This window comes from Triticum urartu, chromosome 3A (genome assembly GCF_056163025.1).
Source record: "Triticum urartu cultivar PI428250 chromosome 3A, HENAU_Tu73, whole genome shotgun sequence".
Lineage (NCBI taxonomy): Eukaryota > Viridiplantae > Streptophyta > Magnoliopsida > Poales > Poaceae > Triticum > Triticum urartu.
This window is the reverse complement of record NC_141875.1, coordinates 224,743,533-224,887,711: the sequence shown is the minus strand read 5'-3', so window position 1 is coordinate 224,887,711 and position 144,179 is coordinate 224,743,533. Positions and strand designations below refer to the sequence as shown.

Below are 144,179 nucleotides of genomic sequence, written 5' to 3'. Positions count from 1 at the left end.
TGGCCTTCGCGCGCTGGCTGGGGTGAGGGCCCACCTCACAGCTATGTTCGCATGCCTTTCAGCCTACCGAGCATGGCTGCCGCCTACCAGCGTCGCCTGCAAAGCATCGTGGCTGTTTAGGAGGCCAGGTACCACGTGGTCCTGGCGGAGGCAGCGGCGGTTTTCTGCGAACTCCCCGAGCCTTCAGAGCCTCCCGAGGTGCAAGACCAAGGCAACTTGTGAGGGGCGACCCCTCTAGGGCGCATCCTCAGCTACTTCAACATCTCTCCAGCAACGACACCATGTGACATTTTCCAGTTTATTTAGTTCGGGGCACCCCTCGGGCTGCATCATCCCCATGTCGCATGGGCCTATCCCTGTGGCACGTATCCTTTCGCATCTTTAGTTTACCTTGTTGGGGGCGGCCCTTGGGCTGCATCATCCCCAGGCCGCGTAGGGTCCGTCCCTGCGGCATGTATCGTTCTCGCATTTATCTGGACAAGATTTATCTCAGCCCATGAGTACTTTAAGATTATTATATGCATGTCCAGTACTTCGATACCATGAATGTCATACGCCCTTGCAAACCCACCCATAATCGCCTCATCATTAAGGACTGGCACAACGTCTGTGCTCGGGTCAGTCCCTGCAGCGTCTCTAAACCCAAGAGGTTGAGCTCTGGCTCACGGGCCAGCTCCCGTGTACGTCACTTCCCATGGCCCTTGGTGCCTTATTCTCGCATGAGCTAATCGCGGGCGGACGAGCTAGGGCGTGTGACCCGGTGCCTCGCCACCACGGGAGCTGCGAGTCAGTTATCTTTCTTCAGGATTTTTGCATGAGAAGACTAGGCACGACGTCTGTGCTTGGGTTCGTCCCTGCAGTGTCGATAAACCCAAAGACTGAGCTCTGTCTGGCGGGCTGGCCCCGTTCACGTCACCTCCTGTGGTCGTTGGTGTCTAGCCTTCTCATGTGATCACCTCAGGAGATTCACTCGGTGCATGTTGCCTAACCATCCCACAGGGCCATCACAACTATCAAGAATCAAATTCAGGCGCAAACCGCCTTGAGGTAGGGCCTCATGAGTCCTATGCTGGCTCACGAGTGCCCAGACACACCTCGTCTAGCCCTGCCGTGCAAGTGTCAGGGCGGGGCTGTACAGGCCTGGGGGCTCCACTCAGAGCGAGCCCTCACCCACGCACCAGTGGAAGCACCATGATCCACGCTGGCAGTCGACACGGTTGAGGCGTGCCTATGCCCGTGCAAGTGCGGAAGCGCCATGCTCCGTGTTGGTGATAAACAACTGAGGGCGGCCCCATGGCCGCAACAACCTCAGGGAGCCGCCAGGCTTAGTGTCTGGCCTCGTCGCAACGCCCCCTACGGGAGACGGGTGAGGGGGCTGGGCATGGGGGCTACGCTTAGGCCACACCTAACGTACGCTGCTATGTCTTGAGCTTGCGTTGGTTTTCCCCGAAGAGGAAGGGATGATGCAGCAGAGTAGCGTAAGTATTTCCCTCAGTTTTTGAGAACCAAGGTCAATCCAGTAGGAGCCCACGCTCAAGTCCCTTGTACCTACACAAAGCGATAGCCACTCGCAACCAACGTGATTAGGGGTTGTCAAGCCCTTCACGATCACTTACGAGAGTGAGATCTGATAGATAGAATATTTTTGGTATTTTTGATATAAAGATGCAAAGTAAAAATTAAAAGCAAAGTAAATAGCAAAACAATATAAACGTGATGGAGATTGATATGATGAGAATAGACCCCGAGGCCATAGGTTTCACTAGTGGCTTCTGTCAAGAGCATAAGTATTCTACGGTGGGTGAACAAATTACTGTTGAGCAATTGATAGAATTGAGCATAATTATGAGAATATCTAGGCATGATCATGTATATAGGCATCACGTCCGTGACAAGTAGATCGAAGCGATTCTGCATCTACTACTATTACTCCACTCATCGACCGCTATCCAGCATGCATCTAGAGTATTAAGTTAAAAACAGAGTAACGCCTTAAACAATATGACATGATGTAGAGAGATAAATTCGTGCAATATGAAATAAACCCCATCTTGTTATCCTCGATGGCAACGATACAATACGTGCCTTGCTGCCCCTTCTGTCACTGGGTAAGGACACCGCAAGATTGAACCCAAAGCTAAGCACTTCTCCCATGGCAAGAACTACCAATCTAGTTGGCCAAACCAAACGGATAATTCAAAGAAACTTGCAAAGATAACCAATCATGCATAAAAGAATTCAGAGAAGATTCAAATATTATTCATAGATAGACTTGATCATAAACCCACAATTCATCGGTCTCAACAAACACATCGCAAAAAGAAGATTACATCGAATAGATCTCCACAAGAGAGGGGGAGAACTTTGTAGTGAGATTCAAAGAGAGAGAAGAAGCCATCTAGCTACTAACTATGGACCCGAAGGTCTGAGGTAAACTACTCACACTTCATCGGAGAGGCTATGATGATGTAGAAGCCCTCCGTGATGACGGCCCTCTTCCGGCGGAGCTCCGGAACAGGCCCCAAGATGGGATCTCATGGATACAGAAAGTTGCGGCGGTGTAATTGAGTTTTTGGCTCCTGTTCTGATCGTTTGGGGGTACGTGTGTATATATAGGAGGAAGGAGTACGTCGGTGGAGCACCGAGGGGCTCACGAGGCAGGGGGCGCGCCTTAGGGGGCCCCCACCCTTGTTAACACCTCTTTGCTTCCTTGCAGTAGGGTCCAAGTCTCCTGGATCACGTTCGGTGAGAAAAATACGTTCCTAAAGATTTTATTCCGTTTGGACTCCGTTTGATATTCCGTTTATCTGAAACACTGAAATAGGCAAAAAAATAGCAATTCTGGGCTGGGCCTCCGGTTAATAGGTTAGTCCCAAAAATAATATAAAAGTGGAAAATAAAGCCCAATATAGTCCAAAACAGTAGATAATATAGCATGGAGCAATCAAAAATTATAGATACGTTGGAGACGTATCAGGCATCCCCAAGCTTAATTCCTGCTCATCCTTGAGTAGGTAAATGATAAAAAGAAATTTTTGATGCGGAGTGCTACTTGGCATAATTTCAATGTAAATCTTCTTAATTGTGGTATGAATATTCATATTAGAAAGATTCAAGACAAAAGTTTATATTGACATAGAAAATAATAATACTTCAAGCATACTAACAAAGCAATTATGTCTTCTCAAAATAACATGGCCAAAGAAAGGTATCCCTACAAAGTCATATAGTCTAGCTATGCTCCATCTTCCCCACAAAAAGTATTTAAATCATGCACAACCCCGATGACAAGCCAAGCAATTGTTTCATACTCTAAATTTTTCAAAACTTTTTCAATCTTCACGCAATACATGAGCGTGAGCCATGGATATAGCACTATAGGTGGAATACAATGGTGGTTGTGGAGAAGACAAAAAGGAGAAGATAGTCTCGCATCGACTAGGCGTATCAATGGGCTATGGAGATGCCCGTCAATAGATATCAATGTGAGTGAGTAGGGATTGCCATGCAACGGATGCACTAGAGCTATAAGTATATGAAAGCTCAAAAAGAAACTAAGTGGGTGTGCATCCAACTTGCTTGCTCATGAAGACCTATGGCAATTTGAGGAAGCCCATCATTGGAATATACAAGCCAAGTTCTATAATGTAAAATTCCCACTAGTATATGAAAGTGATAACATGAGAGACTCTCTACTATGAAGATCATGGTGCTACTTTGAAGCACAAGTGTGGTAAAAGGATAGTAGCATTGTCCCTTCTCTCTTTTTCTCTCATTTTTTTATTTGGGCCTTTTTATGGCCTTTTTTTATTTGGGCTTCTTTGGCCTCTTTTTTTTATTTTTCGTCCGAAGTCTCAACTCGACTTATGGGGGAATCATAGTCTGCATCATTCTTTCCTCACTGGGACAATGCTCTAATAATGATGATCATCACACTTTTATTTTTCTTATAACTCAACAATTACAACTCGATACTTAGAACAAAATATAACTCTATGTGAATGCATCCGGCGGTATGCCGGGATATGCAATATGACAATGATGAAGTCTGTCATGATGAACTAGATGGTGGAAAGTTGCATGGCAATTTATCTCGGAATTGCTATGGAAATGCCATAATAGGTAGGTATGGTGGCTGTTTTGAGGAAGGTATATGGTAGGTGTATTATACCGGCGAAAGTTGCGCGGTATTTGAGAGGCTAGCAAGGGTGGAAGGGTGAGAGTGCGTATAATCCATGGACTCAACATTAGTCATAAAGAACTCATATACTTACTGCAAAAATTTAGAAGTTATCAAAGCAAAGTATTATGCGCATTCTCCTAGGGGGATAGATTGGTAGGAAAAGACCATTGCTCGTCCCCGACCGCCACTCATAAGGAAGACAATCAATAAATAAATCATGCTCCGACTTCATCACATAACGGTTCACCATACGTGCATGCTACGGGAATCACAAACTTTAACACAAGTATTCTTTAAATTCATAACTACTCAACTAGCATGACTTTAATATTATCACCTCCATATCTCAAAACAATTATCATGCTTCAATCCTTTCTTAGTATTCAATGCACTCAAAATAAAGTTTCACAAATCTTGATTACCAAGCATATTATTATTAGGCAAATTACCATGCTATTAAGAGACTCTCAAATTAATTTAAGTGAAGCATGAGAGATCAATAGTTTCTTTAAAACATATCCACCACCGTGATCTAAAAGATCTAAGTGAAGCACATAGAGAAAAATTGTAACACTCAAAATATATAAGTGAAGCACATAGAGCAAAATTATCTAGCTCAAAAGATATAAGTGAAGCACATAGAGCAAAATTATCTAGCTCAAAAGATATAAGTGAAGCACATAGAGTATTCTATCAAATTTTAATTCATGTATGGCTCTCTAAAAAGGTGTGTACAGCAAGTATGATTGTGGCATACTAACAAACAAAGACACAAATAATACAAGACGCTCCAAGCAAAACACATATCATGTTGGTGAATAAAAATATAGCTCCAAGAAAATTACCGATGGAAGTGGACGAAAGAGGGGATGCCTTCCGGGGCATCCCCAAGCTTTGACTTTTTGGTGTCCTTGGATTATCTTGGGGGTGCCATGGGCATCCCCAAGCTTAGGCTCTTGCCACTCCTTGTTCCATGATCCATCAAAAGAATTCACCCAAAACTTGAAAACTTCACAACACAAAACTCAAAATAGAAAACTCGTGAGCTTCGTTAGCGAAAGAAAAAAAAGACCACTTCAAGGTACTGTAATGAACTCATTCTTTATTTATACTGGTGTTAAACCGACTGTATTCCAACTTCTCTATGGATTATAAACTATTTTACTAGCCATAGATTCATCAAAATAAGCAAACAACACACGAAAAACAGAATCTGTCAAAAACAGAACAGTCTGTAGTAATCTGTAGCTAGCGCAAGATCTGGAACCCCAAAAATTCGAAAATAAATTTCTGGAGGTGAGGAATTTATCTATTAATAATCTTAAAAAAGAACTAACTAAATATATCTCTTCAAATAAAAATGACAGCAGTTCTCGTGAGCACTAAAGTTTCTGTTTTTTACAGCAAGTTCAACAAGACTTTCCCGAAGTCTTCCCAACGGTTCTACTTGGCACAAACACTAATTAAACACAAAAAACACAACCAAAACAGAGGCTAAATAATTTATTTATTACTAAACAGGAGCAAAAAGCAAGGAATAAAAATAAAATTGGGTTGCCTCCCAACAAGCGCTATCGTTTAACGCCCCTAGCTAGGCATAACAAGTAAGGATAGATCTAGGTATTGCCATCTTTGGTAGGCAATCCATAAGTGGATCTCATGATAGTTTCATATGGTAATTTTATTTTATTTCTTGGAAAGTGTTCCATGCCCTTTTTTAATGTAAATTGAAATCTAATATTCCCTTTCTTTATATCAATAATCGCACCAACCGTTCTAAGGAAAGGTCTACCAAGAATAATAGGGCAAGAAGGATTGCAATCTATATCAAGAACAATGAAATCTACGGGCACATAATTCCTATTTGCGTCAATAAGAACATCATTAATTCTTCCCATAGGTTTCTTAATAGTGGAATCTGCAAGATGCAAGTTTAGAGAGCAATCATCAAAATTGCGGAAATCTAGTAAATCGCACAAAGTCTTGGGAATAGTAGAGACACTAGCACCCAAATCACACAAAGCATAAAACTCATGATCTTTAATTTTAATTTTAGTAGTTGGTTCCCACTCATCATAGAGTTTTCTAGGGATAGAAACTTTCAACTCAAGTTTTTCTTCATAAGATTGCATCAAGGCATCAACAATATGTTCGGTGAAGGCTTTATTTCGACTATAAGCATGTGGAGAATTTAGCACGGATTGCAAAAAAGAAATACAATCAATAAAAGAGCAATTTTCATAATTAAATTCCTTGAAATCCAATATAGTGGGTTTAGCAACATCTAGATTTTTATTTCTTTCTATCCCACTTTCATCAATTTCATCATTAAGATCTAAACACTCCGAATTTGTAAAACGCCTTCTAGGTAAAGGAAGATCATATTAAGTTTCATCAAGATTCATATTTCAAAATAAAGATTTAATTGGAGACACATCAATAACTTTTAGATCTTCATCTTGATTTTCATAGGAATTGGAAGAACACGCTTTAATAAAGGCATCTTTGGAAGCACGCATCCTAGCGGTTCTTTCCTTACACTCATCAATTGAAATTCTCATGGCTTTTGGAGACTCATTAATATCATGCTTAGGTGGAATAGATCTAAGTTTCAAAGCATCAACATCAAGAGCAATTCTATCAATGTTCCTAGCCAAATAATCAATCTTAAGCAATTTTTATTCAATCATAGCATTAAAATTCTTTTGCGAAGAAATAAATTCTTTAATATTAGATTCAAAATCAGAGGGCATCTTATTATAATTTCCATAAGAGTTGTTGTAGGAATTCCCATAATTATTAGAAGGATTACTAGGATATGGCCTAGGATTAAAATTCCCTCTATAAGCGTTGTTACCAAAATTATTCCTACCAACAAAATTCAGATCCATAGATTCATTATTATTCTCAATCAAAGTAGACAAAGGCATATCATTTGGATCAGAAGAAACACTCTTAGTAGCAAATAATTTCATAAGTTCATCCATCTTCCCACTCAACACATTAATTTCATCTATCGCATGCACTTTTTATTAGAAGTTCTTTCAGTGTGCCATTGAGAATAATTGACCATAATATTATCTAGGAGTTTAGTAGCATCTCCTAAAGTGATTTCCATAAAAGTGCCTCCCGTGGCCGAATCTAAAAGATTTCTAGAAGCAAAATTCAATCTGGCATAAAAATTTTGTATAATCATCCACAAATTCAAACCATGAGTAGGACAATTACGTATCATTAATTTCATTCTCTCCCAAGCTTGTGCAACATGTTCATGATCAAGTTGTTTAAAGTTCATTATATCGTTTCTAAGAGAGATGATCTTAGCGGGAGGAAAATACTTAGAGATAAAAGAATCTTTGCATTTGTTCCATGAATTAATACTATTCTTAGGCAAAGACGAAAACCAAGCTTTAGCACGATCTCTAAGCGAAAAAGGAAATAGCTTAAATTTAATGACATCATTATTCACATCTTTTTTCTTTTAGATATCACATAAATCAACGAAGCTAGTCAGATGAGTAGCGGCATCTTCACTAGGAAGGCCGGCGAATTCATCTTTCATAACAAGATTCAACAAAGCAGTATTAATTTCACAAGATTCAGCATCGGTAAGAGGATCAATCGGAGTGCTAAGGAAATCATTATTATTGGTATTGGTGAAGTCACACAATTTGGTAGTATCTTGAGCCATCGCAACAAGCAAGCAATCTAACACACACGAGCAAACAAAAAGCAAACGAACAAAGAGAGGCAAATAGAGAGGGAGGATAGGGAGAGAGAAGGCGAATAAAACGGCAAGGGTGAATTGGGGGGAGAAGAAAACGAGAGGCAAATGGCAAATAATGTAATGCGAGAGATAGGGATTGTGATGGGTACTTGGTATATTGACTTTTTGCGTAGACTCCCCGGCAACGGCGCCAGAAATCCTTCTTGCTATGTCTTGAGCGTGCGTTGGTTTTCCCCGAAGAGGAAGGGATGATGCAGCAGAGTAGCGTAAGTATTTCCCTCAGTTTTTGAGAACCAAGGTATCAAGTCCCTCGTAACTGCACAAAGCGATAGCTACTCGCAACCAACGCGATTAGGGGTTGTCAAGCCCTTCACGGTCAATTACGAGAGTGAGATCTGATAGATAGAATATTTTTGGTATTTTTGAAATAAAGATGCAAAGTAAAAAGTAAAAGCAAAGTAAATAGCAAAACAATATAAAAGTGATGGAGATTGATATGATGAGAATAGATCCGGGGGCCATAGGTTTCACTAGTGGCTTCTCTCAAGAGCATAAGTATTCTACGGTGGCTGAACAAATTACTATTGAGCAATTGATAGAATTAAGCATAATTATGAGAATATCTAGGCATGATCATGTATATAGGCATCACGTCCGTGACAAGTAGATCAAAACGATTCTGCATCTACTACTATTACTCCACTCATCGACCGCTATCCAGCATGTATCTAGAGTATTAAGTTAAAAATAGAGTAACGCCTTAAGCAATATGACATGATGTAGAGAGATAACATGCAATATGAAATAAACCCCATCTTGTTATCCTTGATGGCAACGATACAATACGTGCCTTGCTGCCCCTTCTGTCACTGGGTAAGGACACCGCAAGATCGAACCCAAAGCTAAGCAGTTCTCCCATGGCAAGAACTACCAATCTAGTTGGCCAAACCAAACGGATAATTCGAAGAGACTTGCAAAGATAACCAATCATGCATAAAAGAATTCAGAGAAGATTCAAATATTATTCATAGATAGACTTGATCATAAACCCACAATTCATCGGTCTCAACAAACACACCGCAAAAAGAAGATTACATTGAATAGATCTCCACAAGAGAGGGGGAGAACTTTGTATTGAGATTCAAAGAGAGAGAAGAAGCCATCTAGCTACTAACCATGGACCCGAAGGTCTGAGCTAAACTACTCACACTTCATCGGAGAGGCTATGATGATGTAGAAGCCCTCCGTGATGACGACCCTCTTCCGGCGGAGCTCCGGAACAGGCCCCAAGATGGGATCTCATGGATACAGAAAGTTGCGGCGGTGTAATTAATTTTTTGGCTCCTGTTCTGATTGTTTGGGCGTATGTGTGCATATATAGGAGGAAGGAGTACGTCGGTGTAGCACCGAGGGGCCCACGAGGCAGGGGGCGTGCCCTAGGGGGGGTGGGGGCGCCGCCCACCCTCGTGAACACCTCTTTGCTTCCTTGCAGTAGGGTCCAAGTCTCCTGGATCACGTTCGGTGAGAAAATCACGTTCCCGAAGATTTTATTCCATTTGGACTCCGTTTGATATTCCGTTTATCTGAAACACTGAAATAGGCAAAAAAACAACAATTCTGGGCTGGGCCTCCGGTTAATAGGTTAGTCCCAAAAATAATATAAAAGTGGAAAATAAAGCCCAATATAGTCCAAAACAGTAGATAATATAGCACGGAGCAATCAAAAATTATAGATACGTTGGAGACGTATCATACGCCACCCTGCCAGGTCCCTAGGACCTGGTCGTCGTGCGTCCCTCCCAAGCGGGACCTCGGCGAGGAAAGGTATGGAGGTCTGTTTGTGCGTCAAGGGGGACTCCTGAGCATCGCGACCCAGGAGCCTAACTGGTCACATTGCCCCTCACCCCTTGGTCTCGTCCTGACGATCTGGACGACTCAACGACGGCAGAGGCATGCGCGGGGCCGGACCCTGCCGACACAGAACACTAATGCCTACTCTTGCATCTCCTTCCCACGGGCCATTTGTGCATCAAGGGGGACTCCTGAGAATCGCGACTCAGTAGCCTAACTGGTCATGTAGCCCTCTACCCCTTGGCCTCGTCCTGGTGATCCGGACGACCCAACGGCTGCTGAGGTATGCGCGGGGTCAGGCCCTGCCAACGTAGAACATCAGGAAAACGGGAAGGAAATCTTGGAATCCTAAGAAATTATTACAAGACATATTGTTCTTCAAATACCAAAAAGAAGTTTTAACGCCTCCACGAGGCATGGTGCATATTGCAGCAAAATAAAAGAGGAAAGGAGCACCGCCAGCAAGCCTTCTCTTCAGCCTTGGGCACTGCCGTCAGGGAGTGCCCCATCATCGACAGCGTCGCCGTTGCCCGTGTCGTCACCCGTGGCCGTAGGATCGGCGGCACCATCAGCTGGAGGTGCAGGGTCGATGGCGAGGAACTTCTCCAGTAGGGCCTCCATTAGGTCCTTCACGACGTCGGTAGCGGCTGCGCAGTGCTCCTCGTCCACAGGCTCAAGCAGAGCTCCAAGGTCGGCGCTCGGGTCACAAAGATGGAGGTGGCTGAAGATGCGCGTCATAGACGAGGAGGAGAGCGCGCGGGCTTCCCCTTCCACTATGGTGCCGACCCCATTGGCAATGCCCTCGAGTGCCTGGACAAGCTGGGGGATTAGCTCGGCAGGGCCCTCCTCAGTAGTCACCAACGGCTCCTTCAACCCCCTTCCATAGAGATCCCGCAATGCATTGTGGCACCTCTTCTCATGGGAATCGAAGGCATCACGATCAACGACAAGGATGTTAGCCTTGGCCTCCAGCAGGGCCTTCTCCCCTCCACCCCCTTCTTCAGCTTCTCCAGGCGATCGCGCTCCACGACTTGCGCCCGCGCCAACTACTCCAGCTTGGTATCACGGCCAGCAACTGCGTCTTCTCAAGCCTTCAACCCCTCCTCCCGTGCCTCGCATTGATGAGCCTCAGCAGCGCGTACGTTGCGCAGGGTCTCCAGCTCGGCCTCCACCGCCCGGCAGTGCTCCTTGGCGGCCTCGGCGTCCTTCAACGCCACCTCGCGGGTGACTACGGCCAGGTCGACAGCATGCTTACCCTCCTCAGAAGCTGCCACGGCCTGACCCCATGCCACCCTCACGGACCCATCTTATCACAGCCACCTCGAGATCAACTCCATTCGCCCCGACACCAGCCGACGGTTAGCACCCTGAAGGTCATTGCGAAGCTGGGTCAGTGCGAGAAGGGCGTCCTCCAGGGCATCAGGCGAAGCAGGGGATCACGGCCCAGTGGTATGACGGAAGGGGGGAGAGATGGCATCGACAATAAGGCCTGCAGGTCAGCGGCAGCCGAAGGGGTCGGGGGCTCCTGAGCCTTCGCGACCTTGCATGCGAGCTGGGGGCGGGAGCCTCAGGAGTTGGCTTGGCTATGGACATCTCCTTCTCTTGAGGACTGACTTCTAGATCTCGCGAGGAAGACCCGGACGCTGAGGTGTGGGAGCCATCACCGTCCTTCCGCGCCGGAGGTGGCGCGACCACGGCAGGCCACTGGGCCTCAGGGGATGCGGTCGCCCCCTTCTTCTTCTTCTTCACCACCGGTGCTGGCCAACCAGCACAAGGGGGAGAAATCAAGAAACTACGGCGAGTACATGAATGAAGGATCAGGACGGAGCGCTTACTGGTCCACAACGGCGTACACCCTCACCCTCTTCTGGAGCACCAAGCCCGAAGGCTTCGTGGGCTGGGACACCGGCATGCGAGCCCCAGGGGCAGACAAGGGCACGACGGCCGGACCCGCAGCAGCGCCGGTTGGTGACGGAGTAGAAGCGTCGCCTCGGGAGATCAGCGCCAATCTGCTCTTCTTTAGGACCCCGGCCTACAACATCTTCGGGGTCGTGCCCCTGGACCTCGTGGTGACCCCGGCGGGGTGCGCCGACCCCCTCACCGGATGCTGTCCAGCGTCATCGTCGTCAGGGAGGGTGTGGAGGAGATCTGCCAGGCACGGAGGAGAAGTCTCCCACTCCCCCTCCCGGGTCGCCTCCGAGTCCGACCTCTCCTCCTGGCCGGACTCACTAGAGGACACCACCACCGGGGCTCCAGCGGGTGCCGGCGGCACGAGCCCGCGCTCATCGAAGACGGGCATGGCGGCAACAATCTTTGCCCCATCCGGGCGGCAGTACAACAGAAGATGGGAATCAGGCGGGTACCCCTGGTCCTCCCCGACCAGGAGGCAGAGTCCCTTGTCCAGCTCCTTGTCAGACAAGGCATCCGGTCAAGGTGGAGGTCGCCTCCCTCGTCCATGAGCTTCCATAAGGGGCGTGAGCGCGCCTGGAGCGGAGCCAGGTGCTGTGCCAGGAACTCCTTCACGATCATGGCCCTCGCCAGCTTCTCCGCCTTCGGGTCGTCGGGCTTCAGGTCAGCCACCATCTTCCCCAACATATGCTCCGCCCGCGGGCCAGTCAGCTTCGCGCTATTCCACCCCTCTTGAGGCACTGGCATCCCCGTCGGCAGCACCAGCCAAGGGTAGGGGCTCTTGTCATCCAAGAGGACCCACTTGTTTTGGAAGCCGTCCACCTTCTTCCCGGCTCTTGAAATTGTGTTTCTTCCATTGGTCGCAACGAAGTTGGCGCACCACAAGCATTGGCCCTTCTTGTTCCGGAGGTAGAAGAAATGGCGAAGCAGCGCCACGGATGGCATCGCCCCCACGAATGCTTCACAGTAAAAGGCAAAGATCGATAGGAGGAGGATGGAGTTGGGATGAAGATGGAGGGCGTGGAGCTTGTAGTGGAGGAGGACGGCATAGAAAAATTCAGAGAAAGGGGGGACCAGCCCCGCGAAGACACTGTGCATGAAGAAGGGTAGAAGGTACTACTCGAGGCCTTCGGTTCGGCGGAGCTAGCCCGATGCGCGGTCTCTCCCCCCTCATTCCTGTCGCCCGCTGCCATCAGGAGCGCGGCAGCGAGGTTCTTCTCCGAGACTATGGGCGCGCTTAGGGTGGGCTCAAACCGGGAGCGCACGGCCTTAGCCTTGTCGGTGGCCATCGGCCGCAACCTCAGAGGAAAGTTTTGGCGGATCTGGAGTCTCTTTGGGCAGGAAGGAGAAGGGGATCTGGAGCAAGACGAAGGGAGAGCAATGAAATCCCTGTGGTGGGCGCCAACCCTTTTTTCAAGCAAGGACAGTTGCCGAGGTAGCGTGGGAAGCAGAGGTTCCCACGTCCATTCAATCGCCACATGTCGACCGAGGCTGTATGTGGTTGGGGCCTGCGCCGCTCCGCACTTGCCCTTTGGCTTCACTCGAAGCCAAGTTCGAGCGCGCCTTGAGCCCGGGGGCTACTGTCGGCGTTCTGGGACCGGGGGTGCCCAGACTTGCCTGCCTGCGGCCCGCGGCGTGGCTCCAGCAGCGGCCTGGGACGACCTAGTTTGGCAGCAACAACATAAGACCCTCGCGAGGCGGACGACACCAAGACCTCCTCGGGGGCAGCCACGCTAGGCTGGCTCCTGAGGAGCGGAGATATCAAGGCATGGTGCACCTCGCGAGGTTCACGTGACGTGAGCCATGATGACCAAGGCCAGGCGGGCGCCAGCAACACAGTGTACCAGTTTCCTCTTTGGTGCTAAGGAGGCAAGCGCAGGCGCGGAGTCCCGAGGAATCAGGCAAAGGTTTCCATATCGGTGCAACAAGACCAAGACCGCCAGGACGACAAGATGGAGGTCATCGCAGAGCCCACAACAGCGTCACCCCAGAGCCTTTGTAGGCGAAGACTACTTTTGTCAGGATAACTTGTACTAGTTGTCTCCCTTCAAATTTGGCCGTTGTGGGATCCCTTCCTGCCTACATTTGGTAAGAGGACCTAGGCCACTATAAATAGGACTTAGCCACCACCATAGAGAGGAGGATCATTCGGACCATCCCCACACCCACCAGCTCATCGAGCTCAAGAACACCTCACCTCCTAAGGCTGTTCGTCCACTGTACTAGCTAATCCTCATCCCTCAAGGAAATCCACCACAAAGCTGGAGTAGGGTATTACACCGCAAGGTGGCCCGAACCAGGATAAATATCTGTGTCTCCCGTTATTTAGGTTTGTCGAGCTAGGCCGTGGGATCGTTAGTGAGCGAGCTAGGGAGAGAGTGTTCGAACCTCTCAAGGGTCTGCGGAGCCCTGAATCCGACTATTTCATTTCATCATGATGACTATGCTATTGCTTTGTTATGCATGCACCTGAGTACTTATTCCGCTGCTTGTAGTTTGTTGCTTAGTAAATTCCTCAAGTTGAATTTCCTTAGTGACGAATTTTTAAAAACTGCCTATTCACCCCCTCTAGTCGATATAACGCACTTTCAATTGGTATCAAAGGAAGGTACTCCCTTGTTCTGTGTGATTTTGGTTTAACCACCTAGAGTTTTAGTTATGTCGACTGCAGACATGATCAAGGTCTCGGCTAGGTGTCGTACCTTCGATGCGACGGATATCGGTGTCAAAACTGGCGGATCTCGGGTAGGGGGTCCCGAACTGTGCATCTAAGGTTGATGGTAACAGGAGACAGGGGACACGAAGTTTTACCCAGGTTCGGGCCCTCTTGATGGAGGTAATACCCTACGTCCTTCTTGATTGATATTGATGAATAAGAGTATTATAAGGGTTGATCTACCACGAGATCGTAATGGTTAAACCCTAGAAGTCTAGCCTGTATGACTAAGGTATTGAGTATATCCTTTCCGGACTACACCCTCCGGTTTATATAGGCACCAGGGGAATCTAGGGTTACATAGAGTCGGTTACATAAGATGGAATCTTCATAGTTGTTCGCCAAGCTTGCCTTCCACGCCAAGGAGAGTCTTATCCGGACACGGTTGTATTCTTCAGTCTTTGTATCTTCACAGCCCATCAGTCCGGCCCATAGATAACAGGTCGGATGCCCGAGGACCCCTTAGTCCAGGACTCCCTCAGTAGCTCCCGAACCAGTCTTCAATAGCAAGGTGTTCGGCACACAGATTATCTTCGGTATTGCAAGGCGGGTTCCACCTTTAGTGATTTCCAAGTAGTGTATTTGACTGTAGATTCGATGTCTCCCCTTGGCTTCTGCGCGCTTAATGTCCTTGTTTTCCACGTGTCGAGCGAATGCGGACAGTCAGGGTATTTTTTTGCAAATAACACCCCAATCCTGAAAGGAAGAGCATCTATTTAAAGAGATTGGATCTCAGCTCCTTTCGGCACCAAGCGGGGAAAATCCTCAGAGATTGCCAGCCAAGACCATTCCAACATGGCCAACAATCCTAGCTCCTCTTCCCGTTCCAACCTAGAGAGAGGTGAGTGGGAGAGGTGCTCTGTGTCCCATAGCCGATTGGCAAAGCTGCAAACGCAGGGATTTCTCCCCCAGCAGATCTGGTCCCTGTTCGAGCAGGGTTGGCTTCCTTCAATGGCAAAACCCAGGCAAAGGATTTTCCCAATCCGTTTGTGGGAGAACGGGTGTGCTTCGTCCCCTATCTGCTGAGGGGAGTGGGGTTTCCAATCCACCCATTCCTCCGAGGGCTGCTGGAGTACTATGGCCTCCAGCTGCACAATTTTACCCCCGGCTCCATCCTCCACATTGCCGGTTATGCCGCCCTATGCGAACTATTCCTGGGTTGCGAGGCCCATTTTGATTTATGGATAAGACTATTCTACCTCATCCCACGCAATCAAGGTGGATCAATTTTTGAAGTGGGAGGAGCCTAAGTGTGGCGCATCGCCGGGACCGGATACCTGTCCGGCACGCCGAAGAAAGCTCTCGAAGAGTGGCCTTACGAATGGTTCTACATGGACGACATCGCTCTACCTGACCCCCTCCGCATAGGCCTCCCCGAGTTTTCAAAAGCTCCGCTGAAGAAGCGCCATAGCTTGCGTCCTCGGAGCCTCGAGGAAGAGGATATCACGGAGATCAGCTTGCTACTGGGCAAGATTAAAACTCTTGCCCAGTCCGGATTGTCAATAGTCGAGGTGATGGCGATTTCTATAACGCGGGGGTCCAGCCACTCCAATACCGAGGACTACCCATGTGGCATTATAACGGAGAAGACGACACCTCACATTACGGCCGAAAGGGCCCGAAGACCCTCGCCGCTCTAGCCAAGATTCTGGCCGAGCTGTATAAAGGGGAGAAGGAGGAGTTCAGCCATCTCCAACATCGAGACGGACTTTCCATGTACAATCCTCCCAGCTGGGTAAGGTTCGGCCTCGCTTATTTTATCCTATCCCTGGATCATTCGTTTACAGGCAGCATCTTATCTGCTCCTAACAGGAATGGCGAAAGGCTCTTGAGGGGATCTATGACCCTGCCCCTCAGACGGAGAATCGCAATCGGGATCTTGACCTGGACATATTCGTGGAGCATGAGGAGGGGACATTCTATCATATGAGCTACGATGGCACATATGTACCCATCATCACCGATTACCCTGGCCTCCTTCCAGCTTCACATGTAAGTAATCCAAAGACACCTTATCCAAAAGAGACCTCTCCTTTCCTTCTTACCCACCGCACTATCCTGTGCTCAAAACGGGAAGGGTTCGGTGCGCCGTACCACTCCAGGGGTATCTCCAAAGTGAGCGTCCCCCACACTAGGCGAGCCTCCCAAGAGGAAAGCAAACGAAGACACGACCGTGCCTTCATCGAAGAGGTATGAATTTGCCAATGTGCACCTGGGCAGTCACGTCCAACCGTGACCTTCCCGTTTTCCATGTGTCAAGAAAAAGGTGCGCCAAACTATATCTGGAGGTTCGAGCGGCCGTACTTCCCGCAGCTAGGATTGAAATCCTTCTGTGAAAATGGGGGCTGATGCGGGGGCGACGCCAGACTGTCCTCCAGCCGAGGACTCAGATGATGTATCCGTCACCAACTCGGAAGTGGAGAGTGCCATGAATCATCGGCGCCGCCGGGCCATTTTACAAGACCCTAGTTTTTCAGAAGAGTCGTTTAACGCCTTCAGCTCGGCTGATGCGTACATCCGAGCTGCTCGAGATGGGCTTAATAGGGCCACAAGGCAGCATTTGAAAGATGTGCAGGTAAATTTGTTTTGTCTGACTATGATAACCATATGCCAGTAGCCCCCGAGACTTAAAGGAGTTGAAACAACTGATTTAAGGATCAATGTACAACCAGGTGCTTACGGAGAAGACCACCTTGTTAGCTCAAGAACTAGAGAAGTGTCAGCGCCGGCTGCTTGCTGCCAATGCCGAACTGGAGAAATACAAGGCATCTCCCGGTAATATTTCCCTCTATCGACAATTCATAATGATACGCTGATAGTATGAATCTGGGTGCTTATCTTTGTGTTGGGTTGTTAGACCAATTACAAGAGCAGCTGGACGCCGCTCGAAGCGAAGAACACGGAGCCAAATAGCTACTAGCAGCAGGCGAGCATGTATTGACAAAAGTTGTTCAAGAGAAAAAGAAACTCCAAGGTTCGAACACCAAACTGGGCGAAGAACTGAAAGATGTGCGAGCTCAGCTAGCGGACTTTGTGAAGGAGAACAAGAAGCTGCGAGGTGGCATATTCAGTATGTGGCCTTATAACAGTTTGGAAGTAACAGTAGCTGATACAGCTGTAATTGCAGGTATATTGACGAACCGCCCCGAAGAGGAGGTGTCCGAATCATCAAGTGATCTTCTGCAAGGGCTGTCGCAGTTGCACGAGCAAGCTCGGCAGGCGATGCGGAGTGTAGCCAAGGCCTTATGGCCATCCGACTCCCCTCTAGAAAGTATGGAGAAGCTGGTAGAGCTGTTCAAGGGAGCGCGACGGCGTATCCGACTGTGGAAGATATCGGCCTGCCGAGAGGGTGCGCGAGAGGCCTGGGCCATGGTGAAGACGCGATATACCAAACTGGATCCTAATCACATGGCTCGTGTCGGACTGCTAGGGCCGAATGGGTAAGAAATTCCCGTTAGTTTAGTATATGACCAAGTATAGGTGGCCGCCAAATATTTCCAACAGGATAGTAAATTAGACTGCCTATTAGATGGTATAGAGGAGGGAGTGTTTGAGTCATGAGTGACTATGTACTTTCCTTCTAGCTGGATAATAAAGACAATTGTCATCACCGACCTTTTCACTTCAACCTCTGGACCCGAAGGTGCGGAGTGTTTCCGAATACCCTAGCGGTAGAATATACCGGGGTATGCGTGGAAACCAGGCGTAGGGGTCATAATTGCTCGAACAGACAATGTGTATCCGGCTAGTTATGTTATATTACATTATGTAAGAAACATCTTCGAGAGAGAATAGTTCCGTAAGGGTTCCTTTCCCTGGGTGTGCATGCATTTAATGTGCATGTCTGAACTGTGATTAAAAAACTCTTAGAGTAAGTAACATCTGGGGTTCACAATGGAGTGAATGCGGAAACACCTTTAATTCGCCGATCGAATATTCCCTTAAGAATGCTAGCTTTCGGCTTCACCCAGTCTGAGGTACACATCCAGATGACCTAGCAGTAACAATCGCAGAGGTGCTCCCTTTATGCCCTAGCCGAACTAACGGGAACGTAGGGCATAAGAACAGGAGCGAGGCAACCCAGCTTGGCCAAAACTTAAGTCATATCGATGCATATAATGGCGAAGAAAAGGTACATATGGAAAAACGCATATGAGCTGAGCTTGATGCTCTAAGAATAGTCGCAAGCTTCTATATGAGAAGCCCCCAGGTATAATGAATGTACATATTTAGAGATGTACGCATCAGGTAGGGATGTGTAGACGTACTAAAGCCATAAGGCTAAAGAAAAAACGAAAAAGGTAAAAAAACGAAAAGAGAGGGAAGAAAAATAACTGTACTAACAGGAGGGAGGAAACAAACACAGAGGCATAAAATCGTCGTAGTCTGGCCGCATTCCAGGGGTTCGGCTCCAGGTGATTGTCTGACGCATCACATAGGTGGTACGCTCCTCCGGTGAGAACTTCGTCAATGATGAAGGGACCCTCCCACTTGGGCTTGAGTTTGTCCTTTTTCTTCTCCGGCAAGCATAGAACGAGTTCGCCAACGTTATAAATCTTGGCCCGCACTTCTCTTCTTTGGTACCTGCAATCCTGCTGTTGATAATATGCGGAACGGGCTTTTGCGACGTCGCGCTCCTCCTCCAAGGTATCTAAGCTGTCCTGCCGATCTAGCTCGGCTTCTCTCTCTTTGTACATACGCACTCGAGGTGAGTCGTGAATAATGTCGCAGGGTAACACTGCTTCCACACAGTACACCAAGAAGAAGGGTGTATATCCAGTTGTGCGGTTGGGCGTGGTCCGCAGCCCCCAGAGTACGGAGTCAAGTTCCTCCACCTAGTGCCTGTCCGATTCCTTCAAAGACCGCACTAGTATGGGTTTGATGCCGATCATAATAATACCATTAGCCCATTCGACTTGATCATTTGTCTGCGGGTGATAGACAGAGGCATAATCGAGCTTAATTCCTAGATTAGCGCACCAGGTTTTCACCTCATCGGCTGTAAAGTTGGAGCCATTATCGGTGATTATACTGTGCGGGACACCGTAACAGTGTACCACGCCGGATATGAAATCTATTATTGGCCCCGCTTTGGCCGTTTTGACTGGTTTGGCCTCTATCCACTTAGTGAATTTATCCACCATGACCAGCAGATACTTTCTCTTATGACTTCCTCCTTTAAGGGGTTCGACCATATCGAGCCCCCATACCGCAAAAGGCCAAGTGATGGGGATTGTTTGTAAGGCAATGGGGGGCATATGGCTTTGGTTGGCAAAGAGTTGGCATCCAACGCAATGTTGGACAAGGTCCTGTGCATCTGCTTGGGCCGTCGGCCAATAAAACCCTGTATGGAAGGCCTTGCTAACAAGGGCCCGAGCTGCGGCGTGGTGACCGCCGAGTCCGGCATGAATTTCAGCTAAGAGCTGCTGCCCCTCTTCCGCGGATATACATCGTCGAAGAACTCTGGTAGCACTTTTCTTATAGAGCTCTCCATCATGATCCTTGTAGGCTTTTGAACGCCGGATAATGCAGCGGGCCTCATTCTGGTCCTCAGGAAGTTCCTTCCTATTAAGGTAGGCCAGGAAGGGTTCGGTCCATGGGGCAATGACTACCATGATGAGATGTGCCGATAGTGTTATGTCGGTGGCTGAGCCCCCAATGACGTCGGTGTTTCCGGGATCTGGGGTTATGTTTGGATCTAGACTAGTATTGCCGTTTTCCCCCCTACCACACCACAGATGGCTTAAAAAGCCTTTCCAGGAAGATATTAGGTGGGACGGGGTCGCTCTTAGCACCGATACGAGCAAGAGCATCTGCCGCTTGATTACTTTCTCGAGCCACATGATGGAACTCGAGCCCCTCGAACCGGGCCAACATTTTTATGACTGCGTTATGACACACTGCCATCTTCGGATCTTTGGCATCGAAGTATCCATTTATTTGAGATATTGCTAGGTTTGAGTCCCCACGCACCACTAGGCGTTGTATGCCCATGGAGATAGTCATCCAAGACCATGTAATAAGGCCTCGTATTCGTCTGCATTGTTGGAGTCTGTGTATAATATTTGAAGGACGTACTGAATGACATCTCCAGTAGGGGACGTTAAAACGACGCCCGCTCCTAACCCTGCCAGCATTTTGGAGTCGTCGAAAGACATGATACAACTGGAGTATGTGCCATACTCTTTAGGGAGTTTGGCCTCTGTCCATTCGGCGACGAAGTCGGCCAGTACCTGGGATTTGATAGCTCGACGTGGTTTATCTGTAATGTCGAATGGGAGGAGCTCGATGGCCCATTTGGCAATCTGGCCCGTAGCATCGCGATTGTCTATAATGTCATTGAGTGGTACTTCGGAGGCCACCGTGATCGAACACTCCTGAAAGTAGTGACAGATCTTTTGGGATGCCATGAAGACCGTGTATGCTATCTTTTGATAATGAGGGTACCGGGATTTGCATGGTGTGAGGACAGTAGATACATAGTATACTGGGTTCTGAAGCGGGAATTTATGCACGTCCTGTTCTCGTTCAATGACGAGTACGACGCTCACCACCTGATGTGTTGCCGATATGTATAATAACATCGGTTCGCCGGCGTTTGGTGCGGCCACGATTGGATTGCTCGCAAGGAGGGCTTTTATTTCCTCCAGTCCGGCTGTTGCCGCGTCCTTCCACTCAAAGTGGTCGGTTCGCCATAGAGGGCGATAAAGTGGCCGTGCCTTTTCTCCCAATCTGGAGATAAAGCGGCTTAGAGCTGCTACGCAACCCACGAGCTTTTGAACTTGTTTAAGGTCTGTTGGCTTAGTCAATTGTGACAAAGCTCGGATTTTGGCTGGGTTTGCTTCAATTCCCCTATTGGAAATGATGAAGCCCAGCAGCTTTCCAGCAGGGACACTGAAAACACATTTTTTCGGATTGAGCTTAATGTCATACACGCGGAGGTTGTCGAATGTGAGACATAAATCGTCTATTAGTGTTTCGACGTGCCTAGTTTTGATGACGATGTTGTCCACATAAGCTTCAACCGTTTGCCGATCTGTTTCTCCATGCATGTTTGAATCATGCATTGGTATGTGGCGCCAGCGTTCTTGAGCCCGAAGGGCATGGTGTTGAAGCGGAATGGCCCATATGGGGTGATGAATACTGTTGCATCTTGCTCGGATTCCTTCATTTTGATTTGATGGTACCCGGAATATGCGTCAAGAAAACATAGTGAGTCGTGTCCTGTGGTGGCGTCAATGATTTAATCGTCGCGGGGGAGGAGAAGGGAGCCCTGGAGCATGCCTTCTTGAGGTCTTTGAAATCGAGGCACAGGCGCCAGGATTTGTCCTTCTTTGGTTCCATCACCAAATTTGCTAGCCAGTCCGGATGTTTTATTTGTCAAATGAATCCGGTCTCGATTAACTTGGCTAGCTCTTCCCCCATAGCTTGGCCTTTGGGTTCGGAAAAGCACCGCAGTGTTTGCTTGACCGGCTTGTGTCCCTTCAATATATTGAGGCTATGTTCAGCCAACTCGTGTGGGATTCCTGGCATATCAGAAGGGTTCCAGGTGAATATATCCCAATTCTCGCGCAGGAACTCTCGTAGAGCGGCGTCAACTGTCGGGTCTAGTTGTGCTCTGATGGACACTCTCTTCTTGGGGTCCGTTGGATGGACTTGGAATTTGACTATTTCTTCTGCCGGTTTGAATGAGGTGGATTTGGGTCGTTTTTCTAGGACCACATCATCTTTGTCCACTGTGGAGCGCAACATGGTTAACTCTTCGGCCGCGAGGGCTTCAGATAATGCCTCAAGGGCCAGGGACGCGGTTTTATTCTCGGCGCGGAGTGCTATGTCCAGATCACTAACTAGAGTGATTATACCGTGGGGCCCGGGCATCTTAAGCTTCATGTACCCATAATGGGGTATTGCTTGAAAGCGCGTAAATGCATCTCGCCCTAAGAGGGCGTGATATCCGCTGTTGAAGGGCGCCACCTGGAAGGTTATATCTTCGGACCGATAGTTCTCCGGTGTGCCTAATACCACGTCGAGCGTGATTTTTCCCACACACCGTGGCTCCCGATTGGGAATGATTCCTTGGAAGGTCGTGCTGCTTTGCTTGATGCAACTCTTGTCTATTTCCATTTTTCGTATTGTATCCTCAGAGATGAGGTTCAGTCTGCTGCCGCCGTCCATGAGAACCTTGGTGAGCCGAAAGCCATCCACGATTGGGCTGAGGACCAAGGCGGCTGGTGTTCGGTCTGTCATGTGTTTTGGTTCATCGCCATCGTTAAAGGTTATCGCTGTGTCGTTCCAAGGGTTTATTGTTGTGATCTGGCAGACTTCGGCGAGTTTGCAGAGTCCTCTTTTGCGCCTATTGTTTGAAGTGAATGTCTCAAAGACTGTCAGGACTCTGGGTTTGTCGTCTTCTGGAGGGTGTTGCTCCGGGGTGTCTTTGGTGAGGGTGTCCTCGCCGTTTTTGGCTACCTACCGGAGTTTCCAACATGCTCTAAGGCTGTGGGTTGGTATGGTATCCGGTCTGGTGTGTATTTTGCATGGGCCATCAAGCCATCCCTCCAGAACGGTTCCGCGCCGCGTAATGGGTTTGCATTTTTTGGCTATTGGCCTAGGCACGTTACAGGGGTGCGCCCTTTTTCCCTAGACCAGTGGTTGAGTTGGGACCGATAGCTCCCAGACTGTCTGATCTCTCCAGGCGCTGCACTGTACTTCTGTACAATAGTTGCCAAGTCAGCGAAGTGTAGTATGCGGCGGCAATTAATGGCTTTGAGGAGTCCTTTATTCGTGCAATTGTTGCGGAATGCTGATATTGCGTCCTCGTCATGGCAATCTTTGACCTTGTCCTTGACAAGGAGGAACCTGGCCCAAAAGTGGTGGACCGTTTCCTGGGGCTGCTGTTGGATGGTCACGAGAGCGCTTATGTCTAGGTGGGTTGTTGGAGTTGGATCTGAACCCTGACTCGATCGATGATCTGGAGTCTGAGGTTTTTCCGGACTGAACAGTCCGGGTTCCGGAGCATCTTCTGATTTTTGAAGCCCACCGTCCGACTCTAAGTTCGGAGGACGAGGCATTACTTTCTGCTGGTAGGTGTCCGGCTTCTCGAGGTCGGAGATCCGAACATAATTCGTCCTCAGTATAGAGGAAGGGTTATCTTGCTCCTCGACTATCGCTATCTGGTGGGTGATCAGTGGAGAATTAATCTGTCTCTGGTCGGGTTTAAGCACAATACGATCGTAGTCTGTAGCGACTCCCAAGGCGGCGATGTGATCTAAGAGTTCGTTGAAAGACGATAACTCCGCCGGATCCATCCGTTTGGCGTATCCAGGATCAATGCAGATAAGTTTTTCAATGACTCGGGAGGTCATCCTCATCGGCTTAGAGGCCGAGCAGGCGATCATGGTAAAACCGCCTAGCCGGAGGGTTTGGCCCGAGGCCAGAGCTCCTCCTAAGGTGGTATTTTCCTTGATGATAAGTCGAGCCATCAACCTCTGCAACGATGGAAAAGTGGAACTCTCAATGAAAGCAACAATGTCGGTGTCAAAACCGGCGGATCTCGGGCAGGGGGCCCCGAACTGTGCGTCTAAGGTTGATGGTAACAGGAGACAAGGGACACGAAGTTTTAGCCAGGTTCGGACCCTCTTGATGGAGGTAATACCCTACGTCCTGCTTGATTGATATTGATGCATACGAGTTTTACAAGAGTTGATCTATCACGAGATCGTAATGGTTAAACCCTAGAAGTCTAGCCTGTATGACTAAGGTATTGAGTATATCCTTTTCGAACTACACCCTCCAGTTTATATAGGCACCGGGGGAATCTAGGGTTACATAGAGTCGGTTACATGAGATGGAATCTTCATAGTTGTTCTCCAAGCTTTCCTTCCACGCCAAGGAGAGTCGTATCCGGACACGGGTGTAGTCTTCGGTCTTCGTATCTTCACAGCCCATCAGTTCGGCCCATAGATAACAGGCGGGACGCCTGAGGACCCCTTAGTCCAGTACTCCCTCAATGGACTACCGCTACTGGAAGAATAAGATGCGCATGCATCTTGAGGTAATTGACAACGATCTCTGGTACGTTGTGGAAAATGGCGTTCCCTCCATCACTCCTTCCATGAACGCTGTTGATGTGAAGAGATTCAAACAACTCGACTCTCAAGCAAAGAATACCATATGTGGCCATCTAAGCAAAGGACAGTACATCGGAGTGAGTGATTTGGAGACGGCAAATCTTATCTCGGATAGGTTGTCCAAGGTCAACGAAGGAGTCTAAACTCAACGCGACTCTCAAGTTGACGTTCTTCGCAATATCTTGACCCACTTCAAAAGACTCGACAATGAAAATGTTCAGCAAACCTTCGATCTCCTCACTGACATCTCAAATGAGCTTCAAGCACTTGGTGCCACTGACATCACCGACCATGAGGTGGTGAAGAAATTGCTGAGATCACTTGATTCCTCATTCGATACACTTACACTGATGATTCAAGAATGTGGAGACTACAAGCCACTAGATCCTGCTGATATCCTCGAGAGGCTAAATACTCATGAGTTCCAACTAGCTGAGAAGAGAGACCTCTACGGGACAAGCTATGGAAGATCACGCGCTCTGAAGGCCAAGGCAGTTTCCGAATCTCAAGGAAAATATTCTGATAGCAGCCTTGGTGATCCTGAAGAACTAAGCGAGGATCTAGCAATGCTCATGAGGAAATTCGAGAAGTTCTTAAGACGTGGCCGCTTTGGAAAATCTTCAAAATGTTTTCACATGAGATCAGATTCCTCATCCCGTGATTACAAGAAGAGGACCTGCCACAAATGCAAGAAACCTGGCCACTACATTACTGATTGTCCTTAGTGGGCGAAGTAATCAAAGAAGAAGAAGAAGTACAAGGATGATAGTTCCGATGACTCAAAGAAGAAGAAGAAATCTTCAAAGTCCTCATTGTCAAAATCTTCAAAGTCTTCATGTCACACGAAGAGCAGTTCCAAAAAGGCTCGGGCATTCATTGGCAAGGAAATGGACTCTGAAGCTGAATCTGAGGAAAATGAGGAAGAGGAGGAATCTGAGGAGTCAGACTTTGGTGTGGCGAGCCTAGCCATCGCTACTGGTTTCGTCAGCAAGTCCATCTTCAACACTGATGAAAATGACTTCCCCAGCACTGCTGACGACAGCGACGATGACTACACTCCCACCTATTGCTTCATGGCAAAAGGTGCTAAGATACTCAAATATCCCTCCTCTGAATCAAGTGAGGATGAATCTGATGAAAATCTCAAACCTAGCTATTCCAAACATGCTAATATTGTTGTCAAACAACAAAAGACTTTTGTAAAGGTTCAAAATATGCTAGACAAAAGTGATGACCTGTTGGGTGAGGAAATGGATCGAACTCAAACTCTGACAGATAAAGGTTCAACTGTCTCTGTGGTCACAAATTCCTCATCTAAGGGTACCACAAGTATCACTGAGAATGCAGGGTTGAAGGAATTGTATGTGACATGCATGTACAAAAGCCTCAAAGGGCATCCAGCTCTTTGTGATGTGCTTAAAAGCAGATCCTCAACAGAAACCCTAGGAAAGAGGGCATTGCCTTTGAGCGAAAAATCAATGCTGATGGGACGTACTTGAAACCTGAGCAGTATCCCAAAACCTCATGGGTTGCTGCGAAAGGACCCCCCGTAGATCCATCCACCTTACTTGGCTTTACATGTGAATCTTCATATTCATCTGAAGAGTCATTTGACTCCAACTATAAATTGTTCAAAAATCAGAATGATGAAGTATTTGCTAGATATGTTGGTACTAACTATAGGAACGACCCCCCTATGAAGAAAATCTAGGTTCCCAAAAGGTGCCTTGAAAGTATTCAGGTGAATGTCCTCATGACACCACCTATGAAGCATAGGAACCCCAGATCAAATTCTTCATATGGACCAAAGTCTTCATATGGATCCAAGTCCTCATATGGACCAATTTCCTCACGTGGATCAAATTCCTCACATGGATCCAAATCCTCATATGATCATCATCGTGCTAACGCTTCTGTTTTGCAGGGAAAATCTAAGGGCTATGAATATGTGCATTATTCTTCAAATCATTATGTTCATAAGTTCTCAAATAATTTCTCTGCTTATTCATATGCATACTCTAACCCCTCTTCCATGAAACGAAGTGCACTGGGTTCAATGCCACCATTTACTTACGGAGCTCACAGAATGATGAACTCTTTGCCAGCCCTCCAGATGTGGGTGGTGAAGAAAAGGAACTAATCTCTTATGCAGGGTCAGGTCTCCAGACGAACTTGAACGTCTAAAGAATTTGCTGGAGACCTGAATATGCTTGAACGGACGCAAGCTAATCATGAAGAAATGATTACTCATTTCTCTCGTCCTTATACTGCTATATCTGTTGTACTGCTTGACGAAATTCTATCTGATGAATTTGATGTCATATTATTCACTCATGAATTATATGAGTCAGTAAGATGAACTAATTCATCTGCAGGATGATCAACCCAAAGCTACTGAGTGGGTCCTCGACAGTGAATGTACAAATCACATGACTGGTGACAAGAACTTATTGATTGACACTACTTTATCTCCATCGCATCTGAAGCATATCACCTATGCGGACGAAGGAAAAAGCAAGGTATTGGGTCTATGTAGGGTTGCGATCTCAAAGGATCAACACATGGACAAAGGCATGCTTGTCGAGTCCTTAGGATTCAACCTCATGTCTGTCTCAATGCTTTATGATCTTTTTTTTGACTGGGAATGTTTTATGATCTTGATATGGTTGTCGGCTTTGGCAAATATTGTTGCATTGTGCTCATGGAATCTGACAATTCCAAACTCTTCAAAGGCTTTAGGAGAGGAGACTTGTATATTGTTGATTTCTCTACAGGACCACAACTTTCCACATGTCTACTTGCAAAAGCTTCAGAAGGCTGGTTATGGCATCGACGACTAGGTCATGCTGGCATGAGGAACTTACATACACTTGCGAAGAAGAAGCACATCATTAGCACCGAGGGTGTCAAATTCTTCAAAGACAATCTTTGCAGGGCTTGTGAGGCTGGGAAGATGACCAAATCCAAGCATCCCTCGAAGACTATCATGACTACCACTCGTCCTTTTGAATTGCTTCACATGGATCTCTTTGGCCCTACTCATTATGCCACACTAACAAATGCATCATCTCTATATGGCTTTGTTATTGTTGATGACTATTCTTGTTAAACCTAGGTGCATATCATCACTTACAAAACTGAAGTGCAGGAAGTCTTCAAACGATTTTCCTCATGGGCCTCGACGAATTTCAGTGTGAAGATCAAGCATATCCGGAGTGACAATGGGACCGAGTTCAAGAATACTTGTCTTGATGACTATCTTGATGAACTTGGTATTACTCACGAGTTATCTGCCCCATACACTCCTCAGCAGAATGGCGTCGTGGAGTGCAAGAATAGGACTCTCGTTGAGATAGCTCGCACTATGCTTGATGAATACAAGATGCCTCGTCACTTCTGGCCTGAGGCAATTGATACTGCATGCCACATCATCAACATGGTATATCTTCACAAATTCTTCAAAAAGACCTCATATGAACTCCTCACTGACAAGAAACTCAATCTGAGTTATTTCAAAGTCTTTGGTGCTAACTGTTGGATTAGAGATCCTCATCACAATTCTAAATTTGCACCGAAAGCACATGAAGGTTTTATGCTTGGTTATGGAAAGGACTCGCACACCTACAGAGTCTTCAACACCTTTCACCACAAGGTTGTTGAAACTTTAGATGTGCGGTTTGATGAAACTAACGGCTCGCAAAGAGAGAACCTACCTCATGTGCTAGATGAAATGTCCCCTGAGGAATCCATCAAGTTCAAGGCTACAGAGGATGTAATACCCGCTGAAGAATCTGCTGAAGAAGTCATTCCAAAACATGAAGAAAATCATATTGGTGCATCTGAGGAAAATGGCTCTGAAGAAAAAGTTGAGCCCAATCAACATCGTCAACCTGCTCATCCTCGCGTTGCAAATGAAGTGTAGATTGAGAAAATCATCGATGACATCAACGCACCAGGTCCTCTCACATGCTCAAGGGCTTCACATTTGTCTAACTTTTGTGGGCACTTTGCTTTTGTCTCTATCATAGAGCCCACCAAAGTTGATGAGGCAGTTCTAGAGCCTAAGTGGATTCAAGCGATGTAAGAGGAATTACATCAATTCGAGCTCAACAATGTCTGGGAACTTGTCAAGCGACCAGACCCACGCAAGCACAATATCATCCATACCAAATGGATCTACCGCAACCAGCAAGATGAAAATGGCCTTGTGGTGAGGAATAAGACTCGACTTGTAGCTCAAGGGTACACACAGGTTGAAGGAATTGATTTCGATGAAAGTTTGCACCTATTTCTAGACTTGAGGCTATTCGCATATTGCTTGCTAATGCTAACCATCATAATATCATCTTTTATCAAATAGATGTGAAAAGTGCATTCCTCAATGGTAAGCTTGAGGAAGAAGTATATGTTGCTCAACCACCAGGTTTTGAAGATCCCAGGCATCCTGACAAAGTCTTCAGACTCAATAAGACCCTATATGGCCTCAAGCAGGCCCCTCATGTGTGGTATGATACTTTGAAGGAATTCCTCATGAATTAAGGCTTCAAACCTGGTTCACTTGACCCAACTCTTTTCACCAAAACCTATGATGATGAATTATTCATGTGCCAAATATATGTTGATGATATTATCTTTGGCTCCACTAACAAACTTTACAGTGACGAATTTTCCTATATGATGAGTGAGGAATATCAAATGTCTATGATCGGAGAATTGAAATTCTTCTTAGGTCTTCAAATTTGTCAACAACGCAATGACATCTTCATATCTCAAGAGAAATACCTCAAAGATGTGCTGAGGAAATTCGGCATGCAAGATTGCAAAGGCGTCAAAATCCCTATGCCCAAAAATGGCCATCTATGCACCAATGAAAATGGCAAAGACTTCGATCAAAAGGTATACCGCTCCATGATTGGAACTTTATTGTATCTATGTGCATCTAGGCCAGATATTATGCTTAGTGTTTGCATGTGTGCCCGTTTTCAAGCTACACCAAAGAAATCACACCATAAGTCTGTGAAAATATTCTTCGATATCTAGCTCACACTCCAACACTTGTATTATGGTATCCCAAGGGCTCAGATTTTGATCTCATTAAATATTCTGACTCTGACTACACTGGTGATCGAGTGGATCACAAGTCAACATCAGGCACATGCCATTTCCTCGGACGATTCTTGGTATGTTGGTCCTCGAAGAAGCAGAACTGCGTATCACTCTCTACTGCTGAAGCTGAGTACATTGTTGCTGGTTCTTGATGTGCTTAATTGCCGTGGATGAAGCAAACCCTCAAGGACTATGGCATTAACAAGAAGAATGTGCAACTCTACTATGACATCGAGAGTTCCATCAAGATTGGTCATAACCCAGTTCAGCACTTGAAGACTAAGCACATCCAGATTCGTCATCATTTTCTTCGAGATCATGTGTTGAAGGGCGACATCTCCATCGAACATGTGAAGACTGAAGAACAGCTAGCAGATATCTTCACAAAGCCCTAGGATGAGAAGAGATTTAGCAAGTTGCAGTGTGATCTAAATATCTTAGAATGTTCAAATGTTCTTTGAAAGGACACACATCCTAACACTTATGCAAAATTGATGACTTAGATGTGCAACACACGAAGTAACATTTTTCTTCAATCAATGAAGACTAACTCCCTAAGTGTGAAGAAATTAATGAATAATTTGATTCTCAGAGCCCTACGGCAATTGTACGCGGCGTCTGAAATCATCATTCTTATACGGTGGGTCACGCCACCAACCAAAGTTGAAAATCATCAAAATTGAGTTTTTCTTCATTTTGCAAATTCTTCAATTTTTGACTTCTTGTCATTGCCTATATATATTTATTTGAGTTTTCAAGTCCTCAACAACATTCACTTATAGCTAATTCTTCAAGTTGACTTTTCTTCTAAGTGAATGTGATTGGACCCGTTCCCCCTCTATGCTAAACTCAACCCAGCCTGTTCATAAATTCTTCAGGTGCATTCTGATTGAAACCCATTCAAAATCTTCACTATGTCCTTGTCAGCTGAAGAATTTGCGAACGGAACGTAAAAAAATTCATATCTTAATTTTCGGCTTTTGCCGCTCAAACCGTTCCGCATCGCACTACGGATTAAACTACTCACCCATGATCTCTACCTCTCTGTACGTGGGTGACACATGTCGCTAGGATGGCAAGGAGGTCAGGGGCACGCCCATCCAATTTCTTTGGACGGGTAGTTTTTCACCGTGGCTATAAATACCCCCTCCCTTCCTCATACTTCATTTACTTCGCTCGACCTCTCCTCGCTCGACCTCTCAGACCTAGCACCGCTGCTACTCTCCTCATCGTCGGCGAGGAAGAGCTACACTGCCTCGACCTTGTCGCCGTCGTACTCACGCCGGCCGCGGAAATCTTCACTCCGCCGCTGTCGTAGCTGTCTCCCGCCACCAAGTTAGGGCGTGCGAGATCTGAACGGATGAACTTCTCCAACTCCACTCCCAGTTCATCGTGTTCTTGGTCCATGGTAATCAACATCTGATTTTACTGCCCTACTATGATTCTCATGATTTCCACAAAATCTTCAAAAGGTGTTTATTCTTCAACTTCCCTATCCTTCAACACCTAGTTGCATCTGTACCTTGATTTATTTCTCTAAGCTACGTTTTTCTTCAAGATTCCTCAATTGTGTGGATTGTAAAATCTACACAACTCTAGAACCTAAGTCAAGAATGCTTAGTGAAATTCCTCAAGAGACCCATGGTCAAATTCCTCAAACTTGATACTTTTGAAAAATTTCTGAGAACGCATATGACCTAGCCAATTTCTTCGCACCTATACTCTGTTCATAGGTACAAAATATATGTTGCTGAATTGCTAGTTTCTCATCAACTTAACTGATTTGCAGCGTTCCTCGAAGATAAATTGCATACTTCCTCATAAACATCAATTGTTCAAAATCCTCAAGTGAAGAATATGGATGATGGTAAAAGACCTTGGAAGGGAGCAAAGAGGCCAGAGACGAACACTGCATTTGAAATCCCGGAAGACATTTATGCTGAGTATTACACGCCTGATGAGGCCACACATGGCAAGGAGAACAAGAATCAGCATAAAGTACGCATACAGAGGATTGAGAGGAGATGGGCAAGGGAATGGAGGGAATATCATTATGTTACTCCAAAGTACATGAAGAAATTCACTGTTAACCCTCCATGTCCAAGACCTCCATTGGCTCCAGGCCAAGAAGCTGATCCCTCAAGCATTAGGCACAGTGAGGAATTTCCCAAAGAATGGGCCAAGCGCCAAGCCAAGTTGGCTAAAGTAGAAAAGGAAGCACTGAGGAAATTCAATGAAGATTCTGATGTTGCTGAGGCCTCTGCTAGCAAGCCTAAGAAGGGTTTGCCGAAGAAATTAGCTATGAAGCCGAGTTCCTCAACATCAATGCCCTCATGGCCAAGTACAAATCCCTCACAGCAAATTCCTCAGGCAACCTCTTCAAGGGCAGATCTGATTCCCTCTGTTGCCATGAAATCCTCAACTACTGCTGCAAAGTCCTCAACACCTGTGCACCTGGCAACGTGTCAAAGGACCGCAACATTTTCTATTGCTGCAGGAGCATCTGCAAATTCCTCAGCTCCACCACAATCCTCAACTGGTCCATCTTTGTTGAAAAAGCCACTACTGGACATGGCTCGAGGCCAAGTCCTCATAAGAAGCAAGTTGCTTTTCAAGTTCCATCTGATGATGATGAAGCTCATGATGAAGAACTCACTGAAATCATCAGAGACAGACATGAAAGGGCTGCTAGAGCCAAAGGCATGCTAGAGCCAAAGGCAATCCTCAGCTCGTGCCCCTCATGTTGGATCCGAGGAAGATCCTTGATTTCATTGATCTCTGGCACAAGGACCCTAACACTCCTCTACCTGAATTGAACCTCATTCCTGGTCAAAGTCATATGTTGACGACATTCATCAATGAAGAGAAATGGAATTTGAAAAGGGGAGGCAAGTCATGAAAGCTCAGTACAAGAAGGAGCGTTTTCTAAAGAACAATGTTATGAACATGTCTCCTGAAGAACTTGTAGCTCTGCAAATGGAAATCAAAGGCCTCAGTGATGAATTTGATAGATATTATGTTGATTGGCTAGGTGCCAAAGTCAGATTTATCAAGCTGGACAAGACCCTCTAGCTAAATGTTGCAGCTCCATCGCAACATGAAATTCCTCAGGCTAAAGCATCTCTCAGCCTACTGAAGAAAATGCTAGCACAGCTAATGAAAATTAGGCTATTGATGACATTGAGAATACTAGGGCTGCTGAAGAAATTCCAGCTCCTGAAGAAACTGCCAGGGAAACTTCAAATGTTGCGCCTGATGAACAACCCATGCCAGCTGAAGAATCTGCTGCTGCGCCTGAAGAAACTGAACAAACTAGGGAAACTGCATCAGTTGTGCCTGAAGAAAATTAACCCACTTCATCTGCTCCACGTGTCAAGTCATCAAAGATGAAGAATATCACCCTTCCTTCTACATTAGAAGTGAAGAAAACCAAGGCTGCTGAGAAGGTAGCTGTGAAGAAAAGGAAAGCATCAACGACTATAGAGTCCTCGGCTCCTAAGAAAGTGAGGACTTTGACGAGCTCCTTCACCAACCCTATTGATGATATTCCCATTTGGATTGTGCCATCTTAGGAGATTGTTCCTTTTAGTGAAGAATATGTCATTCCAAATGACATTGATGAAGAGAATCCTTCTGCTGCTTCTTCAGAGCAGTTGGATGAAGAAATTGCAGTGGATGGTATCCCTTCAACCCCACTGGTATCGTCGCCCATGCCTCAGTTCACAGCTAAAGAGGCCGGCGTTGAAGAAATGGAAGAAGATGAGGATGTGGACATTGGTTCTACAACTCTAGTTCTAAATGATGACTATTGGGAAATATTTCATCCCAATTCTCCATTGACCACTCATCTGCATAAAATTCCTAAGTCTGTTGTGCAAACTGAAGAAATTCAAACGGGATCTGAAGTATGTCAAACATCTCTTCTCTCCATTCCTGAAGAAACTCCAGCTGCAACAGCTGAAGAAATGGAGACCCAGATTGTTGCTACTGAAATTGCCGCTGAAATTTCTCAGTCTGTGGCTCCAAGAGGTTGTGAAGCTTTCAAATGCTAATCTTCAGCCTAAGCAGTAAAACCCTCACGCCAAGAGGCCAAAGTTCAAAGCTGATGATTTCTTTGTTGAGCACCATTCTTAATAGATTTCAATCCTTATGACTCAGCAAAGACTTGGACGCAAGCAGTTCTGGACTGCCAGTCAGATGAACTTCTATTCATCACTCTTATTTGATAAGAACAAGGTATTTGAGCACCATCAAATTCCTCATGTGGATATGGAGTCCCTCCCGTGCCTCCAGCCTACCCAGAATGTCCTTCATGATGCTGGGCTTTTGAACTTCTATGCTGACATCTGCGACTGGAATGAACAGCTAATTCTTCAATTCTATGCTACACTACACCTCATTGGAAATGTGGATGATGTGAATTCATGGGTCCTTGATTGGATGACTGAGAACACGCATTATAAAGCCCGGGCCTCTGAATTACTTCATGCCATACCAGTCAGTCCTCCAGCTGAAGGCGCAAGGCTTCTGTATGAAGAACCTGAATTCTCTCACCATCTGATGCAAGTGCTCATGAAGCCTTTGAAGCCAGGCCAAGCTCCAAGAACCACATTCCTCGTGAAGGAATTGCTATATGTGCCAAGGAAAATCTACCGCATTCTAACCAAAACCCTCAGTCCAATCAAAGGCCATAACTCTGAGGAAGAAGAGGTTGTTGGGATCATGAAGAATCTGTTGTTCAACATCATACATGGCATTCCCATCAACTACCATGATTTCTTCATGAGGACTTTGGCTAATGCTGCTCTATCACCTTTTGAGTTGAAGCCTTATGCTCCCTGGATCATGAAATTCATCAGATCAAGGTCTTGAATTCATTACAAGGCAGATTGTTAGAATCATCTCAGCTATTTGCCTCCTATTGAAGTCCTCAAAAGGACTATTTCCTCAGCTGATGAGAAAGGCAAAGCTATTGTTATTGATGAGGCACTAGTCCATTGGATGGTTAGTTTCATAAAGCTGCATCTTATTCCACCAATGATGACTCTTCAACTCAAGATTCTGCCGCAACAGCTTCAAAGCCAGTTCCTCAAGCCATTGCTCCACGAGTGATGACTGATCGTTAGCGTCTCCTAAGTCTTCATCAGAAGGTCGATCACAATCATAAGTGGGTCAAGCGTCAATTTGGCTGAATTCTTTAGAATATGACTATCACTCAAAACACTATGAAGAAAAACAATTACTACTTGCATGAAGTCTTCGATCGCACTTCATCACACCTCTACAATGATGAAGATCTCAAGCAGATGGGCTTCCAACAGGACTTTGACTGGTCTCAGCCTCATTCAAAGAAATTCAAGAAGGTCAAAGTTTGTCAGCTGGTCACCAGTTCATATTCTTCATCGCGTGAGACGAATGAAGCTGAAGATTTGAATGACACCGCGGCAGGCCCTACTTCAATGGACGACCCCAACAACGCTAGCGCTCCTCCATCGACATCATGATGTTATTCTTCAGGAGCGTTAGTCCTCATTTTCATCCCTTTTGGTCATTCGATGACAAAGGGGGGATTTGAATTAGTGTTCAAGGGGTCTAATATATGAGCGTTTTTTTCGTTAAGTTACAACTCTTGCTCTTTCGAGGTGTTTGCTATGATGAGTTGTAAACTTAAGTCCTATGGTGGTCTGATACTTTTGAACTGCCTTCTGCATGCTTATTTCCTCAAGTACCTTAATGCATGCATGCTGAATTTAGTCAGACACCATAGTTCATCATGCATTTCAAATTCTTCATATCATATGTTAAATGCGTGTATGAATTACAAGATATAGGGGGAGATCTCCATGGTATTATTCTACAATGTGCATTTACAATCCAAAGCAAATTCCTCAAATATGCACATCTTCAGGGGGAGTTCTTCTATATCTTGCAATCAAATTCCTCAAAATCAGTATTTACACTTCATATGTTTATCCCCGTTGAAAACTTAACCTATTTTTCATCAATCACCAAAAAGGGGGAGATTGTAAGTGCATCTAGTGCCCCTTAGTGATTTTGGTGTATTGAAGACTTATAGGTTAAGGGGCTAATGTGTTTGTGAGTGTACACAAGTTCTATAAGTCTATGAGGAGTTTGATATTTACGATGAAAGTCGACCCCTAAAAATGAATGTCTTCAGTTGAAGACTTTGGTTTTCTTGAAGACTTTTAACTACGGAAATTGGTGTTGCCTTGAAGACTTCAATATTGATGCGAGGATTATGAAGCATGAAGACTTTTGTTTTCGTAGTTTCATTTTCTCTTTCTTGAGTCATAGGAAACACCGTACTATTAAAGGGGGTTGAGTTAAAACTAAGGAAACACTTTCCAGGTGATGCTCATCTCAAATCCTACACCTACCCAATCCTTTCGAGTGAAGCCATTGGAAATCTCATATAGTTCAGTCAATTTCTTCAGTGACAGAGACGAAGATCTTCTGTTCTCTGAGGAATTTGTTCTGCCTGAGGAGTTAGGAATTTGCCAGTGCAGATTGCCTACACGTGAGGAACATGATAGCCCTAAGGAATTTGAGAGCACAAATTTCCGACCGTTGCTGTGCTATGCGCCAACTGTCCCAAAATATCCTACGCACCTAACGATCATATCATTGAATGGCATTTATGTCTTATCATGTCGGGCTGCTCCCTAGGCTATAAATAGCCCCCCCTACAACCACTAGTTGGTTGGCTACTCCAAGAGAAACTGACACTTGTCATTGTGAGCATCCCATCCTCCGAGGACTTTGAGCGAAAATCATCTGTGAGGAAAAACCCAAACACCTACAACCCAAAGTGATTAAGCATCACTTAAGAGATTGTTCCTGTGTGGAAGCGATGCTTGTTACCTTTGAGGTCTGTGCATCCTCCAGACGGTTAGGCATCATGGTCTAGAGCATCCAAGAGGAATTGTGGATCGCCGAGTGACTGAGTCTATGGAAAGGTTTTGAAGTCACCTGAAGACTTACCACGAGTGATGTGCGAGGTCTGTGTGATCTTAGCTCAAGGAGAATATGGTGAGGACTGTGTGTTTGTGATTGTGTGTCCTCAGGTTTAAATACCTAGCCGCTCCAACCAGACATACGACTGTCACAGTAGTTGGAACTAGTCTACCAAATCATCGTCTTCACCAAGCTGCTAGTTCTATTTCCTCAACCTTCCATTTCCTCATTCATGTGTTGATGAAATTGATTGTTACTATTTGAAGACTTTGACTGAAGACTTTATCAATTTCCTCAATCCTAATTTTTTAGTCACTTTATCTTCAGCCTGCTTATCCTGTTTACACGCTACCTGTGCTCTGTGTATGTTTCATTTCATCATGATGACTATTCTATTGCTTTATTATGCATGCACCTGAGTACTTATTCCGCTGCTTGTAGTTCGTTGCTTAGGAAATTCCTCAAGTTGAATTTCCTCAGTGACAAATTTTTAAAAATCGCCTATTCACCCCCCTCTTGTCAATATAATGCACTTTCAATGGCAAACACATGCATATATACATATATCATCTAAGCATTCATTATTGATGATTTCAAATATTTGACTTGCTAGGCGTTTGTACGAGACCCATCTCTAGAACCGGTCTAGCAGCAGCTACCGGTTCGTGACATGGACATGCTCAGTCATGAGCTTGTCGCATCAAAGTAGAATACAATGAAGGCACTTAAGGAGTTGAATGACTCCCTGAAGAATGAGAAGGAAGAGATGATCGATAAGAACTCTGATCCCAACAGTAAGACATTGAAGCTCATTGACAAGAAGGACAAATTGGTCACCGAGATCGAGTCTATGAAGAAGGAGATACGGCTCTTGAAGGCCGAGAGGGCGGAACTTAAGACCCGCAAAGTCCATTACAGAAAGGAGGGACATAGCAACATGAACAAGTTGCGTGAGATGAGGATCATTATTCACCGTCGACATGTAATGTGTACATATATGCAGGTAGTAGTTTAGCTAGCGGATAAATTTTGCTTGTAGCTAGCTAGCGGATAACTTTTGCTTGTAGGTAGCAAGTGTCGTGGTTTTAAGTCTGACAGTAGAATAGGGGGGTAAGAATGTAGAGGCAAGATCCTAGCTATGGTGAGATTGTGCATGCAAGATGTACGGGTTCAGGCCCTTCGAGGAGGAAGTAACAGCCCTACGTCTCGGTGCCCGGAGGCTCGGTCGATTTAAATATGCGTGAAGTTAAAGGGGGTGCGAACCCTTGTGCCAGAGGAGGGGGGTGGCTTATATAGAGTGCGCTGGACCCCTCCAGCCCTCAGTTACACAGGGTTTAAGGTACATAAAGATGGGGCGTTGCTGGTAACCACTACAAAAAAATACACTTCCGTGATGATACGTGTTTGTTACAGTAGGTCACGTTTTCTGTCATGCATGTACATCCATGACAATTTTATGACAGAATCAAGATAGTCATACCTGTGTTGTCATAGAAGTGTTCCATGACATTACCAAAATTATCATCACAGAAGTGTCCACTTCCATGACGATAAATCACGCGTCACAGAAGTTCTTTTGTCAAGGGTGACTGACACGTGGCATCCACCGTAACGGAACGCCGTTAAGCTACCGGGTCTAGTTTTGGATCCGATATCCTGTTAACAGCCCCGACCAATAGGGATTTTCCATGTGTAAAATCATCATTGGCTGGAGGGAACACATGTCGGCTCACCGTTGGGACAGATGTCATCCACTCATTGGACCCAAAGCGCCTATGATACGTCGACACGTGGCATGGCCCAACAGAGGTCCATTCCTGTGAAAAGGCCGACCCGTTTGACTTGGTCAAAAGGTGGCGGGCCGGCCCACGGCAAGCCTGTTAACGGCCTGTTCGCATATAGCCCATTTACAGCCCGCTAACCCAGGGCCCATTTACGGCCTCTCCGAATTAGGCCCATTAGCGTCATCTAGGCCATCCAATATAATTCCAGCCCGTTTTAACTTCCGGCCCATGTATGGCCCATGACGTCTTTCGGCCCATATGAGGCCCCTAGTAAGCCTCGGCCCATTAATGGCCTGTGGTAAAACTGTCCCATAATGAATAGTGTATCACTTTATACCCATTAACGGCCCATTATTCCGTTGGGCCGTTTCCAGCCCATGTTATCTTTCAGCCTTCTCAGGGCCCATTTATTCTTGGGCAGTTTCCAGCATTCGTTACTTTCGGCCCGTTACTGTCATTTTCTGCTTGTGGGCCAAATTCAGCCCGTGGTTACAGTCAGCCCGTTTGTGGCCCATTAATACGTTGGGCCATTTTCATAGAGTCATCAAATACGGTCGATTAATGACAGCCCATTATGGTCGGCCCATGAACGGACGATTTCAACTCTAGCCCATTTACGGCCATAATGTGGTCTCTTATTGGCCCATGTTTGGCTAACCGATCATACGGCCCGTAGAAGGCCCATTGATGATATGACCCGTAGAAGGCCCATTGTGTCCACGGACCGTATAAGGCCCATTGTTTCTACGCCCCATAGAAGGCCCATTGTTTCTACGGCCCTTAGAAGGCCCATTGTTTCTATGGCCCGTAGGAGGCCCATGTTAATTACAGTAAATATGTAGCCCATGGTTAATGTGGCCTAGTTTTAAAAATAGGTTATTGCGGCCACTAGCAAACTGCGGAAAAGGAACTGCACTAACTACAAGAAAACAAATAAACAAGACAATAAGGAAATAAATAAGCAAGCAACTTACGCTAGGCTATCACGGCTATTACACATATTACATCCACTGGGCATCAAAGTTCGCCACCAGTGCGAATATAGGGAACAAAGCAGCATATAAACGGCACAGCAAAACAAGTCCAGAACTGAAACCACTTCAGAAGAGCTCAAGAAACAATATCCTGGGTACCTATAATGCTGGCAAGATACTTAGCAAGCTTATTAACTTTCTCTTGTTTGGCGCTTAAATCCTCCGGCACTTTCTGTTGCACCAGAAAGTATGCATCTGAATTCTGCAGGGACTTCCTCAGTCCTTCGGCTTCCTGTCGCATAACATCTGATCGATGTGTTTCAACTTGAAGTTGAGACTCAAAAAGCCGAACTGATTCAGGCAGCGAGTTCGAAGAGCTGGTGCCAGCAGTAGTAGCAGCATAGACATAATATAAGTGTGGGAAACTACACAGCAATAACAACACTTGTAATGTGCATGGCATGAGAACATAACTGTTTATTCAATTGAAACTGAAATCAACATAAAGCAAGTTACAACAGCAAACACATTAAAGAAATAGGTTTAAAACATACCTGTTGCACCATTGGAGTTTCAATTGCATCCTTCAAATTTGAAATTAGTTGGTATGAGTAAATACAGTGATGCAAGAGCTAAGTAGTATGAACCATAGCTACGAACCTGACCTGAGAACAATTCTTCTTCTGCTTTAAGCGTTGACTTGGGGTTCAGAGTGGTGGTCCTCATGCTTTGGGCATTGCAGTTTCCTTACTAACTGCTCGTGTTTGGTTGCTCTATGGTGGAGACAGTGCTGTGTCAACGGGAACTGGGTTACTTTCTGCTGGGGATGGGGTTAGAAGGGGTGTAGCTGGTTCTTTGTCCAACTGGGTAGGGGTACAATCTGCGTGAGTCTCGGTTATGTGTGGTGGGGTTGGTTCTTGGGTAAGAATAACTGTGGTTCTATGTCCATCGACAGGTAGCATGATCTTTTCTGAAGACCGTGTTTTTACTCCCACAGATAATGCCATCACCCCTCCAATTTAAATGGCTGATAAACAAGAAAAGTAATTGAATGTACAGACATTGAAAGATAGACAGGTGCAATGGATGGTGGGGAAGAAAACAGGGCATGAAATAATTCACATTTATGTTGTCTAACCAAACAGAATAGAAGGACATAATTTCACATATATGATGGCTAATTAAATAGGATAGCATGACACAATTTCACATGTATGATGGCTAACTAAACAGGATAGAATGACATACTTCAAAATATGATGACTATGTAAACAAGATGACAAGATATAACTATACGATGTGTCTATTAAAGTGGTTGGCATGCCATAAATCACAGACATGCCATCGTTGGAAACATGATGGCATGATATGATTCACGGATAGAATGACATAATTCAAAATATGGTGACTATGTGAATAGGATGAGATTATATAACTATATTATGTCTTTAGAAAATGGGTTGGCATGCCATAATTCAGATACATGCTATCTATGTAAACATCATGGCATGATATAATTCATATATATGGTTTATATACTAAGGAAGTGAGTAGAGGGCAATCACATATATGATGTGTCAACTAAGGAGATGGCATTCAATATCGTGTATATGATGTAAAAACTAAGCATTAAAATACAACATATGCATGATATGAGTAATATAACCCTGCCAAGTTTGAGCATACACCTTAGGGGGATAATAGGACTGGTCATCTGCCTCTGAATCCTCCTTTGAAGAGCTATCTGTAACCAGCAAGATATCTGCTTCAGCAGGTAGCATTGTCTGCTCTGAAGACCTTGTTTTCACTCCAGATTTCTCCATCACCAATTCAAATGGCTGATGCACAGGAATGGCAGTTGAGTATACAAACATTGTCGACAAAAGCAATGATAAATACAAAAAAGGACGGCATGATATAATTCACATATATGACGCTTGGCTAAACAGCATGGCATTGTATAATTCACATATATAATGCCTTGCAACAAGATAGCATTGCATAATTCACATATATAATGTCTTGCAACAAGATGGCATTGCATAATTCACATATATGGTAATTAGACACTAAACAGGTGGCATTCACACAAAGCATGTCTAAACTAAGCAAATGACATAGCAATGCAAGATACCATACGCATGATATGAGCAACATAACCCTGCCAAGTTAGAGCATGCACCTCGGGGGGGGGGGGGGAATAGGACTGGTCATATGTCTCTGAATCCTCCTCTAAGGAGCTATCTGTAACCAGCAAGACATGCGCTTTGTCAGATAGAATTGTCTGCTCTGAAGACCTTGTTTCCACTCCAGATTTTTCCATGACCGTCCCGAATGCCTGATGCATAGGGAGAGTAATTGAATGTACTAAAATTGTTGACAAATTTAACACGTAATAAAAAATGATGTCATGATATAATTCACATATAAGATGACTAGCTAACCAGGGTGGCATTGCAAAATTCACATATATAATGCCTGGCTAAACAAGATGGCGTTGCATGATTCACATATACGATAAAGAAACTAAACATATGGCATTGACACAAAGCATGTCTAAACTAAGAAGATGACATCTTTGATGTATACAGTAAGCAATGCAAGGCACCATATGCATGATATTACCAACATCGGCATGCCAAGTTAGAGCGAAGACCTCATGGGGTAAATAGGAGTGGTCTTCTGCTTCTGAATCCCCCTCAGAATAGTTATCTTCCTCTTGATTACGATCCAAAATGGGTGGAGGGGGGCTGCCTTTGCGCCCACCGTGGAGCGACGTCTGCATGAAATTTTATTGCCATGCAAGGCTCATCTCTTTTGATGTACATGTTCAGTTCCATTGTGTACAATAACTGTCATGCATAGGAATAAAACATAGTGAGATTATGTAAGGAGTGCATGCACAAATCTAGAGTGATGGTAGCAAACTGTGGATAGACCCAAAACCAATGATAGCAGGCAGATAATAGCTTTAGTTAAAAAATACAAATAATGGCTACTTTAATGTTTGTTTGCACCCAACATGAAACTCATACTAGACACCCGAGATTAACCAGATAGTAGACAGAAATTACTGATTGCTGCCCCAATATGTACCCCACAACCATTTAAAAACTCAAGTTTCAGCATAAGTTTGGACCTGACTCGGAGTCTAATAGGTGAACATGATGATAAAGTAGCATTTCATCATATTAAGCGATGCATAACGTAAGCAGACACGGAAGAGTGCGACCTCTCTTGATGATGGTAATGCAGTTGTCGTGGCTGCCGGCGGCGGGGAAGAAGATTTGAGGCGGCGAAAGACAGTCTGGAGAGCGGATCCCTGTTGTGGTGAATCCTTCCATCGTTGGAGCAGCTGGGCTGGGGTGGAACACAACACCGCAGGAGCAGGAAAAACCACACATGGTTTTCTTTGACACATATCTGTAACAGAAGTAATTGTGTAAGGGCATGTTTGAATTTTAGGATTCTAACAATGCAGGGATAGGAAATAGACAGGAATAGGATAGGAATGCACGTGCAAAACAGAGAATTTAAAAACACAGGATTTCTACCAATCTGGCTGTTTGGTTCACAAGAATTGGAAGATCACATGATGCAAAGAAGCATGGTGAGATTAAGTCAAACCACAAGAGAATGTACGATTATAATGCTATTATGCTACTATCTCTTAGTCTTGTGCTTCGTGAATAGGAATTTGAAAAGGAGGACAAGTGGAAATTAAAATTCCTACGGTTTTTCTTTCAAGGAGACACTAAAGGAACAAATCCTACATTTTTCCTTTCCTCCATTCCTTTGCACCAAATTCATGAAAAGTAGTACCATAGGAAACTTTCCAATTCCTATGTTTTTCATTCGCTTTTCCTTTCAAGCACTGGCAATTCTAGTAGGCAGGCTTGAGCAAGGAAAAGCCTACACTAAAAAATGTTTTTGTGCTATTTCTATTACTTTGGACCTAGGCCACTACCCTACTAGCTCGACTCCCAGGGCCATCGACAAATGCACAGCTCAAACGCGCAGAGATAAATAATGATGGCGTTCAAGAGAGTCCATCACGGATAGCTAAGTTGCCTGGTACCTCACTGCTTGTCATATAGTAGGATAAAATAATCGTATTTCCCATTACTCCATGTGCTAAGTGGACAATATATATGACATGTAGAGTAAAAAAGATATGCAACAACTATACAACCTTTTTGGCGAAGCCATGTCGATCTCAGCGTGATTGGGTTGGCCGGTGAGGATGCTCCGGCTGACTTGGCTGTCGGAGGAGGGAAAGAAAATCTTAGGCGTCTGGAGATGGAGCTCGAGGTACTACGTCGCTGTGATGGAGGGTTTCGTCGTTGGAGCAGCTCCGGTGAGTTGTACGACGCCGAGGCTGAAGCAGGACAAGAGAGACAACGTTAACCTGAGTGGAATTCTAATAGGATCTCCAATAGATGATGTAAAATACATAACCACAAAGTGCTAGATGTAAAATACATCAGCCGGTCATCTCTGAACTTAACAGTCAAAACTGAATTTAACTGTCAAAACTGAACTTGACTGTCGATATTGAATTTTGCTGTTGAAACTGAATTTTACTATCGAAACTGAACACACTAGAGGTGAGGCTACATGTCAGTTGACGGACTTTTTCATCTCTGGTCAGTCGATTTTGCAACCGTTGGATAAGAAATCAAGGGCCTGCAGTTCATCTTCAACCTCCATCCCCTGAGCCAAACAGCCGCCCACGACTGGCGGTGCGCCGCCCCGCCCGCCACGAAAACACTCCCCACCGCCGGTCCACCGCCACCCTGGCCATCCCTCTAGGCCCCCCCGTTCCGACCTTTTTCTCCAGCGATCCCCACGCCATTGCCCCGCCACTGCTGGCGACTGCTGCCCCCACCCTTGTTAGGACCCCGATTCCAAATCACATCGATCTAGCCGGCAACACCTCATATCACTTTGCGGCCTCACGCATGGTATTCCCACACGTGTCGCCTTACCATGGCCCGGGACCGTTTGCGCCTTTTGGCTCACGTATATGATAGTGTCGCTAGCATCCATATGACAAAGAACCTAGGCCGACATGACTAGTCGTGAACCCAAAGTGGCACTAACTTATGGGGACATGCATACATGAATCAACATCGAGCATGTCGGTCAGCAGCGTGCGAATCCAGGCTGTAGCACTGGGCTAACAGGACTCCGGTGAACTGGGCTGTAGCAGGCTAGGCAGGACTCCGGATGTCACCGCGTGACATTTCCCCGAAGGGACAGACACATGAACGAAGTGAATCACATGCCGGCCAGTCAAGTGTTCCGGAGCAGTAGTGCTGGGCTAGCAGGACTCCGGTGAACCGGGCTGTAGCGGACTACTATGGCTCATGGAAGCACAAGACTACATTTCCCCATAAGAGAGGCTACCAAGGAGAAACAACTAGGTTGTTGGATCCCACACATACCAAGCATTTCAATCATACACACAATATGCTCGATATGTGTAAATACAACATGGCATCACAGCATAACTCTACGACTCAAGTATTTATTCGTTAGGCTCTGAGGAGCGAGATATTATAAACATGGGTCTCATGACCCAACATTCACAGCATACAGGTCAAAGGACATGCGGAAGCTTAACATGTCTGAGTATAGACATCTACAAATGAAAAAGGCTGAGAAGCCTGACTATCTACCCGATCCTGCCGAGGGCACAAGATCGTAGCTAAGGTATCAAGCTAAACGTCTAAGTCCACATAGAACTACTAGAGAGACTGACTTCTCTCTGCAAAACATAAAATAGGCAAGCGTGAGTACAAATGTACCCACCAAGACTTACATCAGAACTAGCTACATATGCATGAGTATCAACAAAGGGGGTGGTGGAGTTTGACTGCAGCAAGCCATCTTTGACTCGGTGGCTATCGTAAACTATGACTGGAAGTAACTCTTTTGAGGTGGCGCACACGAGTCCACATATTCACCATATCAATACACCACTATGGATCCACTCCCGTCTTCCTACGAGAAGGCCATCCATAGCACTCACGCTTATCTTGCGCATTTTAGAGTATCCACTTTCACTTGTCTATGAACTGTGCAAGGGGTCCAAGTTTCCATATCCGAGGAATCCGGCTATTCGAATAGATAATGATAACCCTGCAAGGGTGTACTTCTTCACACACGCTCTCACCACTTACCACCATGTACACATCGTGTACCTTGGCAACCTTCTAGCGGAAGCCTGGCGAGGGAGTCGGCCACGACCTGACTAACCACACAAGTCTCTTGTCCAGGTTTATCATCTATTCGGGTTCCATCCGCAAGGAGATCCGGCCGGGGTGTCGCTCACGGCCCCAAACGATGTGTGCAGGGTTCCCAAGCCTACCATCCGGTGCCACTTGGTTCACCATGCCACTGTGCCTAGTCTGTCCCAAGCCCACCTGTACCAGGTGCCACTTGGTAGACTACTAACACTACCTACAAACACCAGAAACTAGTTGCAACTACTGGATAGAGATTGAGTTGATTAATAAGCTGAGAGGGGTTGAATTACCGGAACCCAATGTGTGGTAGTAACTGTTCATGGATCACAAACACAGAACTCAGTTCCTGAGAACGGCTGTAATGTACTCCTACATGGCCTGTCACCGCTACCTTTACCAAATCGTGTTCACACACTTAGCTCTCAATGGTAGGACATGTTCATCACCATTCCAATTCATCCCCGATGAATCAGACCCGTCTCAACTCGAAGCAGTAGCAGGCATGACAAACAAGCATGAATGAGTAGGCACATCAAGGCTCAAACAACTCCTACTCATGCTAGTGGGTTTCATCTATTTACTGTGGCAATGACAGGTCATGTAGAGGAAAGGGGTTCAGCTACCGCATCATGTAACAGTTGAAACGTTGTTGTCCTAATGTAGCAAAAGAGATCAGGAGCGAGAGAGTGGGATTGTATCAGAATGAACAAGGGGGTTTTGCTTGCCTGGCACTTCTGAAGATATTATAGCTCTTCATCGGTGTCATCGAACTCATCGTCGGGATACGCCTACCGAGAGGGGACAAGCACCGGCAATAGAGAAGAACACAATCAATGCAAATGCGACAATATGATGCATGATCATGGCATGTATATGTGATGTTGTTTGTGCTAATGCAAACAACAACAAGTTCAATGGAGCTCATTTGAATCAAGGATTCAAATGCAACTGCAAACTTAAGCATTTTAAATGCCCTTTATGTGTTTTCATCTGGTTTAGGTTGGTTTGTCATGCATGAAACTAGTATAGATGGATAGATTGAATTTTTATGATAATTTTTCATATATAAATTATTTCATTATGAGCTACGGTTGAATTTCTATGATTTTTCAAAGTTTTGGATATTTTCTAAAATAAATAAATCATTTTAAGACTTATTTAAATTCCAGAAAAGTGTTATTGCATTAGCACTACGCCACTATGATGTCAGCAGGTTAGTGGGGTCGTCTAGGTCAAACCTGACCCGTGGGTCCCATTGGTCAGTGGCACAACTAATTAACCAAGTTAATTAGCCTTAAGTTAATTCTAACTAAACTGTTTGTGGGGCCGGGGCCCACTAGTCAGCGACTAACTAGCTAACTAACTTAGGTTAATTAGTGTTAAACTAATACTAACTAAAAGTGTCAGGGGGTGGCCCACGCGTCAGTGACACAAGGGGGAAGGTCAAACCCTGGTCAGCGGGGTCAAACCTGCCGGACCTGGTCCACGGCTCGTCGCCGGCGAGGCCAGATGCGGTGGAGGGCTTAGGAATTGGTCCTCCGTCGACCGAATCAATGGCGGAGATTCGCTACGTGCAGCTAGGCATGCGCCGCATCCAATGGTGCTAGTGGCTGGTCGCGGGGAGGACAGAAAAGACGCCGGCGACGACCTTGGCAGCTGCCGGAGCTCGGGTGAGCTCGCGGTCATCGCTTTGACGACCGTGGTGGCTCGTGCGGGGCACCTACGTGCACTACGCAGCGCGAGGAGGAAGTTGGGCACGATGGCCGGACCATTAGATGGCCGGAGACACGTCGGCGGCGAGCACAGGCGATGGTGCGTGCGGGCGAGCTCGAGGCGGCACGTACGGTGCACGAGAGCGAGAATGGGGAGGGGAAGAAGGGTCAGTGGCTCACTGCGAGTACAGGGGAGCGAACGGCGAGCTCAGGGAGGAGCTGGTGATGACGGGAGGTCGCCGACGATCTCGGTCGTCCACAGTTGAAAACAGCGATGACAAAGTCGAAGTAGGGCATCCCCGGTTGCATGGCTTGACGGAGCACTAGGACACATCAGCAAACGGCGGCGTCGGCTGCGCTCGGTGAGGTGGGGAGAGGGCGAGGGAGAGAGCCAGGGGGAAAGTGAGGTGTCACCTCCAACGGGACAGCAGCGGGGCGTTCAACCACGCGTCCAGGAGCTCAGCGGCAAGAAGGAGGTGGTGTGCGGTGGCCGTGCGTGCGTCGGGCATGCGCTGTGCATCCGACTGGCGGGAGGAAGAAGACCTCCCTGCCCCTGGTGGGCTGGGCCAGCCAGATGGGCTGTCAGGTGAGCGCCAGGTAAGTTATCTCTCTCTCTCTCTCTGTCTGTGTGTGTGTCTTTTATTCTGTTTTTGTTTTTCTATTTTTCTGTAGCTTCCAGGCTTTATTTAAAATACTAAAACGTTTTCATAAATCCTGAAATTAATTGGGGGCTCTGTTTCGATTATTTCCAACAGCCCACACTTAACTTCAGAATTATTTGGGCATTTGAATTATTTTATAGCATTTAAATGCCCAAATGCAAATAGGTAATGATTTAATTCAAAAGTCCAAAGTGTCCTAGAAAAATGAGCACCATTTTTGGCAAAGGTTATGGACCAAGGCAAAGATGATGAACATTTTAGAAGGGCATTTCAGGATCATTGAAAAGATTTAATTTTGACCCTAAACATGATGACATGATGATTAGGTAAAGACAACAGGGGCTGAGCTAGGGCTGTGACAACCCTGAACCCTAAGATAGATAGTGGGGTACCTCTCCGGCGAGCCCCCCTCCCTGCTGCGGCTGGTTCTTCCTTAACTCTGGCGAGCCCCCCCCCCCCTAAAAATCAACTGACCCAAAAGTCGATTCAGTCGACTGAAGTGTAGCTAAATCGGAGCAGTATCACATGCAAGAGCAAGAGCGAGAGCAGCAGCACGAGCAAGAGCAAGAGCAAGAGCAGACAAGGCAGGGGACCGAGAGCAAGAGCAGAGCAGTAGCGCGAGCGAGACCTAAACCAGCAGCAACTCCTAGTGATGTGGGCATCGCCGCCGAGGGAGCCACACTATGGAGGAAGTGGCCGACGATGATGCCGTGGATGGAGCCACGCCGTGTCGGCTCGGGACCGAGCGCCGATAGCACCATGAGATCGAATCAAGAAGAAAATGCGGTGATTAGTGTACAACCTCTTTGGTTGCGCCGATTAGGCCATAACTTCATCCGAGGAAACGGTGATGATGCTCTCCCGGTCGTGCAGGTGAAGACGATGGTGTGGGAATGGAGGTGGCACGAAAGATGAGGGGAACGTCGGGGCAGCTCCTTGGAGGTGGAGGACAGGGTGGCTGAACCGACAGGACGACCAGATCGACGACGGATCCTCATCCGGTACGGTGGATGAGGGACGTCAAGGTGTTGCTGTGGATGACATCATCGGGAAAGGGGCTCCGGCTGGGTGGCGGACGGAGGAGGGTGTGGGGCTTCGCGGGTTTTCCTGGCCTCGGTGTACGAATGGGTGGGCGGATGGGATGGGAGTGGGGAACCATGGCTTAGGGACGCGCTTGTCCGAAATGTGGGGTAAGTTATGAAAGTACCCCCACTGATTTGAGGCGGTTCTTTCGGTTCAGGGGTATCATGGGCATTTCGCGTGTCGGGATTTCACGGGTGGTGGGAGTTTTCACGCGCGTTGTAATTTTGGAATAGCAAGGCGCGGGTTGAGATGGAGGGAGTTGTCGGAGCACAACGAGACACAAATTTATCTTAAATATTTCAGGGTAACAAGGCGCGGGTTGAATAGGCGGGAGTTTTGCAACACGATAGACAGAGACGCTAGCTTGAAATTTCGGCATAACAGGGCGCGGCTTGAAATTTCGGGAGAACAAGCTTAACGTGTACCCCCAAAAAAGACAATTTAGACTAGTATGATATACTACGTACAATGTGTTTGACACGCACAACACACACAGACACCATTTAAACTAGTAAGGTACACATGCATTTCACGCATGAGATTTGGCAACCAAATTATGAATAAATACCACATTATAGCATGTAAGCTTTGAGTCATATATGCATGATGTAGATGTTCATTTAATTCTTATAGTTCATTTCATTCAAAATCATCTAGTTTTTATAAGAAAGCTAATCTATTTTAAGATTCATGGAATTGTGCATTGTAAGGCATAAAGTAAAAACAAATCATGTAGACAAACATTTGGGTAATTCTGATACGGAAGATTCTAGAACAAAGAAGAAGTGCTTGTGTTTTGAGGTTTGTGCATTATGCTTAAGTTCAACCATAGAGTCTTCTAGATTGTACATGTGGAAAAATCTGGTGGAATCTAGATGATATCCAACGACCAGTAGTGCTCAAATTTGCCAGCTCTGCACCATCGGATTGGCCTCCTCCAACAACCATCTTTCAAAGTTAAAGTTATCCGCACACTATATAAAAAATAAAAAATAAAATATATATAGGGGTATAGATATAGATATGTGATGCGAAAGTCACCCATCATCTCCAATTAGAATAGTGTGTCCATGCATGGATGCAATGTGGCCAAACGATGTCTGCCGTCGGTATCTCAAATTCAAACCAGTCTGACCTTGTTCAATGTGTATACATTACAGCATGCTCGTTTACAAAACACACCATGCAGATCTCCATTATATTCATGCATGTAGGGGTTTTAAACATCATGATCTCTTATTCAAATATTTGAATTCAACTTTACATTGATTATGACCTCACCTAGTCTTTTACACCCACACATTGGTCTTCTCTTTATAATTGTACCACTAACTTCCTCTCGTGCATGCATGCACACACACTACTAGTCGGCATTATCCATCGCACACATGCAATCTTTTTCTTCAGGCCGGTCTCCCATGAAGGCACACACACACACACATCCCCCTCTCCATCATATCGGGCATTCTTTATCTCTCACATGAATGCGCAACGAGATGTTCCTCTATGTGGGTGTGTATATAGCTAGGTCTTTCATAGTTTTCCACATAAACCGATCAATCTATATATCTAGTGAGGTCTCACCCTCTTTCCCATGTCCACATCGATCAATCTATACCTCTCTATATAGGATTACATATATAGCTAATACACCCACATTAATTATATATCCAACGCCCCCTCTCATCATCCATGCCTTCCGCTTCATCTCTCAAACGCGCGCACAATGGCGAAGATAGGGGGCAGCAAGGCCCCCCCCTAACATCACTATATATCGAGGCTAATATGAATGTGATCATTAGACAATTGCCGGTAAAAATGGTTTAAGTTGATGAATTGGCCCTCCTCGTAAAGGATTAGCAATGCTTGGCCCCTAGCTCATAGGCGATTTTTCATGGCTCCCCCACTGCGCAACAGTGCACGTTCTCGCCCCCTCTCTCTAAATATCAATCTCGCAGTTGTGCACTCCTTCATATTCTCCCTCCACTCGGCCCCTCGCACCATCTTCTAGACCCCACTGGATTTTTCCACATGTACAATCTAGCAGACTCCATGGTTGAACTTAAGCATAATGCACAAATCTCAAAACAACAGTGGTTCTCCTTTGTTCTAGAATCTTTTGTATCATAACTACCCAAACTTTTTTCTAGTTGAATTGCCATTATTTATTATTACTTTATGCTTTACAACGCACAATTCCATGAATGATAAAATAGATTAAGGGCTTCTTTGATTCAAAGGATTCTCAAAGGAATTTTGGAGGATTCTAATCCTTAGGAATTTTTCCTATCTTGGTTGTTTGATTCGTAGGATTGTAAACCATAGGAATTTTTCCATATGATTCATTTGCACTAGATTTCATAGGAAACATCCCATCCACTCAAACCTCTTTGCAATAATTCTGCGTTTTTTCTATGCACAATCAAACACTCGGTCAATCCTGTAGGATTCAAGAAGACATTCCACTCTAATCCCATGTTCTTCCTATTCATGCGTTTTGGAAATCCTACGAATCAAAGAGGCCCTAGGTTTTTTATAAAAACTAATTGATTTTGAATGAGATGAACTATAAGAATTAAATGAAGGTCTATATCAGGCATATATGACTCAGAGCTTACATGCTATAGTGTGGTATTTATTCATTGCAAAATCTGATGCATGCAATGAACGTGTACCTTACTAGTACTTCGAGTATGTGCAAAACACAATGGCACGCTACACAGTGTCTCTCTTACAGTTCATAAAGCCACGTGGCACATGTGGAGGCATTGTCGCGACATCCTTGTGTGGATTGATCACAGTGACGTGCTGGTGGTTCCATAAGAATGTACTCGTCCTCCCTGAGCCACACTAGTGGTACATGCACGAAGCAAAGATGTGCACGCACGCCACGCACGCACTCATTCCCTCGCACGCACACGCGGGTACACGGGCGGACGCAATTTTGTACCAAGATCCACCCCATGTGATAATTTGACGCGTGTAAAGTCCTTCACTTCATTGATGGTCAATGAATACAACTCAAGCAAATTTAGTGGACGTGAGGGCTGAAGAAAGACATTACTACTCCACTGCGCGCATGCGAGTAGTTAAATCATGGGTTGCTAGTAGTACTTCCATTGGTCTCCTTCATATTTTGTGCCAATTTTTGACAGTAACATAATATTTACGCATCTGAGCAGCGTAGTCTACTTGAAATTTATGTTGCACTAAACTCATTCGGAGCCGTTTTGGGCCTCGCAACCAAAACCCATCAATTTATCTTTACCTTGTTCCCATCACATTCTAAAGTAGTAGTGCTACAATTAAGTGCAAGCCTGGTCACACCTACTAGTACGTACCAAACCTGAACGTGTTCCCACTATGCAGGTATTAGTACCAGTGCTAGTACTTAGGTTATTAAAAGGGGAACTACCTAACCAAAAATTACTCTACCTTTCCTCCTCATAAGTGCTTCTTCTTCATCTGTCCTTGCCATGTCCGGTGCACAGAGGTCTAGGTCGAGAACTACTCGTAACAAGGGAGCGGCAACCAAGGCTGCAGGAAAAAAGAGAGGGCTCGCCACCATGTAGAGACCTTGAAAGATCTCTCATGGGCTAGCGATGGCTCCCAGGAGCGCCCTAGCCGCGGAGGTGAACATGCCGAGCTGGCGGTGCTGGAGTCGTTATCCCTCGACGGCATTCCCGATCAGCTCAATAAGCACCTCAATAAGCAGAAGGAATTCATCCACGGCTTGGTGGAGCTGCCGAAGGAGAGCCCCGACAACATGCCCGCTGAGCTCAATAAGCAGGGGGAGTTGACCGCCGACTTGGTGATGCTGCTGAAGAAGAGCATTGCCTCGGAGAAGAAGGTGACCGGTGAAATCCTGCAACTTCAGGAGGACAAGGCGAAGCTATGCCATGAGCTCCACCTGCTAAAGGAGAAGAACGCCGGCTGGAAGAAGCTGCATGAGAGTAGTAGTTCATTATGAAGATGCTGCAGGCCCTCATCAAGGAACATAAGGAGGAGTTGGCGAAGCTCCGCATCAAGCACTCGGCTGCTGTCAAGGTACGTAATGCGGCCGTGGAACAGATGATGAAGGCTCGCACCGAGAAATCCCGCGTCATGGGCAGAATGAAGAAGATGGCGGAGGAGACGCGCAAAGAGATGGAGGTCGTGGAGGCGATGAAGAAGAAGTTACGACTCCGCGGCGAATTAGATCATTTGGGTGATAATCTTCCTTCTTCTTTTGCTCCTGTGTTTCTTCTTTTGCTCCGGGTGTTTCACCGCACGTGTCACGTTCTCTATGAGGCATGAATAGAACAATGCTAACAATGAGATTACTAGCAAATTAGATCATTTTTATCGCCATATGGCACTGGGCTGCCATGTTTCGTGCTCCTCCGTCATACTAGTACTACTCCAGTGGAAAACTTGAGTATACTGCACGGTTCTTTGCTCCTCCTTAAGTCGTCGGCACATTTATACGAGTAGTCAAATCACAAGGCCCCGCCTTCTAGCAGGAATGAGCCGTCAAATCACAAAGGCCCTCGCCTCTCGTGAAAAGGACCAAGCTAGACTACCCCGCCCTCTAGCCTTTTAAAAATGTATACATTTGTATAGTAGTAGTATCGATGGATTGCGCCATGGAGCAAAACTAACAAGATGAAATTAAAGAAAAAAGGTGGTACATATAGAGAGCGCTCGTCGCCAAATTATGCATACACTATATGACACTACCCATTATGAAGGTACTAGTAACATAGACTAGTAACTATTCTATGTTACTCTCCACTATGACCAGCCAAAGTCGAGGCGCGGATACCAACGAGGGCCTGGTTATGTCTATACTTGGACAACTCACCCGACTGCATGCGCACCAGGCAGACGAAGCTCGTGTCGTGTTGGTGCCGTGTGAGGCCTGCACATTAACCAAAACCTCACGCCTCCATCTTAGCCTCCGCGTTTTAAACTTCTCAATCTCAAGGCCAAGGAGCGACGTGAAACCTATGATAGAGCCAATCGGATGGTTGAGAACACTACAATTCGTAGCTACAGATGCGTGTGTGAGAGAGGATGAGTGTGTGCGTGCACCTCTTCTCAGAGTACAAGTGTATGTGGGTGGCATCGACCTAGGGAGCAGTGATGGTGCGTGCGAGAAGTCCCGAGAGATAGGTGTAATGCTTCTGAAAAAAGACTAGTCTATAGCTCGCCACGAGGCTATTCCTGTCGAACGCCAAGCATATGTATCCGACGGTGCCAGGTTTTGCACGTACATAGCAGTAGAAAAAGAACTAGTACCATGGCATATGCTACACCACGGCCGAGAAAACGTGCCGACGTTACGCCATCCGGGAATAGTGCCACACTTTGAAACTAGAACCGTCAATAAATTTTGAGCGTGTCTCGTCACATTCCAAATTACTACTACTACCACACTATATTTAATTGCAAACCTATTCACACCGATCACAACCTAAACGGTGTCCCACTTAGGAGTGTATTAGTAGTACTCGATTATAAATACTACTATGGTAAGATGACTGCACATTCCTCCTCAACTCCTCATCCACAAAAAACAATCAAGTCAATCAAGCCATAGCCAGCGTGAGTTATGGGTCGAGAGATTTCCACCAGGGAGTGGTGAGCATGGAAGAGGAAGCACGAGAGATGTCCCGCCTCGCCGCGAAACCAGCCAACATGTCCAGCCGCGCAGCAGTAGCAGCACAGAGGTCCCGCCGCGCCGCCGAAGCAGCATGGAGGTCCCGCCGCGCCGTTGATGTAGCAGACTGGTACGGCCACGCCGCAGAAGCAGCAGAGATGTCCTGCCGCGCCGCGCCGACCTGGGAAAATTTCTCATAGGCAGGGGAGGACTCTTATAGGCACATGCATGCGATGGTCCATAGCTAGATGAATCAGATCTCCGGCTGGGAGAGGTTGCAGGACGAGGCTACCGGCGTCATCCGGCAACTAGGGGAGGGCAATGCGAAGCTCCAAGGCGAGCGCAACCTGCTGAGGGCGAAGATTGCCGGAAGGGCGAAGCAGGAGGAGGAGACCGCTGCCTTGTTGCAGAGGACGAGCGTCATCATCAAGAAACTTATGGACTAGAATGCCATGCTATGCATCAAGCGCAATAGGCTGGTGCAGGAATCCATGGATGCTGCCAAGCAGCGTATTAAGGACATGAAACTGATGAAAGAGATCATTGCCCGCCACGAGAACTAGTCTCTGTGACCTGCAGCGCATAAAGAAAGTAGAGATCAGCGAGCCAGATCGTTGTATGCGTCTTCCTTCTTCTTTTGCCCTTGTGTATTTCGGGCGTAGCCGCATGTGGCTTTTTAAATTATCTTCCTAATTATGTAAGACAATTATTATCCACTCTCGTCGTCCTTATATATATATTCATCAGTCTTGCTATAAGTCGCAGTAAATGCTATATAGGTCTGTCGGATCTTACATCAAGATCCGTGCAAAATTTTCTTTTCAGATTTTCTTTTTTCTCTCTTAAATCTCAATCGAGTGAGACATTTCCACGCCATTAAATAGAGGCTCGGGTGCCATTAATGGAGACCTTGGGAGAGAGGTGGACGGCAGATGGAGGTCAAAGGGCTCGCACGCATCCCGTACACAAATAGCTACCCTGCACGGCGCCTCCTAGCTAATAAAAAATGGGGACGCGTGGCGGCACATAAATGGTAAATAGAATGCCCACGGTTTCAACAATACTTGTGTCTCCGATTATAACGTGACAACACTTGTTCCAAAATGACTTTGTTGATTGTTAATGTGTGCGCCTTTGCAAATCGGACAACAAAATTACCACATCATGTTGGTGCCATGTCATGACATCAAGCCAAGTTTCTTGATTTTCATGCGTGTCTCGGATTTACAGGAATTAAAAAACCAAGTTTCTCAATGTGTCCAGCCGAGCCATGACGCCTAGATGTTTGAATTTCATTCCCATTTCTGGCTTGGGACCTAGAAATTTACCCGAGGACACACATGTGATTTTCCAACCAGCTTTGGTGCACTGGAGCATGTGCTTGTATTTAAAATTTGAATTATGCACACAAAGGTGACACGTTCCCTCTTAGAACCACGAGCCTTCTTGAGAGAACCATGACACCATGCCAAGTTTCACGATTTTTAGGCGTGTTTTGGATTTACAAGAATTTTAAAACCAAGCTTCTCAATGTTCTCGGCTGAACCACGATGCCTAGATGTTTGAATTTCATTCCCATTTCTTGCATGGGACCTAGAAATTCAGCCGAGGACACACATGTTATTTTTAATCAACTTTAGTGCACGGGAGCACGTGCTTGTAGTTCAAATTCGAATTATGCACATTAAATGACCAGAAGCTCAACTAATGTATAGAAAAGGCCAAATGAACCCGGAATAATTCCAAAATTTAATAGGGCACTCATATAGTTCTATGTTGCCTCTGTAAAGAAAATCTGGGGGAGGCAGCGTATATTGTTTCACACACAAAGGTATAAAGAAATAAAGAAATTAGCATACCTATTTAATTCTTGGGTTCTTATTATTTATGCCACTAGTTGTGTATCACTACTCAGTTTTGCCATTAGAAGTTACAACTACTCAAAAATGCCATCGATCCGTGAGATGCCTGCTCAAAAATGCAATTAGATATCTAAAAAATGCCATCGTTAAGTTAGATGTTTGCTCAGAAATGCCATTAGACATTGTTATTTTCACGTCAAACCTGTTGACCATGTTACATGACAAAAATAAGCCAATTCTCATAATGATAAGTTAATGGTGTCCAGCACAACACACCCCTCAAATAAAACTAAGCACCCTAGAATTCTTTGATAAAACTAAGCACCCTTGAATTCTTTGACAACTAAACTGCTGCCTATATGATGTTGGCCATATATATTGTACGTATATAATGTGAAGAAACGAGTGGTAGTACTATACCAACTAAAAGATGAAATGTACGAAATATAACAAGAAGAAACATAACATAGTTCTGCTAGGGGCTCAGCACAACACACCCCTCAAATAAAACTAAGCACACCTGAAATTAAACTAAGCAACTAATCCGGTAGACACTGCATTAGAACCACCATGAGCAACGACACTGCCACCTTACACGGACTCCTCATCCACGTCCTCGACTTTGTCCTTGTCCCTCTTCCTCTTGGCCGATACTTCTTTGCTTGAACCGCACACTTGGCTCTTGCCCTTCCTCCAACCCTTGTAGACATTGAAACAAAGGTAGCCATCCATTGCAGCGTAGTGGATGTGGTCTATATGTAGTACATTCCACTCCCATGCATGATGAAACTTGAACGAAGGTTTCTTATGTGTACCGTATGAAGGATGGACCATGACTCCTGCCAGGGTCAGCAGTGAAGGCTGATCATGGGAGGGCACCAGCCCTTTCTTCTGGAGGTCGAAGGGGTTGCCAAAACGAGGCCTATCCGATCCAGGACATCCATGTCGTTCCTAAAGTCTACAATAACGAATTTGACTCGGCTGTCCTTGAGGAAATTCTTAAAATCCTGGCACTCAACGTCGGCATGGCATATGTGGTATACCAAGCATAAGTCATGCACACAAACATGGATCACGACGGGCTTCTTCTTCTCTGCCTCCTTTAGATTCTTCTCGCTTCCCAGGACTATGTTGTACTCAACATCTAGCCCAACGACCCACTCATCATTTGAGTTTTTGAACATGCATTTGAAGCGAGCAAGGTATTCTTTGACCTTTGCGGAAGAACGGGTGTAGATGATGTAGAACTCATCGCCGGTGATGTTTCTAACCTTGTACTCACTGCGGATCATGGAGATTTGGGATGCCATGGATTTGGGAGGAGGGTTAGGATTAGTGGAACTGCCGTAATGTGAAAGGACGGGACGACTAGGAGCGGTTTATCGATTGTAAAAATGTTGAATGGGGGGCGCGTGCGAATGGCAGGGTAGTGGCTTGCCTGGTGGATAAATGGATTCATGCACAGTACTATGGGGGCTCAATTATATGTCATGTCTACTCGACACCCAATTAAATGGATTTCGATGTCATGTCAAGCGTTGGGAAAATTACAGGTGATACGAAGCTTTCCTTCTCCCATGATACAGGCTTCTGAGAGCCCTTGGATCTGAGATCGAACGGTTGCATGGCGTGATTCTAGACCTATGGGTGAATATCGTATCTTGGAGGGTTATTCTGCAAATTTTCAGCAACTTAGCATGCAATCGTTCGATCTCAGATCCAAGGGCTGCCAGCAGCCCATATCATGGTCGCGCCTACCACGATCGTCGCGTCGCTCGCGCGGTCGCGCCCTTGGAGATTTAACACGGTGCGTTAGGCTATCTGATGTTGGCATGTCATACATAGTCATCACTTAGTCACTCATACAACAAGGTTAGCTATAAGGTTGGCTATAAGAGTATTTTTTGTTTACTTCTCTCTATCTCTTTCTCTATCTCTTTCTTCGTAGTATTTATTGCATTTGCCAAGGAGTGACCTATTCCAATGAAATGGTTCTTAGATGAGGTGCTATGGGCATTAAATGGCTTAGCAACTCAAGTCCCCAATGCATAGGTGCTTAGTTTTTTGTTGCTAAGTTTGCTTCATCTAGGTACACGCGCTTATCACCGTTTCTTCCTGGAGTCACCAAACTAGTCTCTCTCTTCTTAATTAACTTGCCACATCAGACTTTATGCCTATGTGGCAGGCTTAGTACCTGTAGGATCAAGTACAATAGTGGGCTATAAGCCCGCTTTACATGGCATTTTTGCATATGTGGGGGAAAGGGGCAAGGAAAAAGTGGAGGAGTGGGCTCTCAAGCAAGAGCCAGCCTCTACATGGTGGAACATCGGGAGAGGCACCTGTATGGAGGTGGTCAGGAATCAGGAGACTCACGCCGGTCGTAGTGTCGCAGTTAAAATGATAATGGCAAGTCAAATCACCATGCCGCACCTGTCCAGCAGTAACTCACTATCAAATCACACAACCCTACGTTTGCAGTAGCCTACTCCCTCATCTTCTCACATCTCTGTCAAACCGACTAGGCGGAACTGCCCCGCCTACCGCGCGGGAAAAGCCCCGCCCTTGACTTTTTAATAGTATAGTATACTAATTTTCTATCCATGGATTGCGCCATGGAGCAAAGCCTCAAGAAAACGACGGTACAAATGTACGGAGTATATAGCACGCCCGTCACATTCACGTAGCACCCCAGACAGTCGGTCAGTTTGGCACGCCGCTCTCCGAATGGAACACACGTCATATCGTGTTTGCACACACATGTGGGACCGCAATTGAGAACCGACCATAGGCACACTCCCCGGCCCCGCAAGTCGGGTGAGTTAATAGAAGAGAGAGACGAGCGATAGTACTATTAGACAAGTGTTGTAGGAGTACATACGTTGGTACCTGGATGATCCCTGCAAGACACGGAAGATCAGTTCATCCATGCATGTGACCAGACTCCAGCAGACACACCTGGATTAGCTATCATCTACATATCATGCAGGCTATGTTGTACATGGCTGTAGTTCTTGTGAGAAATCTAAAAAAAGGTTCTTGTCATCTCGCAAAATTAGGTGTCATGTGCTTCGGATCACTGCGAGGGTTAAACAGCGACAACTGAGTTGGGCTAGTCATTGGGGGCACATGCACAAAGACTACTTGGCTACCATCTAGGTCATGCCGGCTATGTTAATTAGGACATCTATCGACGGACCCCTTTTCTACGTGTTTATCTTTAATTTGAGCTTTGATCCTGGTCTAGTTTGTCCGTCGGGATTCATCTTGTCTCCTTTGGGTAGTGAGGTTATGATTTCTTGTCATGTGGCATTTTTCGTGTTATATGTTATAATCCGATGCTTCAGATCAAAATGATGACAACTACGCCTCCGGGGCACGTGCATGAAGACTTCTTGACAGTCATTACCGAGGTGAAGCCAGCTCCGGCCGGTAGACAAAAGAAAACTATTACTCCACTATATAGGCAGGAGCCTCCGCGCTTGCTTGCTACTGTTGCTCTCTTCACACTGTCTCGTCCTCTCCAGATCTAAACACGACAGCGGTGGCCACACTCTCTCTCTACTCACCGCTGGTCACAGATCCAGCCGGATCCTCTCCACCGGGGAAGGTGAGCAGGTGCAACATTCATGCGGTCGTGCTCGGCGATGGCTCTTACCCACTGTCGGCACGTCCCGATCAGCATGCCTTGTCGTTCTCTCCCAAGCATCGCTGGCGAGGGAGGGCCTCCCACCCCTTCTTCCTCGCTGCCGTAGTGTGGGCAGATCCGGCCTCCCGCCGCCCACCTAGCGACATCCCAGCGACCCTCGGGTATAACTTCCTTCGAAACCGGCCTTGCTCTACTTCCCGAGCTCCTGACGTCGCTGCATTTGTATCTTTTACTATTTCTCAGGCCCCCTCGTAGATAGGATCGATCGGCTATTCGAAAACCACCTAATTTTTTACTGTTGAAGAGGTAAAACTAGTTCATACATTCGAATCTAGTAGTACTTGGTTCAAACAAGGAAGAAAGGGGGTGGAGGTGGGGGAAGATTTGTTACCTGAATCTAGAACTTGGTCGAAAAAGGAAATAATGGGGGCGAAAAGTAGCAGAGGCTGGCTATCCAACTGGTCTCTAGGCTATTAGGGAAATAAAGGGAACGCAGTACAAACTCAATATAAACCTGATCTATTGGTTGAAAAAGGAAAGAAAGTGGGGACTGGGGGACAACTCAACAGAGTAAGTCCAGCACTAGATTTGCTAGCCTCACACAGTATAAGGTGGCTATATACCGAACAAAAATGGGACCAACCCAGATATCCTCTTCTGATGTTTGTTGCCCCGAGCCGCTCTTATGTAATGCCACTGGTAAAATGTAGCAGTCGCACTGTTAAAAGTAAGGACACGTTAAACCAATGTTGTTTTCAATGTAATGCCTCCAGTAATATGAATCAATGGCACTTTTGTTTCATGTCCTGCTAAAATTCCCATTAAGATAAGTTGCTTCTATTCGTTAGAGATGCAATTGTCCTGGTCCGCCTACTCTCCCGTGCCCAAATACCGACTCTGTAGCAGCTGTTAATGTAATGTTGCTGGTAAAATGAAGCAATGGCACCATTAAAGTAATGTCGTATTTAACGGTTGTCATAGTTAATCCTAATACCCACACTAATATCTAGCAATGCTGCTAGAAATTGCTACTGTCCTTGTACGATTGCCATTCATATAAGGAACATGCTTTTTTAATTTGATGCATGTTTCATCGCTTGTTAGTCAGCCTCCTTTCCACATTTTTTGTGCAAACAGAGATATACATTTCACGCTTGATCTTAGTTGAACTGCACAAATGATATCCAAATTATACATGAACATTCCAGGAGCTTCACGACCAACCTTGATGTTGCTCAATTTTATTGCAACTAATGAAGAAGAAGATCTGTGGGTTTCATTTCCTGATGGAAATGGAACTGGGGCTGGAGCCCTTTTCTTGAAAAAAGAAGAAGAAGAAGCTGCTAGCTCATGGGATATTGCTTCATTTTAGGTGAACTGCACCAAAAGGTCCCATGAATTGAATCATCCATGTTGGTGACTGGTGTCATCCCTTCTACGATGGCGTTGATTACAGATATGGTTCCCATAACGAGGTATGTTCCTTTTTAGTCTGACCGTTTGCCAAAGCTCCTGCATGTTGATCCTGCTCTTGTGCTACTATTTTGGCACTGCCATGATAGAGCAGTAATGTTATTATTTTGCACCTTAATCTAGTGCCACTATTAATTTGAGGCAATGTTTTGGCACCGCTAGTGCCACTATTTTTTTATATATCAAAAGAGGGGGTTCCCTCCAATTTCATTAAAGAAACCCAACCATAGAGAACCATTATCCGACAACATCTCAGTGTAAACAGACAGTTATGCAAGTACTACTAGAACGGACTGAGTACTAGTAGGAGAAAAGTTTGCCACATAAGCTAGGCAGGTAGGGGGACGCAGCACCAGCTTTACCACGTTTGGATTACAACCCAAATGCTAACACAGAAACATCAGGGGGAAGATAGGGACTGAAAGAGCCTGCTTCAGCATCCCAGTCTAAGCACCCCCGGCCTTCATCCTTGCGATGCACGGTACACCTTGTTTGCCACCTACTTGACCCTAGTGTCACTAATAAAATGAAGTAATAATACAGTTAAAATAGAGCGAGTGTCCTCTCTATCATTTCATTTCTAATGTAGATAAAGAAAAAGTGCTTCTCTTTGTTAATGTATGTTTCATCAACTAGTCCCATTGATAATGTTTAAGCGTTTCTACAAACTGGGGTTCTTAATTTTAGTTGATCTGCACAAAAATAGAGATTTGAATGTCTCAAGAACCCTCCATGTACTACCACGATACACTATATTCATCACTGGCAGAAGGTGTATCGGGGAGACTTGGGACGATTTCCAGTATGAGGTGTGGCGTATCGTATGAGGCGTTGTAGGGCAAATCTCGCCCTCGTAGCATGGCATACTATGATACTTTCGCAATATTTTCTTCTATTTATTTTGCGTGTTTCATCAACTAGTGCCACTATAATGCAATCATGCTTTTTCATTATCTATGCAAAAAGGGTTATTCAGCTGCATTTTGGTGGAACTGCACAAATGTACGGATGGAACCGACATATATGCAGAGTGCAAGGTGTGCCAAGTAAAAATTACCGACACCAACCATGCTCCATGCATGCATTGGCATCCACCACCACCAGTGGGATGTGTGGCGCTCTTTGTGGACGGATCTTTCTTAGCAGCAAATCCTCTAACCAAATACCAGTAGCTTATATTGGCAGTTTTCTAGGGAGTACTCTTTTCTGAAAGAAGCACCAATCTATTTTTCTTTATTTGTACACAGTGTCACAACTTTAGCCCAAAGGTCTAGAGCTATTTAAGGGTGATTGGCGTAGTACTCGAAGACTGATTGTAAGCATGATTTTCATTAGCTGTCACACTGATTGTAAGCATGACCAGGTGGAAGATTAGGTTAGTGCGAAGCTTAACTTAAACCCTACCGCCGCCATTGAAACAAGGCGAGCGTCGAGGGAACCATGGAGAACGGCGGGGAAGCGACGTTGCGCCATCCGGCCTCCTCTTGCGATGGGAGAACGAATACTCCTGTGGCTCCGGCTGGCTTTGCACCCTCACGAACGGCACACCGTACTCGATCGATTCGTTATCCTCTGGGTGCTCGACCTTCGACCTGTACGCCCACCACCTCCGCCTGACTTTTGCCTCGGGCGAATCTGTCTGCTCCATCGCCCAGAGGAGATACTCGATGAACTCGAAGGACTGCGGCGTGACTGCCACTGAGGAGTACATGTACATCGCCGCCCTCATCCCCGCCGTCTCACTCTTTCACATACATTGCCACATGGCCCTCACTGTCCTCGAACTCCCACTCATTGTCAAACCAAGTAAGGATCTCCTTCAACCTGGCTAACTTTGCCTAGTCGCCGCCGGCGATCTACCTGATTCGCTACTACATCCTCTCCATAAATGTCCTTTTGAGTGATCCGGTGCTAGCTTTGGGAGATGGGAGGAGAGACGGTGGTCTTGCAATAGAGAAGAGGGAGAGGTGAGACGGTGGTTTTTGAATGGAAATTATGGAGAGGAGAGGAGGTGGTTTTGTAAAAGAGAAGAGGGAGATGAGCGTGCGGCAGCGATTTAGGATTGGACGAGAGGGCCGGCGCGCTGTGACTGGATCAAAATCAAAATCAATTTCCCTTCAATTAAGAAAGCGACCCCACATTAACTAGTCTCCCGTTTATTCTGGGTCATAATTGACCATGATTTTCGCAAATAAAATTTATGTTATATGTTGCAAAAATAATATAATTTGAAAGTACATTCAAATACGAATCAAATGATACAATTTTTGGTGACATGCATTCACATTTTGCTTGTTAATTACAGTACGTGGTCAAACTTTGACCCAAAATACACAAAACAAAAAAATACTTCCAAGACCAGCGCCGCTCTTCCGCTCTTCTCCTCTTAAACCACCGCCTCTCCTCTCCTGTTCCAATCTAAATCCAACGCTGCTCCTCTCCTCTTTCATTTCAAAACCACTGCCCCTCCTCTCTTGTTCCAATCCAAAGCCAGCATCGCTCCTCTCCCATTCTAATCCAAAACCAGTGCTGCTCCTCTCCTCTTCCATTCAAAAACCACTGCCGGCGAGTGAAGGTGCTGTGGAGAAGTATATCGATGGAGGAGTACAACCGATACGTGAGGATCGCAGACGGCGACCCTGTGAAGCTAGCTAGGATGTTGGAGATATAGTCTTGGTTTGACAACAAGGACCAACTAGCGGCGATGGTGACATCCACGGCCAAATATCTGCAACAGAGCGAAAAGGCGGCGATACTCCCGGAGGGAGTCACGCAGGAGTACATAGAGCTGCTCCTTTGGGCCATGGAGCAAACAGATTCACCGAATTCGATCGTGAGGGAGCGGTGGTGGGAGTATCGATCCCAGATGGAGCATCCACTAGAGATTGAAGGATCGAGCATCTACAGGGTGCCGTTTGTGAGGGTGTCGTGCCAGAGCGAGCCAATGGAGTCTTCGTCGACCAAACCCAACTACAAGAGGAGAAAAATAGTTGGCCTGACGATGCTTCCCCGCCATCCTCTCCCTCGCCGTTCACATCATCTCACGGGGAGACTATCTGCCGCCGAGGAATAGGAGGGACTGCCCCCCCCCCCAACGCAATAGTCGGACAGGTTGTGAATTGTCAGGAGGAGCTTAGGGTTGTTAGTATTTGCAGGTTGTGAATTGTGTTTTGTGTTGTGTATTTTGAGAGTTCTTTCAGATATGAATGTCTTTTGAATTTCATATTTGCAGTATTGAGCATATGAAGTATTTTATGAATTCTAGAGATCTATTTGTAGAACTTAAAAAATGTTGTTTCATAGGAGTATAAAAGTGCAGACAATGTGATTCTCAGAGAAGAAACTACAAGTTTCAGTTTCAGATAAGAAACTACAACTTTTAGAGGCAGAGCATTTATATTAACACAGCCTTTTCAAATAGTGTTAACATCATGTTGGAAGTTTTATTCATGGTCGAAACTGGACCTACCAGCCAGTTAACATCATGCTGATCAACATTCATGCATAGCACATCTTCATATGATGCATAGTCAAAAAGATATGCTATTTTCAAAATGCCCACACAATGTCGAGTGTGTGAAAAACAGAGAAAACGAGGGACGAAGTTTTGGCAAGTGTTGGACGTGGTGTGCGTAGGTGACAATTGGGACCCACATGTCAATAAAGGCAGAGGCAAAAAATTTGGAGATATTTTCTCTGCACAGGTGGAATCGAACCCGAGCAGAATAGCTGTCGGGTAGTGTCACTCGGCCACTAGGCTAGTTCAGTTGTTTCATTACTAATAAGGCACGTTCTCTGGTGGTGATCTCCTCCTGCGCCTTTGTGCGCTCGCCGCGACGCCGCTGTCTACCGTTGCGAATATGCTGAACAAACAAGAGGAATCTGGAGAGGACTGTACGTGGAGAGGCAGACAGTCGGGACCCACCAGGTCTATGGCTGTACGCAAGCAAGTGCCTCATCGAAAAATACTTCCTCCTAATGCTATACTGACGTTGGGGCCCACGAGTATGTCAACATAGTTACATTTTTTAGGTGCTTCAACGTAGTTACTATCTCTACCTCTTATAAAAAACGAAGTTGGTGATGCTGGTGTGCCTGCCATCCTGCAATATAGGCTGTCCGATTTATATCTGACAGATAGGAAGGAAAAAATGGAAATTTTGCAAAAATATACCCCCGCCCCTCTCCAGATTTGCAAATAAGGCCTTCCCTCGTTCATCCTTTTCTCCCACAAGATAAACTACTCATACAAATGCATCTTCATACATGCAACGCATGGGCATCTTGCTAATAGGAGATAAATTCACAACAAAGCCGAGGAGCTAACAGGTATCATTTATTATCACTGGGGCATCAAGTATTAGCTGGGTTTTGGGCTGTCCTGTCCAAGCTTTCTTTTTTAACATGCGCAACCCACGACCTCGGATGGGAGGTCCATAGGCTTGTTTGTATTTTGTTGAGGGCCGTCATGTATCGACCGGCCTATGGACCTCCCATCCGAGGTTTTATTTTTCCTGAAACATCGGCAACCCAATTTATGTATTTTTTTGAATAAAACATAGAGGTCTGTTCTATTTTTCTATATAAGAATAGGAATGCCTGGTCCAACTTATGTTTCCCTTCTAATTATATTAAATATATTTAAATTATTTTATATGTTATTATATATTATTGTTATTGTCATCGTATATTTGATAGATATTTGCATATGTAAGAAAACAATATCCCACATCTTATTAACTTATAAAAATAATTTCTTAACAATAAAATCCTGGATTTTTTTGGCAACAAAAATCCTGGTGATTTTGTACAAAAGCTTGGTAAGATTTAATGACCAATGTAATAATAAATCACTTATTATTTATATATACATATAACAAAATGCTCAGCCCATATTTATTTTTTGAAAACATTGCTGCGCCCACCCCAACATTATAATTAGAATCAGCCCAGCAAAATCATGTATTTTGAGAAAGTGCAAATGTCTTGTAATTTTTTAGGAAAAGCATAAATGGGCCACATGGACGCTACATTATTTGTTCACCCAGCCCAGCTAATGGACTGTAATTCAAAAAAAGAGATAAAATTGACTGTAAATTCTACCCCGCAAAAAAGACTGTAAATTCTGAAAAATGTGTTGAATATGTGCCACTTTTTTGGTGGCTGAAATGTGGGCCAATAGGTCGAAGCCAATGCAAGTCATTGTCAACTTAGTCAAAAATGACTCTGACATCGTTAGCCATTGGATTTACATTCGACGACCAACATCTCTCTTCAATCTCTCATCTTCTTCCTCCAGCGCCGTCGGGACCACCTGCTCCCGCCTCCTGCTGCTAGCAGCTCTGCTTAGGATGCTTCACTGTGAAGCGCTACTCCATCGTTGGCCAGGCCATCCCTTCACCCCTCCACACCTCCTGTTCTTCTCCACTGACTGCCGAACCACACTGCACCAGAACCAGTTAACCCTCATACACCTCTCCGTCTGTGACTCTACTCCCGCGTCTTCCCATCTCCGGCTCGTTGCTGTCCGGGGCCTCGCCGTCGTCCACCACCTTGTATGCGCTCGGTGCAGAGTGGTCAACGTGGTCAACGAATGACACCATCGGAAGTAGACTATGCGTGGAGATGCTGATAGCTGGGTCCACGGCCGCATGCAAGGAAATGCCTCCTTAATACACGCAAAATAATGATTCCTCCACCTGATAGCTGGGACCCACCGGAAGGGCCTCTGTATTTCGCAAAAAACATTCCCACCGCTGACAGGTCAGACCCACCAGCTATATCTTCGCATGCAAGGAAGTGCCTCCTTATTATGCACAAAAAAATGAATACCCCCTGCTAGCTTGGATCCACAATAGTGGGAGGCTGACTTGTGCGCCAACTAAGTTGACGGGGAGGGAGGGCTTTGTCAACTTAGTCAATATGAACTATTCTAGCTCCAGTGACCGTACGATGTCCATCCAACGGCCGTAGTGCTTCTTCAACCTCTGGTCTTCTTGCTGCAACCGCCCAAACTAGCGCCGGTCGTGCCTCGTTCTCTTGCCTCCCGTGGCCGGCTCCGATGCCGCAGAGGCCTCACCGCCCCTACTACTCCCACCGCTGGCCCGGCCATCCCTCTACTCACCCACACCCCCTGTTATTCTATAGCGACGGCAGCCTCAAACCGTAGCGAACCAGTGAACCCTCATACTCCTCTACGCATGGGCATCCACTGCCGTGTCTTCCTCAGCTCTGCGTCGTCCCCTTTCTAGGCCTCGCCGTCGTCCACCGCCCTGGTGCTCTCGGCGCGGCGTAGTCAACATGGTCAAGGAACGGCTTCCATCGGACATGGACTGTACGTGGAGAGGGTGACAGCTGGGGCCACGGTCGCAGCAAGGAAGTGCCTCCTTATTACGCGGAAAATAATGATTCCTCCACCTGACAACAGGGACCCACCGGACGGGCAACCGTATTTCGCGAAAAAAATGTTTCCCCCCTGACTGCTGGGACCTATGAGCGACATCTTCGCACGCAAGGAAGTGCACCCGGGCAAAAAAACGATTCACCCCCCTGACTGCTGGGACCCACCAGTTACATCTTTGCACGCAAGGAAGTGCCTGACAGTCGGGACCCACCTGGTCGAAGCATACGTAGCGTTGTCACTCTGGTCGCGAACGTGTATGTACATATTGGTCCATGTAGAGGCGCGCACGTGTCGTAGTAGATACACACACGAAGCATGTACACATACGTACAACGGCTAGTGTGCAAGAAAGAAAATACGGACATGTACGTACATACGGGCAGGGTCTCGAACGCCTACTTGCACATACGTACGGCCAGGGCTCGTGTACATGTCTGGGTCAGAACGGAGAAACAACGTCGTCGTCGTGTTCATGGGGGGCCAACCGGCTGGTCGGAACGGAATGCGTCGTCGTGTTCATCGGGAGGGCTTGGACGGAACAACAGATGGAAACAAGACCTGGCGTACCGCAGAATGGAGGAAATGGCCTTGTGTTCGACCGGCCACGGTCAAAACAGGATCTTGTTCATCGGGAGGGGTCTCGCGTACAACAAAACAGAAGAAACGGACCTCCTATGGTCAAAACGGGCGTCCTGCTCATCGGGAGGGGTGTGGCGTACCACAAAATGGAGGAAACGCACTTGTGCTGGAGCGCTACGGTCGAAACGGGGGTCCTATTCATCGGGAGTGGTGTGGCGTACCGCAAAACGAGACTCCACAGGATCCTGTTCATCTCCACCGTCGACCCCCTCCAGCCTCCACGGGCTATAGTTCATCCACCGTCGACCCCCTCGAGCCTCCACCTGCGACTGTTCATCCATGGGCTCCTGTTTATCCAGTGTCCACCGCGCGCTACTCCACTGGCTACTGTTCAACCAACCCTCTCCATGGGCTCCTGTTCAACCACCCCTCCACGGGTTACTGTTCATCCAGCCCTCCACCTCTACTGTTCATCCAGCCCTCGACGGGGTGGTCCTGTTCATCCAGCCCTCCACGGGGTCTGGTTCATCCATGGAAACCTTTATTGCCGCCACCACTCGAATTGCAGATGGGATCGACCAGGACGAATTATCGAGCCTGCCAGTCCTCCTCCTGCGGAGTGAACAAACTTTTTATGATCCGATTAAATTTGCCTCCGTGTGCCGAGTGGTTTTTGTAACCGTTTAAACTTCTTCGGGCCTGATGCCCGAGTACCTTAAACTGGGATTTGGAACCTCGTAGGATTTATCTGAACTTGGTTGCTTTTGGATCTTTTGACTCTTTGAGTAGAACTTGTTTCTTCAGTTTGAGTTGCTACTAACTTTGTGATGCAGCGCAGTCGAGTAAACCATGGACAAAGGTACTTAGTGTTGCCCATGGCCTACACCTCGTCGTCCTTGTGGATTGAGATGGAGCAGATGTTGTATTTGTGTTGTAGCTCCGAGGATGAGGTCGTGGTCGACTTGCACCTCGTCGTCCTTGCGGATAAGGATGGAGCAGACGTTGTATTTGTGTCGAAGCTCCAAGGACAGATCGTGGTCGACCTGCACCTCGTCGTCCTTGCGGATAAGGATGGAGCGTGTTTTGAAACTTAGGCGAGTATGAGACTACAGCTAAGCCCCCGAGTGAGAGAGTTGCTCACAACTCGGTAGGATTTTTTAAACTTAGGCGAGTACTGGACTGCAGCTAAGCCCCCGAGTGGGATGGTTGCTTGCCACTCGGTAGGATTTTTTATACTTGGGCGAGTACTGGACAGCAGCTAAGCCCCCGAGTGGGAGGGTTGCTCACCACTCGGTAGGATTTCTTAAACTTAGGCGAGTACTGGACTGCAGCTAAGCCCCCGAGTGGGAGGGTTGCTCACCACTCGGTAGGATTTTTGAAACTTAGGCGAGTACTGGACTGCAGCTAAGCCCCCGGGTGGGAGGGTTTCTCACCACTCGGTAGGATTTTTTAAACTTTAGGCGAATCAGGTTCGTAGCTAAACCCCCGAATGGGAGGCATGCTCTCCACTTGGTGGGATTTTAATTTTTGGAACTTAGGTGAATCGGATTCGCGACTAAGCCACCCACTGGGGGATTTTGGACACGTGTATAAGAATCAATCATTTAGGAGACTGCAAAACCTTGTCTTTGATAAACAAATTGAAAGGTACTTCTTATTACATCTCGATAGTCCGAATGATTAAGTGTTAAAGTGGCGGACAAGCACTGCATTCCAGGCGCGTGGCTCGTCTTTCTTGTGTTCCACATCGTACAGGTGATATGCACCGTTGTGGAGCACTTTGGTGATGATGAAGGGGCCTTCCCAGGCAGGAGCGAGCTTGTGTGGACGTTGCTGGTCCACTCGGAGAACCAGGTCTCCTTCCTGAAATGCTCGACCCCTGACGTTTCTGGCGTGAAAACGCCGCAGATCTTGTTGATAGATGGTCGACCGGATTAGCGCCATCTCTCTTTCCTCTTCCAGAAGGTCAACAACATCTTGACGGGCTTGTTCTACTTCGGCTTCTGAGAAGAGTTCCACTCGTGGGGCATTATGAAGCAAATCAGTCGGTAGCGCGGCCTCGGCTCCATAAACGAGGAAAAAGTGAGTCCGGCCAGCCAACCGATTTGGCATTTTCCTCAGGCCCCACAGTACTGATGGTAAGTCATCTACCCAGGCGCCGGCCGCATGCTTGAGATCTTGCATTAACCTGGGCTTCAACCCTTGGAGGATCAAACCATTTTCTCTTTCTGCTTGTCTGTTCGACTGCGGGTGAGCGACTGAAGCATAATCGACCTGAGTGCCTTCGGAACCACAAAAAGCTCTGAACTCATCTGAATCAAAGTTTGAACCATTCTCTGTGATGATGCTATGCGGGACTCCAAACCTAAATGCTAACCCCCTACGAAGCTGACGGTAGTGCTCAAATCGAGGCTTTCGGTGGGCTTAGCTTCAATCCATTCAGTGAACTTGTCGACTACAACAAGTAGGTGAGTGAAACCACTTTTGCCAGTCCTCAAGGGTCCAACCATATCCAACCCCCAAACGGCAAATGGCCAAACGAGTGGAATGGTCTTCAGGGCTGAAGCGGGCTTGTGAGACATGTTGGAGTAGAACTGGAAACCCTCACACCTCTCGACTATTTCCTTCGCCATTTCATTTGCTCGCGGCCAGTAAAAACTCTGCTCGGTATGCTTTGGCCACTATTGTCCGTGAGGACACATGGTGACCACAGGTCCCTGAGTGGATATCATTGAGAATCATTCGACCTTCTTCTGGGGTAATCCATCGCTGAGCAACTCCAGTCACACTTTCTCTGTACAGTCGACCACTTATCATGGTGAAGGCTTTGGATTGACGGATGATCTGTTGCGCTTCATCTTCGTCTTCTGGCAGCTCTTTCCTGAGAATATATGCGATGTACGGTACAATCCAATCAGGAATGACGACCAAAACTTCCATGACTAGATCGACCACAGTGGGATTTCAACTTCAGTCAGATCAGTGGAACTCTTAGGTTGCGGGGGCTCTTCCGTGAAGGGATCTTCCTGGACTAATGGTGTGTGAAGATGCTTCAAGAACACATTGCTGGGAATGGGCTCTCGCATAGAACCTATCTTGGCCAGGTCATCTACTACCTGGTTCTTCAGTTGGGGAATATGGTGAAGTTCTAAGCTTTCAAACTTCTTTTCTAACTTTCTAACTGCATTGCAATAGCCAGTCATAGCCGGGCTTCTAACATCCCACTCTTTCATCACTTGATTAACCACCAGGTCCAAGTCACCGAAAACCATTAGGCGACGGACGCCGAGTGAAATGGCCATTCGCAACCCATGCAAAAGAGCTTCGTACTCAGCTTCATTGTTGGAGCAATCAAAGTGAATTTGAAGGACATAACTAAGTTTTTCACCTCGCGGGAATACCAGAACAACTCCAGCACCAGAACCACTCAACATTTTGGATCCATCAAAGAACATAGTCCAATGTTCCGACTAGACTTGAGTTGGTTGTTGCTGTTCAATTCAGTCGATGAGGAAATCTTCTATTGCTTGGGATTTGATTGCTTTCTTTGCCTCAAACTTGATATCCAATGGAAGGAGTTCAATCTCCCACTTTGCCACTCAACAAGTTGCATCTCTGTTGTTCAGAATTTCTGACAATGGAGCGTCGCTGACGACTGTGATGGAGTGATCTGAGAAATAATGTACCACCTTCTTTGTAGTCAAGTAAATTCCATAGACCAACTTCTGGTAATGCGGATACCTCTGCTTGGACGGAGTTAAGACTTCCGAAATATAGTACACTGGGCGCTGAAGTTTATAGGTTTTACCTTCTGATTCCCGCTCGACCATGAGTATTCTACTGGCAACTTGTCCAGTGGCCGCAATATAAAGCAGCAAAGGCTCCTTGCTAATTGGAGCAGCGAGCACCGGCTGGGTGGAAAGCATGGTTTTGAGCTCTGCAAACGCTGCGTCAGCTTTAGGAGTCCACTCGAACTTATCAGATTTCTTCATCAATCGGTAAAGAGGTAATGCCTTTTCACCGAGACGAGAGATGAACTGACTCAAGGCAGCAAAACAACCAGTAAGCTTCTGAACGTCGTGTATGCGCAGAAGGCGCTTCATTCGGAGTATTGCATCAATTTTCTCTGGGTCCGCGTTGATACCTTGTTCGGAAACAAGGAAACCGAGTTACTTCCCACCTAGAACTCCAAATGTACACTTTGACGGGTTAAGCTTGATGTCATATCTTCTCAGATTGGGAAAGGTTTCAGCGAGGTCAGTCAGTAGGTCGGAACCTTTACGTGACTTAACCATGATGTCATCCATGTATGCCTCCACATTTCGACTGATTTGAGTGAGCAGGCACTTCTGTATCGTGCGCATGAATGTGGCGCCAACGTTCTTGAGACCAAAGGGCATGGTAACATAGCAAAAGCCCCGAATGGGGTGATAAAGGTTGTCTTTATTTCATCGGGCCCATACAATCAAATCTGATGATACCCGTAATATGCGTCCAGAAAGGACAGTCGCTCACATCCCACAGTCGAGTCGACTATTTGATCGATGCAGGGTAGAGGAAAATGATCCTTCGGGCAGGCTCGATAGATATGCTTGAAGTCTATACACATACAGAGTGAATCATCCTTCTTGGGAACCATGACGACATTCGCGAGCCACTCGGAGTGGTAAATCTCTTGGATGAACTCGGCTTTCAGAAGCCGAGCAACTTCCTCGCCAATCGCCTTTCGCTTCTCCACGACGGACCGTCGGAGATACTCTTTCACAGGTTTAACTTTTGGGTCGACTCGCAAACGGTGCTCAGCCAGCTCTCTGGGTACACCTGGCCTGTCAGAAGGTTTCCATGCAAAGATGTCCCAGTTCTCACGGAGGAACTGGATGAGCGCTTCTTCCTATTTGCTGTCGAGTGTTGTTGATATATGAGTCGGAGCAGCATTGTGATCAGTCGGGTGAATATGAACTGACTTTGTTTCACTAGTCGACTTAAAAGTAGACTCTGAAGGATGCTTCTTAACTCTCAACAAATCACTTGGATCTGTTGTGTTCTTGTATTCTTCCATTTCAATTGCTGCCATCTGTTCATCGGCAATCTTTGAGCACTTTTGGAAGCACTCTTCTCCTCGCTGTCGATTACCAGTGACTGTAATCACGCCCCTAGGGCTAGGAATTTTGATCTTGAGATAGACATAGCATGGTCGAGCCATGAAATGGGCATATGTAGTCCTGCCAGGATAGCGTGATAGGCACTGTGAAAATCCACGACTTCAAATGTCAACTTTTCCTTACGGCAATTCTTTGAATCGTCGAAGGCCACGTTGAGAGTGATCTGGCCGAGTGAATCAGCTTTCTTTCTAGGAATAACTCCATGGAACCACATGTTGCTCTCGCTGAGCTTGGACATCGAAATGCCCATCCCTTTAAGGGTCTCGGCATACAACATGTTCAAGTCGCTGCCACCATCCATCAAGACTTTGGTCAATCGGGTGCCCCCAATGACCAGGTCGACCACCAACGCTTGCCTCCCCGGGGTGGCAACGTGCGGCGGGTGATCTGACTGGTCGAATGTGATTGGAGTCTTTGACCATTTCAGATACTTTGTCGTTGCCGGAGCAACCATATTCACTTCCCTGTTGATCACGTTCAGTCGACTTTTGCTTTTGATGTCAGCAAAAATTACGAGGGTGGAATTGATATTGGGAAATCCATCATCATCCTCTTCTTTTTCCTCATCCTTATCAGATTCCTTCTCTTTCTCACTGGGTTGTTTCTCTCGAAACTGTTGTATAAGGACTTGGCACTGTCGAGTGGTATGCTTGGGATAAATCAAATTACCCTCTTCATCCTTGTTGATGTGAATGTGACATGGCAAATCCATTACGTCATTTCCGGATGCATCTTTCACCTTCTTGGGGGTCCAGGGCCCTTTAGGTTTTCCTTTGAATTTTCCTTGAGTTGCGACCGCAACTTCCCCAGGAGTCGCGGGTTCTGCCTTGCGCTTCTGCTTCCGATTGGAATTTCCTGCTCCAGTGTCCTAGCCGACCGGTTTACTCTTGCCACTGCGGAGTCGGTCTTCTTCTTCGCCATTGGCGTACCGAGTGGCTATCTCCATCATTCGAGTCAAACATATGTCTCCTGTCCGACCAAATTTCAGGTTCAGCTCCCGGTACCGAATGCCCTCCTTGAAGGCGCAAACTGCCTGATGATGAGACATATTCTCTACAATATGGTGTAAAGTGGTCCATCTCTGGATGTAATCCCTCAAAGTTTCATTCGGCTTTTGCATACAGTGCTCCAATTCTATCAATCCCACTAGACGTTTGCACGTGCCCTCAAAGGTTCTGACAAACACTCATGCCAACTCTTCCCAGCTGAAAATACTACCTGGAGCCAACTTATTCAACCAAGCTCTAGCTGACCCTTCAAGCATCAGGGGAAGATGCTTCATGGCAACTTCATCATTTCCTCCACCGATCTGCACAGCCACTCAGTAATCTTCAAGCCAGGTGTCAGGCTTTGATTCACAAGTAAACTTACTGACCCTAGTTGCCAACCTAAAGTTGGGAGGGATCTCTGCTAAAACACTCGGGACCAGAAACATGAACCCTGTTTCCAGTCGGGCGATCTATGTCTTGCCCTTCCCTTTGTGCTCGATTCCTGTCCACTAGACCTTGCACCAAAATTGACCTTGCATCAAACCCTGGCTCTCTTGGGTCGACCGGCCTTCTCCGCTCTTTGCTGTACGGGCACCTATCATCATAATGCCGGGGCACGTATGATTCGCCCCTTGGAGGGGGTGTAGGCCCTCGACGGCGGTCATCGCGGTCGAGCCGATGATCTTGTTGCTCATGGTTCTGACCCAAATACTGCCCTTGACGATGCCCATATCCCTGACGCCGCGGACGTGATCTTGGGCTGTGAGCCGACTGGACGGTATCAGCCACCACAGATCTGATATGGATCCTGTTGCATGACTGAGAAACTGCCGTGTTCTGCTCTCCTGCTGCTCGGAGTAGCGCACTGATCTGCATTAAACCTCTACCAGCTTCCGACTGGGATGGCTGAATGGATTCTGCAATACGGGCCGCAACAGCAAGATTCTGAATCGGAGTGCGGTATACCTGTGGTTCGGTGGAAATAACTGCCGCTGCCATCGACTGGACTCGGGGATCTGCCGCCGAGCACGTTCGTCGAGTGAACGCTGAAGATTCTCCAGTCGAGTGCGCTCCCCCGAAGTGGCTAAACACACTGCCTCCAAGGCCCGAGCCTCAGAGGTCACTCCAACAATGGGCGTGTGTAGGGCCTCCATATTGCGGTGGTGAAGTTCCTCCCTCTGCTAAGAAGAGAGAGTTTCGGGATGATACTCCTCATGAATACACGAAGACTCACCGCCGCCGTTGCGATGCATTCCAGGCAGGCTGTGGGGTGTGTCAACCATCAGGACTTCTATCACGGGGTCGTTGCTGTCGCATTGAGAAAAGGTCTCAATGAAGCCAGTCGATAGGTCGAACATGTCGTAGAGAGATTCGTCGGGCTCAATTGCTGTGACTTGAGGGGTGGCCGACTGACGTACCACCGCGTGCTTCACCCACCGCTGAAGCTGCGACCGATCGGACCGCTTGCATCGGCGAGCAGCGGGGGCGAAGGTACTGCGGGAGCCAACCGATACTAGGTCGACGACTGCCGCAGTAGGACACCACGAATGCACACACGAAAGTGCGTCGCTCCGTAGACGGGGAGCGCCTCAACATCGAGAGGAGCTTCTTGAATCCAAGCGGAGTCGTCGACGATGAAGATGAGCGCGCCGAGATGGATCTCACGGCCCTCAGCCAAACCTCCGTTGGAAACCATGATGAAAAGAGTCGGAGAAAATTGCAACCTCACTGAAAAGTCGCTAAGACACCGGCCCCAAGGTGGGCGCCAACTGTCGTGGTTCTAAGTCTGACAATAGAATAGGGGGTAAGAATGTAGAGGCAAGATCCTAGCTACGGTGAGATTGTGCACGCAAGTTGGACGAGTTCAGGCCCTTCGCGGAAGAAGTAATAACCCTACGTCTTGGTGCCCAGAGGCTCGGTCGATTGAAATATGCATGAAGTTACAGGGGGTGCGAACCCTTGTGCCAGAGGAGGGGGTGGCTTATATAGAGTGCGCCGGACCCCTCCAGCCCTCAGTTACATAGGGTTTAGGGTACATAAAGATGGGGCATTACAGATAAGGCCAACAATAAAGATACATGAATGACTATTAAGTCTATAGGGTAACGCCTGACTGTTGTTATACAGAGTTACTTTGGATCTTCTATCCATTGAGTGATTCTTGTTACGGTCGAGTGAGTACTCCCAGGTCAAGTGAATGATGATATCCCTCGAATGCTTCTGACTTTAGGTCAATGTCATTGGGGAGGGTGTCTAGGTCAGGCCTATGACCCTACCCTAGGTACATCTCGTCGTCAGCAAGCTAGTTGATCACTACTGTTTGTGGATTTGAAGTTACCACTAGAAGTTTAAATGGCTGCACATATACTAATAGTTGGGTATATTTTTTATTACTGAAAAATACAAACTTTTGGTGTTGTCTCACAATAAATGCTATAGCTAACTCAATATATTGCTGGCGTTAGCCAGGTGGCACGCCATCAGTACTAAAATATTGCCGACGTGTCTACCAATGACACCACTAAATTGTTTTCACTGGTGCCATATTGGTGGCGTTGGGTGTGTACGCCAGCAAGGCACTTTTTGCCACACCATAGCTAGGCTTTTTGTGCTAGTGGTAGCTAGCACTATCCGAAAACCATAGAAGCCACATAATTAAAATTTGCCAAACCGATTAGAGAACATCTAACTTGTTTTTGCAGGTTTGCATATGATGTGGTATAGCCTTCATCATGAGAATGGGTTCATGTTGTAATGTTAAGTGGCCTACATGTCGTGGCATGATGGCTGGAGACACGGGATTGCTAACTTAATGTAATAGATGTAGAGATAGCCTATAGGTTACATGAGGACCCAGAGCTTCACCAGGCGCAGGAGAAAAAAATCCTTGCCACATCGACAGTTTTCAAAATTGTCGCCATGGGAGCGTTTTCGAAGAAAACTTCATGAAGTGCTCGGAGGACCATGGAGACGTTCCCGGTGCAAAGGGCTATACCATATCATGCTATTATGAATTGCCTAAGATGTTTGTTTATCCCTTTGTTGTTTGCACCCTTTGATTGCGTTGTAGTCAATTATTAGGGTGCTCTCTCACAGTAAATATCAAGTTAAAAGGTGCTCTTTCCAGTGTTGCAACTATCTATAACACGTAGCCATTCGGAGTATGTCATGTCCACATTTGTACAAATGTATTCTGTGGTGTAAGATGGGTGGATGGTCAGACCATGGATGCAGATAGAACTTGGTTTTCTTGAAGTTGTAGCAGAATCGTTCTGAGCTTGGAGCATGAAGCATCAAAAGATGAACAAGAGTCATTTGGAGATATGATTGGTAAAAGTTTTCGTACCATCATAATTCTCGCCATCAGTTACGTTTGCGACAACACCACGTGCACTTCGACCGGGTGGGTCCCAGCTATCAGGGAGGATAAGGATGCACTTCCTTGTGTGCAAAGATATAGCTGGTGGGTCCTGGCTGTCGGGGGGGGGAATCATTTCTATTTTGCGACTAATAAGGAGGCACTTCCTTGGTTTCGAAGATGTAGCTGGTGGGTCCAGCTGTTAGACTCATAGCCTAAAGACCACTTCCGATGGCTGTCGTTCATTCACATTGTTGACCACGAGGCGCTAAGAGAATCAAGGCGGTGGACAACGGCGAGGCCTAGGAAGGGAACAACGAGGAGCCAGAGAATACAAGGCGGGTGGATGCCCACGCAGAGGGGAGTACGAGGGTTCACTGGTTCGGCAGCGGCGTAAGTCCGATGTTGCCGAAGAGTAACAGGGGGTGTGGGCGAGTAGAGCAAAGGTCTGGCTAGTCATAGTATAGTCGATCCATGAGGCCTGCGTGGCAGCACAGCCGGCCCCAGGAGGCTGGAGCAGGCGGTACGGCGGGCCTGGTTTGGGCGGCTGGAGCAAGAAGACCAGAGGTTGAAGACGCAGCACGACCGTTGATTTAACATCCAGTGGTTAGTGCAGCTAGAATCGTTTTGACTAAGTTGATAAAGCTCATACGCATCAACTCAGTTGGCCCACAAGTCAGCCTCCAAATCTGGTGGGTCCCAGCTAGCAGGGGGAAACATTTCTTTGCTCATAATAAGGTGGCACTTCCTTGTGTGTGAAGATGTTTTCTGGGTTCTTTAATTTCTTCTTTTTCGAGTTAGAATAAAAAGAAAACAATTTAGTATCTTCGGTACAATCTATATTTTCGCGAAATGGATCATAATAAAGCTGGTGGGTCCCAGCTGTCAGGGAGAGGGAACTTTTTTCCATGTAATAAAGGAAACACTTTCCTGCTTGCGAAGATGTACCTAGTGGCTCAAACCTGTCAGGGGGAGAAATCATTTGTTTTCGCATAATAAGGAGGGACTTGCTCGTGTGTGGCCATGGGCCATGCGGGTGCCTACTATCAGCCACTCCACGTTCATGCCTCTTCCAATGGCTGTCATTTGTTGACTAAGTTGACCACACCGCACCGAGAGAACCAACGCGGTGGATGATAGCGAGGCCAAGGAAGGGAACGACCCGAAGCCGATGAAGACACGGCAGTGGATGTCCACGCGGAGGGGAGTATGAGGGTTCACTGGTTCAGCTACGATGTGAGGCTATTGTCGCCAGAGAATAACATGAGGTGTTGGTGAGTAGATGAATGGACTGGACGGCGATGGGAGTAGGGTGGGCCGGTGAGACCTATGCGGCAGCACAGCCGGCCACGGGAGGCGGTAGCAAGCGGTACCGCCGGCATTGGTTTGGGCGGCTGAAGCATGAATATCCGAGATTGAAGAAGCACCTCAGTTGTTAGATGGACATCCAAAGACCACTGCTAATAGAATCGTGTGTTGACTATAAGTTGACAAAGCCTTGCGTACGCGTCAACTTACTAGGCCCACAAGTGACCATCACATCTATGGTAGAGAACATATAGCCCATTTGTGATTTGTTATAATGTACAACCCATTTTTTAATTCTTATGGAATTTACTTAGCCCATTTACTATTTGTTAATATTACAGCCCATTTTCTAGCCAGGACTTTGTTAAAGCCAATCGCTCAAAAAATCAACAAAATTTCCAACATTTTGATGGGATCCAAAATATTTTTTAACCCGAAATTTAGAGCTAGATTAAATATAATTTCGGAATAAATTTGTATTAGGTAAAAACCCAAGGAAAATTTGCGAGTGCAACAAGTAATGAAATTAAAAAATGTACCTTTTTTAGAAGAATAAAAAACTGTACCTGTTCGGTGCGTTTTTTCATATTTACATCCCATTTATTATTTCTTAAAGCCCATTTTCTTTGCAAGTCTAATGCGGCCCGGAGAATAACAAGTTGACCTGGGTTGGGTATTCCGCAAAAAAAGAATAGCCGGGCAAGCCATTTTCACATTTAACTATTAATATCTGGGCTGGATATTTGGTCGACAAAAAATAATAGCCTGGGCCAGACAGGCCATAGACCGCCCAGTTGATACCCGGCTCCTCTGAACAACAACAAAAACATCGCTCAAGAAAAACTCTGCTCACACCTCAAAAACACAAATACTGCTCGAGCTACGGGGTCCCAGCTGTCGACCGCTCCTTGTGCAATTCTCTCGTTTATTGACTATATAGGTTGACGATGTTGTGGGACCGTGATGTCAAGATACCAGGAGGAAGGAAAAAAAGTATAGTTGTATATAATAAGGAGGAACATGCGCACGTACGGCTATGGCCCTGGTGGGTCCCTACTATCATCCACTCCAAGTAAAGTCATCTCCTAATTCCTCATGTTCGTTGACCATGTTGACAATACTCGGTGCCACGGCGAGCGCAACAACTCGAAGGACGACGGAAAGGGCCTCGTGGGCCCTACGGATGGTCTGGTATATCGCCTGTTGCTCATTCAGGAAGCCAAGATCATCGGACACCTATGAGCACCTTTGAGAGACTGAGCCTGCATGAAACGGTAAGGCCGCACTTGGGAGCTCTGCATTATTTCACACCTGTATTAAGATACAAGTGTAATTTACTCATCACTGGAAACAACGCGTAAAATATAGGCGTAATGAAACCAACGGCCTGAGGTCTATAACAAAAACTGGTGAGTTATGCATGTAATTTCAGATAGATATCAGTGTATATTTTACTAGTCGAAATCGACCAACCAAGCGCTTCGCCCAAGACCATATGCTTTTATTTACAAGCGTCAGTTTTACAAGCGTTTTTGGTAGGAAAACGACGATCCAGTCATAGCCTAAGATGATGAGTTGGTCGGAAAATCATATGGTTTCACCTCCAACCAACCCGAGTTGTTGTATAGGCTATGAATGAAACATAAGACGATGAACTTCTTAAGCACATAAACAACGGAAGAGGATGATCTTCTTAACATGATCACTGGCATTTGATCAATATGCAAAACAATATGATTATTCTCAGGAGGCACGGTGAACACCTCGTGATGCCGCATGCCACAACATTCCAAGATCAACTTTGCAATCAAACTCACAAGGCCTGGCATTACATAGACAACATTCAGAACAAACTCTGAAAATACCTTACATAAGTCAACATTCATGTGACTATGCATCTCAGCAGAGTAAATAATTACTTCTGAACTGAACACAGGAATAGGAAAAAACAATCGACACTGCTCACAGCAAAGGGCGTCCCACTCAAAAATATCGAATGCATGTCTTCTCGCTAACATCAATGAGAAAAATATGACAAGGTTTTCCAATTCCAATATATTAAACTAATGTCTTCTTGCTAACTTCAATGATTAAACTTTGACAAGATTTTCCCATTCAAAATATGTAATGCCTATGATTATGGAATGGGCAGGGTTTGTCATCAGTTTGCACATTGAAATGGCACATGGAGCCGGATTAACCAGTGTATATTTTTGTGCAGTTCATCTGAAATCAAACAATGTCTTGTGTAGCACGGTGGATTTCGTATTTATATGCTGCAAGAAAAGAAAGACACATCAACACACACATGAATATTGGCCCCAGTGTCAACCCACCAATCGGTGAACTGACAAACTGAAAGTACGTTAAACAGATTACCATACCTAGATGCCCCATCATTGTTTCTTAGAGTGACATTGACAGACTTGGAGTCCTATCCTGGTTTCTTGTACTTGTTTGGGCACTTGTTTGCCCAGTGTTCCTCTGAACCATAAGTAAAGCAGCCATGTCTCCTTTTGTCTTTCTTCTTACCCTTCTTAATGGTAGTATTCTGCTGGACAGAGTTCTTTCCCTTGAACTTGTGGGAATTCTTCTGCCTTGAAGACGTTGGTAGCTCCATTCAGACGGGCATGGTTTTTCATCAGTTTTCACATTGAAATGGCACATGGAGCCGAATTAACCAGCATATCTTTTTGTGTAGTTCCACTGAAATCAAACAATGTGTTGCGTAGCATGGTGGATTTCGTATTTATATGTTGCAATGCATTGAAGACATTGGCAGCTCCATTCAAGTAGGTAGTACAGTGGCTCAAGGTGACAATGAATGATTAGAGAACCATTCGATGTATTGTGCATGATGAAGTATTATGGGAGGACACGAACCATCTGAACATTTTGTGCAGTTCCATTAAAATCAAGTTGAGCATCCCTATCTGCATAAATACAGAAAAAGTGTGATGAATATAATAGTGGTACTAGTTGATTAAACATACGCTTACAACTATAATCATCTTCAGCATCTTAACAGGAAAAGATAGCAATACAATAGCTTGAATTAAACATTTAATCAAAACAATACAACAATATAAGTAGCACAACATAACAAAGCACAATCATGTCGATGAAGGCCGATACTGACCTTGTTTGTTATAGCTGCATCGGAAACTGACTTGGTCATACCTTTCCTTGTAGTGAATTTTGCAATCCACGTGTTCTTGAGTTGCCTATGCTCTCTGCAGACTAGTCATGTCACCAACGTCTACTATAATACTCTGTAAAGCTTCTCGATCATTGCGTGTGTAATGTAACACAAATAGTGACTGCTTCTTTCTGCAAAGTGGAAAGACCAACTGGGCCCAATAATGCAACAGTTTGCCTTAAACACATTGGCTCCTTTTGTGCAGTTCAACTAAAATCAAAGTCGAAATAGAACCGAGCAGAAGTTTTGATATCCCTTTATGCAACAATAGAAATAAGGGAAACAATTACTGGGAAATAATAGTTGATGACTTATACTCCCAGAAGAAAAAACATCTACTTAACTTAATGTGAAACAAAGCAGGAGAGTAGCAATTCTCAAACAGTGTGATTCATTCATATTAACCGAGACATTATCTTAACAATGCCTTGTTTCTACATGAATAAAAACGACAAAGCAGAAAAGTACCATTCCTAAAACAATGCAACTGTTCATATTAACAGAGACATTATCTTAACAATACCTTGATTAAACATGTAGAAAGAAGTACAAAGCGGTATAGTACCATTTGTAAAACACTACAATAGATATATAATAATAGAGACATTATCTCAACAATACATTTCCTAAACATGTACTCCGGCCGATCACAGAAATGGTACTCCCACCAATCCCTAACAAGTGTTGTAATTTTGAACTAAGATTAGGTAGTTAATTCTGAGAGTGGCATTGTTTAATTTTACCAGTGACATTAGATTAACAAAAAGCGTAAATAGTTCCAGGGGAGAGTGGGCGCAACAACACCATGTGCTTCCATCTACTTATAAAGGGGGTGATACAGAGTTTGTTGTAACAAAGCAACAAGCATCATGTCTGGGTTGGTCCCATTTTTGTTCACTTAATGGGAAAAGACAACAATTCAATAGCTTCAATTCAACAATTATTTAAAACAGTACCAATACAAGTAGCACAACATCTCAATGCACACTGCACGAACATGTGGATGAAGGCAGGTACTGACCTTTCATGATGCAGTCAAGATCACCTACGAATCTTGCAACACGAATAGGAAATCCAATCTCGTTCTGTGTAGTTTAACTAAATCAAGCAAAGTCGCCGGTGTTACATTTAAGTTCGCTATAGCAACAAGTTGAATAGATATCCCTGTTTTAACAAAGGCAAAAAAGGAAACAATTATTGGCCAATAAAGGAGGATGAAACAAACGGTGACAAAAAGAAGCATCTAATTTATCTTGATGGAAAACAAAGTAGGACAGTAGCATTTCTAAAACGGTTGCATTGATTCATATTAATAGACATTCTCTTAAAAGAACATTCATTAAAAATGTAATTTACTTTTAACAGTGGCATTGCTTCAATTTTCCAGTGACATTCTTAGATTAACAACAGAAAAATAGTTGTATGGGACATGGGACATGCCAGCACCATGTGCGTCCACACATATAAATGGGTGATGCAAAGTATGTTGCCAAGCAGCATATCTGCGTTGGTCCCATATTTGTTCTCTTTGAACCTTTTTCCTATGTGAGGGCAACAAATCTAGTCCCGCATAAACTACTTTTCCTATGTGAGGGCAGCAAATCTAGTCCTACACAAACTACCCGACCTCCTAGTTTTTTTCCTTTTTCAACAAAGAGATTGGTTCCTTACAGATGTGTGTACTGGTTTACCCCCCTTTTCCCTTTTTTGACCAATAAAGCGGCTGGATAGCAAGTCTATACTACTTTCCCTACCTCCTTTCCTCATTGAACCACATCCTAGATTCATGCTCCACCCCACCCCACCCCACCCTTCTTTCCTCTTTGAACCAAGACCTAGATTCGAATACAGAATCGAAAAAGATCTGCATGCAGCTAGAGCAATGATGGTTTCAAAGAAAGTTATACCTTAGGGTCGTCGGGATGTGGCTAGGCATGCGGCGGGAGGCCGGATCTGCCCACACTACATACGACAGCGAGAAGAAGGGTCGATGGCCCTCCCGCACAGGCGCTGGGTGAAAGAGAACACTGCAGCCGGCAGTGGATTGCCTCCCTCGCCGAAGGCGACAGAGTGAACGATGCACTTCCTCCCCTTCCCGGTGTGACAGGATCCGGACGGCTCCTTCACCAGCTGTAAGGGGGGAGAAAGAGATAGAGGCCAACACAGTCTTGTTTAGATCTGGTGAAGAGGGTGAGAGACCATGAATATAACAAACCCTAGCAAAGGAACGCTAAGTCTCCAGCGTGTATATATATATATTTGTAGTGCGGCGAGAGTGTGGAGAGTGCAAATCCTAGCGAACAAGCGTTGAGGCTCCATCTTATATAGTACTTATATAGTACTCGTGTATACTACTAATATAACGAAACTATTTATTTAACGTACCAGTGAAGAAAACTACTTATGATCAACTAACGACCCACGCGTCCTGGTCACACTTCCTGTCCTTCACGTGCGGTACACTACCCTTCGTTAAGTGAACAACCACACACGCGCCAAATTATCAGAAAGGTGTGAGAGTGTGTACAAATAAAGAATTTTAATTTCAATCATCGGAAAGGTTTGACAGTATGTACAGTTTGCCCTCTCTCAATAATTATGGTTTTTTGTGTTCGGAATAAACTTGGTCAAACTTTACAAAGTCTGACTTCAGTCAAATCTAATATGAAGAGTAAATAAAAACGAAGGGCTACTATGTCCATCCGGGTTTTTAGTCCACACCATATTTGTAATCAAAGTTGACCACATATTTAGTTAATAGCTAGACAAATAAAATTATAGGGGAGCAAAGTTGTGAGAAGGCTTAGAAATCAATAGAAAACTTATGCTCTTAGTACCAACGTCGACGCTTCTTCGAGGAAACATTTGGTTCATAGCCAATTGTGTGATAAAATTGCACCAACGTGAAAGACAACTGCGTCCCCAACGCAATCAAGGTGAACTGATGAAGGATATCATCCTTGTGTGTAACAAGCAAAGAGCACTGATGGAAGACAACTTGTTTTTCATCAAAAATATAAAATATAAAAAAGGGATATATTGTTGTTACTTTGTTTTGGAAGTGGTACAAGATTAACAGCGACATATCAATTGTCAATAAGAATTAATGAAAAGTACACCAACAAATAGAAGCATCATGATTATCTTGATGGGAACTAAACTAGGATACCTGAGAAAAAAAGCAGGACAAAAGCATTTATCGACGCCTCTGGATTGACATTAGCATTACTTAAAAGGGACGTCACTTTACCATGTGCATTGCTACATTTAACAAGTGATAGTATTAGATTAGCAGCAGCAATAGGAGCATTGACAATGACCGCACAACCACCATGTACTTTTTGTCGAAAAAACATGTATACCTCCACCGAGGCATAAACCATGACAACTTTTCGAGTGGCCTTTCCTCTATAATAGTAAAAAATAGGTGATGTTGGACCAGACGACGAACCCTAGCTATTGTACATGGGGAGCTGGGGAGTAGTGGCATAGAAGAAAACCCACATGCAGCGACCTAGGGAGCTGGACCAATACAATGAAGCATGAAATCCAAAAGAAGTTATACGTTAGGTGGGCGAGATGTCGCTTAGGACGGTGGGTGGGATCTGCCCAGACGACGGCAGTGAATAAGGGCGCGGAGGACCTTCGTCCGTGCCAGTGCCGGCTTCGAGAGGATGGTGCGCATCGGCTTCCTCCATCGCCGACGGTGACATAGTCAACACTGCACATCCTCACCTCCCGCAGCGGACGGGATTCGGCCGAATCTATGACAACCAGTGAGGAGAGAATAGAGTGGACACTGTCATCTTGTTTAGATATGGAGAGGATGAGAGAGAGACACGAGAAACCCTATCAAACAAGAGGCTATATATACAATGGAGTAAAATAATCTCTCCATAGCAGTGGTTTTAAATAGAATACACACGTTCCTGGAAAAAAAGAACCGAAAACTAGCGGACAAATCCTTTTTTACGTACCAAGAAAGAAAACTCGATGAAAAACACGCCCCCACTTCTAGGTTGCAGTGGATATCTCGGAGGCAGAGTGAGTGTGTGTACATTTCTTCTTGTATGTCGTACTCCATTTATCCTATGAACAAAATGAGGCTGTACTAAGTTTGTGTGTGTAGGGAGAACGAGACATCGATGGTATGTACGAGCAGTCACGAGAGTCATCACGCACACACACATAGACATAGACATGCATATCCATGTTTACGTAAAATTCCATCTCCATCTCCTATCATATTTGTCCCAACTGGCACATTATTTACGTTATTAATTATATACGTAGCAATATTTACGTACATCTCTTGTTGGCGGGCGTCCGGACCGCTGCTGTAAAGCCCTCGATGCGGCTATATCTCCCACGTGTCGAAGCACGACTTAGAGGCATAACCGCGTTGAAAGCAATGTCACAAGTGAGGTAATCTTCGCAAACAACCCATGTAATACATAAGGGAAAAGATACATAGTTGGCTTACAATCGCCACTTCACACAATTACATGAATAAAGCATTACATCATCCAAGTACAATCAAGGTCCAACTACGGAACCAAAACAAAAGAAGAACCCCAAAAGCGACAAGGTCCCCGATCGACCCCAACTGGGCTCCACTACTGATCAACTAGAACGAAACAACACAAAGGACAAGATCTTCATCGAGCTCCTCCTGAGCTTGGTTGCATCATTTGCACGGGCTCATCGGCACCTGCAAACTGGTTTTGGAAGTATCTGTGAGCCACGGGGACTCAGCAATCTCACACCCTCGCGATCAAGACTATTTAAGCTTATGGGTAAGGTAAAGGTATGAGGTGGAGCTGCAGCAAGCGACTAGCATATATGGTGGCTAACATACGCAAATGAGAGCGAGAAAAGAAGGCAAAGCACGATCAATAAAAGTATGATCAAGAAGTGATCCTAGAACAACCTACGTCATGCATAACTCCAACACCGTGTTCACTTCCCGGACCCCGCCGGAAAGAGACCATCACGGTTACACACGCGGTTGATGTATTTTAATTAGGGTCAAGTTCAGGTTTTCTACAACCGGACATTAACAAATTCCCATCTGCCCATAACCGCGGGCACGGCTTTCAAAAGTTCAAAACCCTGCAGGGGTGTCCCAACTTAGCCCATCACAAGCTCTCACAGTCAACGAAGGATATTCCTTCTAGCGGGAAGACCCGATCAGACTCGGAACCCCAGTTACAAGACGTTTCGACAATGGTAAAACAAAACCAGCAACACCGCCCAAATGTGCCGAAAAATCCCGATAGGAGCTGCACATATGTCGTTCTCAGGGCACACTCAGATGAGCGCTCCATACAGCTAAAACCAAACCTCGAGTTTCCTCGAGGGGGCACTGCACAGGACTCTAGTTTGGACCAACACTCAGAGGAGCACTGGCCCAGGGGGTTAAAATAAAGATGACCCTTGAGTCTGCAGAACCCAAGGGAAAAAGAGGCTAGGTGGCGAATGGTAAAACCAATGTTGGGCATTGCTGGAAGAGTTTTATTCAAGGCGAACTGTCAAGGGGTTCCCATTATTACCGAACCGCGTAAGGAATGCAAAATCCGGCAACATAACACCGATATGACAGAAACTAGGGCGGCAAGAGTGGAACAAAACACCCGGCATAAGGCCGAGCCTTCCACCCTTTACCAAGTATATAGATGCATTAATTAAATAAGAGATATTGTGTTATCCCAACAAGTAAACATGTTCCAACAAGGAACAACATCTCCATGTTCCAACAAGGAACAAACTTCAATCTTCACCTGCAACTAACAACGCTATAAGAGGGGCTGAGCAAAGCGGTAACATAGCCAATCAACGGTTTGCTAGGACAAGGTGGGTTAGAGGCTTGGTTCAACAAAATGGGAGGCATGATAAGCAAGTGGTAGGTATCGCAGCATAGGCATAGCAAAAGAGCGAGCAACTAGCAAGCAAAGATAGAAGTGATTTCGAGGGTATGGTCATCTTGCCTGAGATCCCGCAAGGAAGAAGAACGAGTCCATGAAGAAGACAAACGGACGTAGACGAACGGGTCCTCACAAACGCGACGTTACCGAAACCAACCCGAAGAAGCAAACACTGGAAAAGAAGCACACAACATAGTAAACAACCAACACATGAGCATGATGTGATATGCGGGATGCGGTATGCGATGCATATGCATGATTTCGGAAGGAATGATGGAACCTGGCCTCAACTTGGAAATCCAAGTGTGCCACTGGAAAGGTGAGATGAAATCGCTTGAAAACGATATAAAGATCACCGGAATCGGAGTCACGGTTTGGAAATGGCAAGCAATACAAATATGGCACCGATCTGCAATATACAGCAAGTAGCCATCTAAATGCATGAAGATGAACATGCTACAGCACACAAACATGGCAACAAAATACATGGAAGGGATCCATACATGATGCTTAACAAAAGATGAACACTGAGCTAGGGCCAATTCATCCATTAACAGGTTCAAACAAGCATGGCAAAAGTGCATTTGGTAAACAGATTTCAGACATAGTGAAATTAACACTTGTCTGGAATTTCAGATCAGGTAGCACACTTTGGAGCATGAAAACTCTATGCTACAGGGCCTAAACATGGCAAAGTAAAGCATGGCATGGAGCTACTCAAAGAGCTTAACAAAAGTCCCTTAGTGACCTTGAGCCAAAAGGGATCAGAAAATACATCTGCAAGCATGTGAACATGGCAAAAACATAATCAGTTTACAGATTTAGTGAAAAACTGGAGCATGCAAATATGATAGCAAGTAGGCATGTTTACGAGCTCGATGCACTCAGTACAGAGCAAGGCATGACAATATAAGCATACACCCATCAAGAATACACATTATACAAGCTAGACATGGCAAGAACAATAACATAGCATGCACGGATCAACTACAACATCCTCGGCAAAATCGCTAACAAGTAGACAATCTACCCAGATTTACCAAATAGCAAAAGTAGAGCTCGATTGACTCAAGCTAGGGTGCTCCATAATTTCAAACAAAGACATGGATGGATAGAGCACTACAAGATTAACAAATCATCCTTACTGATCATCCTCAAAAGAGGCACGGATCACTAGGAAACAACATGAACATATGGCATATTGAAATAACAGTTCAAGGACTTAGTGGAATTGCTAAGTCCCTGAAATCAGTATTAACGAATGCACCACTTTGCAAGCTTGTGCTAGTCACCACACACATCACAAAAATACATGGGTTGCACCTCTGGAAAGATGGCAAAGCATATAACAAAACATATGAAGAGCTCAGGGGCATATCATGCACACATTAATCATGACAAAAATGACAAATATCTAATTGGAGCAGCAGATCTGACAATTATCTCAAATAGCATCTTCCAACAGCATTTCGGGCATCAAGATGAACTCAAATAAAAATGATGCAATGAAATGAAATGATGTGCTCTCTGAGGTGAACATTTTGATATGCTATATGCCCAAAACGGAGCTACGGATGCAAAGTTTCGGCATGTCAAAGATCCGAGGGGATCCAGATCCAGATCCGGATCTCGCACTGTAGCTGCACGAACTTCGAGGATGGCCGCGCCGGAGTTATTGTAGCCGCCGGAGAAGAAGAGGCAGCCGGCGGGGCCGCGCTCGTCGAGGAGCTCACTGGAGAGGAAAGCTCGCCGGCTCGGAGCGGCGCGGCAAGGCGCGGAAACCGGAGCGGGCGGCAACCTGCGCGGGCGGCGCGGTGGCGCACCGGCGAGGCGGCGGAGATGCTCGCCGGCGGGGAGACAGGCGGCGGCGCTGAAGCATGGGGCGCCGGGGCGGACGAAGGCGGCGGCCGGTGACGCGTGCTGGTGACTCGGGCCCGGAGCGGCTCGGGCGGGCCGGCTTCGGGCCGGGCGGGCCGCGGCGGCTGGCGCAATGGAGGAGGGGCCGGGGTGGCGACTTGGCGGCGCTTGAGTGGCTGAGGCGGAGGAGGCGATGATGTGGCAGCTCCTAATAGGTCGGAGCGACGTGTCGGCGGGGTGGACGCGTCCGGCCACCGGGCGGACATGTCCGGCGGCGCGGGGAGGAGTGGATCTAGGGTTCATCCGCGAAATGATCTGAAATTTCGGGTACGGGTGCTCTTTTATAGGTAGAGGGAGCTAGGAGAGTCCAAATGAGGTGCGGTTTTTGGCCACGCGATCGTGATCGAACGACCGAGAAGATGGAGTAGGTTTAAGTGGGTTTTGGGACACTTTGGAAGGGTGTTGGGCTGCAACACACACGAGGCCTTCTCGGTCCCTCGGTTAACCGTTGGAGTATCAAACGAAGTCCAAATGGTACGAAACTTGACAGGCGGTCTACCGGTAGTAAACCAAGGCCGCTTGGCAAGTCTCGGTCCAATCCGGAAATGTTTAACCCCCACACATGAGAAGAAGGTAGAAATGACCACCGGAGGAGAACGGAGCGCCGGAATGCAAAACGGACAATGGGGAAAATGCTTGGATGCATGAGACGAACACGTATGCAAATGAAATACACATGATGACATGATATGAAATGCATGACACGCAATAAATGACAAGGCAACAACAACGAATAATGGGAAGACACGTGGCACATCGGTCTCGGGGCGTTACAGCTGCCACGCCCACTCCTTACTAACCAGAACCCTCTTCATCACCCGCGCGTGCTTCCCGCCCGAAACAGTCAGTGCCCCATTCATGCCCGGCGAGAGCGAACATGACCTCTAACTGGCGCCAACATTGAAGCGGTGCGCAGGTTGAGAGAGCGTCGCTCGCGCTGCTTCTCGGTGCACGCGACTGCTCCACATTCAAAGGTTGCCACGGCCGGCCACAACATGCATGTAAAAAGTTCTTGGGAGTACGTGCTATAGCTAGCTGTCCTCCCCCTCCTCGTCAATCTCTTCCAGTAGTGCTAGTACTCCATGGCACGATCCATCAACAAGCAGGCGGGAAAGTTACCGTATACTCGGTTTGCGGTGAGTGGCATGCCGAGCGACCGTGTGGGTGGAGCTGTGGAGGTGGGTGAAACACCAACGCGACAGGCGTGATTTAAACGTTGGTTTTGCTCGATGGCGCGATCCAACGAAACGAAACGTTGGTTTCTCTCCATTTCCATTTTCTCTCCAGAAAAACGGAAACTTTCCACTCCAATTTCATTCCTACTCCAAGGTTGCCCCGTTACAACATTCCATCAAATAGAAAGGAAAACTACCACGCATGCTGATGCATCTCAATGATTCATAGATCATAGCCAATATTTAGTTCACAACTAAAGACAAAAGTTGTGAGAGTGTGTACAAAAAAACTACTAATTGGGTCACTATGACATAAACCCTAAACAAGATTTAATTTCCTAGCTAGGTAGAACCTGTCGAAGGAAAGATGGCTGGCACCCTCGGACCATCTGATGCTTTTGTGCAGTTCCACTAAAATCAAGTTGAGCATCCCTGTTGGCAAAGATATTGAAGAAGTGTGATTAGAATAATAGTACTGGCACTAGTTCATGAGACATAAACTCATAACAAATAGAAGCCGGCAGAAGTAGAGAAAGACCCACATGGAGATGGAGCTATGTGGGGAGCTGCGGCAGTGGAGCAAGCCGGCTCCAAAAGGATGTTGTACTTGGGATGTCGGGTTGTATCTAGAAGGGCGGTTGGGAGGTGGCATCAGCCCATACCGCGGGGGACCCCAGATCGGGATGCACCAACAATGGGTTTTCTCCCTCGCGGTTGTCGACTGTGACGCAGAACATCATCCCCTTCCCCCAGCAGTGGGATCAGGCCGGATTTGTGACCAGCGGTGTGGCCACTGTCATTCTATGCTTGTGAAGATTGCAACCGAAGCAAGCAGGCTTGTAGCTTAGGCTCCTGCTAGTGTATATATAGTGGAGCGGTTTTCTTTTTCTCTCCATATCAACCATTTTATATTGCATACCTGTCATTGAAGAGTGAAATGATGGTTGCTTCTTCCGACTAACTTACTGTGTGATTTGACTGCTCCTGAATGGCCCCTACACTCACTCCCCCTATGTGTATGCCCGTTCTTGAGTCTGAGTCTCACTTGTACTCATCTTATTTTCTTGCATGACACGTAGACAGGATGCGCATAGAGGAATTTTGTTACTGCACGTTGTTACGTAGTACTACTAGTTCCTACTCCCTCCTTCCGGTTCACTACTAGTACTTCCTCCGTCCTGGCTTATTGGTCCCCTTTATACTCGATTCATGGGATCATTTTCCTCAAGAAATTGTCTTTACCAACATATTAATATCAAGAATGCATGTGTGAACAACAAATGATTAAACCTTGCATGCAATGTTTTGACAAAGCATTGACTTATGAACATTTGAATGTGAGGGACTACAACCTCGTGCATGCATGCAACAATCACACGTACACATGGATGCAAAAACACGTGCAGCGCCTTAGTGCATGCATGTCTGAGCACATGAAGGAACACACAGGGTCACACTCACACTACTGCAGGATGCTGCTAACGCGACACTACGATCAGAGACCATTCGAGAAACTGTGTGCGATGCCATAATCGCAAATGGTGCTGTATGAAAACCGTCAGAAATGTGTATAAAACGTTTGCGATGACGAATGCATCAAACACGGTTCAGGTTTTAGTTGCGTGTGCGATGAAGGGCATACGGTTCAATTCAATGAACTGTTTGCGATGAGGAGGAACAAAAGAAACAGGCAGCCAGATGGAGGCGTGTGCGATACACAGCATACGATTCACTCAGATGAAATATTTGTGATTAGGCAACACAAAAGAAACGGTCAGCCAGATCAAAGGTGTGTGCGATATACGGCATGCGGTTCAGTCGGATGAACTGTTTACATTGAGACATGAGAACAGAAACAGTTCAAATGAACAAGATGTGTGTGATACAAGGCAAACAGGCCTGTAATTGGAGACGTGTGCGAAGACCGATAACAACACAGACAATTGCTGCTAACAAGCCGTATGTGTTGTGAACAAAAGATTGCTGGTATACAATTGTGAGTGATTGATGAAAACATCACCAACGGGTTCCATTGTTTAGTCCGTGTGCGATGTGATTTTCTTTGTCCGCACAACATCTACGCTCTGTCTACAACATCAACATATATACTTAAAAAGACAACATTGCATAACCAAATTAAGCATACAATTACACAAGTGACTACACACATAACATTTCCACACACCAAAGAAAGCAATTACATGCATACTAAAGTAGGAGAAACGAGGATCTAATCATCTACTTGTTGTTGCGACGACGCTTGCCATTGCTCTACTTCCAGCTAGATCCCTAGCCGTTTTGGGGAAGGAGGGACTTCCTCATGTCAAAGATCCGCCTGTACATGTCGTAGCTCGTGTACGCCTCCTTGGCCGCGTACACGACATGAGCTTTGTCGAGCTTCTCCATCCAGGCCGAGTGTCATGCACGCTTGTCCTTGTTGTACGAATCCTTCATGTCTTTGTAGTAGGGGTCGATGATGGCCTCGGCGAGGTGAACCAGTGAGTCCTACTCATGCTCCTTGCTGCCCCTGATCTTATATTGGCCCTGGATGTCGACAAGATTCTCACAGGCGATGCCTGAATTCTTGAGCGCCTTTACATCGTTGGTGATGTCCACCGTAGCGAACGTGTAGTGGGGGCTGTTGACAAACCTGGCGAAATGCTCGCAAGGCCTTGTGCCTAGGCAGTAGTGGTAGACGAGGACATGGTGGCGCACGCACATCTAGGGGACGGCGACCTTGGGACGAGACCCGGCATGAGCGCGGGTGTACTCGAGGTCGAACCCGACCACCTTGTACTTCTCCTCCGCAAGCAACAACTGCATGATGTGGATGGAGTGCTCCGCCCAGACCGGGTCATTGGTGTACACCATCGAGAGGACGATGAACCTTCTGTGGGTGTCCACCACGGCATGCATGGTGAACTGCTGCTCATCGTTCGCAGCCGCTCGGAGCACCATTGGAGCCGCGTAGGATACCCTTAAGAATTTCTCGTGGTGGGTGTGCTTCTTGCAATGGTGGGGCGCAATCGAAAGGTTGAAGAGACACAAGGGTAGGTTAAATGGCCGCTCTAATAAATGAGGGCCGGCCAGCCTATAATTATCACGTCTTGTCACGGCGTTAGTAGCGGAGGATTCCAGAATCTAGTGCAAGCTTGACAAAACTGCACCCTAGGCGTGGGCTCGAAGAGCCTGTTCCCACGCTACCTCGCTGTTTACTGCGCAAGCTTCCCGCTGGCTTGTTTCTCCATGCGTCGGCTAGAAGAGGGACAAATCATGGGCGTTTATTGGCAAAAAGCTTTGTAAAAACGAAGTGTTTGGAACGACTTCGGTCATAAGTTCACCCTTCGGTGATGAGGTCAAAGTTACACAGAAGGGTGATGATGGACACTCGAGTGCGATAATTAATTTTGCACTCTACAGTGCAGACGGTGGAAGAAACCAACTGTGTGCAATAATGTCAAAGATCGCAGTCGAGTTAGCTATACAAATCGTGTGTTCTGAGATCGACAAGGTAAACTGATTCGAGAATGCATAATAAAATCTAAGACCATTGCATATTAAGGTCAAAATAGTGCTAGCAATATATGAGTCTCATACGATGCCATTTCAACGATTGTACCACAAAAGCTTGAAATGTTACAAGGTTCAAATTCAAGAGTTATATGGCTCAATTCAAGGATTACAAGGTTCAAATTGATATTAGAAATGAAATTCAGCTCATCAGCTGCAAACGCTCTCACTGATGTGCTAAACATGGATATCAGAGAGGTTGAAACTAATATCACCGCTTCTAAGTCTGGCTTCGAAACCTCACAATTTTTGCAAAGGGGTCAGCCACTGAGAAGTCATGTATGGGGTTGACCCAATGACTTCTGATTACTCTGTCATCTGAAGTTCCAAAATGAAATTCAGCATTTTTGGAGCCTACTCTATTCTGCCACAGGCGCCGGTGCTGATCAACAGACCATTCATTTTTGCGAAATAAATGTAGGGCAAACCTCATTTCCTTCAGCCCCATTGCTCTGAGAACAAAGAACCTAACGAATATAATCTCTGGTAAGGTCCCTCGGTAGGAGTTCAAAGTAATTTCTGAGAGATGCAGATCTAGGCATTCGATGTGATTGTTATATTGTATCACATTATCCACCACTAGGCCTAATCTTATCTGCAAAATAAGAAAATGTATTAGTGCCTACATGCAGTTTTGAATATTACTAGAGGCCTAGCTATTTGGTTTGCAGGATTTGTAAAATGCACTAACATGCCATCTTCGATCTGACATTATAACATGAGCATTTGATTACATTCTAGAAAAATGTAGCCTTCTCCACAAGAGGTTGGAGTGGATGAAAAGTTCCCTAAGAAAGCTAGTACAGATGAATCCAAAGGAGAAATGCTTATTGATGGTAACTATATGGATCAAGCAACCAATATGGGGGGGCATGTATGTACTAAAATCCTCCAAAAGAACCTTCAAAAATCGTAGTACATTGTCATTGTAAACTGGGAAAAAGGTGTCACAAATTGAACTCCCTTATGGTTAACATTTAACAGGAAAGGAACATCAGCTCGATATATAGCTTCTCTAGGCAAGGAAAGCATCTCAAGAAACTGACAACTTGCTCCAGGTCGGGCCCGATAGATTTTAGTGCCAAGAACTTCACTGTGCGCAGTTCTAGGGTCAAGCTTATCAGAATCATTTACTGGATGACAGACGAACAAACATCTTCAAAATTAGAAATAATGTTAATTTGTAGAAGGAGAGGTAGAAGGCAGCTGTTGTACCTGAACGGGTGTGGATCCAATAACAAGTTCGGAGTATTTGTCAGACGAGTAGCCCACCATTGTCAATTTCGGTGCAGAAATGACATTGGTTCTTGTTGGACATTGTTGATCAACTACAAGTAACCTCTCAACTGCAGGTGTGTCCTGGATGACCATACTATGGTCCACCTTTTGTGATGTCTTCCTACCGCACCAGCAACACACATAAATAGTCCGGAGAGTCATGGAGGTGATGTGGAAGGTACTCAACCCATTGATCGCCTGAAGACGAAGGTACTCGAGTGCAGTACAGCCACGGAGCAGGCGCTCCATGCTACCCTTTGAGAGGAAGATGGCGACGAGCTCGAGGTGCTTCAGTCATTGTAGAATAAGAGCAGGCGCGTCATTAAGGGGCGGGAAATGGCAATTCCTATGTTTGGCGACGCGTAGTGTGGGCGCGAGGCGGAGTGCGGGCGTTGGCAGCGACCACATATGCCCATCATCAAAAGTGAGCTCGTCGAGCTGATCTAGGGCGGGGGATCGGAACCAGTCGTCAAACTTGGCTCGGTCCTTGCCGTTGGAACAGAACTTGCCCATTCTGAGGCCTTTGGTTTGGCCAAGGTGACTGCCGAGGATCTTGGAGAACGCATCCAAACTTTTGCGATAGCCACGACAGAGCACGTTGGTGTCGATGAGGTCAAGAGGGTTGTAGTTCCATAGGGGGCGCCATCGCCGGGAAAAGAGGGTTGTCCGCGCCCCATATTTGATTGGGAGGAGGGAGATGATGACTCCCAACATATCATCGGGGAGGCTGCTGATTAAGTCTAGGCCTGCTGGAGTCGCTTGCGGTTCTAGCTCGCCCCGCCTGCGCTTGTTGGCAGCCCCGTTCTCCACCTCCGGAGTCTCCTTGTCAGCGGCGCTTTCTGATAGAAATGGGAGTACAGGGAATATTTAGTTAAAACAGGGCAATAGAAAAGTGTATTGGTAACTAGAAGTTATTAGGTAGGAATATAGTAAGATAAGGGAATAGCAATTGGTTGCTTAAGTACTACACAATTCATTTGACATTGCTGGGTAAGTCAACATATGTAGATAGTTGAAAATAAAACTTACTTCGAACAAAGTCTGGACGGATGATTTTGTCGGGGAAGTTAGCATATATCTCATGACCAGGCCCTTCTATGTGCAGTGCAATTTTAGTTCCAGCTCTCAGTACATAAAACTTTGCAATTTCATTCCAAAAGCTAGTGCCAAAATAGGAGTCACCACATTCATCAAGTCTTACAGTAGCAACGATTGTAAATCCATGGTTTGTGCGGAGTATGACATTCGTGGAGCCTTGATGTATGTAAAGGGAAAAATTTTGCACTACATAATCTGTTGCATAGCGAGGGATGTCCTGCAGAAAATGGTAGGGTTGTTAAAGAAAATATGGTAACATGCAAATATGGGCCCAAACTGAAAGTACTGTACATCAGTTGAAATCAAAGGAGAAAAGTGTATAATTAAATAGATAGGGTAAACATGATGTCATGGAAATATGAGAGTAATTGAAAGAACAATACATCATTAATTTGCCTAATATAGAAAGAAGAGGGGGGGGGGAAATCCCCTTTGACGTATATGGTGCATGTAGCACCTTTTATCCAAATGTAGCAATATTTAGAATATGTTCAGGAAAGTAGGCTATGCCAACGGATTTAGGGTGATATTGAACATACCATGCGCGTCCTCAAGTTATCTGGTACGATGAGATGGAATCTCTGGCGGCGGTCACCAAGTCCTGAAGTATCGGTGCACTGTACGTTCTAGAATGAAAGAAAACCCTCAAATCAGCAAGAATAAAAATGAATTCACGGCGATTTCCGCCGGGTGATTAAAGGAGGCAGATGAACTGGGATAAGAGATGAGATAATATCTCGTTAAATTAGGTACCTTGTCATCCATGAGAAAGAACCCTCAACAGGGCAGATTCCCCAACTGAGCAGAGCTGTGTCGACCGCGAGCAGCGTCGAGAAACTCGATGGTGATAGGCGGCGGCAAGCGGAAGTGGCGAAATACGGTGGGTTTTGCCAGTAGCCTGGCGGCGGTGGCAGGCGTCCAGCTAAGTGTTTACCACCGCGATAGGCGGTGCCATGGCATAGACGCGGAGGAGCTTGTGCAGGTGTGAATGGGGAACGTACTAGAGGGGCCGAGGTGGGTGGCGGGCGAGGTGAGGGTTTTTGTGACATGGGGAAGGTGAGGGTTTTCCTTTTTCTTTTTTTGAATTGGGTGGTGAGGGTTTTCTGTCCCACAAAGAATTTTGGGGGCGATGGTTTGCTAGAGCGAACCGTGTGTGATTGACGTAGCAGGAAAAATGAAAGCCATTGCACACGGTTCCAATTTTGGGAACCGTGTGTGATTGATGTACCACCTTTGTCCTGGTTTATTGGTCCCCCGTTGTAATTTTTACCAAAATTTGGCGAAATAATTAACATACTCAGACATAGATAATAAGCGTACACGTAGATAAGCATATTTCAACCATAAGTAGTACGTAGTTCAACAGTATTAAGCATACTCAAGCGTACATATATAGTTCCATCCATCCCACATCTCATCTCATAGGCCGACACGATTCTGAAGCTTCTCTAGGTACTCGGCGTACGCGCCGTGCGCCACCCTGCGAGAATACTTCTGCTTGAAGGAGCCAACGGCCCGTCCTCTTGCATGCGCCAGAACACTTAGATACACGTCATGAAGCTTCTGGTTGCAAAATGGGCATCCATAGCCGCCGTTCCAGGTCCTAATACGCCTGTTATGCATTCCCGCATAAAGCTCCCTCAGGATTTGCCTGTTGTACCTCCTCTGGATATCTTCATCCTCGTTGTCCACATCGTCAGACAGCACCTATACAAATAGTAAAACAAATTTGGCATCAAATCACTGATTACATGCCGTGAAGTAGGATTAGGAATTTATGGCTATTTATTTATACATATCCAAAGATTATGGTTCGATTTTTAAGCACAGTCATCTATGTACAAACCAATCCTGAAGAAAATAATATGGCACAAACATAGATAGGTCATTCAAAATCAATTGCCAAGTCCTGGCTAGGAATTATTAGCATGAACACTAACCCAAGTCGGATTACTAGCACAAATCATTTGCACAGATGAAACAACTAATCACTTATACCATTCAAACAATCAATACACTACACGGATCTAACGAAACTTACTCAGATTTCATGGATTGCGAGATCATAAACACAAGATTTCTATTCCAAAAAGGGGGAGGCAGGAGTAACCAGAGAAACCCTATGATCTATTTGACACATTAATGGGTATAGATGGCTAACTAGCTGCCCGTCGTCGTCGGAGTCATCGCCGGAGTGATCGTCGGAGTCGTCGCCGGAGTGGTCGTCGGAGTCGTCGCCGGAGTGGTCGTCGGAGTCGGTATGGAACTCCGCCTTCGGCTGTGGAAGCTCGACACCGTCGACAACGACAGGGTAGAGCGATAACTCGCCGGCGGTGGCTGCAACCTCTGTTTCCATCTCCACGCCGTGCTCTGGTGCTTTAGCAGCCCCGGCGTCGCCACTCCCTCCAATGGGGCGCTTCGGAAGCATCCTCATACATATACTGCTTTGAGGACTGAGAGCGGCGCCGTGGTTGCAAGCGGAGAGAGAGGATTGTGTGTGTGTAGTGAGGATGGGTGGTGCGGCCGCTCAGGTGCACCATTAATATGGAGTAGTGGGAGTTGTGGGAGAGAGGCGGGCAGCGGTCAAACCGATGGCTCGCCTCCCAGTGAGCCTGCGCACTGGACTGCTGACATGCCTACCAAAGTTTCACACAGCTACTCGCATGCCTCCCGATGACTCTGTGCAGCGAGCAGGCCTCCGTCAATTCACACACCTGCACACATGCCTCCCCGTCTGCCTGCGCGGCGGACTACTCGCATGCGTCCTGTCAACTCACGCCTGGTCGCACGCCAAACGGGTCGTGCGGCAACACGTATATTGTTTTTCTATTTGGATGATTAATGTTGCCGCTTTATTGCTTAACCGAAGCATGGCACGTATCCATTGTTGGTCTAACACTCACGGTTCGAATAATTAATCCGTTTGGGATATTGGTTCCCAATTATTAATAATCTCCCGTCTGTAATTAGATAAATATTACATCAAAACTGGTCTCAAATTTGACAAAAAATGCAATGCCACTTTGTATTATTGTTCATATGACAACACGATAAGTTTCACGAACTTCAAATAAGTTTTGGATGTACTAGAATTTAAAAATCAAGATTCTCAATGTTTGAAATTTGTTGCACAGGGAGTAAACATGCACCCAGTGAGACACATGTGTTTTTGCAATCAATTTAGGTGCACTGTCACGTGTGCATGTAGTTCAAATCTGATTTTTGCACGTTATACCCATAGAAAATCAATCAATCAATGTACTAAAATGTCTTAACGATTTTTGTGAATTTTTCGAAATTAAAACGTCCCTCCTTTGGTAACATGTATGTTCACTACGGGATAATTTATTTATCATGCATCTAGGGGTGGCGGGTGTGTGTGTGTGTGTGTGCGCGCGCGCGCGTCTAGGGGTGGCGGGTGGCTCGCAGTACACTACGAGTTGTGAGCCACCGTGTGGGTTGGCCATTTTGTTAGGCAGGCTGGTGCCACATCAGAGTCATGAAATCGTTATTTAAAACATTACACGAGCTTTCTTCAAAAATGTTTTGGCCACATGCACTCGATGGTTGTCCTACACGACACTTGATACTCGCGTGTGATGCTTTCTGTGGGCCCGCGAGGTCGTTGTCCATCACTTTGAGGAATAGCTGGCAGTGAGGTTAATTTGACCAGCAAGGTATAATCCTTTTTGTTTGTGTTATGGTGGTATATAGTATGCGTCGAAGAGGTGGGAGGGGACTAGCATATATACTATACATATGCGTCCGTGAACAAGTACACCTCACTCAGTGTCGGGACTTTTTGGTTACCGAGGCATGTGCCGCATCAAAATTGTGAAATTGGTTATTCAAACATCACACAACACCTTTTTGGGCCACATGCATATATATCCTAGCTAGGACACACACGTGTGACGCTTCCATCTGTGGGCCCATGAGGCCATCATCGATGCATGCATGCATGCATCACTTTGACCAACATCGGGAGAGGTTAATTAATTTCACCATCGATGAGGATTCTTTTGGGTTGTACATATATTACGGCAGGAACATATAGTATGCGGTGAAGAGGGGGGAAGGGGACCATCATATGTAGTACACTTGATATGAACCTCGCTCTGTGTGGGTGCATGGTTTACGGTTTTTGAGGCATGTGGCACATCAAAGTTGTGCATTTTAGGTATTCAACATAAATATGTTTGGCCCACATGCAAAGCGGTGGTGGTTGTCCTCTCGCACCCACTTAAGAGGTTATGAGCGATATCGATGCTTTCCATCTGTGGGCCTGCTTGGTCCATCACTTCTTTTTGCCTGACAATAAGAGAGGTTAATTTGACTTAGGAGGGGATTATTATTTTTGCTCTGGGATGATATGCATGATACACTTTGAGCACACACATATGCATGTGTACACATGAATCCCTCCCATCGAGTCAAAGTGGCTAATACAACAACACCATCATGAACCGATCTCGCTCTGTGTGGGGAACTAGTGTACGATTTTTGACACACGCGCTAGATCAATGTTGTGTATTCAAACATGCATGCACGCATCACCTCCATACATATGCATGTACTTGTTTCCTTCGAACGATACACTCCCTCGCATGGTTATCGATGACAAGCCTATATATTCGTGGGCCCGCGTGGACATCCATGATCACCTTGACCAACAACAAGATAGGTTACCATGGCGGATTCTTCATTTGGTTAGTGTTATCATAGTATAGATCATGGTGAGATTCAGACCTAATTAAGTTTGAGCGCATATACTATGCACGCATGCATGCATATATGAATCCCCGCCGTTGGCTTGAAGTGTGGTGTAACATACATATACATCGTCAACCTAACCCTCACTCAGTGTGGGGATTTCTAGTTCGAAATCACGGTGCCACATCAAAGTTGTTCATTGTTACTCAAAAACACACCTCTCCATACATATGTTTGGGCCACACGCATGCATTGGTTGTCTCCAGGGACTAGCTACTTGCGTGATTATTGCGAGCTAGCCCATCTCCGGGGTCGCATGGATGGCCACCAATTTTACCAACAATAAGAGAGAGGTTGTACGACCAAGGTGGATTATTCTTGGTCCGTTTTACGATCCATCTTGGTGAGATATATGACTCTCTGGCCCGCCGACTGAAAGTGTGTGTGTGGGGGGGGGGTTGCTACATCACACTTTGCTAGGTGAACCTCGGTTGAGGGGGCATGCATTCATAGATTAATTAGGATTCCCTTCGTGGCGACACGAGGGGGTGGGGGCTGCTAGCTACTTCGCACTTTGCTAGGTGAACCTCGGTTGGGGAGGGAGGGAGGGGCATGCTCATAGCTTAGGATTCCCTTCGTGCCGACACGAGGGGGGCTTCTAGCTACTTTGCACTTTGCTAGGTGAACCTCGGTTGGGGGGGGGGCATGTGCATTCATAGCTTAGGATTCCCTTCGTGCCGACACAAGGGAGGGGTGGCTGCTAGCTACTTCGCACATTGCTAGGGTGAACCTCGGTTGGGGGGGAGGGCATGCATTCATAGCTTAGCTAGGATTCCCTTTGTGTCGACACAAGGGAGGGGAGCTGCTAGCTACTTCGCACTTTGCTAGGTGAACCTCGGTTGGGGGGCATGCATTCATAGCTTAGGAAACCCTTCATGCCGACACGAGGGAGGGGGGCTGCTAGCTCTACTTCACACTTTGCTAGGTGAACCTCGGTTGGGGGCATGCATTCATAGCTTAGGATTCCCTTTGTTCCGACACGAGGGAGGGGGGCTTCTAGCTACTTCGCACTTTGCTATGGTGAACCTTGGATGGGGGGGCATGCATTCATATATAGCTTAGGATTCCCGTCGTGCCGACACGAGGGAGGAGGGGGCTGCTAGCTACTTCACACTTTGCTAGGTGAACCTTGGTTGAGGGGGAGGGGGCATGCATTCATATATAACTTAGGATTCCCTTCGTGCCGACACGAGGGAGGAGGGGGGCTGCTAGCTACTTCGCACTTTGCTAGGTGAACCTCGGTTGAGGGGGAGGGGGCATGCATTCATAGCTTAGGATTCCCTACGTGCCGACACGAGAGGGTGGGAGCAAGCAATACCATGCGCTTTGTGAGAGAGGTGCCACATCGAAGTTGCATTTGGTATTTGAAAATGAAACCACCCTTTTGATACATAAATTTGGTCCACATGCAAGTGTGTTTGTGTTCTGACCCTCTCCCGCGTCATTTTTTGCCAAATTTATGAACATTAGACAAGTCGGATGATGCAACAGACACGGTTCACTCAAACTAACCATGTACGGCGCCGGAGCACCTGTCACGCACACATCCGCACAGTACATTGGGCTCCATGAGGCTCCCCCTCTCAAAAATATCTGCCCGCTTCGAGGGTTTTCTGTTTCATAACACACAGTTGTTATCTCCGGACCGTGTGCGATATTTCTTGTTCCCAATCCCGCCTGCATCGAAAATATCTGCCCGCCTCGAGGGTTTTTCTTTTTCATAACACACTATTGTTATCTCTGGACCGTGTGCGATGAACTATCATCAAAATTTTCAATAGCCCGGCATTTGACTCCCGCGTAGTAAAATTTTCAGTACCCGCGTCATTTCCTCAAACACCCCGCACCCCCTCCACACACACACACACACACCAAAACCTCCTCGGGCATGCGTGCGCATGCACAGACACACACACCCTCTGTCACTCGAAACCCTAGCAAAGTTCCTACTGCCGCTGCTGCAAGGCCTCCATTGTCAACATCTGCCGGATCGCCCGTGCAACTTACCCACCGATCTCCATACCTAAGCCGCCCTGAGTTTCTTAGATGATGCCTGCCAAACGCCCCCTTTCCCACAGATCCCCATCCCCATCCCCATCCCCCACTCCAGAGCGTCGTAGCCTAAGCCCGGCTACGCTTCCCGTGGAGCTCGAGGAGTGACTGGCCCAAAAGAGGTGTATAGCGGTCTCTTCACCCGACGTTGCCGAGGAAGCTGACAACCATTACCGGCGGCAGGCACTCAAGCAGCGGGCTAGAGTATGCGGGCATGTCTCGTCCGCCGGCTATGACATCGAGGTCATCGACAGCGACACCCTGAGGCGGGCTGTGTCACAGGTTAAGTGGCCCACCCCCAACCCCTCGGGTTCAACCGTCGTCAATCTCATCCATGGCCCCGCCGCTGATCTCCTCTGGCTCGCTCTCAACAATTTGCCATTCTACATCACCATCGAGCCCCTTTTGTCATTTCTGAAGGACACGTTCTGCGATGCTGGCTTGGGATCCACAGCTTCCAAGTTATACCTCATCGACGGCGACCACGAGGAGGGCACCCTCTCCGGATATTCCAAGGGGAAAGAGACCATATGCTCTTCCAAGGGGAAAGCGCCCGCCTGTGACATCAGGGAGGGCACCCTACAGCGGTGCTCTTCCAAGGGGAAGGAGCCCATCTGCGACAACATGGAACGCATCCAGGTCTGTGCTCTTCCCACGGGAATGAGCCCATCTGTGACATGTGAGGAAACCCATGATTTGTTTATTTTAGTTGTTCACAATGTGATGCTCTATATGTGCAATTATTTACTGTGCAGTACATTTCATCAATCCAGTTTTAAACATACTGATAGGAATGCATATATTTTCTTGCTGTTAAGCCTGTTATAGCTAGCATATGCCTCTTTTAAAGTTTTTTGATTGTTCGGTTGTTTGTAGTTAGCATATGTTCAGTTTCAAATGCTATCTTTGGTTGGTCGTAGTATGCCTTGTTTATTCCAGTTATTCACAACGTGATGTTCTATATGTGCAAGTATGAACTGTGCAGTTCAATTTCATCAGTAGTAGTTTCAACAATATCACTATGAATGACTACATTTGGTTGCTGCATCTTGTAGTTAACACGCCTTTCCATTTTTACTTAACCATAACCAGTGTACTTAGACCGGCACAATACCGGTTTGAATGACCATGTTTGCTTGTTGTTAAATGTTAGGCCTCTTATAGTTAGCACACCTTTCTACTTGTTTTGCTTTACTAGCATGCTTAAACCTGCACACTGAAGCTATCTTTTGGAGATTATTTTGTGTGCCATGTGTAATTTTGGTTGATGTTTAGCCTGTTGTGCTTAACATGCTTCTTGATGTACCTACACAGGACAATTTTGGGAACGACATCTGTTTTCCATCGAGGTTAGTTTCATCCCATGGCTTATATCTGCTCATTGTTTAGGATATCCGTAGCTGGTACAATATAGGCCAGAGGCCGATAAGGGACTAATCGGTGAATCAGACTTTTAACTGAATATAGCTGCAACCCATTTTTCTTCGGTTAACAAGGGCCGTATGTAATATATCTGAGGCTACATAGCAACATGCACTGTACTTAATGTCTAAATATGCAATCCTAGGCTACACGGCAACAAGGAAGAGTGTTACATTAATGTTCTAATGATGTCTAGATATACGTAGAAGAGTAGCAGCAGCAATAGCAGCAACACAGACCTGTTTGGATACTCAACTTAGCTAGAGGTTAGAGTTAGTTTCTAGCTCAGTACTAACCCTGAACTAACTCCACCCAAAGAGTTGTTTTGATGGCAGGGTTAGATTGACAATAAATGCACTAGGAGAACTAGCTCCAATTAGCACCTCTTGGGTTGGATACTACCTTTTTGGGTGGGTTATAGATGCAACTAGCTCAAACTAGCCCTCATGTTTAGATATACTTTAGGGCTATTTGAGCCCGAACTAGCTCAAACTAACTGTAACCCGTGGATACATCAGCAGATAATTTTTAAGAACGAACTAAACTCCTTTTGACCCATAATATAAGATGTTAATTCATCTAATATGTGAGTATATTGGATGTTATAAGATACTCCCCACGTTCCTAAATATTTGTTCTTTTTATAGATTTCAAATGGACTACCACATACGGATGTAAATAGACATATTATAAAAGAGTGTTGTACTACATGATTGTGCCATTGCTATTTAACTTCTAATATTAACTTGGTGCTTTTAGGTATATTTGTCACTCGTAAAGATCTGCTTTCGACCCTTTCTGCATATCTGGCAATGAGATATCGATGAACCAGCATCAAGTGAGAAAGCTGATAAAGATTGTTAGTAAAATGGGTCCAAAGATGGCAATTAAACTATTTGTTCACGCTTTATCCAAGACAAGAGCGAACTGCGGGATGGTAATTAAGAATTCTGCAGCCTTCTTTTTGCTTCCCATAATGAGTTGTGTTAGATGACAATGTCTGAAATCTAATTCCTTTGCAGTGGTTGCCAAAGCAGTTTACTCAAGATTACCTCTCAAACTACATGATTGGTGGGCATGCAAAGGTTAAAGTATTTCTACCAAAACACGATGATTATCTAGATGTTTTCATGAAGACCGTGAAGGATGGGCGGTCGACCATCACAAGGGGTTGGACTAGAGTTGTGCGTGCCTTCTGCATGGAGGAGGGCACAATATGGGCATTCCGCTTCACCTTGTTCAGCAACCAGAATATATTTCGCCTCTTTCTTTACCGTCTTTAATAGTACAAGTATACAACTGTGGTTCATCATTCTTTATTTGGTTCTTATGTAATTCTTAAACATATGTACCTATGAATCGAATAATGCATTGGTTGTTTGAACCTGATGGATATGAATAAAGCTATAGCATACATTCAAATTCAAATCGAAATCTGGTACAATTTGAAAAAGCAGCAATTAAATTATGGTGAAATTACGCTCTCCAGGTTGTTACGACACACACGGTTGGTAAAACATAAATGTTTGCGATATGCACCGTAATCCGGGATGGTTCACAGAGAGGAAACATGTGCAAGCATGCACATAGTTGTTATTTGCAAAGCGTGTGCGATGTCAGACAATATCACGAACGATGCGGGTAAACTAAACGTTTGTGTTAGTTGCCTTATCGTACACGATTCGCAGCCATGAACTGTTTCTGATGAAGTATGCATCGTAAATGTTGCACCATAATATAGCGTGTGCAATAGTTGTCGTGTACGACGATGTTACGACGGTCCTGTTGACACACGAACACGTCACGTGTACCCTCGACGCCGGGGGTGATGCACCGCAGCTCACGTCGAAGGAGACCCGACCGACAGCGCGATACGCAAGACAGTCGACGGGCGCTTTTGCAGACCCGAAAACCCCACACCCCCGGGAGGGACCCCATCAGGGAGTGCGGCAGCTATGGGCTGCCCTAGGTCGATTCTCTCGCCCCTAGAGCCTCGGGATTCGCATCTCTCAAACACGAAGAACGGCGAAGAACGAGATAGAAAAACGGTGGAGAGATAAAACGTAGATGAAAAAGTAGTATATTGATTTGTTCGATTGTGTGTTGTTCAATCGGCCGTCACCCCCAACATATATAATAGGCGGCTGGACTTCCCGTACAAGTAAAGGATTCATCTAGGCTTTCCTTACAAGAAAAATTACATCAATTCACGTCCTAGAGTCCTAATTCTATTCCAACTCGGATTCAGTCTGAATCTGGCCCAAACCCTGTCTTCCTTCTTGCGCGGGCCACCGGACTTGCATATGATCTCCGATCAAGACGGCCCAAATATCAAACTTGTGCGCCTCGACGATACGAACAACTCTCACGTTGATCACTTTTTCAAATAAGGCCATCTTGAATACTTTTCGAGGTCATCTTTATCTTCCAGTCGGACTCGGTCTTGCAGTAGACTGGATTATCCGAGTCTCGTAGTGAATTTGTAGGCTATATACTATCTCTGATGATGATGACTCCAAAATCAGAGTTTACCGTCTTGATGATATGCACAACTTCTCTATTGAACACTTCTTCATCCGAGGTCATCTTGATAAACTTTCAGGCATATGTTCAATTTCACTCGGATTCGAGCTCATCCACTCGGATTAGAGTCATTCACTTGGATCGTCCGACTGGATTTTTTCACTCGGATGCTTAGAATCTTTCACTCGGAGTACAATTTTCACTCGGATGACCATATTTTCACTCGGAAGGCAATATTTCCATTCGGATGACTATATTTCCACCCGGAAGGCATTATCTTATTCGATCAGCAAGTTTTTTTCCCGATGGTAATCTTTTCACTCGGAATATTTTCACCTGGAGGACAATTTCATTCGGATGACCATATTTCCACTCGGATGACTATATTTCCACTTGGATAATAATAATAAGTTCATCCGGTCAGCAAACTTTCACTCGACCGGTAAATTTTCACTCGACCGTAAACTTTCACTCGGATGGTAAACTTTTCACTCGGATTTTCCGACTGAAAACATAGTCTGATCTTGATTTGTCTCTCCCTGCCTCATACGACCTCGGATTGAGACGAATTATATATGAAAATCGATCGGCTCGACGAGACGAAACTTTTCACTGTTGAGGGTTTTTCCATTCAAGGCCGTCTTGAAGGCCGAATTGCTCACGATTTGCATTAGACACTCATCAACATGTGTCTGGTGTCAAGCGTAATATTTTGGTCTCTGGCCTGTCTAGACCGTATTGACTAATAACTTTTGCATATGAACTCGGATTGAGATGATTTATATATGAAAATCGATCGCCTCGACGAGACGAAGACAATTCCTTTAGAGCACTCCTTCATCTGAGGTCATATTGAGGGCGTAATCGGCCGAAAAGCACTCAGAACATTAAATTTTGTCACTCGGAGTATAGCTTCGGCCACTGAGATGAGGTCGAATGGCGATAGCCTAAACATCAAAGTTGTTCCACTCGACGATATGAAACTTTCTCATGCTGAAAACCCTTTCACTCTGTATCTTGCCAAAATCAGGTGTCAACACATGCCCCCCTGTTTTTCGGCAAAGCTTGCATGCCGAAAAATAATATGCATAGTGTTCGTTCTAAGGACGATGTCAACACTCTATCGGCCATTTATTTTTCTCAGGGCGATAATTATGTATCGGCCATGTTTGTGCTAAGGGCCATAATTGTATATCGGCCATTGACTACTTAGGCTTCCTGCCATACACTCGGGTAGTACTTCTTCAAATATTTGCCATTGAGAGCTCGAGGTAACAATGCCCCTTCTATTGATTCCACCAAATATGAATTTCCGGGAACAACTCTTGCAATCCTAAAAGGACCTTCCCAACTTGGAGACCACTTCCCGAATTTTCTATCTCTTGAACCAATCGGCAGAATCACTTTCCAGACGACATCACCAACTTGAAAATTCTTCAAGTTGACATTCTTATTGTAAGCTCTTGCCACCCTCAACTTATCTCTCTCTATGGCCTTTAAAGCAGCCAAACGTTTATCGGCAACCTCATCAATGTTGTCCATCAACAAGTTATAGAAGTCTATTGCCGATAAATCATTTTGTTTGGCTATTCTCAAAGCATTCAAATTTACTTCCACCGGTAAAACAGCCTCCTGACCATATACTAGCTCATATGGAGTCACTTTCGTAGCACCATGCCTTGAGATTCTATGTGCCCATAATGCCTCAGACAACAAGTCATGCCATCTCCTTGGATTATCCTCAATCTTCTTCTTGATGAGCTTGATTAAAATTGTATTGCTAGACTCAGCTTGTCCATTAGCTTGGGCATAATATGGAGAGGAATTCAGCAACTTTATGTTATAAGATTCGGCAAACTCTCTGACTTGGTGTGACATGAAAGATGAACCTTGATCTGTAGTTAACGTTTGAGGAATACCGAATCTATGAATAATGTGCTCGGTTATGATTTGAATTACCTCCGTATGCGTCATGTTCTTGAGAGGTACTGCTTCAGACCATTTAGTGAAATAATCAGTTGCCACCAATACAAACCGATGCCCTTTTGAGGAAGATGGATGGATTTGTCCAATGAAATCTAAACCCCAACCTCTGAAAGGCCACGGTTTGATAATAGGATGTAACATAGCAGCAGGAGCCAATTGAATATCACCAAACTTTTGACAAGCTTCACACCCCTTATAATATCTGAAGCAATCATTAATCATAGTCGGCCAATAAAACCCAGCACGTCGCAATAACCATTTCATCTTGGGAGCCGACTGGTGAGTGCCACAAATACCTTCATGTACTTCTCCCATAGCAACTCTTGCCTGGTCCTCGTCCAAACACTTTAGAAGAACATCATCGACGGTTCGGCGATAAAGACCATCATCTCTTATTGTATACTTGAAAGCCATACGCCGAACAACCCTGTCCACCCTTTCACTCGGATTGCACAAGTAATCAACAATGGGCTTCCTCCAGTCGGGATTGTCACCTGCACTAGACTTTTTGTTAATGGTCGAATCAGTGGGTTCAAGTTCGGCCTCTCCCATATTGGCAAGACAAGACATCGGTCTTTGAGAGATATGAAACATGCCATGATCAACATGATATCCGGATGCTTGTTGTGCCAATTCATTTGCTTTCCAATTGTCATGTCTAGATATATGAGCAATGCTAAAGCAATCCAAAGTAGAAATTATATGTAGACATCTATCAAGATAAACATTAAGTGATTCGTCCAAACACTGAAAGACTTTGGATATTTGCTGCACCACTAGTAACGAATCACCATAAGCCTCAATATGTGTAGCACCTATAGCAAGTAACATCTCTAGGCCGAATAACAATGCTTCATATTCGGCTTGATTGTTTGTGCAAAAATATTCTAAGCGGCATGAGGCTTCAAAAACAGCACCATGAGGAGATATATAAACAATACCAACACCTTGGCCATTGCTACAAACTGAACCATCAAAGTATAATCTCCATGGTACTAATGAAACAAGGTTCATATCAACATCATGCTTGTTATTAACCCGATGTTCAACAATGAAATTAGCGACAATTTGGCCTTTCATGGATTTTAGAGATTCATAAGCCAAATCATATTCAATCAAAGCATAAGCCCACTTGCCAATTCTACCACTAAGAATTGGCCTATGCAACATGTATTTAATGACATCGGTTTGACAAGCTACTACACAAACACTTGGCACTAAATAATGTCTTAGTTTTGTGCAAGCATAATATAAGCATAGACATAATTTCTCAATAAATGTATACCTTGTCTCTGCGTCCAATAAAAGGTGGCTCAAATAAGTGATGGCATGCTCTTTTCCTTAGGTCTCTTGAGTTAGAACAGCACCAATAACTCCTTCCTCTGCTGCAATATAAAGTCTGAAGGGTTCCCTATGCTTGGGTGCTTTCATCACCGGAGGAGTGCACAAATAATTCTTGATCATATCAAATGCTTCTTGTTGTTTTGCCCCCCAAGTGAAATCAGCATCATTCTTTAACCGAAGGATAGGAGTAAATGCATCAACTTTCCCTGATAGATTAGCTATGAACCTTCTCAAATAATTGACCTTGCCAAGGAACTTTTGCATATCTCTCTTGCATGTTGGAGCCTCCACCTTCTGTATAGCCTCTATCTTTTTGGGATCAATCTCTATACCATCTTCATGAATAATGAAACCCAAAAACTTGCCAGCTGACACGCCGAAATCACACTTCAAAGGATTCATTTTCAATCCATACTTTTTCATTCTTTCAAAAGCTAAACGCAAATCGGCCAAGTGAGATTCAAAAGCATCCGATTTGACAACAATATCATCAATATAAACCTCAAGTATGACACCGAGTAAATCATGAAAAATCAAATTCATAGCCCTTTGATACGTGGCGCCAGCATTTTTTAATCCGAATGTCATCACTGTCCACTCGAATAAACCAAGGAAACCAGGACATCGGAAAGCCGTTTTGTACATGTCCTCTTCGGCCATAAAAATTTGATTGTATCCGGCATTACCATCTAGAAAGCTAATAACCTTATGTCCAGAAGCATCATTAATAAGCATATCGGCTATTGGCATAGGATACTCATCTTTGGGTGTAGCCCTATTCAAATCTCTAAAATCAATGCACACCCTCAACTTGCCAGATCCTTTCTTCTCTACTGGGACAATGTTAGAAATCCACTCGGCATACCTACAAGGTCGAATGAAATTAGCTTCAAGCAGTTGACCGATCTCTTACTTGATCCGGTCATATGTTTTTGGATTAAAATTTCTGGCCGACTGTTTATAAGGTCTGAAACCGGCCTTTATAGGCAACCGATGTTCCACTAGCTATCGGCTTAACCCTGGCATCTCATGATATTCCCATGCAAAGGAACAAACATATTCTTTCAGTAGCTCGATTAACTTAGCCTTACAATTGGCTTTCAATTTTTTTATAAATGTCGGTCGAGTGACTGAACCATCTCCAATATCTACCTCTTCTAACGGATCGGCTGATGTAAAACCTTGTCCAAGTTTATCCATGTCATCCAACTCCTCTATAGACTCATACATATCGTTCTCATTGGACCGATACTTTACAAGACGTTTTTGTAACCACTCGGAATTAGGATCCATTTAAACATATCATACCTTGGAGCCAATTGCATTCACTCGGCTTTAAAGAGACAGGCAAAAAACCATTCTTGGTTGCGCTGAGAAAATCAAATTCTGATAAGTCATGTCCCGTCAAGCAAGTAGCATTGGGATGTTGCCAATCCACCGATGCATCGACCAAAGCAACACAGGCCGAGTTATCCGCGTGAATAACTTCCACTTCATCATCAACCCACTGAATCAAAAACTGATGCATAGTGGATGGTATGCACTGGTTTGCATGAACCCAATCACGACCTAGTATGACGTTGTAGTTACCTTGCACCTCAGCGACAAAGAATGCAGTAGCCAAAGTTTTGCTTCCGACTGTAAGCTCCACATACATCACACCTTTGGCTTCAGTTTTCTCTTTGCCTTCAAATCCATTGAGCACCATATTGGTCTTGATCAATTCTTCATCAGGCAAACCCAATCTCTTGAAGACCGAATAGGGCATAAGATTTACCACAACACCACCATCAACAAGCATCCGAGTGAGCGGCGACCCATTGATATGACCTCTGAGATATAATGGTTTAAGATGTGTTACTGGTTCTTTTGGCTTCTCGAATATTGCGTTTTTAGGGCCAAAATCCAGCTGAGCCACCTCCCCTTCTTCATCTACAGCACGAAACTTAGCAGGTAAGTAGTACACCATATTGGTATCCATACCTTCATGAACCGGCATAGACTCATAGTCCAACATATCAGTCTCCTCCTCGAGTGCATCCACCGATTCTGAAATTTGTTCGAGTGATGGATAAGTAAGAAGTGTCGCAGATGTCATATCTGTTGCATCGTCCTCCTTTGGTGATGTAGGTATTGCTGTGATAGATGTAGAAGCTGATGTATCTTGTATTTGTTTAGGCCTCCACACTTGTTTTGGTGGAACCATGGGTCGAGTGTCATTGAACAACTTATCCCTTTGTTTCCCGGCCTCCTGTTCTGCCATCTCTCGACTCCTTAACCTCTGTAGTTTCCTCTTTTGTGTCTTTGTTAGCCCTGGAGGACACCACTTTGGCTGAGTGTATTTAGGATCTCTTGTTTTTACTTGGCTGGTGCTTGCTTCATGGTCATTAGCCGAGTGCTTTGGCGCGATAGCAAGTATCGGCTCAGTCGGATTGCTATGCACAATCGGCTGCTGTATGGCGAATGTTTCGGCGCCCAAGATAAGTGAGTCGGCATCAATTTTCTCCTTGCCTTTTCCCGACTCAACCGCTGCAACACTTGGTGATTTAACACGCCATTCTTTTCGACTTTCCAGATGCATGAAATTTCCACTCGGGCGCACCTTTTTACTCTCATGGAATCCACTCGGATGAATATCACTCGGATGGAATCTACTCGGCCACATTTCTTCACTCGGATAGCTTCCACCTGGGTGCATTCTTACACTCGGATAATTTCCATCCGGTCGCATGTTTTGACCAGCCGACCGATAGTTACTGATGTTCAGTCGGCCTCTATATGAATAGTTAAGTCGATCCCAAACAGATTGCATATGCTCTTCTGGAAACGGCACCCTCGGTCCACTCGGTTTCATATACTGACTGAACATATCAGCTGATGGTGACCTTGGTCGCTTCAGATGAGTCGGCCGATTAAAGCTAGAACTGGCCGACTGGTTGGTGTACTTGGACAGCAACATATCAAAAGTTGGCTTGATACGCTTGCGTTGTACTTTAACTTCATTCCTTTTCCACTTGCCAATTTCTGGACTCTTGGGCTTAACAAATCTCACACGAGCATTTTCTTGCACTTGCAGTTGCCCCGCGAGTGTAGGATTCTTGATGGTGATTTTGATCACTTCCTTGCCATCGGGTTGCTTACCAAGCACAACCTGTCTCCCCAAGACCTTGTTGTCCTCCTTGTCTTTCTTGGGCTCACTAACAATGACATTAGCTTTGTTAGCAGATTCGGCTACCTCCGGCCGAATGAGTAGCTTCTTCCCTTCCAAATCCATGGTATTCATTGGAAAAGGCTGTTTATCAACTTGCATCTCAGAAAATTTCAATCGTCCGTCATTAATGGCCGATTGTATCTGTTGTCGAAAAACATTGCAATCGTTAGTAGCATGAGAAAAAGAATTATGATACTTGCAATAAGCACGCCATTTTAGCTCTTCAAACGGCGGTAAAGTATGAGATATTCTAATAATCTTAGCCTGCAGCAAAGCATCAAATATTCTATCACACTTAGCAATGTTAAAAGTAAACTTCATCTCTTCATCACGATTCTTATGAATCGGTTTCAGATCATTGCAAGTAAAGGGTTTGGCCTTAGATGACCAAACAAATTCAGTAGCAAAAACATCACCCTCATGGTCTGAGTGATCACTATCATATTCCACCATATTCATCTTTGGACAATCGGCTTTGTATCTATGCACTTCTTTGAGATCTTTGCTTCGGCTTTCCTGAGCCAATGCCCTTTGTAAGACTTGGTTGATATTTAAGAACTCATAACCTTCTAGCTTTTCTCTAATGGGAGTTCTCAAACCACTCAGCACTAGGTCTGCCAAGTCTCTCTCGGTTATCACCAAACTAAAACACCGGTTTTTTGTTTCTCTGAATCTCTTGACGTAATCGGAGACCGATTCATCATGCTTCTGTTTAACCGATGTTAGATGTGATAACTTGAGTTCATTGTCGCCGCTATAAAAGTGATCATGAAATTTCTGCTCTAGCTGTGACCAAACCTGAATGGAACCATGTGGTAAAGAAGAAAACCATGAGAATGCAGTACCAGTTAAAGATAAAGGAAACAAATGCACTTTCAACTCATTTAGTGAGCCTGCTTCACCTAGTTGTGCTAAGTATTGACTAACATGCTCCCATGTGGTTTTTGTGCCCTCTCCATTGAACTTAACAAAATCTAGAATCTTATATCCCGGAGGGCACTGGATGGCATCAAAGTACTCGGGGTATGGCTTTTGGTAAATCCGATTCCGAGGTAACTCAACTCCAAAATTTTCTCGAAGCATCTTAGCCATCTCCTCTCTAAGATTAGCTAGACCATCATCCATAGTGGACGATGCAGCTTGTGGCAGTGGCATAGAAGGAGTAGGGTTGCTAGTTGTGGGTAGGAATTGTGGCATGTACATCGACCCATAATTTGGTAGTGGTCGAGTGATTGTAGCCGTAGGTAGGGTTTGGTTCGGCGTTGCCACCGAACCTGGCATGCTCATGATAGGAATAATGGGTGCAGCCACAATCTGATTTGTATGGGTAGGGTAATAAGCCATCAGCATGGGAGGCGCCGATGAAATAGGTAAAGCCAGATTAGGGTTTTGCACACTGGAAGCTACACCGTCATTACCACTAGCCGATTGAGATATATTCTTCTGAGCATTAGTATTTTCTATGAAAGTTTGATAGACTAGATTGTTACCATCAGCAATACGACTCTCAATCTCAGCCCACTACCCAGGAGAAAAAGTAGTACTCATAGAGGGTTTAACCTGCTCGGCTTGAAGAGGAGGGAACTTGATTTCTTCAATCGGAGTGATGTTGCCTTGGCGATCCTTCTTGAATTTTGCAAGGAACTCCTGCAAATCCCTCTCTTCACGCGCCTTCTTGTACTCCTCATAGACTTGGCGATGATCGGCCGATATCTCATCAAGACTAGGCTTAATGATGTTATCGGCGTCTACATCAGATGGCTTGGGAAGATCGGACATGGTGGATGATGACGATTGATCTTCAGTCCCCAGCGGAGTCGCCAAAAAGTGTGTTGACACACGAACACGTCACGTGTACCCTCGATGCCGGGGGTGATGCACCGCAGCTCACGTCGAAGGAGACCCGACCGACAGCGCGATACGCAAGACAGTTGACGGGCACTTTTGCAGACCCAAAAACCCCACACCCCCGGGAGGGACCTCGTCAGGGAGTGCGGCGGCTATGGGCTGCCCTAGGTTGATTCGCTCGCCCCTAGAGCCTCGGGATTCGCAGCTCTCAAACACGAAGAACAGCGAAGAACGAGATAGAAAAACGGTGGAGAGATAAAACGTAGATGAAAAAGTAGTATATTGATTTGTTCGATTGTGTGTTGTTCAATCGGCCGTCACCCCCAACATATATAAGAGGCGGCTGGACTTCCCGTACAAGTAAAGGATTCGTCTAGGCTTTTCTTACAAGAAAAATTACATCAATTCACGTCCTAGAGTCCTAATTCTATTCCAACTCGGATTCAGTCTGAATCTGGCCCAAACCCTGTCTTCCTTCTTGCGTGGGCCGCCGGGCTTGTATATGATCTCCGATCAAGACGGCCCAAATATCAAACTTGTGCGCCTCGACGATACGAACAACTCTCACGTTGATCACTTTTTCAAATAAGGCCATCTTGAATACTTTTCGATGTCATCTTTATCTTCCAGTCGGACTCGGTCTTGCAGTAGACTGGATTATCCGAGTCTCGTAGTGAATTTGTAGGCTATATACTATCTCTGATGATGATGACTCCAAAATCAAAGTTTCCCGTCTTTATGATACGCACAACTTCTGTATTGAACACTTCTTCATCCGAGGTCATCTTGATAAACTTTCAGGCATATGTTCAATTTCACTCGGATTCGAGCTCATCCACTCGGATTAGAGTCATTCACTTGGATCGTTCGACTGGATTTTTTCACTCGGATGCTTAGAATCTTTCACTCGGAATACAATTTTCACTCGGATTACCATATTTTCACTCGGAAGGCAATATTTCCATTCGGATGACTATATTTCCACCCGGAAGGCATTATCTTATTCGATCAGCAAGTTTTCGTCTCGATGGTAATCTTTTCACTCGGAATATTTTCACCTGGAGGACAATTTCATTCGGATGACCATATTTCCACTCGGATGACTATATTTCCACTTGGATAATAATAAGTTCATCCGGTCAGCAAACTTTCACTCGACCGGTAAATTTTCACTCGACCGTAAACTTTCACTCGGATGGTAAACTTTTCACTCGGATTTTCCGACTGAAAACATAGCCTGATCTTGATTTGTCTCTCCAGACCTCATACGACCTCGGATTGAGACGAATTATATATGAAAATCGATCGGCTCGACGAGACGAAACTTTTCCGTGTTGAAGGTTTTTCAATTCAAGTCCGTCTTGAAGGCCGAATTGCTCACGCTTTGCATCAGACACTCATCAACATGTGTCTGGTGTCAAGCGTAATATTTTGGTCTCTGGCCTGTCTAGACCGTATTGACTAATAACTTTTGCATATGAACTCGGATTGAGATGATTTATATATGAAAATCGATCGTCTCGATGAGACGAAGATAATTCCTTTAAAGCACTCCTTCATCTGAGGTCATATTGAGGGCGTAATCGGCCGAAAAGCACTCAGAACATTAAATTTTGTCACTCGGAGTATAGCTTCAGCCACTGAGATGAGGTCGAATGGCGATAGCCTAAACATGAAAGTTGTTTCACTCGATGATATGAAATTTTCTCATGCTGAAAAACCTTTCACTCTGTATCTTGCCAAAATCAGGTGTCAACAGGTCCAACGTTTTGTAATCCTGGCCGACACTCGTACGACGATTAGCTAATCTTCTTAACGGTGAACCGTTTGTGATGGGCCATGCATCATACACGTTCTATAATAGTGAACCATTTGTGATGGGCCACGCATCATAAACGTAGCACCACATAATACTGATTGCGATAACAATGCGAGCATTAATGAGTAGGAGTACTGTAGGAGCCCTATCCCCGACAATTTCTGGGTCGTGTGGGAAGGACCCCCCCTATCGCCCACACTCACTTGGCGACGGTTCCAAATGCCGTCGCGGAAAGGGGTTTTAAACCGTTTGTTTAGGACCGACGTGCACCAGTGTCAAGTGCTCAACCTACATGTGCATGCACACACATACTCAGCCAGGGTGAACTAGTGACTGTATAAACACTGGAAAATGTATATATTGAGCGCAATGAGCATATTATGAAGTCCACTGACCATATTTTTACAAATATACAATGACAGATAGTGTATTTATCTCGTTTCAAATTAAGCCATATTAGCCGGAAAGGAGGTAGTATGGACTAGCATTACTTTGCTGTGTCCTGTCAACTTGCCGAACAAGGAGAAGCTTGCAGGATGGGAGAAGCTTGCATGCGGTGGCTCGCGGGATAAGGAGAAACTTTTGACTAATGCAAGCTCTCCCTCGCTCAGGCAGTGGACGTGCAACAGTTAATTCAATGCCAGATTGCTAGAAGCATACACTGTACTAGTACCATTATTGTTCGACCTCCCGAAGAGGCGAACAACCAAGTGTAAAGTTTACTACTAGTACTACTATACAGGTATGTACTACTAGGAACCAGATGGTGGAGCGTCTGCACTCTTATTTTATTTTAATCTATGATAAAGCAATCTTCAACACATTTGGTTCTCTTTGAGGGGTCTCGCATGTGATAATGGAAGTTGATTGCATGGAACTTTCACCACAATTCTCGCTTAATTCTGGCTCCTGTCCTATTAGAAATAGGAGCGCTTGGTAATATTTTATCTTTTTGTTATTCAACATGTAAACAGGTCAGCAAACCTTGCAGCGCATATTTGTGGGAACCATGCTTGCTGCACTTTGATGTGACCGAGAGCTGGCTTGATGAAACACCTCGCTTCCTTCTTTTTTTGTGGGGTACATCACTTCCTAGTGACCAGTGTCTTGGCTGATCGTCCTAAGAATGCTTATATATGAATAAAGCTCTCAAATTTTCCCGCAAAAAAGATTAAGCCATATTAACCGGAAAGGAGTGAGTATGTACTAGCACTACTTTCTGGTGTGTCCTATCAACTCGTAGAATGAGGAGAAACTTGCAGGACAAGGTGAAGCTCGCTTACGCCCTCTCCATCTACCTCAAGCCTGGTGGTTCGCAGGATGTTGAGAAGCTTTTGAATAATGCAACCTACCCTTGCCCAGGTGGTGGACATGCAACAGTTCATTCAGTGTCAGATTGCTAGAGGCATACACTATAGTACCATCATTGTTCGACTTCACGAAGAGGCAAAGAGCCAAGCGCAAGGTTTAGTAGTACGAGTAGTAGTACTACTACTAGTATACAACTACTAGTAACCTCATGGTGGAGCGTCTGTACTCTTATTTTATTTTAATCTTTGATAAAGTACACATTTATTCGGGAGAAGTGCGGAAAAAGGAAGCCCAATAGTACTATTAAAAATCATCAAACATGTAATGATGATATTGATCAACCATGTTCGAATATATCTTAGTCTCTGTGCGAGCCCGTCTGTGTGCTCTCGCTCCTCGTCTCTCTCAAGGAATGACGGGTTGGCCATTTTGCCATCAATTGAGATCAGTTTGCTCACACTCCAGTCCCACATGTCAGTGATACGCGAATAGGAAATGCGTTGACCGACTGGCCATACACGTACTTGGTTTTTCTCCTTCAAACAACTCCTCCCCCCATCACAGTTTACACGGCGCGCTTCATTCTCATGCATTTCCACCACCAGAGAGATTTTAGATGCGTTTGGTTTAATGCTCATTTAATTAGGCGTGGTAACCGCAATCTAGTCCACAATTTTCTCTCGATGTAGGTGTGTACGCGGAGTGGAGTAAGTGCATGCATGTGTGTACCCGGGGTGGAAGCACTGCATGCATGTGTGTACGCATTATTTCCTCTACTAATAGATGCCGTGCTATGACTACCAATGCTATTTTTCAGGTCGATCGTTAGTCGCCTTGGTCCCAAAGATTGTTGAAGCGTGCTCTATAAACAGTGACTAAGGGAGTAGTATGAGCGGATTCAAAGAAGAGGTATTGATGGTTGCTCCTTCCGAGCAACTTACAGTGGGAAAGGTGGGGCTTATGATTAGACTGCTCATTACTCACTATAAGTGTGGCACAACGACCAGGACGAGTCTCCCATGTGGTTGTGCACCACTCCCTCCGTTCTTAAATATTTGTCTTTCTAGAGATTTCAACGAGTGACTACATACGAAGCAAAATGAGTGAATCTACACTCTACAATATGTCCATTTGAAATTTCTAAAAAGACAAATATTTAGGAACGGAGGGAGTATAATTTTGTGCATGGCACATGGACCTGGATGCTGAAGAGGCTTCTGGCAATGCTATCAAGCTTCCAACATTTGTTTACATAATTGACATAATATACAAATAATTTTCCAGCGACATGAAATTGTACAATGCTCTGAGATTTCGGCTTTTGTTTTGTGTGTCTAGCCATCCATGCTCTTTCGGAAAAAAACTAACTTCCTTGCTAATGCATCTCAATGATTAGCAGATCAGAACTAATACTTACATTACAAATGAAGACAAAGTGGTGAGAAGGTGTTAAATTAAAATTGATCCATTCTTTCATTGGCAACAACTTCCCTCTAGCTCCGTCTAAATGAACAAGGCATGTTGGGAAAAAAGTAGCTCCCTGGACCATGCAACATTCCGATCATTTTGTGCAGTTCCTCTAAAATAGAGCTTAGCGTCCCTGTTCTAAAGATATTAAGGGCCTGTTCGGAAACACTCCAGCTCCCAACTCCGCTGCTGGAGTAGGCGGAGCGGACCCGAACTCTCCAAATCCGCGGAGCTGAAGTCGCAGAGTGGAGCTGCGCACGGTTCATTTTTACGGAGCAGCACTTCTGTCGCTCTACATTTCAGCAGAATCTGGATCAGCTTGAAATTACAGAAAATGCCGCCGCCAAGTGAGAGACCTGAACCGGTACGCTCCCATTTATCCCATCTCTCTCTCTCTCTTGCACTTGAACGGGCTGTATTTGCCTGCAATGGGCTGGCAGCCCACACTTACCTGGAGCAGAGCCAGTCGAACGCGCCACTACCACTCGTCTCGCTCACTGGAGCGCTCCCAGTGTTGAGCGGAGCGGAGTGAGTGATTTCACTGGAGTGGTCCGTAGCCGAACAGGCCTAAATGTGGTTACAATAATAGAGGACTGTTGATGAAACAATAAACACACAAATAGAAGCCGGTCACCTTTGCAGTCTCTCTTAAGACTAACTAGTTGGAGAAGATTAAGAAAATAGTTGGAGAAGATTAGGCTCGGAGTTGGATGAGGAGGATAGAGAAAAACCAATCTCCCTTTGTGCAGTCGCACTGAAATGTAGAGGAGTTGCCTGTGTGACATTTTAGTACAGCTGCACAAAACACTCTTAAGAAAAAAGTGATCTCTGCAGTTCATCGAAAGTTCGCAATAGCAACTAGGTGAAATGGATAGCCCTGTTTCCAAAAAAGAGGTAGAAAGGAAACAATTACTGGCCGATAACAATTGATGACACATAGGACGACAAAAAAGAAGCATATTCCTTGTCCTAAGGGAAGATAACATCACGGTTGTGCTTATCTAAAACGGCGTGAGGACGAGATTGCAATATGGAAAGTACGCTGGGCAAGCTACGTTTTGGGCAAAGAACTAGGGAAGATCCACATGCAAGATTTTCCACATGCAGCAACGTGGGAAGATGGGCAGTGGAGCAAGGCCGGAGGGGATACATGGGGGTCGTCGGGGTGTAACTAGGAGAGCGGTAGCGGGCAGGATTTGCCCATACTGCGGCAGCGAGCAAGTGGCGTAGGCCCGACTGTGCCGGAGCTTGGTCAAAGAGAATGGCGAGTACCGTGGATTGGGACATGATGCCTCAGCGCCGTCAAACGGAGAAACGATGCACATCCTCCCTTTTCGCTGGCGGACGAGATGTGGCCGGATCAGTGACCAACGGTGAGAGAGAGGCCACTGCCGCCTTGTGTGAGATACTCTGAAGAGGGACAAACCCCGGCAAGCAATCTCCATTGCATATAGTGGAGCGGACTACCTTTTTCTCCATAAAATCGTTTTATATTCTGTGTACATGTCATTGAGCGATATAACTTTATTTAAAAATAATGCGCCAATGCATCAAGCAGAACTTTGTTTTGTGCACGCATGATACACGACCTCCATAGGTAAACAACCGCTACACGCACTCAAATTAGCACGCGGGCTGCCATTTCGTACAGAAATGAGCTCCACTGTGTACCCACGCGGGTGTGGTTGGCGCAAAGCGTGAGTACGTGCACCTATTCTCTTCGTGTACGTACACCACCTACGCGGGTTTGTGTGAGAGAGATACAAACGTAGAGAGATATAGTGTGTGTGGGTTCGTGAGTATTTTTTGGGGGGGCATGAGAGATAGACAGGGAATATGTGTCGATGATATTTCAATCAGAAAATGTAACATATGCAATGTGTGTGAAACAGAGGCATGGATATATCATATATAGAGGGGGCGATCCACGAGAAGAGAGTGGAGGCATCATCGGCGTGAGGTATCCATATAATCGAAGAGGGATGATGTGTGTGCGCGCGCGCAATCGATGAAGAGTGCCATCGAATTTGTGTGCACCCACATCAAATATATAGGGTGGCTGGCCTACTAGAACGTGAGAGGGGACATGTGCAATTTGTCTCTGTGGCATGGATACCTACCTCCAGCGCTCGACTATTGGTGTGGGGGGGGAGGGGTGGGGGGAGAGACCTAACTATATAGGTATAATGGCTGGTATATGTGTGGAGGAGGAGAGAGACCTACCTTATGTATTGAGGGGGATCGATCGACATCCATGCATATGTGTAGGAGAGGAATAAGGTTGGGAGAGAGGCAGAGCTAGAGTGTCGGAGGGGTTGGTGGTGGAGTTGCTTCTCACAAATGGTGGGAGAGTCTTGCTAAAAAATGGAGGGCACGCCTGCAATATCAATAAGAGAGGGGATGCCTGCCTATCTGTGCATGTGCGTGTGAGAGACGGGTCAGGAGACATGCACGAATGATGGGGGTGATATGGCTATGGTAAGTAGACGTAACTACATAGGAAGATCAATCGTCCTTTGTCAGAGCAAGGAGAGACATAACTTGTGAGGTAGGTCGATCGATGTGTGGGGGGAAATAGTTAAAGTTGACCTAGGTATATGTAGGGAGATCGATCGGTATACATGCATGTATGTGTTAGAAGAAAATAAGGCCCAAAGAGAAGTATAGAGAGAGAGGGATGCAACTAGGAGGTGGTGCGAGAGGCATACTATATCGATTGGGAAGGATTGTGCGAGTACGAGATCGATGAAAAGAGGGGCTGGAGTAAGGAATAGACGGTGAGAAGAGAAGAGGGCAAGCTTGTGTTTGTGGTAGGCACACCTGGCTAGAGAGGCATATCGATCGGTGTGTGCCAGAAAGAAGGAGATGGGGGCCTACACACACCATGGGTGAACAACCTAAAGAGAAAAGATAAATTTGCGCGATGGAGCTAGAGAATGCTGAGGGAGGGTGAGAGGGAGGCAGGTGTGTGCATGCACGAGAGATGTTAGCGCTAGCTACAAAGATAAGAGGATTGTGTGGATGTAAAAGACGAATAGAGAAAATAATTCATTTTAAAAACTAAATTCGGATATTTGAAGAATTTATCATAGTATTTTAAACCGATGCATGCATGAATATATATAACGGTGATACGCGTGGTGTGGTTATGAACATGTTATACTACATATAACATATTTTATATTAAAAAAGGAAGTTGGTGATGATGGTGTGCCTGCCATCCTGCAATATAGGCCGTCTGATTTATATCTGACGGATCGGAAGGAAACTATGGCAATTTTGAAAAAAGATACGCAAATAAGTCCTTCCCTCGTTCATCCTTTTCTCCCATAAGATAAACTACTCATACAAATTCATCTTGATGTTCCGTGCAACGCATGGGCATCTTGCTAGTAGTACATATAATATATAGAACATTGATTATAATTTGTGATAATGTGTGGCTTTTGCAGCTCAGGGCTAAATACTTGTCATGATGTAGGGGGCGGGGCACTATACTTTGTGTGATAAACACGATGTACGTATGGAACATGGTTTAGATTCTGAAGATTTAGTTAGTACATCAAATGTACTATTATTTGGAATCAACATCAAGTGTATTCAAAAATTTGAATTCGAGTTCATATAGTACACATAGTTCATATCTATCTCTATAGTAATCATGTGGTGTGTTGTTAAGATAATACACGAATGATGGTTTAAGTTGGCAACAATCATGATTGTAGATTTTTATTCAAATAGAGAAACAAATTCAAATTTAGTTCGAATTACAGCAGTAGTATAAACATTTGGAATGCACTAAAATGTTGGTATGAGTAGGTTAGATGCATTGTACAGCCAACAAAAAATTTAATTGGACATAACATGGATTCATAGCTTTGAATAGCATTTGTATAGTAAAACGGGACAATACTCTCTCTTTGTGTGGTGTGAATAGTTTTATTTTTTGTTTTTTCATTGAGGGAAGTGCGAATTGATTTGGTATGTAGAATATTACATGTTAGGCTTGTCCTTAAAATTCTACTCGCACCTTTTTATATCCTGAAAATTCAAATATCGTGCTCCCAAAACTCGCACCTTGCTATCCGAAATTATAACGCGCATGAAAACTCCCTCCAGCTGCCGAATCCCGACACGTGAAATCCCCCTTCTAACCCTGAGCCGAAAGGGCCGCTAGTTCAAATCGGTGGGGGTACTTTTGTAACACACCCTACATTTTGGACAAGCGCGTCCCTAAGTCATGGTTCCCCCTCGCATATCCTCCTTTTCGCCATTCAAAATACCAGGCTGCCATAACTTCTCTGCTCCATCCTTGACACCCCACCCTCCTCCATCCGCCACCTCAGCGCTGCCCAGCCGGAGCCTCTTCCCTGATGACGTCGTCCACCGCAACAGCTCGACGTCCCTCATCCAACTCCCCAGATGAGGATCCGTCATCCATCTCGTCCTCTCGCCGGTTCAGCCGCCTCGTCCTCCACCTCGAAGGAGCTGCTCCGACGATCGCCTCGTCTATCACGGCAGATCCATCCCCACACTGCCGCCTTAACCTGCTCCACTGGAACCACATCATCCTCACCGACCCTTTGGACAAAGCCGAGGACTACTCGGCGCCACCAAAGAGGTTGTACACTCATCGCATCACACCTTCTCCTTAGCTCGACCTCCCAGCGCCGACGATGCTCCATCTCGCACCCCCATGGCGCGGCTTCCTCGAAGCCGGCGCCGTGGGCGACATCTCCATGGTGGCTCTCCCCAGTGCGAGGCCCCTTCGGCGGCTACGTCCATACCAACCGGATTTGCTGCTGCTGCTCCGGGTCTCGCTCGCTCGCTTGCGCTGCTGCTGCTACTGCTCCAGCTCTCGCTCGCTCATGCTGCTGCTCTGCTCTCCCCCTTGCTCATGCTGCTGCTCTGCTCTTTCTCTCGCTCGCGCTACTGATGCTGGTAAACGGGCTGCTGCAGCTACACGAGTTGCTGCTCTGGCTCTAGTTCGCGCTGCTGCTCCGGTTGCTATCTGCTACTTTGTTCCCTGTCGATCGCCTGCTGATTTAGATCACTGTTTCTCTACTACTAGTGCTCGAGCGGCCTAAACTACATGTGAAGTGCCTCTGTGCTACCAGTGCATTCAGTTTCGATAGTAACATTCAGATTCCATAGTAAATTTTACTTTCGGCAGTTAAGTCTAGAGTCAATAGTTTTTACCTCATCTGTTGTAGTCAGGTGTTTTTTGGTGATTTAAATTCTATATCTATCTCTTTTTGGTAATGTTTTTTACATCTTCTATTGGAGATGCTATTAGAATCCTGATAACCCACAAGTATAGGGGATCGCAACAGTTCTCGATAAGTAAGAGTGTCAAACTCAACGAGGAGGGTAGACCAAATATTCCCTCAAGTTCTATCGACCACCGATACAACTTTACGCACGCTTGACGTTCGCTTTACCTAGAACAAGTATGAAACTAGAAGTACTTTGTAGGTGTTGTTGGATAGGTTTGCAAGATAATAAAGAGTACGTAAATAAAAGTAGGGGCTGTTTAAATAAAGAAACGATAAAGTAAATATCGTGAGTGTGGAAAAGTGGTGGTAGGAGTTGCGAAATTGTCCCTAAGCAATTGACTACTTTACTAGACCGATAGCAAGTATTATGTGGGAGAGGCCACTGCTAGCATGTCATCCCTGACTTGGAATTCTATGCACTTATGATTGGAACTATTAGCAAGCATCCGCAACTACTAATGTTCATTAAGGTAAAACCCAACCATAGCATTAAGGTATATTGGTCCCCCTTCAATCCCATATGCATCAATTTCTATGCTAGGTTGAAGCTTCTGTCACTCTTGCCCTCCAATACATAGTCCTATCAACATACAACTAACCCTATGGTGTGATCCACACGCGCAATCATATGATGGGCACCATAGGACAGCAACATAACCACAAGCAAATTAAATCAATCATAGCAATTCATCAACCACCGATAGGACAACGAAAATCTACTCAGACAGCATAGGATGGCAACACATCCTTGGATAATAATATGAAGCATAAAGCACCATGTTCAAGTAGAGGCTACAGCGGATTGCGGGAGAGTGGACCGCTGTAGATAAAGGGGGGAAGGTGATGGAGATGTTGGTGAAGATGGCGGAGGTGTTGGTGAAGATCGCGGTGATGATGATGATGGCCACGGCGGTGTTCCGGCGCCACCGGAGGAGAGGGGGAGAGGGGCCCCCTTCTTCCTCTTCTTCCTTGACCTCCTCCCTAGATGGGAGAAGGGTTTCCCCTCTGGTCCTTGGCCTCCATGGCATGGGAGGGGCGAGAGCCCCTCCGAGATTGGATCTATCTCTCTGTTTCTCTCTGGTTCTGCGTTCTGTTCTGGCTCTGTTTCACTGTTTCGTATATATATGGAGATCCGTAACTCCAATTGGCCTGAAACCTTTGCCGTGATTTTTTCCGAATATTAGCTTTCGTGCAGCAAAAGAAGAGAGTCAACCGCCTTATGGTGGGCTCATGAGGGTAGGGGGCGCGCCCTAGGGGGGGCCCTGCCTCGTGACCACCTCGGGCACTGGTTCGCGTTGATTTTCCTTCCGAATTTTCCATATTTTCCGAAAATAAGCTCCATCCGTTTTTATCCCGTTTGGACTCCGTTTGATATGGATATTCTGCGAAACCAAAAACATGCAACAGACAGGAACTGGCACTGGGCACTTGATCAATATGTTAGTCCCAAAAATAATATAAAAAGTTGCCAAAAAGTATATGAAAGTTGAATAATATTGGCATGGAACAATCAAAAATTATTGATACGACGGAGACGTATCAAATCCCACTTGATACTAACGATGCCTGTCGTGTACTACTTCAGCCTCAATGTCTTACGGCTCACCGGAGCTGCTCCAATGATGGAATCATTGAGACGTCTCTAACGTATCTATAATTTTTGATTGTTCCATGCTATTATATTATGTGTTTTGGATGTTTTATATGCATTAGTATGATATTTTATATTATTTTTGGGACTAACCTATTAAACTAGAGCCCAGTGCCAGTTCCTGTTTTCCCCTGTTTTTGAGTTTCGCAGAAAAGGAATACCAAACGGAGTTCAAACGGAATAAAACCTTGGCGATGATTTTTCTTGGACCAGAAGACAACCAGGAGACTTGGAGATGAAGTCGGAGGAGCCACAAGGCGGCCACAAGGATGGAGGGCATGCCCATGGGGTAGGGCGTGCCCCCCACTCTTGTCGGCCCCTCGTTCACCTCCTGACCTAATTGTTTCGCCTATATATTCCCATATATCCCCAAACCAACAGGGGCATCCATGAAAACACTTTTCCACCGCCACAACCTTCTGTACCCGTGAGATGCCATCTAGGGGCCTTTTACGGCATCCTTCCAGAGGGGGATTCAATCACGGAGGGCTTCTACATCAACTCTATTGCCCTTCCGAGGAAGCGTGAGTAGTTTACCTCAAACCTACGGGTCCATAGCTAGTAGCTAGATGGCTTCTTCTCTCTCTTTGATTCTCCATACCATGTTCTCCACGATGTTCTTGGAGATCTATTCGATGTAATACTTTTTTGCGGTGTGTTTGTTGAGATCCGATGAATTGTGGATTTATGACCAGCTTATCTATGAATATTATTTGAATCTTCTCTGAATTCTTTTATGAATGATTTGATATCTTGGTAATTCTCTTCGAACTATCAGTTTGTCTTGGTGACCTACATTGGTTTTTCTTGCAATGGGAGAAGCGCTTAGCTTTGGGTTCAATCTTGCGGTGTCCTTTCCCAGTGACAGTAGGGGCAGCAAGGCATGTATTGTATTGTTGCCATAGAGGATAAAAAGATGGGGTTTTCATCATATTGCTTGAGTTAATTCCTATACATCATGTCATCTTGCTTAATGCGTTACTCCGTTCTTTATGAACTTAATACTTAGATGCATTGCTGGATAGTGGTCGATATGTGCAGTAATAGTAGTAGATGCAGAACCGTTTTGGTCTACTTGACACGGACGCGATGCCTATATTCATGATCATTGCCTTAGATATCGTCATAACTTTGCACTTTTCTATCAATTGCTCGGCAGTAATTTGTTCACCCACCATATTATTTACTATCTTGAGAGAAGCCTCTAGTGAAACTATGGGCCCCGGGTCTATTTTCCATCATATAAGTTTCCGATCTACTATTTTGCAATGTTTTACTTTCCGATCTATAAACCAAAAATACCAAAAATATTTACTTTACCGTTTGTTTACTTTTATCAATCTCTATCACATCTCACTTTTGCAAGTAACCGTGAAGGGATTGACAACCCCTTTATCACGTTGGGTGCAAGTTGTTTGATTGTTTGTGCAGGTATTCAGTAACTTGAGCATTGTCTCCTACTGGATTGACACCTAGGTTCTCAAACTGAGGGAAATACTTATCTCTACTTTGCCGCATCACCCTTTCCTCTTCAAGGGAAAAACCAACGCAAGCTCAAGAAGTAGTAGGAAGAATTGCTGGCGCCGTTGCCAGGGAGATCTACGCCAAGTCAAGGCATACCAAGTACCCATCATAAACTCTCATCTCTTGCATTACATTATTCGCCATTCGCCTTTCGATTTCCTCTCCCCCACTTCTAATATGATTTTCTAAAACATTTGCCTTTTCTTCGGCCCTCTTCAGTTCATCTTATTCATTTGCTTTTTGTGTGCTCATGCGTTCGATAGCTTGTCTCGCTCCCATGGGTAGTCCTCCCATCATTGTTAGCACTCCCGATAATGAAGTTCTCAATTTTAAACAAAGGGGCGGAGAAAATCTAAAAGATGCTTGGTATAGAATTTGTAATGCTCAAAATAGATCTAATCGAAAGCAATCTACTGCCGTTCTTCTTTGCAATTTTTAGGTGGGAATTACTCATTGGAATAGATATGTTCTAGATACCATTACTGGGGGAAATTTCTGAGGTAATCATACTTTTGATTCTGACAATGCCATGATAGATTTGCTAGGCCCCCGCCTCTTTTGATCAATGAAACTATTTTAACCTTGGAACATGTGATGCAAAGACTTGATATTATTGAGAATAAAATTGCTACTGTAGAGTTGATTGAAAATTTGGATAAAAAGATTCATAATCAGATTACTCAATATGGATCTAATGTAGGAGTTACTTGAAAGAATCTTAGGGAAAAGTAACCCATAGTTAATGAAAAGATAGATCAAGATTCTACTAGAATTGGCAAACTAGAAGATATTATTACCAACTTGGGTTCCGCTTTTTCCTCTGCCAAAACTACTCAAAATCTTCCTCCTAATAAGCTCTGTTGGAAAAGGCAGTGCCTAGGAGGCGCTTAGGCACGCCTAGGCGCTAGGCAATGGATAAACGCCTCGCCTAGGGCATAAATGGAGGTCTAGGCAGGGCAAGCAAGGAATTGCTTACCCAAGCAGGAAATCATGCCACATACTGCACTGATATGCCAAACGGGTTATGTTCCAATGGCAATAGACGGCAATTAACTTATTTATATGCCCTAAACTAATATCAACACCCATATAATAATCAAAAATACACTACGAGTAAAAACTATATTACCGTCTAGGCCGCGCCTAGGGTGCTTAGGCACCGCCTAGGCACTAGGCGAAGGCCAACCGCCTCGCTTACGCCTACCACTTTTTCCAACCATGCTAATAAGATTGCCAAGTTTATTTATGTTCCTATGAATAAGGGTGAATCTTCTAGTAAAGAAAATGAAGATCTTAAATCAATAAGTGTCCACCCCAATTTTTTCGATATTATTAAGGAACCAATTCCTACAAGTGAATTTCTAGATTTCTTGCCTAGGGGTTTGATCATTGACAAAACCAAAGAACCTCCTAAGGATTATATGTGTGTGATCAAGGAATTTCATACCAAAGATGACAACACCTAGATCTATTCGTTAAACAATAGCGCTTGTTGGGAGGCAACCTGAGGGAGTCCTAGATTAGGGGGTCTCCGGACAGCCGGACTATATCCTTTGGCCGGACTGTTGGACTATGAAGATACAAGATTGAAGACTTCGTCCCGTGTCCGGATGGGACTCTCCTTGGCGTGGAAGGAGAGCTTGGCAATATGGATATTTAGATCTCCTCCCTTGTAACCGACTTTGTGTAACCCTAGCCCCCTCCGGTGTCTATATAAACCGGAGGGTTTAGTCCGTAGGACAACATACAATCATACCATAGGCTAGCATCTAGGGTTTAGCCTCTACGATCTCGTGGTAGATCAACTCTTGTAATCCTCATATCATCAAGATCAATCAAGCAAGACGTAGGGTATTACCTCCATCAAGAGGGCACGAACCTGGGTAAACATCGTGTCCCCTACCTCCTATTACCATCTGCCTTAGACGCACAGTTCAGGACCCCCTACCCGAGATCCGCCGGTTTTGACACCGACATTGGTGCTTTCATTGAGATTTCCACTGTGTCGTCATCATAGGGACGGATGGCTCATCTCGTTGTCAAGGACAACATCACCTCTAGGGGAGCCTTGGCTATAGGCCAAACTCTCCTACTAGGTGGCTTCGTCATGACTGCCCGCTCGGCCGCTGCGCCGACGATGACTTCTCGGGTCATCAAAAATAGCCTCCACATCGGCTCCAAATTCATCGAGCAGATGGATCCAATGGAGCTCTCCTCTTTGAACGAGCTCTTGGATCACATCGCCGCTCTGGGAGTCGCTACGGACTACGATCGGATTGGGCTTAAACCCGACCAAAGGGAGATTAACTCTCCGCTGGTCACCCATCAGATAGCGGTGGTAGAGGAGCAACGCAGTGATTATCCCTCTATCCTGAGGACGAACTATGTCCGGATTCTCGAGCTCTCCGAGCCGGATACCCGCCCATGGGAGGACAACACCCTAACCCTGAACCTAGAATCAGGCTGCATACCGAACCTGCGGGGCAACATCCCGGAACCCAAACTTCCAAGATCAGAAACTCCCCCGCCCCGGGGTCTCAGATTGGGCCAAGGTCTGGACTTAAATCCACCCACCCACCCAGATACAAATGATCTTTCCCACATTAGGCAGGAGCCCCAAGAGACAGTACATCACTATTGGGCCAGATTCCTCCTTGTAATGAACATGGTCAAGGACTGTCGCGAGGAAGACGCAATTTAATTCTTTTGCAACAATTGCATGGACAAGGGAATCCTCAACGCCATAAGTCGCCGTGACATAGCACACTTCACTGACTTGGCGGCCATAGTACGGAAGTACTGTGTGATGGAAAGTGCCTGGAAAACCCAAACAAAATTTTGGGATAATCCGGCTCTGACAAAACCCCCAGTTCGAACTAAAAGAGTGCACTCTCATAAGTCGCCCGACTCAATTACAAAGAAGCAAAAGCCCACTACAGGGCGTGGAACTATATTGGAGGGATGGCTTAACGGGCCCTGCAAAATTCATAGTACAGCGGATACCATACCAACACACAACCTTAGAAAATGTTGGGTGCTCCGGCAGGTGGCCAAGAGCGGTGAGGATCTCCTCATCCAAAACACCTCAGAACACCATCCCATGGATAACAATACAGTATTGACAGTCTTCGAGACCTTTGCCTCAAATAATAGGCGTAAGAGAGCACTCCACAGCCTTGCTGAAGTCTGCCACGCGGCAGCAATAAATCCATGGAGCGACGCGGCTATCACCTTCAATGCTAGTGACGAACCTAAATTCTGAATAGCCCGAGCACCAGCCGCCTTGGTCCTCATTCCAATTGTGGACGAGTTTCGGCTCACCATAGTGCTCATGGACGGCGGCAGCGACTAAACCTCATTGATGAGGAGACTCTTCAAAAAATGGAAATAGACAAAAACCGTATTGAGCAAAGCAGCACGACCTTCCGAGGAATCATCCCTAGTCGGGAGGCACGTTGCACTGGGAAAATCACACTAGATGTGTGAGGGAGTCCTGGATTAGGGGATGTCCGGATAGCCGGACTATACCTTCGGCCGGACTCCTGGACTATGAAGATACAAGATTGAAGACTTCATCCCGTGTCCGGAAGGGACTTTCCTTGGCGTGGAAGGCAAGCTTGGCGATACGGATATGTAGATCTCCTACCATTGTAACCGACTCTGTGTAACCCTAGCCCTCTCCGATGTCTATATAAACCAGAGGGTTTTAGTCTGTAGGATGAAGAACAATCATACCATAGGCTAGCTTCTAGGGTTTAGCCTCTCTGATCTCGTGGTAGATCTACTCTTGTACTACCCATATCATCAATATTAATCAAGCAGGATGTAGGGTTTTACCTCCATCGAGAGGGCCCGAACCTAGGTAAAAACATCATGCCCCTTGTCTCCTGTTACCATCCGCCTAGACGCACAGTTCCGGACCCCCTACCCGAGATCCGCCGGTTTTGACACCGACATTGGTGCTTTCATTGAGAGTTCCTCTGTGCCGTCGCCATCAGGAAGGATGCCTCATCCCATCTTTAAAGACGGCACCGTTGCTAAGGGAGCTTTGGCTGTCAGCCAAACTCTTCAGCTAGGTGGTTTCCTTATGACCGCATGTTCGGCTGCTGCGCCGATGATGACCTCTCGGGTCATCGAAAGCAATCTTCATGTCAGCTCGGGATTCGCCGAGCAGCTAGATCCAATGGAGCTCTCTTCACTAAACGAGCTCTTGGATCGCATCGCCGCCCTGTGAGTCGCTACGGATTACGACCAGATTGAGCCTAAACCCGATCTGAGAGAGATTAACTCTCCCCGGGTCACCCATCATGTTGCCGTGGTATAGGGACAGTGCGGCGACCCTTCATCTATCTTAAGGACTAGCTATGTCCGGATTCCTGATCCCTCCAAGCCGGATACCTGCGGAGGGGAGGAAATGTAACGCCCTTGATGCGGCTATATCGCCCACGTGTCGAAGCACGACTTAGAGGCATAACCGCATTGAAAGCAATGTCGCAAGTGAGGTAATCTTCACACAACCCATGTAATACATAAGGGAAAGGATACATAGTTGGCTTAAAATCGCCACGTCACACAAATACATGAAACAAAGCATTACATCATCCAAATACAACAAGGCCCGACCACAGAGCCAAAATAAAAGAAGACTACCCCAAATGCTACACAGATCCCCGATCGTCCCGACTAGGCTCCACTACTGACCAACTGGAAAACGGAACAACATAAAGGACAAGATCTTCAATGAGCTCCTCCTTGAGCTTGGTTGCGTCAACTGCACGGTTCAACAGCACCTGCAAGCTGGTTTTGAAGTATCTGTGAGCCACGGGGACTCAGCAATCTCGCACCCTCATGATCAAGACTATTTAAGCTTATAGGTAGGGTAAAAGGTATGAGGTGGAGCTGCAGCAAGCGACTAGCATATATGGTGGCTAACATACGCAAAAGAGAGCGAGAAGAGAAGGCAAAGCACGGTCGAACAACTATGATCAAGAAGTGATCCTAGAACAACCTACGTCAAGCATTACTCCAACACCATGTTCACTTCCCGGACTCCGCCGAGAAGAGACCATCACGGTAACACACACGGTTGGTGCATTTTAATTAAGGTCAACTTCAGGTTTTCTACAACCGGACATTAACAAATTCCCATATGCCCATAACCGCGGGCACGGCTTTAGAAAGTTCAAATCCCTGCAGGGGTGTCCCAACTTAGCCCATCACAAGCTCTCATGGTCAACGAAGGATATTCCTTCTAGCGGGAAGACCCGATCAGACTCGGAATCCCGGTTACAAGACATTTTGACAAGGTAAAACAAGACCAGCAAAGCCACCCGAATGTGCCGACAAATCCCGATAGGAGCTGCACATATCTCGTTCTCAGGGCACACTCAGATGAGACTAGCTACGAGTAAAACCAACCCTCAACTTTTCCCCAAGGTGGCCCCGCAGGGAGCTCAGTTCAGACCAACACTCAGAGGAGCACTGGCCTGGGGGGTGGGGGGTTAAAATAAAGATGACCCTTGGGCAGGCCTACCCAAGGGAAGGAAAAGGCTAGCTGGCAAATGGTAAAACCAATGTTGGGCCTTGCTGGAGGAGTTTTATTCAAGACGAACTGTCAAGGGGTTCCCATTATCACCCAACCGCGTAAGGAACGCAAAATCCGGGAACATAACACCGATATGACGAAAACTAGGGCGGCAAGAGTGGAACAAAACACCAGGCCTAAGGTCGAGCCTTCCACCCTTTAGCAAGTATATAGATGCATTAATTAAATAAGAGATATTGTAATATCCCAACAAAGTATCCATGTTCCAACATGGAACAAAACTCCAATCTTCACCTGCAACTAACAACGCTATAAGAGGGGATGAGCAAAGCGGTAACATAGCCAAACAACGGTTTGCTAGGACAAGGTGGGTTAGAGGCTTGGCTGAGCAAGTGGTAGGTATCGCAACATAGGCATAGCAAAAGAGCGAGCATCTAGCAAGCAAAGATAGAAGTGATTTCGAGGGTATGGTCATCATGCCTGAGATCCCGCAAGGAAGAAGAACGAGTCCATGAAGAAGACAAACGGACGTAGACGAACGGGTCCTCACAAACGCGACATTAACGGAACCAACCCGAAGAAGCAACACCGGAAATAAGCACACAACATAGTAAACAAACCACACATGAACATGGTATGATATGCGGGATGCGGTATGTGATGCATATGCATGATTGGGAAAAGAATGATTGAACCTAGCCTCAACTTGGAAATCCAAGCGTGCCACTGGAAAGGTGAGGTGATTTCGGTTGAAATCGATATAAAGATAACCGGAATCGGATGCACGGTTTGGAAATGGCAAGCAAAACAAATATGGCACCGGTCTGCGATAAACAATAAGTAACCAACTAAATGCATCAAGATAAATATGCTACAACACCCAAACATGACAACAAAATATATGGCAGGGATCCACTCATGATGCTTGACAAAAGATGAACACTGAGCTATGGCTAAATCATCCATTAACAGGCTCAAACAAGCATGGCAAAAGTGCAAATGATAACAGGTTTCAGACTTTGTGAAATTAACACAAGCCTGGAATTTATCATCAGGAAGCACACTTTAGAGCATGAAACGTACATGCTACAGGAACTTAACATGGAAAATCAAGGCATGGCATGAAGCTCCTCAAAGCACTTAACAAAAGTCCCTTAGTGACCTTGAGCCAAAAGGGATCAGAAAATACAATTGCAAGCATTTGAACATGGCAAAAACATAAACAGATTCAGACTTAGTGAAAAACTGGAGCATGCAAATCAGTTAACGAGTATGCATGTTTACGAGCTCGATGCACTCAATACAGAGCATGGCATGACAAACTAAGCATACACCCATCAAGAATACATGGCATAGAAGCTAGACATGGCAAAAACAACAACATAGCATGCACGATTCAATAGCAACATCCTCGGCAAAATCGCTAAACATGTCCACAATCTGCCAGGATCACGATATAGCAAAAGTAGGGTTCGATCGACTCAAGCTAGGGTGCTCCATAAATGCAAAAAAAGACATGGATGGGTAGAGCACCACAATGTTAACAAAACATCCTTACAGATCATCCTCAAAAGAGGCACGGATCACTAGGAAACAACATGAACATAAGGCATAATGACTAAGACAGGACATGGACTTAGTGAAATTCTAAGTCCCTGAAATCAGCATTACCGATTACGCTACTTTGCAAGCTTGTGCTTGTCACCACAAAGATCACAAAAATACATGGCATACACCCCTGTAAAGATGGCATGGCATATAACAAAACACATGTAGAGCTTAGGATCAAAGCATGCACACATTAATCATGGCAAAAATGACAAAATGCCATTTGCCGAAACAGATCGGACAAATTCCTGACATAGCCCTCTTCCAACAGCATTTCGGGAATCAAGATGAGCTCAAATGAAAACGATGCAATGAGATGAAATGATGTACTCGTCGAGACGAACATTTTGATATGCTACACGCACGAATCGGAGCTACGGATGCAGAGTTATGATGCGATGAAAAATGCTAAAAATACTGAAAATTATACCCTCCAGATCTGGATCTAGGTCAACGAAGGCACGCATCCCGTGGTCAACTCCGGTGAGGGAGGCTTTCTCCGGCGAGGAAGGCCTACGGAGGAGGTCGGCGAGGAGCAGATCCGGCCCGGACCTCGCCGGATCTGGGCGCGGCGGCGGCGGGGAGGCGCGCTCCGGCCGGTGGCATGGGACGACGCTTCAAACGGCGGGCGGCGACGCATGGCCGTCAACGGGTGGCGGGGCGGCGCACAGCGTCAAGGCGGACGACGCCGGGGAACGGGTTGGCGCGGTGGCGCACGGGGCACCATGCGGTCCAGGCGGGAGCGGCGTTTGGCCCGGGTGCGGCCCGGGGCGGGCCGGCCTCGGGCCCCGGCAGCGGGGAGGAGAGAGAGGAGGGTCGGCGCGGATGAGGTGGCGGCGCCTGGTTGGTGGAGATCGGCGGCGGGGTGACGTGTCCTGTCCTGATTGGACGGAGCGACGTGGCGGCGGGGCGGCGGACATGTCCGGCGCGGTGGGGGTTTTCGTCCGGCGGCGCGAGGGGAAGAAGCTAGGGTTTCATCTGCGCGGAAATTTCGGAGGGAGACACATATTTATAGGTAGAGGGAGCTAGGAGACTCCAAATGAGGTGCGGTTTGCGGCCACACGATCGTGATTGAATGACCGAGATGATGGAGGAGGTTTAGGTTGGTTTTGGGCCACTTTGGAGGGGTGTTGGGCTGCAACACACACAAGGCCTTCTCGGTCCCTCGGTTAACCGTTGGAGTATCAAACGAAGTCCAAATGGTACGAAACATGACAGGCGGTCTACCGGTACTAAACCAAGGCCGGATGACAAGTCTCGGTCCAATCCGAAAACGTTTAACACCCGCACACGCAAGGTTGTCAGAATCGTGATTTTGAATCGGATCGGAGCTCTGATGGTAGGATCGCAAATCGTAGAATCTTCACTATCGGGATCGTAAAAACGTAGATTCTATGAACTAAAATCATAGAATCAGAGGGGTTAGTTTGGATCGTAAAATCGTAGAATCGTATACCAGAATCACGATTCTGACAACCTTGCGCACACGAAAAGAGGCAGAAAGGGACACCGGGTGACATAGGAGCGCCGGATTGCAAAACGGACAACGGGGAAAATGCTCGGATGCATGAGACGAACATGTATGCAAATGAAATGCACATGATGACATGATATGCGATGCATGACACGCAAGCAATGACAATGCAACAACAGCGAATAACTGGAGGACACCTGGTACATCGGTCTCGGGGCATTACAGGACATCACTCAAGACCTAAACTTAAAGTCAGGCGACGGGCTAGATTCATTGGACAGCATCCAAGAATCCAAACTTTCGAGTTCGGAAACTCCTTGGCCCCTGGGTCTTAGATTGGGTGAGGTTTCGGATTTGATTCCACCCACCCACCCGTATATAAGCGATCTATCCCAAATTAGGCAAGAGCCCGAAGAAACAGTACATCATTACTGGGCCAGATTCCTCCTGGTTATGAACAGGATAAAGAACTGCCGCGAGGAAGACGCAATTTCATTCTTCCGCAACAATTGCACGGACAAGGGAATCCTCAACGCCATAAGTTGCCGTGATATTACACGCTTCGCTGACTTGTCGTCCATAGTACGAAAGTACTGTGCGATGGAAAGCGCCTGGAAAACCGAAATAAAATTTTGGGACAATCCGGCCCTGAATACAAACCCAGTCTGAAATAAAAGGGTGCATCATCGCCAGACACCCGGGTTCAATACCAAAAAGCAAAAGCCCTCTACAGGGCACGGAACCGTACTGGAAGGATGGCTTAATGGACCCTGTAAAATTCACAGTGCAGAGGGCGCCACACCAACTCACAGCCTTAGAGCATGTTGGATACTCCGGCAGGTGGCAAAAATTGGCGAAGATCTTCTAATTCCAGAAGCCACAGAAAGCCACCCCAGAGACACTAGTACGGTATTAACAGTCTTCGAGACTTTCACATCAAATAATATGCGAAAAAGAACACTCTACAGCCTTGCCGAAGTCTACCAAGTAGCAACAATAAACCCATGGAGTGACACGGCTATTACTTTTAATGCCAGTGATGAACCTAAATTCTGAACAGCCCGAGCACCAGCCGCATTGGTCCTTAGTCCAATAGTGGACGGCTTTCGTCTTACCAAGGTACTCATGGATGGCGGCAGCGGATCGAACCTCATTTATGAGGAAACCCTTCAAAAAAATGGAAATAGACTAGAACCGCATTGAGCGAAGCAGCACAACCTTTAGAGGAATAATCCCTAGTCGGGAAGCGTGCTGTACAGGAAAAATCAGACTAGATGTGGTGTTCGGCAAGTCGGATAATTACAGGTCCGAAGAGGTCACGTTCCAAGTGGCCCCGTTCAGTAGCGGATATCACACTCTGCTAGGGCGGGAAGCTTTACAATCTTCCAAGCAATACCCCATTACGGGTACATGAAGCTCAAGATGCCCGGGCCTAACAGAATCATCACTCTCGCTAGTGATCCGGACATAGCACTCCGCGCCGAAAACAAGACAGCCGCACTAGCCCTCGAAGCGCTATCCGAAGCCCTAGCGGCTGAGGAACTGACTGCGCTGCGCTCCATGGTGAATAGGGACGATGTGATACTCAAAAAAAGATCCAAGTCCACCTCCTTTAAACTGGCGGACGAAATAGTCAAATTCCAGGTCCATCCAACGGACCCCAATAAAACAGCTTCCGTCGGGGCACAGTTAAACCCTGATGTAGACGACGCACTGCGAGAGTTCCTACGAGAGAACTGGGACATTTTTGCCTGGCACCCTTCAGACATGCCAGGAATCCCACGCAGGCTGGCCGAACACAGCTTAAATATCCTAAAAGGATTCAAGCCAGTCAAACAGGCTCTTCGGCGTTTTTCCGAACCTAAGAGACAGGCCATGGGAGAGGAACTAGCCAAGCTATTGGAGGCCGGATTCATCAAAGATATAAAACACCCCGACTGGCTAGCAAACCTGGTGATGGTACCAAAGAAGGACAAATCCTGGCGCCTGTGCGTTGATTTTAAAGACCTTAACAAGGCTTGCCCAAAGGATCCCCTCCCTCTCCCCGGCATCGATCAAATTATCGACGCTACCGCAGGACACGATTCGTTGTGTTTCCTTGACGCATACTCTGGCTACCATCAAATAAAGATGGCAGAGTCAGACCAAGCCGCAATGGCATTCATCACACCATACGGCCCATTCTGCTTCAACACAATGCCCTTCGGGCTCAAAAACGCTGGGTCGCCGGCGCAACATATCAGGGCATGATTCAGACATGTCTGGCAAACTAGATCGGCAAAACAATGGAGGCATACATAGATGATGTGGTCGTTAAAACAAGGCATGTCGAATCTCTAGTAGACGACTTGAGGCTAACATTCGATAACCTCCGAACATACGACATCAAGCTCAACCTAGAAAAATGCGTTTTCGGTGTTCCAGCGGGAAAGCTCTTGGGCTTCATTGTATCCGGTAGAGGAATTGAAGAAAATCCATCCAAGATCCAAGCTCTATCATAATTGGATATCCCGAAGGACCTCAAACAAATACAAAAATTAACCGGATGCGTGGCGGCTCTAAGCCGCTTTATCTCCCGCTTGGGAGAAAAGGCCCTACCCCTTTACCGCCTCCTTCGGTGCACCGAACACTTCAAGTGGATGGATGCAGCCATGGCCAGACTCGACGAAATAAAAGCCATCTTGGCAACAAACCCAGTCCTGGCCGCGCCAAACATTGGCAAACCAATGCTATTATACATTGCAGCAACCCATTAGGTTGTAAGCGCAGTGCTCGTCGTCGAACGAGAAACGGACGGACACAAATTCCCCCTTCAAAAGCCGGTCTACTATGTGTCCACTGTCCTTACTCCGTGCAAGTCACGGTACCCGCATTATCAAAAGATTGCGTATGTAGTATTTATGGCATCTCAGAAGCTGCGACACTACTTTGAAGAGTGTTCAATAACAATAGCCTCGGAAGTGCCACTTAACGATATTAGAAACAACCGCGACGCGACGGGCCGGATTGCAAAATGGGCCATTGAGCTCCTGCCGTTCGACATAACTTACAAGCCACGGCGAGCTATCAAGTTGCAAGTTTTGGCCGACTTCGTCGCAGAATGGACGGAGGCCGAACTCCCTAAAGAGTACGGCACATATTCAAACTGGGTCATGCACCTTGACGGCTCCAAAATGTTGGCTGGTCTAGGGGCTGGCGTCGTTTTGACGTCCCCCACATGAGACACAGTTCAATACGTACTCCATATAATGTACACAGACTCCAACAATGCAGCCGAATATGAGGCCCTTTTACATGGTCTCCGGATGATAGTATCCATGGACATTCAACGCCTAGAGGTGCGCGGGGACTCGAACCTCGCAATATCCCAAATAAATGGAGACTTTGATGCCAAGGATCCAAAAATGGCAGCTTATCACAACGCCATCCTAAAAATGTCAGCTCGGTTCGAAGGGCTCGAATTTCACCATATAGCCAGGGAAAATAATCAGGCGGCAGATGTCCTGGCACGCATCGGCACAAAACGCGATGTAGTCCCCCCCCAACATCTTCTTGGAAAGGCTGTTCAAGCCATCCGTAGTATGGGAAGGGGAACCCGGCAATAACATCCCGGACCCAACCGCACTGCCAGACACCGAACACTCTGACATAATCGGAGGCTCTGCCAATGAAATAACACCTTCAGCCCACGTAATAATGGCCGTCATCGTCCCGTGGATAGAACCATTCCTCGCCTACCTTACTAGGCAGGAACTCCCAGAGGACCAAAATGAGGCACGCTGCATAGTGCGGCGATCTAAAGCCTATAAAGTCCATGAGGGAGAGCTTTATAAGAAAAGCACAACCAGAGTCCTTCAAAGGTGCATCTCCGAAGAGGAAGGGCGGCACCTCCTGGCTGAAATTCATGCCGGACTCGGCGGTCATCACGCTGCAGCTCGGTCCCTTGTAAGCAAGGCCTTCCGTACAGGCTTTTATTGGCCGACGGCCCGGGCAAACGCCTAGGACTTAGTCCAACGATGCGTCGGTTGCCAGCTTTTTGCACACCAAAGCCATATGCCACCCACCGCCCTCCAAACTATCCCCATCGCTTGGCCCTTCACGGTCTAGGGGCTTGACATGGTTGGACCCCTTAAAGGCGGAACCCACAAGAAAAAATACTTACTGGTCATGGTGGATAAGTTCACCAAATGGATAGAAGCCAAGCCTGTTAAGACGGCCGAATCCGGACCGGTGATAGACTTTATATTCAGGGTTGCACACCGTTACGGCGTCCCCCACAGCATCATCACTAATAACGGCACGAACTTTACGGCCGACGAGGTAAAACTCTGGTGCAAAAACATGGGCATCAAACTCGATTATGCTTCCGTCTATCACCCACAAACTAACGGCCAGGTCGAACGTGCAAATGGTCTTATCATGAGCGGCATCAAACCCAGATTAGTGCGGTCCCTTAAGGAATCTAATACGCACTTGGTAGAGGATCTCGACTCCGTACTCTAGGGGCTGTGGACCACGCCGAATCGCACCACCGGATACACACCATTCTTCATGGTGTACGGCGCAGAGGCAGTTTTGCCCTGCAACATAATTCATGACTCACCTCGAGTGCGCATGTACGAAGAAAGAGAAGCCGAGCTCGATCGGCAAGATAGTTTGGACGCCTTGGAGGAAGAGCATGACGTGGCAAAGCCCGTTCCGCATTCTATCAACAGCAGGCTCGAAGATACCAAAGCAGAGAAGTACGGGCCAAAAATTACAACATTGGCAAATTAGTTCTACGCCTGCCGGACAAGAAAAAGGACAAACTCAAGCCCAAGTGGGAAGGTCCCTTCATAATTGACCAAGTCCTGACTGGTGGAGCGTACCGCCTGCGAGATGCATCGGATAACCGACTCGAGCCGAACCCATGGAACGCAGCCCGTCTCCGAAGATTCTATGCCTAGCGCCGGACTCTGTGTTCGTATCCTTCCTCTGTCCATTTTTATATACTTTCTGTCTTACATTTCTCTCCTTCTCCCCTCTCTCTCTCTTATAGCCTTTAAAGGCTCATAAAGTGACGCGCTATCCGCGCTCATTAAACCTGGGGGCTTCTTTAAACAAAAGCTTATTTATACGGGCTTCATGCCCAACACATGTGTCACACTTCCGCATGTACCTTTTATTCACCATTATATGCATCGATATGACTTAAGTTTTGGCCAAGCTGGGTTGCCTGGCTCCTGTGCTTACCCCTACGTTCCCGATTGTTCGGCTAGGTGGTAAAGGGAGCACCTCTGCGATTGTTACTGCCGGGTCAGCCGGATGTGTACCTCAAACAGGGTGAAGCCGAGAGCTAGCGTTCTTAAGGGAATATTCGGTCGATGAACTAAAGATGATCTTTTTTTCACTTATTTATCTATACGCCCCAGATGTTTTTCCTACGTCTCTTTTCGCAGAATGGACATGCACTTTAGGGCATGCCTCCCAGGGAAAGGAACCCCTAATGGAACTATTCTCCCTGGAAGATGTTTCTTACTAACCATGTAATATAACATAACTAGTTGGGCACTTGTTTGTTCAAGCACTAATGACCCCTACGCCTGGTCTCCATGCATACCCCGGTTCTTATATAACCGCGAGGGTATTCGGACACACTCCGGACCGTCAGGTCCCGAGGTTGAAGAGAAAAGGTCGGCCATGACAAACGATCTACAATCTGGCT

The 144,179-nt window shown here is 46.0% G+C and overlaps 1 protein-coding gene across 1 annotated transcript; it reads left to right on the top strand.

The window, feature by feature from the left end:
- The first annotated feature begins 24,862 nt into the window (after positions 1-24,862).
- On the top strand, positions 24,863-25,237 carry LOC125546795 (uncharacterized). Its single transcript, XM_048710925.2, has one exon. The coding sequence runs from the start codon at positions 24,863-24,865 to the stop codon at positions 25,235-25,237; it is 375 nt and encodes a 124-aa protein (XP_048566882.2).
- The last annotated feature ends 118,942 nt before the right edge of the window (positions 25,238-144,179 follow it).

Coding starts and splice junctions, on each gene's coding strand:
- LOC125546795 (XM_048710925.2), top strand. CDS start 24,863: ATGATTCAAGAATGTGGAGACTACAAGCCACTAGATCCTGCTGATATC.